Here is a 106153-nt window from a genome sequence, read left to right on the forward strand (position 1 = left end):
CATGGGAAACAAGCTTTTCTTTTTAGAAAGAACTAAAAGAAGTAATGTCATAACTCCCTTGATACACTCCCCTGTGTATCAAAGTGAGATAGGAAAGTGAGAGTTAACTTTATAGATTTCTAGGTTTGTATTTTGTGTTGGAGGAAGAAGTTTGTTTCGTATGACTGCTTGGAGCAAAATGGATTCACTGAAAGAGAATTAAAGGAAATGTAATACCATTTGTGAATTTGTCATTTTTATAATCAGACACCTTGGTTGTTAAAGAGAGAAGTGTTTTTATAAATAAATGTTTGTCATACAGTCTATACAGATGCTATGAAACTGAAGCAAATTACATGAAACACTTCAAAGACCCGACTGTAAATGGCCTACCTTTGCTTTTTCTCAGAAATGTTGAATTAAAAACTCGATATTTGTGAAATGCATGACTAGCCTACTTAATTATACTATGCCCTTTTAAGTAGACGCCCGTTAAATATACGCAGGTTTGCAAAAATCACTTGTGGAGCACATGCTCTGTGGTACATGGTTAGTTAAATATTCAGTGTTGCTCCCGCTTTATATCGCTTCCCACTGAACACGTTGTTCACGGTCTTTGAAGCTTGAAGTGGCTAATCCACAAAGCACTACTTGCGCTTCAGGTCCATAGCAACCGCTTTGTTTTCCCTAACTACCACTGCAAGGGAAACAGCGCTCAGAGATGGCTGTAACGCATATGAACGGTCTGCCGGCTCACTGAAATAAAGTGGTTAACTATCTAGATAAAGTGGACAAGAAGATATAAACTAACGTTACCAAACTGGATATTTTGAAGGATTGAGGTAATCCGGTCCTTCTTGGATTGCTTGCTAGCTACTTGGCATGTTCGGAGTTTGGGAGGTTGAACGAGCAAGCTAGCACTAGTTAACGTTAGCTTCCAAATATTTAACTTAAACCCAGTTGGGAACAACCGACAATCTTTGGGACCGCAGAAAAAAGCAAAGGATGGAGCAGCCAGAAGAAGTGCCGCATAATCCAACTGAACAGGCTGCGATATGTTTCAAAGCCTTTATGCTAAAGAACAGCCCGAAGTCAAACCTCAACCTGTGAGTAACCACGTCGACGTTACCAACAACAAGGCGATGACTGTCACTTAATTTGCTAACATTGGAAAATGCAATGTTGTGTTTACTCCAATTATATTACTTTATACAGCCTACATTAACAAACTTTTTTGACATCATGCGCAGTTATTTATTTATTTATTTTTATTATTATTATTATTATTATTATTATTATTATTGAGCTTCGTTTAAGTAACTTCGAATGTCCAGTTAGCTGCAAAAGTTTTAATGTGGCAACAGTTGATCCATGGCACGCTGGTAATACATATGTAAGATTGGAATATTTACATGCAGTTTAAATATGAACCCTCTCCCTCGGTCCTCACACACGTCAGGTACGACCACCTGGTCCGTGTGCTTTGCAAGGTGATGGACGAGCGTCCGGAAAATGCGGTAGACGTGATCGAGGACCTGAGCCTGGAGGTGAAGCGGACGGGGATGCGGGACAAACAGAGCACCCTGCGGGACACGCCGCCAGTCCCCGCCATCCAGCTGCTGGCCGAACAGCAGAAGACACTCTTCACCCGGGGAAGCGGAGACGATGTGGAGCCGGAGGAAGAGCTGGTGAGGGCCCTCCCGAATTAATATTTAGTTTTTTCGTGTTTTCGTGTGCGTCAGTGACATCCTATACAACTCTGTATTGCCTTCACACTACAAATGTATCTTACCAGGAAAGTACTGGGAGTGGCCCAGTTGTCTTACTTCACAAATTAAAGAGAAAACTACAGTTAGTAGTACAGTGAAGTCAATAGGGAAATCTCATATAGCATTTATGGGTATTCAGAAATGCATCAGTTAAATTTCTACTCATTTACTGAAGTGTCTGAATTGTAATCAAATCGACCACAACCCTGCAAGCTAGTCTCTTTAATCCACTGCTGAAGGTTTTTTTATACAAGTTGCTGTGCAAGAAGGAAAAGAGGTAATTCACAGTGTGGTTCTCCAGGTCGAGACCCCCCTTCCCAACCTGGCCGAGCAGAGCTTTTACCTGGAGCAGGCGGGGGTGGGGCTGCCCAGGGAGGAGCTGCAGAGGATCCACCTGGCCCTGAAGCAGCTGGTGGACGCACAGCCCCTCCAGACCTGCCGCTTCTGGGGCAAGATCCTGGGCACGCAGGCCAACTACCTGGTGGCCGAGGTGGACTTCAGAGAGGGGGAGGAAGAGGATGAGGAAGGTCTGCAGGAGGACGGGGCAGATGAGGAGGAGAAAGAGGGAGGGGCCGGGGATGAAGACGAGGAGGAGGCGACAGAGGAGGTGATGCGTGAGAGAATGGAAAGCGAATATCGTCTCCTGCTGTTCTTTAACTTTTTTCACACAGCAAATCCTGTTACTCCTACATGACGGGGTGGATGGCACAGGCTGTTCTGACAATGTTTTTAGGTTGCTCAACAACTGTCAGTTTTTGTTTATTCCCTAATTGGGAATTCATAAATTGTAAAATGCCTATAACAGGGCTGCCAAACCCTGTTCCTGGAGATCTACCATCCTGTAGGTTTTAATTTCACCCTCTAAATTGGCAAACCTGGTTCAGATAATTAGCAGCTCAACAAGATCTCAAGCTGTTGAATGATGATGTTGAATGATTAGGGTTGGCGTGAAAAACTACGGTACAGTAGATCTCCAGGAACAAGGTTTGGCTGGCCTAGAGTATTCAATTGGTACTGAATTATATTTCAGTTATTTAATTGTATTTAATGTAAAATAAATGTAAAATTAAATGTAAAATTGGCTGAATTGAAATGGAAGTGAACTGCGTGAGTGTAGTGTGATGATGCTGATAGTTGTGTTGTGTGGCTGTTTCCTCGCTCTTCAGATCGACCCTCTCCCTGTGTCCGCCTACAAGCCTCCCCCTGCGGTTCCAAAGGAGGAGAACCACACCGGGGTGAATAAGTTCACCTACTTCGTGTGTCGAGAGCCAGGCCTGCCCTGGGTGCGTCTGCCCCCGGTCACCCCGGCCCAAATCACCGCCGCCCGCCAGATCCGCCGGTTCTTCACCGGCAACCTGGACGCCCCCATCGTCAGCTACCCCCCGTTCCCTGGCAACGAGACCAACTACCTGCGGGCCCTGGTGGCCCGGATCTCGGCCGGCACCCAGGTCAGCCCCCTGGGCTTCTACCAGTTCGGGGAGGAGGAGGGTGAAGAGGAGGAGGAGGCGGCCCGGGACAGCTTCGAGGAGAACCCCGAGTTCGAGGGCGTCCCTGTGCCCGAGATGGTGGACTCCATGGCCAACTGGGTCCACCATGTACAGCACATCCTGCAGCAGGTAGGTGAGCGTGGAGACACACTGTGGATGTATCAAACCTCTCTGTCTCCAATCAATGTGAGACCTAATCCAGATAAATATAGACAAGATATTGTATATGTTATGTTATGTGCTTTTGTCTGTTGAATGATAAACTCTCTCTTTCATCACAGTGCTGCTTTTAGGTTTCTATTTTGCCTGTTACTATATCAAATTACAAAAAAATGTTAATACCATATTTGTTTAACGGGGAAAGAGGTGCAATCCTAGTGTGTTTCTGGGTCTGTGTGTACTTGTGGTAATGCAGCAGACTGCTTGCCTCTCTCTCTCTCTCTCTCTCTCTCTCTCTCTCTCTCTCCCTCTCCGTCTCTCTCCCTCTCCCTCTCTCTCTCTTTCTCTCTCTCAGGGCCGCTGTGTGTGGGTGAACCTGGCCGAGAAGCCGGAGGAGGACTTGGAAGAAGAGGGGGATGAGGAGGAGGGGGAGGAAGAGCCGGATGAGCCCGAGCCAGAAGTGGGGCCCCCCCTGCTCACCCCGCTCTCCGAGGACGCAGGTGAGTCCACCCTGTACCCTCCTCCCGCAGGGCAGGGGTACGCAACCCTGATCCCAGAGAGTCAGAGACATTTCTGTCCTGCTGTTCCAGCCAAGCCGTGACTGTACAGCTTGATCAAGACCGTATGAGAAGTCTGAGCCTGATTACTAAGTCTGAATGGTGGAAAACCAGTCAACTGACTTATTTCAAGTTTACTAATTTATTTTATGTAGTTTTAAATGCAATGTATGAAAAGTGTGGACTAACTAACTCACTTTACTCACTCACTCACTCACTCACTCACTCACTCACACATTCACTTACTCACTCACTCTCACATTCACTTACTCACTCACTCACTCACTCACTCACACGTTCACTTACTCACACATTCACTCACACATTCACTCACACATTCACTTACTCACTCACTCACTCACACATTCACTTACTCACTCACTCACACACTCACTCACACACTCACTCCACTCAGTCAGTCAGTCAGTCAGTCACTCACTCACTCACACATTCACTCACACATTCACTTACTCACTCACTCACTCACACATTCACTTACTCACTCACTCACACATTCACTTACTCACTCACTCACTCACTCACATTCACTTCCTCACTCACTCACTCTCTCACTCACTCACACACTCACACTTTCACTTACTCACTCACTCACTCACATTCACTTACTCACTCACTCACTCACTCACTCACACATTCACTTACTCACTCACTCACTCACACATTCACTTACTCACTCACTCACTCACTCACTCACTCAGTTACTAACTCATTCACTAATGTCACTTACCCAACTAAGAAATTGACTAAAACGCTATGGCACTCCAGGACCAGGCTTCTCTACCCACAGCTGTACTAATAAGAGTCTAATGTATTTCCGGCCCAGCTTGATTACTGTCTGTGTGTCCCAGATATCGAAGGCACTCCCCCCTGGAGCTGTAAGATGTCCTCCACCCTCATTCCCCAGTTTGCCATCGCCGTGCTGCGCTCCAACCTCTGGCCCGGGGCCTACGCGTACGCCACAGGGAAGTACGTCAGCCTGCCATCTCTCCTCAGTCACTCACGTTTGGTACACGCCGTACATGTCCACATTCTTAACTCTATGGAGCTGTGGTTTTGCGTGGGTGTTCAAAGCTTCGAGTAATCTTTTGCTTTTAATGGGAATTTATTTGGTGTGTGCTTCAGATGTAGCCAAGGCAGGGCTGGGTTTAAACCTCCCCTGATTTGCATAAAGTATGTAGAAGTTTTTACAAGTATTTATTGACTTTCTGCTCAAGGGAAATCACTGATAGTAGTAAAAATCACCTTTTAGTAGAGGGCCGTTTGCTCTTTAACACTATATGGAATAACAAATGATGGAATAATGAACTGTATACAGTCATGTCTGTATAGTTTAACAACTATATTCCCACACACCATACATGCGCAGCTGACTGCATGCTCTGCATACAGTGACCACGTCAGCATCTTCCCTCGGTTGTTCTGTTTCCAAGCAGGAAGTTTGAGAACATATACATCGGTTGGGGTATGAAGTTTGTGGGTGAGGGGTACACCCCGCCCGTGCCCCCGGCCCCCCAGCGGGAGTACCCCAGCGGGGAGGAGATCACGGAGGCGCTGGACCCCAGCCTGGAGGAGGAGCAGGCTCTGCAGGCCGCCCTGGAGGAGCGCAGAGCGGCCGAGGAGGAGGCAGAGGAACTGGAGGGAGAGGAGGAAGAGGAGGAGGAGGACGACTACTGAGGAGGGAGAATGGACAGAGACGCAGGGGGACTATCGGAGGAGAGGGGGACTGTTACCGCGAACAAGTCTGTCTTAACGAGTGTTTTAGTCTTGTAGTGAGACATGAAATGGTGAAAAAATATGAGCTTGTTTTTAAGTTACTGTTGGCTTGACAAGTGAAATTTTCTTACTCCCGTTGGCAAATCTTGAAATGAGTAAAACTGTCTCACCTCATTGGCACTATTTTCCTCATTGTTAGCAAAAGATAAGATTTAAAGTCGAAATATAAGACTAAAATACTTTTTGAGAGTGACTTAATTTTTTGGTTTTTGCAGTGCACAGAGGACGGTTTTTACAAAGCGTAACTGTGTATTTCTTCAGAACGGTCTGCCATCAACAATAAGGACAAAATACGAAGTACCTTCTTGAGTGTCACTACCAGGGAGAGCTTTACACAAAAGATCAGAGATTCTGACCATAATAACTTCAAATCTGTTATGAACAGATATATTGCACTCATGCATACATACCTATAAGTATATTCATTCAACTGTGTTTATGTATGTACAGAGTATGTATTTGCTGCTGGATAGATATGAGTTCATGCATTTATATTCCTAGAGATGGCAGCGTTGGGTCTATGCTACAGAATAAAATCATCTTTCAGGTACTGTGTTTACTGTGAATCGCCACTTGTTTTCCAATTTTTTCATTTTTTTTTACCGTCTAATTACTTAAAATTGAAATCTCATTTGTTAAAAGGGAATTTGATGCCAGGCATCCTCATTTATTTTGTCTCAGTACAAGCAGTACACAAATGCTAATGAATCAGTTAGTAAACACTATTATATACGCGCGTAATTAAATGTGAGAAATGGGATTACTCTTCTTAATTACATTTTTGACAATCCTTTTAATCAGAGCACTGTTTGTATTCTGGCAGTAGAATTAATAGACACACAAACAAGCACATTCAGTGCAGTCTGTAAGTATTTGGATAGTGGTACAATTTCTGTTCTTTTGGCTCTACGACAGCAACATTGGATTGGAAATAAAACAATAACTAAGATGATAAAGTACAGATTGTCACCTTTAATTTCAGGGTATTTACAGCCATACCGTGTGATCCTTGTAGGAATTACATCTCTTTTTATACATACTCACCACATTTTAGGGGACATAAGTAATTGGAAAGTTGGCTTCTCAGCTCTTCTGATAAAGACACAGTGCACAGTACACTCAGTTGCTCATTTATTTAGGATTTATTGGATTTCTGCTGCTGTAGCCCATCTAAGTATCATTCTCTGCAAACTCTATAGACTGTTGTGCCTGAAAATCCCAGGAGATCAGATGTTTCTGAGATACTCAAATCACCCAATCTGGCACCAACTATCATTCCATGGTCTAAGTTGCTTAGATAACATTTCTTCCCCATTCTGATGTTTGGCCTGAACAACAACTGAACCTCTTGACCATGTCTGTTTGTGTTTCTGCCCCATGATTTGCTGATTTGCTGTTTAGATATTCATATTAACAGGCCGGTGTACAGGTCTACCTAATAAAGTGTATTCAGATACACATGTATATGCACGTGTTCATACAAATAGCTTTTTAGCAGATGGCAATGCCTCCCACGGGGGCACGATATCTTTGGTCAGGAACAAAAAAATATATTCTTCACATTAATTGAGTTTCCATGGGATTATTTTTTTCATTTTTTTTCCTGAACTACTTGGTAATATTTCTGCATTTACATTTATTGTGTTAGTAGTAATGAGCAGTTAATGCTCGAAAACCTACCAAATTATATATAAATTAACGCGGTTCTGCAAAGAATAGTGGGCTAAAATTCCACCACTGCGATGTAAAATTATTGCCGCTAAAGGTGGTGCAACTATGTATTAACTTTGTCTAATATTACATTTTGGTCCAAAGATCTGAAACCATTCGGTATGACAAACATGCAATAATAGAGATAATCAGGAAGGGGGCGAATACTTTTTCATGGCACTGTGTATTAGAAAATATAGAGATATTAGACGTACGTTTGTATCGCTGGGGTCTTGAGAAGTGGAATACAGTATGTAATGTCACTGATAGTGCGTTCGCTCGTTAAGCCGTGCAAGCAGCCGCATGAAGAGCCGCTCATGTTTTAGCATCCGCCACCCTCATCCGTCTTCTCTGTTTATCCCGGGATTGACTTAGCGCCAGGCCTCGGCAGCGGGGAGAGATTGTGCTGAACAGTGATTTGGGGGAAAACCTAAGCTCATTTGACGCCTCGCTAAAGCCCCATTATTACCGAGATGGGAGGAAATTAACTGGTATTGATGTAGACGGAGGCCTGAGCGGCTCCGGTCTGCGGCAGTGCTGGGCCAGCGCTTACACTGCAACACCTTCAGCGTTTTTACACGCCTCTTAGAAAGGCTTTGTGCGGGAATAGCGCAGGGCTCTCTCCTCCTCCTCCTCCTCATCCCCTCTCCTGTCCTTTTCAACACTCCCTTTCTCAGCCTTTCATATGTCCTGTCTCACTTCTTCCCAGTTTACCCCCATTTTCACATCTCTTGTGTGATGAGTCATCTGCGAGGGCTTTTCTCATGACATCGGCAGAGGTGATTCTAGAGCAGTGGCCCTCACTCCTGGTCCTGGAAATCCGCAGGGTGTGCTGGCTTTCGTTGGACTGAGGACCACTGTTCTAGAGACTTGGGTGGGGTCCTTGGCAGAACATCCCACGGGGCCCTTCTAAAAAACATCCACTGCCACTGTTACCCACACTCTAAAGCTCAGCCCCTGGGGCTCCCCATGCACAGGGCCCCAGGTAGTCGCCTGCCTGGCCTGGCCATCAGATCAGCCTCTGCCCCTCACAGCCTGTCACGCTTCAATACAACACGGCAAACAGCTCACCTGGGCTTTTGTGCCAACGATGGTCATTTATTGGGAGCTTGATGCCAGAAGAGTGAGTGACAGAGAGAGATAGAGTGTGTGTGTGAGAGAGAGAGAGAAATAGTTTCACCCTAAACCCCAGCAAGCAGCAGTGTCTTAGTGTGATGACCTCCCCCTTTCAGACAGCCGAAAGCAGGGGCCATCAATTTTAAATGTTTGCCTTTTAAATATTTGAACGGTCCCGTCGCCAGATTTACAGCTGCGGAGATTGGCTGTGTCATATCGGCGGAGAAATGTTTCTTATGTGATCTTGACAAGAGCGCGGCTTCATTATTTAAGGCCGAATACAAAAATTATAGCCCCCACCGGCATCATAAACACTATACCGGTGAAAGAGTGCCGCTATGTGCACAGGCCAAACACCCTAATGGTGTGATGCTGCCTATGGCCGTCTCTGCTCTTGCCATTCTGTGCTATTGGTGATATACAGAGGTGGGAACCTTGCAGTAAAATCAAGCCATGCCAGCTGGACAAGCTTGAAAATTGAACAGGACTGATCATAAGTTGGTCTAGCTGGCTATGAGCTGATCAATCAGCTAGTGCTGGTAGCTTGTCTGACTGTATCAAATCATTGCTTGGGCTGGTCAAACCATGTCAAGCTGGGAGCTGGTGTCAACTGGTCAACAAGCTAAACCGTGTCCAGCTGGGAGCTGGTCTGAACTGATCATATGTTTCAAAACATAGCTTGAACTTTTTTCCAGCAGGGAATCCAGGGTCAGGAAGTGAGTCTGGAGGTAGAACTAACTAGTGAAATCAGCTGGCTGAGTTCATGGGTGGAAGGATTTTGCAGGACATGGCAGGACTTTTACTTTCTGACCCCTGGGCTTTCCACCTCTGGTGATATGACTGTCTGGAAGAGCATCAACGTGAATCAGACGTGCGTTCAAGATGGCAAACGTTTGCGGTAAACTATGTTTGCAGCAAACCGTTAGCCATTTGTTTTTGGTTTCATGTCTGAAACAGGAACAGCTTGTTATAACTGGCTTGCTATCCAGGGAAAATATTGCCCTGGCCAGATAAGGTTGTTGAAATGTAGATAACAATCATTTTTAGTGCATAGAAATGGCTGAGAGATGGAGGAATGGCTCATGACAGGAAAGTTGTGGGGACAAAGAATATTTATACCTGAAGAACAGATCCAAGTTTGTGTACTTCTATGGGTTCATCTTTTCTTTGTTGATTTTTATTAAAAAGGAGAGCTGACAGGCTTATCCCCATTCCATATTTTTTGCTTTTTTTTGTTCAGAGGCTGTAACAGAGAAGCAATGACAGCTGAAAGGCTGTCACCACAGGATTCAGGTGCACCTCCAGAGCCAGCCACCCTACGGCCTGCAGCATAACTTACCTGGTGTTTGTCTTTTTTAACCACTTTTTTTTATCAATAATTGTTTTGCTCTCCTTATTTGGAATGGACAGTCATATTCATTGCTTCATCCTCCATCGGTACAGGAGATCACAGACCAGTGCACACTCTCTGCTAAAGGGTGTGCCACAAGCCACCAGGCCTTCTCATGACAGCAGTTGTCCAGCTGAGCTGAGCACATCCTGCAGAAGAAGAGCAGCAGTCGGGATCGGCCGACTGCAGGTAGCAGACTGAGTGGATGAGTCACTTTTGTATGACTGATAATCCTGCTCTCTCCAAAACCCTCCCTCCCTGGTGTATCTGGTTAATAGTTTTACCCACCGCAGGATTGCCAATGTTTGATACCAAACCACCATGCCTTAAATAATAAATCACAAAGTTAGATTAAATAGCTGAATCTTTCATGATGACTTTTTAACAGCTGGGTTCTGGAATCTTCCCCAGGTCTTCATTTGATGAAACCCCATTGAAATACGTTAGGGGGTGTCTGATGTTCGATAAAAGGCCACGGGTGCTCCTTGAAGAATGATGGGTGGCTTACCTTTTCATCTTCATCTTTGCAGTACATCTGGTTTTTGCTCAAAATTCATTTTGGGTATGATGGGAAAAGTTGATGAACACTCAGTATTTGGAATCGAAACCCACGGTTCATAGTCAGGCATTGAGCACCCATCAAGTTAATGGTCCTTAACCAGGCATTTTTATAGATGCCTCCTGCATCCGATCCAACACTTGTTCCAAGTTGTAATCTCTCCAAGCACCACCTGCTAATGAGCTAGCGTTCAGCCTTTATGATAACGTGGCGTATCTACTGTGCTCATGTTAACTATGTTTGCAGCAAACAGATACTGTTGAACAAATTTAAATGAACATTCCATTTAGTTTGCCACCAAAGCAAAATACAAATGGATGCGACTTTTGTCTAACAACACCGGCTAGCTGATTTGCTAGTTGCTTACCTGGAATTTTTTTAAAAGGTAAGAACGAATATTACACCGCCAAGTAATTGTTTTTTTTTGTTCTCTCTGTGTCATTCCAGTTGGCAGCCATTTTTGTTTGCTGTGTAATACCTTTTCAAACTGTTAGCTAACGTTAACGTGGCTAACAGGAAAAAAAGCTTGATATGTGAACGTTAGCTAACGTCAGTTATGGGGCGACCATTTTAAGTCGATGAAAGAACAAAGAATGGTCGATAAAAATTGCTCCCCACTCTCTCCCTGTCCTGTTTCAGCTGTGGTCCCTCTCTCCTCTTCTCCAGAATAATAAATAATCGAGAAACAGTTCCCCCCCACCCCCCAGTTAATCAGCCTTCGCCTGGCTTCCCCCCTCCTCTCTCTCGTCACTTTGATAAATCATTCAGACCTTCGGGTTGGCGAGCCGGTCGGCTTACGGCCAAGCGTGGGGGGTTGGGGGGGGGGGGGGGGCATGCCAGGGTGCCCCCTCCGAAGCCATTCTCACCACCCTTGCTTCTGCTCCTCCATCTTATCCCACCCTCCCTACCTTCATCATTCATTCTGTTCATTCACCTTTCCCTCGTTCACTGTGTTGGTCTGAGATCCCTGTTCCCTGGGAAATTCAGGGATCACAGTCCCTGTTAAAGCTCTATGATGAACAGGCCACCTGATCTCTGCTTCTTCTCCAGCCTTCCTTGGCTCTCTCTCCCTTTCTCCATCCCATACTCTATCCCTTTTACCTTCTTCTGCTCTTACCACTGTTTCTCTCTCTCTTTATCTTCCTCATGCTCCCTCTCTCTATCTTTCCGTTTTCTCTCACACTCTTACCTTCTTCCATTCTTCCCACTCTGCACTACTCTCTCACTCTTTCTCTTCTTTTTTTAATGAAAAAAACATTCCCTCTCCCTCTCTCCATCTCTATCCATTTCTCTTTTCTCCATCTCACTCTCATATACTCTCTCCCACTCTTCCCACTCCTTCTCTCTTCTATCTCCCTGTCCTTTTCTCCTCTCACCTCTCTCCCACCATTCTCACTTCCCTGCTCAGGGCATCCATTGCGGCAATGACATCACCACCTCCCAGAAGCTAAATTCAGGGCCGGTGAGATCACAGCGTGCTTTAAATAAAAAAGGCAAATTAAAAAAAGGCTAAATGATCTGCCAGCCCCCTTTCCTCCGGCCTTTGTTCTTCACTCCTGTCCTCTCCGTATCTCAGCCTCCTTCTGCACGCCTCTTTCTCTCCTTTACTGTTCTCCTCCCCCTCTCTCCTCCTCTGTCACCCCACTTTCCTGCTCTCTCACGCCCCCCCTCCCCCTTCATTCCACTGCAGAGATGTGAGCTTACTCTGCCAAAGAGCAATTATTCTTAATCAGCCTCCATTTACAAAGCTATCCCCTTATACCCCAGACTGCTGTATTAATCACAGTAATTGTTTTGGGGGTGGCTACCTCTCTCTTCTCTGAGCCCCTTCTTATTGTTTTGTGGTTCCTCAAACAGGTCTACTTCAACGTATATTCATATCTATTTTTTCATTTTTTTCTTCATCAAATTCCTTCAAAGAAAAGTGCAATTCTGTCACCTTTTTTCCTGGAGATGTAAGGGCCTAGCCTGGCTTTTTTCAGAAACCTATGCTGTTCCAAAAGGATATTGTTTTAATTGTGGACTAAGACATCACGCCCCTGAGGGATCATTAAGTGCTATTAATCCTGTGGCATTAATGAAACACGGTAATGTATAATCCTTCTTTTCATGGTTTGCCTTCTGATGCCAAAAAGAGGTGAAAAGCGCAAGCATTCCATATGGGATATCCATAACGACAATTCAGTGCAAGACCCAAAAAAGCTCACGGGCCAAAGAAGTGTACTGTTAACACTTCTTTGCAGTATTTTATTACAGTGAATTGTAGCCGTTCCTATTTTTCTGCCATGACAGGCCAGTTTTTCACTAAGCTGGCAGACCGCCCATGCATTTAGGCTGCGCAGAAAAGACTTCTGCTCAAAAGTTTTCCTGGGAGACTTTTTTGAAGACGCAAAGTGGGCCTCTGAGATTGAAATGGGTTTGGGAAGATATCATGATACACTGAGCAGGAGACATCATTTATACATAATCAACATATGCAATCTGGAAAAATATGCACTAGGCGAAAAGATAAGCGAAATAACTTTTATATTAGAGATAATGTATTAAACAGTACACGAGGGTATAATTACTTTGTGTGTGAACATGTATTTATGTACATAATTACGTCTGTCATTTTTTACAGCATTTTTCCATTATTATTCTGGGTACATTTGCTCTCAGCTAAAACAGCAGATATTAAGTCTTTCATTTTTCAGTGAAGAGCTCTGATCTTTGATCTTTACATCTGTAGTTCCAAACTGAATGAGTTTCAGTGGGCTTTTCCCTCCTTATCTATGCCTTTCACACGTGTACTTCATGAAGTGCATATTTTTATTATTATCTGCAGTGCACAAATGAATAAATAATTGATCCAAAATTTTGCCTGACATGTAACGAGCGTCTCATGTCCCACACTTCTTTGCACTTTCCTAAGCTAACTTTGGTATGGATGTACAGTAAGGTAACTTGTTTTTCTGCTAGCGTCTCTGACCTTCCCCACAGCCACAACGGTGTCATCCATTTCCCGGTCCATTGCACTTTCCCAGCGGGGAACACAATTTCAATCTAACGCACGCCGCCTCTTTCCTGTTCATTTACCCGCGTGCCGTATCATTACCGCTGCAACACTGATATCGCTATGCGAACCTTGTGTGCCAGGCGGTGACTGGGTTAGGCTCCGCTGTATAATGCCATTCATGAGTGTCAGTGTTATAGTCGGAGTGAATACATGATGTAGTGAGCGGCAGTGATTAACTGCACACTGTAGATTCACTTTAACCGTGTGCTCAGTGCATTATTTGGCCTTCCTCTCCTATTCAGAAACATTCAACTAATGACAGTTGGAGAGAGAGTGAGTGAGAGAATAAGTGAGTGAGTGAGAGAGTGAGTGTGTGAGAGAGAGAGAGAGAGAGAGAGAGAGAGAGAAGGTGGGGAGGATGTTACAGAGGTAGTGGGAGGTAGAACGAACAAAGAACAGAGAGAGCAACAGGAAAATGGTTTCAGAGAAAGAAATGAGTCAGTGAGTGTTGAAAAAAGGGGGAGTACAGTGGGAAGGATTTGCTGGAAAGAGACAGGAGAGGAGGATGGAATAAAAAAAGAAAAGAGAACATTAACCTGAACTGTGAAGGGAGAGAGTGGTGCACAGGGAAGTTGGCATAGTACTGTAAAACTTTCACACAGTTTGGCTCTTTTCTTCCTCCAGTATCCATTCTTTTTTTTAAACAATTGATTCTACAGTTAGGCAAATAATAGAGATGTTGAGTGCTCCAGGATGAAAAAGAATACATGAGTGTTCAGTTTCTTATCGTGTTCAACCGCTGTAGAATGGAGGCGGCAACAGGCCGTAACCAAATTCATTTCTGTATGCCCTGCGGCGTCGATAAAACACTGAGCTGCAACAGTTATGGAAATCTTTAATATCTGCTGCTGCTGCAACAATTCACATGGGAGAACAAATATGGTAATTTGCTCTTTATTTCTATCATTTAAAATCTAACAAGTTAAAGTTTGTTTATTTCCACTTACTCTTATTTGGATGGTACTGAGATTTGCCATAAAAATGAAAATGAGACCCTTCAATATTACTCCCTTTACCAATAAAATGAGAAACTGTTGTATTTCTATGAAGTTTAATTTCCAGAATCTACTTCAGTTGGAATATTTGTTTACAGAAACAACATATTTAGGGGGCTTTATTCAACAGTATGAATGGTTCAAGCACAAGTGTCTCTCTTTGCTAGCCTGTCCTGAGTGTTGGTTTGTGAAACTCATATGCTTCTGGGAATGTGCTTTGCTAACAGACCAATAGCCAGTTACTTCTTATGATGAATTATAGGTGGCCTTCCGATTGGAGGTGGTGATTCCATTCTGCTTAACCACCGACCAACAACATGGCGCAGTCTATAACAAGCTAGAACCACTCAGACAGAAAAATAATTATAAAATAAATCTCACAAAGTTTCATGAAAATACAACTGTAGAGAAAGTGCCTGTGGCTGAGTCCTTCCATTTAATGTAATGACCAAGCACATTAGTGCAGGCAGGGATTGCTTTGGGGTTCCTCTGTGGGGGTGTCTGTCAAATCAGTGACAACATCCAGAATGAAGAATCGTAAAGAAAAGCATGTGACCAATACTACAATTTTTAAAACTCAATTTCATGTGAAATTAAACTTCACTTGATACACCAAAGAAATGTGTACAGTTAATTTGTTATATTGACGTGCCATCACCACAGGTCCGTATTGTGCTATTCTCAGTAAAGTGAACAGTCCCAGAGGTGGAACATATTGACCAAGCGTTTTTTCCATTGTCGGGCGTATTGACTGTGTTGACTGAAATGAGCTGTCCTAAAGGGTTTGCTGATAATACAGTCAGTCGTGGGTTCTCCCCCCTGCAGCCGTCAGAGCACTGCTGAGCTGGGCATTCTGGGAGAATTTTGCTGGTGCTTGGAAATGCGGAATTTTCGTCGCGGCGACGGGGCGGTGTCGAGCCTGTGCGCTCCGCTGAAGCCGTTCGCGTGTCACCCCCGCTGGTTCTGCTGAATGTGCGTGTGCGTATGTGGGAGGGAGAAACCGAGAGAGAGAGAAAGAAAGAGAAAGAAAGAGAGAGAGTGCTAAATTGGCGTTAAAACCCGGTTAAACCCTAAGGGGGGCCCACCCAGTGATTTTTACTGGATGTGATTTCTCCTAGTGCGCCTCAAAAGTGCAGACATTCCATGTAGTGCTGATGTCTATTTTCAGACCCTGTGCAGACAAAAGGCCAACATGTTTTGACTGTGAAAAGACTCATGCTGACTGGCGGTGTCACATTTACTTGAAACTACTTGAAACTACTGTGGAAATATTGCCAGCTGGCTTTTATGAGTAGAATAGAACTCACAAGACATTGTAGCGTCAAAATAATATAATGTCACATCCCTCCAAATAAATGTGTTTGCTCACTGCTTGAAATGACTTATATTCCCCTGGCTATTGCTCGGTAATGGTATTTCCCATTTATGTTAGCATGGCAATCATCACTTGATGTTATTTGACACTGGCTTGTTCAAATTGGTGGGTCAGGCATTGCTGTTTGTGGGTGGAACAGTAACATTGGTTAGTGGGGTACTGCTGTTAGTGGGTGGGGTGCTAAGCTTATGGACACAATTCAGTTCCTTTTTATATTGCCTTTTTCTCATGCATACTGTACAACAGTGGAAATGTTACCATTTTCAGTACAATCTTTCTCCACCTTCCATTCAGACAACTGTGACAAGGCCAAGCAAATGCGCTATTATTCATGTTTATATAGCTTGTACAGTACACCCTGCTGTAGGTTTCTAGCTACCTACCTGGCAGGACCATTCAGCTAATGTTAGCCACTAACTAGCAGTTGAAAGCTTTCCATGAAGGAGTTGTTTTATATGGATTGCAATAATGCCATTTTGTAACATTCCTTAATGTCTCTTGGGCTTTCCTGCAGTGATGGAGGGGAATCAGGTCTGTTTGGTGTGTCTGGGGGGGGTGGGGGGGCACCTGGAAAATGATGACAACAGTAGGAGGGCAGAGGAGGAAAGCTCAGCTTATCTGTCTGTGTGTTGTCAGGTGTATTTGCTGTGCTAGCTGTTCAAGGGGATAATTTCAGGCACTGCGTGTGCAAATGTGTGTGGGTGTGTGTGTGTGGGCATGTACTGTATGTCTGTGTATGGGTTTAGGTTATGTGTATTATGTGTACATGCTATATGTGTGTGGATGCATGTGTATCTGTGTTTGTGTGTGTGCGTGTATGCGTGTGTTTGTGTGTGTGCCTGTGCATGCGTGTGTTTGTGTATGCAAATGGTAAATGGTTGGCATTTATATAGCGCCTTTATCCAAAGCGCTGTACAATTGATGCTTCTCGTTCACCCATTCATACACACACTCACACACCGATGGCGATTGGCTGCCATGCAAGGTGCCGACCAGCTCATCAGGAGCATTTGGGGGTTAGGTGTCTTGCTCAGGGACACTTTGACACAGCCCGGGGGGGGGGGGGGGGGTCGAACCGGCAACCCTCTGGCTGCCAGACGACTGCTCTTACTGCCTGAGCCATGTCGCCCCGTATGTATTGGCGTGTGTGTGTGTGTGTGTGTGTGTGTGTGTGTGTACATGCACGTGTTTGTGTGTATGTGTGTACATGCATGTGTGTGTGTATGTGTGTACACGCACGTGTGTGAATGTGCGCCTGTGTGTATGTCGGTACATGCACATGTTTGTGTGTATGTGTGTACATGCATGTGTGTGTGTGTGTGTGTGTGTATCTGTTTGTGCACATGGTTATACGTGTCTGAGAGAGAGTCATACATATACGCATATGTGTTTATGCTTGCCTGGTCAGCAGACTGCTCTAAAACTATTCTCCGGGTCTCATTTCGGGAGAGAGGAGGCGAGCTGGTTTCATCAGGCGCTGGGCAGCGATGGAGCTCCCTCCCCTCACTGCTGTCGCGCGGCGCAGACTGCGAGTCTGGCGGAGAGATGACTCGAGACGACAGCCGAGGCCGTTTCGGGCTCCGACGGTGACACCCGCAGTTAGGAATGAGCCGGCTGCACTTACGCACTTCTGCTGCCGAGTGATTAGAGGAGGGAGACCTAGGGGGTGAGAAAAAAAGGGCGAAGGAGCAGGTGAGGTGCCGGCTCTCACACAGTCTCCATAGGAGGGCCTGGCAGGAGGTTTCCCTCCCTTTCACGCCCTGTTTCTGGGGCTGCAGGAGGAGCGCTGTTTATGCAGCTGGACAGGACTGCTGTAAGTGTTTGCTGTTTGCTGTGGTTTAAGTGTTAAATGGTGACAGTAACCCTGTGATTGAATCGAAGAACCCTATCTAGATAAATGGTTCCTTGTCAGGCAAAATATTTCTTTGTCTGGGAGCATTTGCACTTCACCCCAGAGGAGGTTCCTCTAAGACAACAGGTGAAGCAGTGCTTCAACAAAAAAACCAAAAAGAAATAGACATGTAAATCACATGTAACATATTTGGTATAAGACTTTGGTTGTCACCTTCTTATTGTTTTCAAAATGGCTAGCCTTTTATCCATACTTATGAAAAAACAGCGAGAAACATCTCATTGTAGATCTCATCCACCAGACTCTCACCATTTCATTGCTGCCTGTGTTACCAGCCCCATTTATTCCCTGGGCATGTTGCACCTGGAGAGCAGCCAGAACCACCCTGCTTACGTATCTGGGATGAAGAGTTGGCCAGAAGGTCTAGCTCTCTGCTAAAGACATTCTCCTCCAGAACACCTGCCGCGAACTTGCCCCCAGATTTACAGTATAGGCCCCGTCACCATCTCCCATCAGCCCCTCTGTCGTCTGTGCACCTCCCCTACACCGCATCCACCCTGTCTTTCATGGGCCTCATGTCAAACCTCACTATGGCCCAACCATGGCCCAACCATTACAATCTCATTCATTGCTATCTGGAAGGTTGGTGATTTAAGAATCTAGGCCTTTTCTTTGTGTACTAACTGTAAATTGCTCTGAAAATGAACGTCAGCTAAATGTGTTCAGCTGGTCAAACTGGTCATAAAGCTGGTCTAGCTGGAATGAGCTGGTCAACCAGCTAGTGCTGGTAGTTTGTCTGAGCTGGCAGCTGGTCGAGCAGCAACTAGCTGTTTTAAAACATAGCCTGAGCTGTTGTCTTCAGAATGGATGTGTCAGACCTACACTACTCTTAGAGCCTCATTTCCAAAGACATTTACGGTAGCACATGCAATTTACACAACCAATTATTGGTGCAAAACAAATATCATGACCAATCATTGGCCATTTTCTGTGTGTGCTAAAAGGTTTTGCAGAAGGTCTTAAAGATGGGCTGGGCAGGGTGCAAGCCCCCCCAATTCTCATTCTTGTCAAGAAACACACAGTGCGTCTTCCCTGTCTTTCCAGTAATGGCTTTAAATGTCGGTGCAGCGTCTGCAAAAAGAAAATCCCCTCCCACCGCCCCCTCAACCCTGTTTCTCTGTAATGGTTTTAGTGCATCATTCCAGTGAATCTGTATTAACTCTCTCCTGCCATGCTTCCAAACCCCGCTTCCTCAGCTCTCTGCTGTTTGTGCGCCTTCTTCCTGCTCTCCAGGGGGTTTTTCGCGAAGTGACACTGTTTTCGCGGGCATGTGGTGAGAATATTGATTCCCGAGGTGTTGGGAGAGATGGACAGCTTGAAGAGAGAGAGAGGATACATACAGAACATGCAGATAGCATGAAAGATTGAGAGGGGAACAGTTTCGTTGGGAACTGTTTTTGGGAGGAGACTGAAGCATCAATCATATGTGAAAGAGAACCACTCAACAATGAGACTGGATGTATGAATACTATGCAGGTATTTGCTTTCTGAAATATTTATGACATATAATAAGATAATTTAATGTGTTCTCAAAGCCTTTGTATTGATGTATTATCATGAATACATTTAAAAAGTGAGTATTCCCTTTTTCCCTCTTTGCTAAAACTTAAAAAAAAATACAATCACAAATTTTATTTTTCCACTCACTCCAGGGGGTTTGGGGAAGGGGCGATCTTAACTGAAATATTACATTACATTACATTATTGGCATTTGGCAGACAATCTTATCCAGAGCGACGTACAGTTGATTAGACTAAGAGACAATCCTCCCCTGGAGCAATGCAGGGTAACCGGCCTCAAACCACCGACCGTGTCCCAGTCATGTAACTTAACCACTACGCTACAGGCCACCCTTTATATATATGTTAATAAATAGGTCCATTGGAGTAACTCTCAGAGTTCACTTTGGTAGTAACATCAAGAAAAACATGGCTGTCTGCTGCCAGGGTGCTGATGAAGGCAAAAAAAACACTTGAAGCTCTTTGGGTACAATTTCATGCAGCTGCTGGGTACCGCCCCAGCGACATGCATTTGTACCTTTTTAGGCGCTTTTTGTACCTTTATTGCAGCTGACTGAAATAAACTGTGAAAACCCAGACAGACACTGTGGGAAGTTTGTTCCTGGCAAAGAGGCAGGAAGCCTGGATGCTGCTCTCCTTTACAGAGCGTCTGGAGCTCCAGCACGCAGACAACAGGCTCTAGGACCCTGTGAGCCAGCCCCGACGGGAAAGCACATGAGTAGAGCGCTAAACGAGAGAGGAGAGAAGGAGAGTGAGAGAGGGAGAATGAGAGAGATAGGGAGAGAGTGATCATGTCGCCTCCCTGTAGTTCAAAAGTCTTTAGGAAGCTCAGCCTCGCAGAAGATACCTAAAGCAGCAGAAGAGGGTATCAGTGCATTTTGGGAGCCCGAACTGGACTGCAGGGCAGGCTTTCTTATCCGGGGGGAAATAGGGAGCGACAGACTAAGGTGAAAACAAAAAAGGAAGAGAAGAAGAGAAGTAACCAAACTCATTTAGACACTCAATGGTCACAGACACACAAAGCAATTGATAGCAGCTACTGTAGGGTACACACACAAACACACACATACAAGCACACACGTGCACGAGGTTAGCAACAGAAACATGCTGGTACATACACTCATCATCTTTCACGAACGCGCAAACAGACATGTGCACAAACAAACAAACAACAATCACTGATTGAACTTGCCTCACAAGGACCCTAATTCTGGAGACTTTGGGGGGTGGGGGGGTCAAATTGGGACACTGTTTCACTCTCCAGTCCTGGAAAACAGCCTGCGATCCACCTGCTCCTGTCCCGTACTGGATGACCAGAGGCTTGGAGTTAAGAGGGACGTCAAGCGAAAGGGAGTACTCAGGTAAGGACTTTTGCCAATTTACAAAAAGGGTACAGAGCTAACCATGGCAACAGTGCGCTTTCTGAATATAAATGAGGACGAAGCCTTGAGTCTTCAAGTAAGTGAACGCCTGTGTCATGCACTATGTACTAGGTGAGGGTAATTATATGTCATGCCCTGTGACAAGGGTGTTTCGTTGTTTTTGCTTACCAGCCCTCCTGAAACGTTCAAGCTAGGTTTTAAAACAGCTGGTAGCTGGTTGACCAGTTCAGCCCAGCTCCCAGCTTGACCTATGTTTTGAAACAGCTACCAGCTGAGACAAGATACCAGCACTAGCTGGTTGACCAGCTCATTCCCAGCTAGACCAGCTTCATGACCAGCTTCGCCATGCTGGTTGACCAGCTCATACCCAGCTAGACCAGCTTATGACCAGCTTAACCAGCTACATCATCTAAGCCAGTCTTATGTTAGACAGTCATAGGTATGATTGACGACTGTGAAAGGAAGCAGTAACTGTGATCTATGCTCTGCCTGATGTTTCTTGATATTTCTGACCGCACTTTCTGCACTCGGCAGGACACAGTTCTGCGGTGAACCAGAAATTTGTTCCCATGATTGAGAGTGCCACTGACCACCTGTCAATCACCACAAATACACAATCTACATTACAGAGATGCATGCTGGGTATTCAGGCTATAAGCTGAAACTGCTGTATAAAAGTGCCTTTTCAATATCTGGACCCAAATTAGAAATGTAGTGCCTTTCAGGGACCTATCAAATACACATCCTAGCATGGCATAATGGACTATGGACTCCAGAACCTACCTCATACACTCCTGTGACCCATTCTGCACCCCAACCCATGGTTTAAATGCTGGACTAAAGCATAGAAATTCCCAAATGATTAAGAGGAATAATTAACTTTTAACATCAACCAAAAACAGGCATATTTTTTTTATCTTAATGGGGGTATTCATCCATGAAATAGGGTGAAAAATGGGTGAATGGTTTAAAACCACAGAGGAGACCTGATTCCACAGCACTCGCTATCCAACAGCACCTTATCTTTCACAAGAGTGAAAAACTGTAAATTACTCCTGATAGTATATGCTACTCAGATATGTAATTATAAAATTTTAATGAACTGTCAACTGTCTATGTGGTCATAATCATTCTGTTCTGTTCTGTGTGTGTGTACATACAAATGAAAAGGTGTAGAGCCATAAAGCACAGAATATCCAATCCGCCTGCAGTGACAGTCGGCAGTATTAAACAAGGTCTTTGTCTTTTAATGAAAGCTGTTTCTCTGGCCTTCCGGAACTCCCTGCCTTCTTGTGTTACGGCTCCTGGCTTCCCTGATGAAGCTCAATCATAAACTTAGTGCATTAATGGCAGAGTGAGTGGAAGCTTTAAAGAACACTGCTAACTTAGACAGAGCCACAGTGGAATGGACACACAGGTCACAGTCATACTTACACAGACTGCATGCATACCCACACATTACAATGAGAATTAGTGTGTGTTTAAGTCCTGCAAACCCATACCTGCGTACACACACCAATACCCCAGTCTCACATGTGGACATGCACAAACACGGATGCACACACACTCACACCCTCACGGGCACATGCACACACACACACACACACTCACACCCTCACGGGCACGTGTGCACACACACACACACACACAAGCATGCACACATACACACACACACACACATGAACCTCTCAACGGAAACAGGCTAAAAGCCATCAGCAGCACATGCCCCTTGCTAATTTCCTTCTCTAAAATGTACATGACAGCACAGCAGGGCTTTAATGGAAGTGAGCCTCCAGGAGGAGGGAAATGGTCCATCTAAGATGGATGCAACATGAGCTGACATGAATATGAGGGGGAAAAGATTTGACTGTTAGGAAGCCCTTTATATTTTATAATTATAAGCATGTAATAACCATCATATTGCACGTGATAATAAGAATGTATTTGTCTGGCAATAACATACGTCTGTAGCTAAATATGTACTGTGAACCTGCATGTAAGCTGTTACATGCATATAAACACTTTACTGAGCCACACAACTCAACATACAAAACCAACAAAAGAGGAAGCGTTTGTCACGGGCGAAATAATGTAGTACTTCTTTACACTTGAGTCTTTTTCCCTTCTGTCAGAACAATAACGTGACTTTTGGGATGTTCATGTTTTGGCTGAAGAGATCGAATCATCCCAAAAGAGTGAATTTTGTACCATTAATGTTTTCGTTAACCTCAGACTCTGGAGCTGCATCAGATCTGAAAGTGCTCCTTTTCTGCATTACACCCTTTTATCTACACCAGAGAATTTCAGTGCTAGGAGTGCAAGAAATGCAGAAACAGTTTTATTACAGAACAGTATGATTATACTGGCGTACTTTGCCACTTCATTCCATGCATAACGGGTAACGCTGAGCCTTGCACTATGGTTGCCATGGTGCATTAACCGTGCTTTATACAGGAATACTGCAACACTAGTTTCAGCGCATTAAATTACTTGTGTGTGTGTGTGTGTGTGTGTGTAAGAGAGAGACCGGGAGGGTGTGGGGGAGGGGCATTATCTGTAATGTCATGTTTAAAAAGGGGGGAAAAAATTACTTTGGTATTATGAAAACACAGGGTCAAGTAGAGGAGAAAATTGCGATAACATGAAAGAGTCAGAGAGGTGGGGTAGGGTGGAGTGGAGTGGAGGGGGGGGGTGTCAAATAAAAGTCAGCAGAAGCAGAGGCAGGGAAAGTGACAGGGGAGAGAGGGATGGGATTGGGACGGAGGAGGAGGGGGGGGCTTTCTCTATACGGTCTGTGTCGTCTGTGATTTGCTGCGCTGTCCTTGCAGTCCTCCCCCCGGCTGACTGGATGTTTTATTAGAATTGCCAGAATCAGAATGGAAGCCAGGCTTATAATGCAGCTGGCACAGGGGCTTTATAGTGCATGGAAAACAGAGAGGAGAGGAGAGGAGAGGACGGGTGTGTGTGGGTGGAGGTGTATGTGCGTGAGTTGGGGGTGTGTGTGGGGGGGCTGTAATAAAGTTGAGTGCATCTCTCCTGGAGTGTAATTCTGGGGGGTCAGTGATGGAACAGTGGTGGTGGTGGGGGGGTCTATCAGCACTGCTACATCAGTATATGTGTATGATGCAGGAGCTCCAGTATTATTTATGTCCGAGGGCAAAGAGTTCCTGTACTTGAAATATCTCTTGGCTTGGTCAGTGTGGGAGTCTCAGGTTTTTCCAATATAACCAAGGAGGATGATGGGATAGGGGAGCATGGAGAGGCACACGGAGTAGCAGAGTTGTTTTGTGCAGAACAGCAGCGATTCAGTACACTACAGTAGGGCTCCTTCAATCCATTTTACAATGTTCAGTCCTGTAGGATGTGTATGGTGATGTAATGCTATAAATCATCTTTAAACATACACTGTATATCTCAGTTTTAATTAAATGGGCCCATTATTCCTTTATCGGAATTGCAATAAGGATTAATGGTTCATAAACAAAATAAGTGTATGGTGATAGTTATACTTAATCATGTCCATGTTAATTAGTCGCCTAACATTAAGCTTTTGGGATTACTATAATAAGGCATTGCAAATGGATTTCAAATAAGGCAAGACTAATGAATGCCGAAGTGAAACGAAATTGTTCCTATAAGTAATGAGCTTACTTAATTATTGATTTCTTAATTATTGAACGAATACATTATAAATCATGTTGTTCTTGTGAACATATAACGTGAAAAAACGTATTTTTTCTTCTGAGATTAGTGCTTCATTAATGTTGATTAATGTTGTCAGAGTATTGTCTTATGATATTAATCACTCGCCAAAGACATTCATTTACACACAGTGTACAGTTGCTTGGAGCTGGTAGTGATTTACGTGCACCGCTGATGTGAAAGCGAAAGATGCCATCAATCAAGATCCCCGGTTTTTGCAAAGCTCTCTCTGCGTAGCCTCGTCTGTATAATTTAAACCGCGGGTTTAGAGTCAAATAAGCCGCAGTGCATTATCCTTCAATGGCATCATTAATGAAGGCAATATAAACTAGCGTTACTTAACTTAAGCTCGTCATGAGAGCAAGCTATGTGGTGCAAGGCGTTCCAGATAGGAAGATGGAGTCTGTCTTTAAACTGTGCCATTTACAAATCTGTACAAAAATTCTAATGTAATTCTACTGTGTTTCTAGCTCATTCATACATTAAACAAATACATTTTGGCAAGTCCCTGTGGTTTTATGGTACACTTATTTATTGATTTTTCAGTAGCCTATATTATGTATGACAATTTGGTTTTTATTATTACAATTCATCTTTGAGTTTAGATGGTACCAGGCATTTAAGGGTATAAGAAAACATCTCAGAGCAATATAGACGCTCTCGTTCCTTAAGGCAAACCCGTGAATCTGTGGGCGAAGGCGCCAGCATTAAACGGGTAGCGGCTCGCTAACAGAGAGCCAAAGGTTCCCTCTGGGCTTGATTCATTACCATCCGTGCGTTTCTGAACCGAGGCGCAGGACTGACGCAGATTATCTTCACGCTGAGACCGAGCCGAGCAATCAGCGAGACGCAGGCCGGGCGCGCTGCACTTCGCTGATAAACGCACCCCTCACGGAGGCGGAGCGGGGGAACACAACATGGTTACTGATGAAAAACATTTAATTGTCCCCATCTGGTGCTGTCTGTCAGGCGCTGGAAGAGCGGAGCATCTCGCTGAGTTCTTTTGTGGTGATGAGACAGTCCGTTCTATCTGACAGGCCATTTGGGTTGAGTCCCTTAGACACGGCGAGCGGAGGACAATAACCGCTGGTTAATGTTTCCAGGCTCTACCTCAGGGTTCAGCAAACTGTTCAGAACGAGAAAAAGCCTCCGTTTTAAAAAAAAAGCATTTGCATATTCTGATGTTTTCCATACGTTTCTGTGGATCACATTTTTAGAGGAATGTCTTTTGTATCCAAAAGGTTGCGGGGTTTTCTGTTAGTAAAACCCAGTTTGTTTCGAATTGCGTAAAACAGTGTGAAAATGCACTTCAGTTAACATGTCTTGATTGGCAGGCTTCCTGTGTTCTTATTTTGTGTGTTCTGAGATGGGGGGGATCTAAAGAGCACCTTTGTTTACAATGACTGTGTTGTAAACAGTCATTAGCAGAGGACCTATCTATAAATGGCAAAAAACTATCTATCTAGCTGGCAGCCTTTAGGGCCTATTCCAGTCCAGTGAAAAAGTGCCCCTGCCCATCCTCAGCCTGGTTTTGTGGTTGATTGCTCCCGTGACACTATTTGGCAGCCCTTAGAAGAACTCTCAGTCTACAAGAAACCTTCATGCCTTCGGGCCCAAACAGACTCTGCGCTTTCTTTAACACTGAGGTCATATGACATGATTGAGTGTCTCCAGGAGGGGGGTGGTGTGAGGGGGTCAGACGGGGTCTCTGCTTCAATCTGAAGGCACCTGGAGCTGTTCCTGTTCCTCCTGTATGCATCAGCAGGACATACGTTCATAAAAGAACACAAACTCCATCTGACCTGCCTTTTGTTTTCTGTTTGGCCCTCTATAATTCCCTTTCAAAAGTAGACACTGGAGTATGAGCAGCAGTACCTCACACTAGCAACCAGGCTAGTCGTTCAGGATCTTGACGTTCTTCTTGTTTTCATTGCAGTGTTTACCTGACAGAGGGCTGAGCAGCTGGATAAAGACAGCAAAGACTCCTACCAACAGTTTGCATATCCACTTCCTCTACCACCCAGAATACCCTTCTCTTTTCTACTGAAATCAAATATGCTTCTTTAAATAAAAATGGCCGACCTGTGATTTCATCACCGCCACTTCAGCTTGTGTGGCATCAATCCACCTGGTGGAAGAGGTCCTAATACTGTCCACTGCGTTTCAGAGAGCTACAGGTTCGTGGCTGGAACAGTGCAAGGGGAAGGGCATGGACAGGGTCCTATCTGAGCTTCCTTCTCTAAACTGACTACCATTTTGGGATTCATGATGCATCGATCAAAAAGGAATCACGCCGGAAATGTTTTCCCTCCATTTTTCCTGCTGCAGTCTGGTTGTATTTGCCAGCATCTCAATTTAGCTTGCAACTGATGGACATTCACATTTCTCATTACCCTCTAATAACTGTAGTTTGACTACTGACTGATCGACTACAGTGTCTTTAAACTGTGAGTTTCCTTTTTAGCCCTTCCAGAGACATTGTGATCTAGGCGTGGGTTGACATTTTGTATAATCCATTTTGATTGATGAGGCATAATAAGGCAGAAACCTAATTCTTTGGACTTTAAGCCTTTGACGAGTTAAAGCACATGTCACTGAATAAAGGAATATAGTGCTAGTGCACGAGGCTAAAGGCTAAAGTACCTAAGTATGCAAGAGCCCCTAAGCTGAATTTCAGACAGAGGAGAGGAGCTACAGTGTTGAGGTATTGCTCCACATTGTCAGACGTGCTTTTAAGCATCTCTGGGCTTTGGAATGACTCACAATGATTAAACAGAAAGGTGAATGGGCTAAAAAGGGCTAAAAAGCTAAATTTTCTGTGGGGGAAATATGTTCTTCTCTTCAGTTATCTTTCCCCATTGAATCAGCTCTGAGTCAATGATTCAGACCATGGCTCTGAAATAAACCCGGACCCACACACTGAGCAGCACAGAAAGCAGATAAAAGGGTCCACCGGTTGATGCGGTATCCGCCATTTTTGTAGAAGCGGGATGGAGATTCAGGATGAACTGGAGCATCCCCTGTTGGGTGGCAGCCCCAAGCACAGTGGAGGACCTGTTGACAGCACTAGTGGCAATGGGATGTATAAAGGCATCTTGGTGAGGTGCGGGGAGGAGAACACATTGCCCCCTTTGGCCTGGAGGGGTTACTGCACCCCGGCTGAGTTCAACCAGCAGCAGCTCCTGGACCCTTGCACTCTACCCTGCTCCTTGGAGTCCCTTTACCCAACAGTGCCAGTGTGGAGCCACTCAGAGCCCCTGGGCCAGCACAGGAAGGACTATCTGGAGACAACCTTTGTGGACATTGGCCCTGGCTCCCCATTGGAGAAGAAGCTGCTGGATGAGGAGCGGGATTGTCACAGCATCTCCTACAGCACGGATGAGGACGACCTCCTGCCTGATTATGAGGTTTGGCAGCCATTTTCTTACTCGTTGCCTTCATTCAGTAACACACTTATTACATTTACACCCACAACTTTCTGTTAACCAGCCTAAATAACTAACCGGACAGTCTTCATAGAAATGGGTGTGCATAAAAACATTAAGGGTCATTTTCACAGACAGAAACTAAGCTTAGTCCTTGATTAAAATGAGTTTTGTATGGAGGTTCACAATTGAATTTGTTCTTGGAATAGACTTCATATGCGTCTGCGATGGCCCTAAGAGGTTAATTAAAGCATTGAGGAGTTGCCTTTTTGAAATGTCTTTTAAAAATCTGAGGTTAGAGTTCCAGAAGTCCATTGCTTTCAATTACCATTATTGATGGTTACATCAGCATTATAATGTTTAGTTAAGAACATTCTAATCACATATTTGTGCTCTCACACCTTAAAGGGTTAATAAGTATTATTCTGAAAAACCTCTTTGGTTTAGAACATGTTATAGTGTACTACATTCTCTGATTGTAAAACCTTCATCCCAGTTGGTGTTGCTGATGCATTAAAAAATAATAAAAAATGAGGGAAATCTCATGTCACGGGGTTTGCAAAATTCATGAACCCAGTATTCTTGTGTTGTGAGATAACAACACGATGAGGAATTGAATTCAATATAGAAAGTGCTTGGAGTGCAAAAACAGTGGAAAAGGATCTTACAGCTGAACGCTTTCCTTGATTAAAAGAGCAGAGTGCAACACTGCTACACTGGCAAAGAAACCAGAAACGAGTCACATAAATACCGGAGGGGGAAGTTGCAAGGTCTTTGAATTTGATGCAAAAAAATTTTTTTTAAGGAATATAAAAGCAGAGCGAGAGGAAATGGGGGATGTTGGGAGGAGGTACAGTAGTGGATAGAGCACAGTGTGATTTTCCAAAATCGCTATTATTTCATAGAAAATTCAAAACTAGACTTGTCAGTTTGAAAACATGAAAGGTTTTGTAGACCCGTGCGTTCCTGAGAGGAGTACAGTACGCTGTTCTCTGGTTTAATTGCTTTGGGGATGGGGATTATCTCTGAACAATATGGAAGCGTGCACTGCTACACTCTTTCTCTCATGTTCAGAAGGAAGGCTTTGGTTGCTGTTGCATTGAAACTCGCATAAAAATAAATAAAAATAAAAAACGGAATCTGTTTCTTTTATGCGTGTCGGAATACACTTTAAACAGCTCGCATGCTTTCATTCCTGTAACGGTCCCCAGTGTTCTGACCTCACCCAACACCGTTCATTTACTTACCCATTCATTTTTAACATACAGCACACATTGTCCCATTGCTACTTGTATTATAAATCAACTTGCATCAGGGTCACTGCTAAGATTTTATGGAGAGAGATTAACCATACAAGGTACATATCACAAATGTGTTTTCCTATCCACAAATAAATATCAACTTTATTTTTTTTACTATTTAATTTTTATAAATTGTAATATAAATGAATGCACACTGATTTGTGCAAATGCATACGTGAACTGAAAACATATTTTCTCTTTTGTACAAAAAGCTGCCGTGAATCTCTCTCCATACATTTTACAGTAGCAATAATCACAATGACACACGCAGCAGGTCAAAGCTTCTCATTCTGTTTTGTCCGAACCGATCTTGCCTCCTTTAATGTGTTTGCTAGAAAGTACGCAGTGAAATCTCTTGGAGATGCAGATGAAGTTCTGGCTAAATGATGCTGCGGTACACGGCAGCTGTTGGTTAATGTGTCTGGTCTTTGCTTCAGAGTTATTTAGCTGAATGTTCTGTTCAGTCAGCGTCTGAGGCTTTGAACAGCTTCATACTGTGTGTTCGCCAGGACTCCTCGAGCGAGTGCTTCAGCGAAACAGACAGCGAGCGCAACTTCCCGCTGATGATCCCGCAGGACTACCTGGGACTGGCAGTCTTCTCCATGCTCTGCTGTTTCTGGCCCCTGGGCATTGCGGCGTTCTACCTTTCCCAGAAGGTAAACAGTCGAGAATTAGCACACCTCAATGATCTTTTTTTTATTATAAATAAGCGGTTTAATTTACTGCGGCTTTCCACACGCGTCTGATGGAGCGCACGCTCACCTGCTGTTCTCACGAACTGATGGAGGATAATGCCGGGGATGGCGGGGGTTTCTAGGACAATAAAAAGGTGTTAAAAAATATTGCTAGGATAAAACAGGACAATAAAAATGTGTTTACAAAATTGGTGGGATAAACAGAGGGATGAGCAGTTGTCATGGAGACATCACATTTAAACAGCGTTCACAAAAACATGTTTCTCATATTTTAATGCACATTTTAAGTATTGTTCTCATAAATGCCAAGCTTTAGTAGATACTCTTTGTAAACCGAAAAAAACAACTGCAACAAACAACTGCACTTTACAAAACAATGCAGCAAGCAAAAACGTTTGGCAGTATTTATGGATATGAATCATTTTCCCAACACACCCTGAATTCTAATGTGTTTTGCTGAGGTACTGCTTGCATATTTTGGGAGTACCAGATGGTTTCTAGAAAGAAGCAGGTGGGACCAGCAGAGCAGGAAAAGAGAAGTGAAGTAATAAAGGATCGGAGGAGGGGACGGGTATAATGTTGTGATAGTGTATCACACCAGTAAGAAAAAACTCACATGCATAATGGTCATTTTATTTCCAATTATCTTTGATTTCTACATTTCTACACATGTGCCACTGCGCCCGGATTGAGTATGTGTCAGAATGGATATCAAAACAAGCCCATTTGCGTGCACTAAGCACTTTACCTCTGAGGCATCGAGCTGTTATGACTGAAACGAAGATGTTAAAACCAGAAAGATCATCTTGAATGTTGATTTGGAGGGCCATTACAGTGGTACATGTCTCAAACAGTCAGTTAAACGTGAGGGAGAGAGTAGGCGGTGAGGATGGCTGTACAGTATAGTCAGTTCTGCTGAATACCAGGGGAACAAAGAACTGAGAGAGAAGCAGATGATGGGCTCTGTATAGAAGGATCCCTATGGATCATAAGAGAGAGACACAGAGTAGGGAAAAAATGAGTCTATTTTTGAATTCTTTCTCAATGCAGTGCAAAGCACGGTAGCATTGCTGTATCTATCCCTCCTGTCTTTTCTGACGCTGCCCTGTCTTCCCCCGGTTCCTCCCCTTCCCAGACTAACAAGGCGTCGGCCCAGGGGGACCTCCAGGGGGCGAACTCCGCCTCTCGCCACGCGCTGTGGTTGGCCGTGCTGTCCATCGTCTTCGGCGTCATCACGTACATCTGCGCCGTCGCCGCCCTCGTCTCCTACCTGTCCGGGAAGCCCCCCTAAGCGCCCCCTCATTACCCCCCTGTCCCCCTACGGTACCCCTTTCACCCAGCCCCCAAGTGTCCCTGAGAGTCCCACGTGAACAGAAACCCAGCGGTTCTAGGATGGCTTGGTGTTGAGTGGATAGGATAATGCGTTGGTGTTGGGTTACATTGAAGTGGGTCACTGTTTTAGTGTATCACAGGGTCATATATGCGTAGCTTAATTTGAACCGGACCAAAATGTTTTCATTGATGTTCGAAAAATGATTTAAAAAACACATGGCCTGAACAGAAACACAGTCCTAAGTCAAAAAGGTGATTAATGATTAATTAGCTTTGTGTTACCATGACAAGCGGTTGTGATAGTGCCATTATTAAAGTCAAGAAAGAAAGGCAAATCCCAAAATCCTTTGTTCTATGACACCATGAGTGGCAATGAGTCAAGGAAGTTTTTTAGATGGTTGGAAACACACATTTTTGAATTCATGATGCTCAGGAAACATTATAATGTTTTCCCAGTTTTTTTATAAAAAGGAACACAGCTACCAATTTGACAGCAGATATAGTTCACCATCTGTCTCTTTGAAGATGTTCAGTTATGTTCCACATAGTTAGGGCCATGCCCCTTTCATATTCAGATGTTCCTGAAATTACTCCTTCAATAACTTTTTTATTTCAAGAGAAATTACTTCTGAACTATGTTTTTACTTGCATACAAATCACATTAATTTTCAGATCAAATCTTTTTCAAGTCAATATTTGCACTTTAACTATGTAACATGAATCATTTGATGAGACTTGGGGACTTAAACGCTGACAGTAATATATATAGTTATATAAATCTAATACCTTGAACATGGACTTTACAGAAAGCAATTTGAAGATGAAAATCAGATGAGATGGATATGGTTGCCTTTTCCTTGTTCTCCCTCTGGCTGTGTTTCTCTACTGTGCCTCTGCAAGTCCAGGATTCACCAGTTTGAACCTGCTTGAGCTTTGAAAAGCTCTTGTCAACATTTCTTTAAAGAACCGTAAAGATTCTCTCATAAAGCTCTGTGGATGGTTTTTCACCACATGCTTAAAAATATTTCTGAATAGCTACTGTATAGCTGAACTGATTACGCAATGGAATTAAGAATGACAAAGGCGACAATGGATTCATCATCCCTGGAGTCTCCTTGGAGATAATAGAACAAAAGATTGGTGATTATCATAATGTACTACAAGTAATACTTCAGCATTGGCAAGAGACCAGAATGTTCCAGAACACAGTGTGAGCTACGTCTCACTACTCATGGGGCGGTGTGGTAGTGGGTGAGGGAGAGTGTCTTTTCATGTGTCTCCATTCCCAGTCTGACTAATACATGTTCTCCCCTACACATGAAAGCACAGACCCTTGAGGACTGTAACATACTGAGAGAAGCCCTCTCTTACTACCATCCCCTGACATAAATCTTTACAATCAGGCAACCGTCCTTTAAATTGCAGACAAATTAACCGAGTTGAGTATCGAAAAGCTATTGTACATGGTTGACCCTTTCATTAAAAGTACATCAGAACACAAGAAGACACTTGCCTTTCCGAGGAGGAAAAGCAATACGCTTGCTTCTGGACCCTGGTTTGAGTCGAGGTGTCAGTGGAGCACAGCACTCGTCTCACATGACAGGGCATGTGACCGGGACAGCCGGAGCAGTCTTGCATGTCATCAAAGACATTCCATCACGTTCCGTTTTCATTATTGCAAATTATGTCAGTGACCTTACATTGTTAGCGCGGACAACTTGCATGGTATTTTCGCACTTTACTTGAATTGTTGAACCCTGTATGTTTACCTTGCTTCTCCCTAGGCCTACTTGTGTTCTGTTTTCATAGAAAATAAACTACTGGTCCGCTAGGAATTCTTTCAGTGTTGCCGGGGAGAACTTCATATCTGTGCAATATCTCTGATGATATAAGCCTCAAGAAAAAGATTGTACACTTAACAATTACAATTTAAGTCAAATAGTATACTATGAGTAACCTACAGTCAGTGATGCAGTGTGAAAAAATAAGAGGACCAGTCTAAATATTTATAATCTTGAATTTATACAGATAGGGCCCATTTATGTCAGGCAAAACTGATGGTCATTAGTCATTTTAACATTCCATATTGCATATGGAATTTTATTTTCCTGAGCACACAGTTATAACAATTATTTTTATATTTAATATTTAATCAGGAAACTGGCCATAGAGGATGTGTCTGTGTTGATTAAACCTGGTCAATATCCCAGACTGTTTAATATCACCAAAGTCACTGACATGGCATTGGGGATATTAAGAGGCTTACACTGACCGAACACTGTGCAAGCTATACTCACTGAAGAGCACTTATATAGGATTCTTCTAATCATATGAACCGATATTTCAACAAGGATGCATCAACTAACGCTTAGAATGCATTTATAATAATACTGATTGGAGGGTGATGATTAAACAAAATGAGAGATACAATTTTCAAGGATTATGTGGTGAGCTTACCGTAGGTCACTGAGATCCTAATATCGCATCGAAGGTAGGGCATCAAAAGCACACCAGTATATTGTGTGTGAAACTTTTCCCCCACAATGCATCTGCACCGCAGTTTGCATCTTAACTCTGACTTTCGACGGGGTTCCTCAGTCCCAGGCTCCAGAGGCAGAAAGGATAAAAATGCACATCAATGATCTCAGAGACAAAGCCTTGCTCCACAGTGCTTTGAGACTGAGCTTTTTTGGGGGAGCCGGTCCCAGGTGCTGCATGCATACTTCATGTCTGAAGTGTTCTTTTTTTAACCGTACTAAATTTACAGATAGACACTGAATAGCAGAGGCAGGAGTCAAGCTGGGGACTGGTATGTGGGTGAAAGCTGACTGCATCTGCTGAGAGTGGCACAGATAGGTCTTGTGCTGTCCATCTGAAAGTGATGATGTAAATACGCCTTTAAAAATAAATCGATTCAAACATCCTTTCCTGATTCAGACGTTGGTCTTATTGATGGCATATTTCACAAAGAAAATTGAAAAATGTTCTACATTTCCTCAGTGTTGGACGGTTTAGATATTTACAGCATACAAGATAAATGAATAAATGATAACGGCTGAATAATTAATTGGTTTTGCATTACCTATCATATTAAATCCATTCCAATTTCTTTGAGTTATGGCTGGAAACCAAATAGTGAAATATATTACTAGAAAAACGCAATAGTAAAAAATAAAGTATTTGTAAAGTATTTATAAAATTGCTCCGTTGAAATGAAATAACATACATTTCAAAGAATTAGTACACATTTAATGCACAGCAAGTTTAATGACACTGGTCGTCATTATGTCAGGACTGCAGATAGCATTGAGACAGTATGATAACAGCTTACCTCAGGAGGGATTGGCACGGTGGGACATCCAGTCACCAACACAACAAACTCCCACTCACAAGAAATGTACTTCATTAAAAATGGTAAATGGTTGGAATTTATATAGCGCCTTTATCTTACCACTTACTACCTGCTGCTGCAACAAACCGTTCAAAAACGAGGACTTTCTTTGGTAACCTGCTTCCATCTAGTGGTGAGAAAAAGTAGTGAATCTCAATTCCTCTGACGCTGTACAGCAGGCTTTCGCTGACACTTGTTCTGCGAATCCTGATGGCCAAATTGTATACCAGAGAGGGAAATTCATGTGATATTATTCGTTGCAGATGTCAAGGTGTGTTCTTTGTGTACAGCCACTAATAAATTGGTTACTCACAATGGGAAGGCACAAAGCTGCAGTTAACTTGCTGCTGCTTCATTATGCATTGGGAATTACCTATAATTGACCATTGATCATTTATAGTTATGACATTATTCATAATCTAAACTAAATATATGTATCAAGGCTGGGGCTCTATGCGTTCTATTGTTACAAAATATCAGGCCTTAGAAAATACCGAAATACATTTAAAAAAACATGAAATGCACAAATTGCACATTAATACATGTGTAGAGGTATATTTGTCTTGCTTTAAAAAATGAATAAAGTTCAATGGAAAAACTGGCTTTTTGTGCGCAAATTACAGTTGCCAGTAGGGGTCGATTGTATATCCGGTGCTGAGGTTGAGAACCGGATGCTAGCCATCTGAGGGCAGAGCAACACAGACCTACAGTTCAAAATGGCGGCGATCGGAGGTCTGAGGAGATTGTGTAGAATCAGTTTAAATGCGGTTTGCCGAAGCAAAGGACTGAAAGCCGCAAGCCTATCCCAGTACAGAGCATTCAGAGTCAATGTGAGTATAAATCGTGTATTTCCCTACGATAGAAGGAAAAACGAGGTTGCTGTGAAGGTCTTCGTAATTCAATACGGCATATGAATGGTTCACATGCTAGCACCATAAAACTAGCTGGCTACGTTGCATATCAAAGTGATGGAATGGACACTGCGGTACAATTACTTGGTGTGCTAGATTTATACGGGAGTGCATTTTCGGTTAAGTGAAGTTATTCCACTCGAGAACGTTTATTTTCCTGACCCGTCTGCAAAGCTTGCTAATATTAGTTCACCCCAGCTGGCAATAAACGAAACTTTTGCTGACGTTACAGAAGACTAATTACCATAACAATAGAGGAGTGGACACGCTGTGAATAACATTGGACTCCAAGCTTTTAAAAAACGGATGCAAAAACGTTGTTTCAATGCCACTACTCAGCTAGCTCTATCAGTGGTTGTGTTTAGGTTTGGTTTGCTTGCGCCGTCATATCTCCTGCTCTATCGGTTTTTGTTCCTGCTCTCTGATTGGTCGGTATCAGGGGCGGAGGTGTTAGAAAGGGTCACCCTGCCCGAACTCCTGTGCTGCCGGTATATCTGTATGGTGTAAATAGCACCTCCAGCTCGGATCAAGATGAACGACTTTTGGTTTGTAGCGTAACCGTAAGGATACATACATTTAAGCAGTTGCTACTCTTAATGTTAAGGGATGGATCGGCGTTCAGTGGTGTGCAATCTTAATATTTGTATTGGCGATGCACTTTAGTAGTGTTCCCTCCAGCTGTCAGTGCATTTGTGTCCAGTTGAGAATCGGCTCTGGCCTCCGTTGCTGCAGGGAGTTATGCACCAGCAGCCCTTCGACTCCCTCACGGAGAAGCCCCAGTTTCCTGGGGCATCGGCAGACTTTGTGGATCACCTGGAGTTCATCCAGCCCAACGTGATCGCAGGCATCCCTGTGTACAGAGTGATGGACAGACAGGGCCAGATCATGAACACGTCTGAGGACCCTCAGGTAACTTAACCCTTTAAGGTGCAAGACCACAAATATGTGATGAAAGTGTTCTTAACTGAACATTCTAATGCTCATGCTAAACCACTGCCAGTAATTAAATGCAAAACATTGCAAAACTAGTCTTCAAAGTGTTAGGGAACGAACAAGTCTAGTCATAGTCTTGTCTTACTGAGTGAAATAAGTTTATAAGTTTATAGTTCTCTTCTTATCCAACTTAGTTGTGTAACTGTTTGTAACCCCCCCCCCCCCCCCCCCCATTTCATTAGATTCCAAAAGAGGAAGTGCTGAATTTTTATGAGAAGATGACTCTCCTCAACACAATGGACCGCATCATGTATGAGTCGCAGAGACAGGTGAGGTTTAACCTTACAAGAGCTAGGTCTATGTGACCAGAGGTCCAAGAGCCAAAAATAAACGTCAAACAATGTGACAGAATACATGAACTCCCCATTCTAATGTTTGGGGTGGAAAGGAACGTGCTCTGATTGAATACTTTCTGGTAGAAGCTTCTGAGTGGTTCTGACCACCGAGCTCTTTTCTCTGTCAGGGCCGCATCTCGTTCTACATGACGAACTATGGTGAAGAGGGCACGCACGTGGGCAGTGCTGCAGCTCTCGACCCTAGCGACGTCGTCTTCGGCCAGTACAGAGAAGCAGGTGGGTCGCTGAGCTTGTGCCGCTTTAGTTCCATTAGTAGTGGCGGCAAATGTAATGAGTTTTGCTGTATGCCTGATAGGGTGGACCTTTCTTTTTCCAATTTTAAGCAAATTGAATATTACTGACTATGAATAGCAATTTGGAACAAATTACATTTTGTTTTTACTGTTCTTCAAACTGATCCTCAAACTTGTGGGGCATGTCACAGAGCACGGTTACAGAGTTAGCTGGGTAACTGCGCTGAGTAAAACTTGGAACATCTTTTTTATTTTGACCCATGTTCCAGATATGGGAGGGTTCCGGGTTTTACTTGGTGCGGTGATCCTACTTCATGATACAGCGTGCTGGCTATTTATTTTATTTTATTTTTAGCTTTTATCTCTGGCAGAACCAGTTTGTTGAGAAGACAGCTATGTAGTAGTTTTGTGTAATTTGTCCTCTCAAGGGACAGGTTAGACTCCATTTGGACAAAATGGTGGAACCGTACAGCCGTCACATTCCTAATGGTTGTTCTCTTCACTGCGCCCCCTGTAGGTGTGCTGATGTATCGCGGCTTCCCTCTGGACCTGTTTATGGCGCAGTGCTACGCTAACATGGATGACCTGGGCAAGGGCCGACAGATGCCTGTACACTACGGCAGCAAAGACCATAACTTCGTCACCATTTCCTCTCCGCTGGCTACTCAGATTCCGCAAGGTGAGTTTGAATCCGTCAGTCAGTCGACTTATCAGACAGTCTCCATTTTTGTGTTATTTTACAAACCTGTTGTCAGGCATTGCGTCACAATGGTCCTTTTCTTGAAGAAATATGTAAATAAAATTGAAAAAGAAATGCATTTGTACATTTTAGGGAAAATTGTCGGGCTTCCACTGCACAACTTTGAAAATCTTTTCAAAATTCTTTCCATTGGCACAGCTCACATCACCACTGTCTCACCACTGTCTTAAAATTTGCTTGGAAAAACACGATTTAGGAAAGACGTGGGGACTATGCATGAAAAGGTGTGTAATTCCTACACGGATCACCCAATATGTATGTAAATGCATTCAAATTAAAGTTTACAGTTCTGCACTTCAGCCTCATGTGCTGTAGTACAGAGGCACAGAGCCAAAGGAACAGAAATTGTACCACCACCCAAATACTTGGAGGCCTTACATTTGTGACCTCTGTAACCCCTCCCACTCACACCAGTGTGTGCATTTACCTGCTTGCGTTGATTGGTCTGTTTGCTAGCGGCGGGTACGGCATACGCGATTAAGCGGGAGAACACCAACCGTGTCGTCATCTGCTACTTTGGGGAGGGCGCGGCCAGTGAGGGCGACGCCCACGCCGGGTTCAACTTCGCCGCCACCCTAGAGTGCCCCATCATCTTCTTCTGCCGCAACAATGGATACGCCATCTCCACGCCCACCCACGAGCAGTACCGTGGTGATGGAATTGGTATGCATCTCTCTCCCATCTGGGTTGGGTCTCAATTGAACAGTTCTTCTCTCACTCACTACCTCTCTCCCTCCCGTTTCCTCTGAAGCTCTTTCCCACCTGGTTGTTTCATCACTGAACTTCTCTCTCATCTGGTCGGATCTCCACTGAACTCTCGCCCTCTCTCCCCCTCGCTCTGTCCCCTCAGCGGCCCGCGGCCCCGGTTACGGCATGATGTCTATCCGCGTGGACGGCAACGACGTGTTTGCCGTGTACAACGCCACCAAGGAAGCTCGCCGCCGAGCCATCGCGGAGAACCAGCCCTTCCTCATCGAAGCCATGACTTACAGGTCACTGTCCGTTACCCTCTGCCACACCAGTGACCTTACCATGAGGCTATTTCAAGCACTTTTGAAGTAGATGCTGGTAGAAACAGGAAAATATTCCTCCACATCCCTGAGAATTTTAATCTTATCCAACTCGGTAATCCTGCTTTGTGATATACCCACCAGGATGAGGTTTTACCGACATCACCATAAGGGCTTCCTTGACTTTCATTGGCGCATCTCTGGTTTTCATGTTGGCAGATGGCAATAACAAAAGCCAATAATCAAGACCAGACACTGAAAGCTCTCTTATACCTGCACTAAGAGGCACCTCCCTGGTAGATGATGGTGCTCTTGCCCCCTATTGACCTCTTCTTCCCCCCCCACCCCCACCCCCCCCCCCACAGGATCGGGCACCACAGCACGAGTGACGACAGCTCGGCCTACCGCTCCGTGGACGAGGTGAACTACTGGGACAAGCAGGACCACCCCATCTCGCGGCTGCGACACTACATGACCTCGCGCGGGTGGTGGGGCGAGGACGAGGAGCGCGCGTGGCGCAAGCAGTCGCGCAAGCTGGTGATGGAGGCCTTCGAGAAGGCCGAGCGGCGGCTGAAGCCCCGGCCCGAGCTGCTCTTCACCGACGTGTACGAGGAGATGCCCGTCCACCTGGGCAAGCAGCAGGACGGCTTCTGGAGGCACATGCAGCAGTACCGAGAGCACTACCCCTTCGACCTCTACGACAAGTAAAGGCCTCGCCCACGCGGAGAGCCCTCTAGGAGGAGCAGGAGGAGGAGGTGCAGATCAAGGGGGTGGTGGAGAAAGGCGAACAACGGTTAGCGAAGCGGGGGTTAGGAGAAGGGAAGGAATTGTTCTGGGTTCTAGCACTTTCCAAGCACATTTACTCAGTATAGAAATTCTTTGGGCTATTCCGTGGTAACCAACATTACAAAAGCAGCATATTTGCCTGGTGAAGTCCAATAGAGCTGCATAAGAAACCGACAGGGTTATTTGCTGCTGACGGTTATAGAAGCTTATGTCTGTCTCTTATGTGGCTGTATAGAACTTTGTCACACAAATATCTGTCAGTTGTAACGTCGTGGAATTGCTCCTTTTCATTTAGACTTGAATAGATCCCTTTGCTTTCAAACGCACAGACCTGAGGGACGGTCGGTGGCATTTTCTCTGGTTAATGACTCTTATTTTCATTCTTTGGGGGTTTTTTTTTCTTTTTTTCTTTTTTTCTTTTTTCTTTTTATTTATTTTTCTTTTTTTTTTTTTGTGTGGGAAGGATTTCTATTTTCTCACTTTGGACAGAGAGGACCGACGATGGCCACGTCCTCCCTCGGTGGCATTCAGCACACTACAGTCGCTCTGACAGAGCGCTTATCTCACCACTTCTTGTGAACGCTTCTGAATAACACATTTAATCTAGTTTAAATACCCTGTTCTCTATAGCGCAGGCATAGTGGAGCAGCACTGGGCTTTTATCGAGTTCCAATCAAGCCTTTCTCAATCTGCATTGAAGTCTACTGACATGCTGTTACTGTAACTGGGTGATATGATTAACATGGCTCTATAGGCCTGTGTGTGAAAAACATTTTTTAAAAATTAGCCTGTTACTCCCTGTCCAAACATTCCTGATGAGACTGCATTAAATCAAATTAACTTTCATGTAATGGTGAATGGTTAGATGATGACGATAATTGAGATAATATTATTATAACCGTGACGGTTTAACTGCGTTATGGGGCTGGTGGGTGGCTTATTGTTGTAAGGCCACGCCCTAGGGCGGTGGGTTGGCAACCCTGATTGTAGGGTGCCAGAGATGTCCCTGATTTTTGCTCCATCAAAACCTATACCTGTCTAATTGGATTAGTAGGGTTAACATAAGTGCTGGAGGCATTCATCCATTTCACCTTTCAGGTTCTGGGTATTTTTCTCAAGCTCTAAATAACTGATCAATCTCTTGAGATCAGGCTTGGCTGGAATGAAAACCAGGAACGTCACTGGCACTCTAGGACCAGGGCTGCACACTCCTGTCTTTGTGCAGAGGTCCAGAATAGGCAACCTTGGTCCTCGAGTGCCACAGACGGTCCTGGTCTTTGCTCCATCCAAACGTTTAACTACATAATTGGATTCCTTTTCATTCAGTTTAATTAATCAGCTGTAATGAATGCAGGCAACTCGGCTGTTCACCATTCAGGATATTCATGCTCAGATTTTAGTCATCCATCAAACTCAGATGGAACAAAAACCAGAACTGTCACTGGCAGTCCAGGACCAAGGTGGCCCATCCCTGGCATAGATGGTTCCCATAGTCTGGTGTTCTGGACTGTGCCACTGGGACCAGAAGGGATGGGAGGTTTTCATTCTACCAGGAGAAGAGCGTCTCATCACACCCCCGTGTCCTCCGCTGGTCAATTGGGCTGCCGCTAGTCGGCCTGTTGGGCTGCACTTGAATCATCACCCTCTGACTAAGGCCCGGAACATGCCCTAAGCAAGTAAACCGAAATGACCTCGGTAGGCCTACACCCTTAAAACGCAAGGTCTGGTTGCACATACCCAATGCCTGTCCTTGTCACTGTCAAGGTAATAATCGTCGAGTCCTCAAGGGGGCGATCCAGGACAGTCTTGAGCAGAAAAAAAGCACTTCCGGTTTCTTCCTATAGTGCCCCTTGCTGCAAAGCTTGACACTACAGCTTGCATTTGCTGTGCAGTAAGAATTTTGGGTGGCATATTTTGGAACCGAACGAGGTATGAAATTGATTTAGCGTAGCTGGGAGCACCTGCTTTTGTAGGGTGTGTTTCAGGCCTTATGGTAGTGTGAGGCCGACCTGCGGCCGTTTGGAAGGGAAGGCATGAAGCCGTGCGTTTTGCACTCTCCCGCCAATCGACAACGGAGGCTTCAGGGAACCATGTACCATGAGCTTGATTGGGCTTTCTACATTTGGGGTTTGCTGTATAAAACGGTTACGTATTATAAATAGTCATAAACAGTTTTTTTGGTTCAAAATTTCTTGAAGTGAGACATCACGTTTGTGTTGAAAAGTGATGTACTGTAGAGGAGAATGACTGATGAGGAGGGGGAGGGGGCCTAGTGACCCCCCTCTTTATTTATGGTCGAGATTGTGTGCATTTTTATTGATAACAGATCTCAAACTCAATTGTGAATTCTCAGAACTGCGTGCAGCAATAACTACTATCTTGCAGTACAATATGCGTGTTGTGTATACTGGATCTCGGTGTGAATTAGTTTAACTGGGAAAGAGGCATTTTGTTTGTGTAAAAAAAACTTTTCCTGAAAGACAATGGAATCAATGCCACACAACTGTGTTGATGTCCTTTGGGGGGAGAAATGAGGCAGAAGGTAAAATTAAATAAAGTAAAGCGAAATCTTCTGGGTGTGTATTTTATTTTTTATTTGGATACATTTTGGCTTTATTTTTGCCTTAGGTTTTTATATGAAGTAGTACTTTAATTCAAAATGCCAACACAAAATGAAACCAATTTCAATACTGTATTTAAAAAAAAAAAAAAAAAAGCACACTATATATAGAATATGTACTCATTGATAAATACTGTATGTACATCAATGCTAGTCAACCTGATTCTCTGGATTGGGCCGCATTTTCTTGTTTGTCACGCCTTATAGTCTCTCTTCCCATGCACATGGGACAAAAACCTCTGAAGACACGGGCGTGGTGAATAGGAATGTTTGCACATTTGGCCTCACATGCCCCCTTTCTTCACCTCAGACAAGCCTTCCATACAGGTCACCCAGAAATGAGATGAGGCGCTCTGTAATCTGTGAGCCAATTGCTGTTATATGTAACAGCAATCAGAGGATATTGTTGCACACATTATGTTCGCTCCCCTCTGGCCAGGAACATCCACTGTTGCTCTGTCCAATGATAAGACACATTTTACCTGGACATATCGGGCATATAAGGCTTCCTCAAGCCACGAGCCTTTCGAGGGCAACCAGCTGTAATCGAGTGACCACTGACAACTTCTTCGACAATTTGAGCAAGGTTTGAAAGTCAAAGAAAGTTTGAACCACATAGTGTGAAACGGGTGAAACGGGTGGCTGCAAGTTGTTGCAGCCACCTTGGCAGGAAGAGGCACACTTGTCACACTAGCCTGTGCAATCAATGCACTTGGGAACACCATACCACCTATGTTCATTTTCCCACGTGTGCACTTCAAATCTCATTTCATCCGGGGTGGCCCACCTGGCTGCATTGGAACAGCCAACGCATGAGGGTGGATGCGAGAGGCTGGTTTCCCGGTATACTTGAAGCACTTCCAGCTTCGTACGAAGAGCTCCTCAGAGTCCAAAGTACTTTTAATTCTCAACGACCACCCCTCGCACCATGGAAGGCATCAACTGCTGCCGATCCAGGGTTGACAATATCGATCTTATCCAGAAAGGGCCGGTGTGTGTGCAGGTTGTTGTTTTAGCACAGGACTAAGACAGCTGATTCGACTCATCAAGGTCTTGATTAAAGACCACGATTAGTTCATTAGAATAATCAGGTGTGTTACTGCTGGGTTAAAACAAAAACCTGCACCCACGCCAGCCCTTTTAGGATAAGATTGGACACCTCACCTGATTTAGGTATTATCCCAGGTATTGTCAGTGTGTCCCTGCCACAGGCAGTGACACCCGCAAATGTGCAGGCAGGATTTATATGCGCAGGGATTTGGCCAGTTAATAGGGAGATATTCCAGAAATGTGTCTTTGCACCGTCCAGTGATTGTCCTCTTCCACCTTCCGTTGGGCCATCAGCCTCTGGGATGGGTAGAGAAGACTTGTCGCATTCCAAAGCAGGAGCCAGACAAGAATGTGCAAAAGGCAGGAAACAACGCTCTGCTGCCTTCCTTATGTGACCTTACGTGCGTTGTGTGTTTCTTCATTAAAAAGGAGGCGGACAACTTCTCTCCTGGTTTCAAACCATGTATTTTCTGTTTTCAACAAAGAAACGTACCCATCAGGAAATCTCTTCAAAACAGCTCCTCTCTCCACATGCGCATAACCGGAAAGAGAGTAGCACATATTTATTCATATTAAAATACCAAAATAAATGACATACCTGTTTTCAACAAAGATGCTTATTAACTGTGTCATTTTGGGATGTCTGTGCAAGGTCGCAATTCACATTCACTGGAGTGTGACAAGAATCTGTTTTTAAAACAGTTGTAGTTTAGTACAATAAATACATGTTTAATAAAAGTTTGTTGCATTGCTAATTTTTCCATTCTTCCTGTCTATGGAGAGACTGAAGAGCATCTGTGACATCTACAGATTGACTCAAGGTAGGCCTAGGTTCTATGCATAAACAAAACTCAATAACTTATTTAATTAATATTACTCAATACTATAATATAATTGTATAAATAAATAATACAGTAATATTATTGTGAAACAATACATATTTTCTGAATACTATGCTCACTGAGACAAAAAGCAAAAGTTAATTACTGAAACTGAATGTATTTTTGCAACTGTCCCTGATTGTGTTGTAACCTTCCCCAAGGGTCATCACCTTGAAATCCAATGGATTCTTAGCAGACAGATGTAAGTTTAATATATTAAAAACCGGTTGGTCTAGTCCAAATATTCTCTACGTAAATGAGAAAAATGCAACCGTCACCAATCTCCCCAATGTCATTCTACTAATTAAGTTGTCTTGAATGAGGTGTGTTTTGTATGGGTTGGAATAAAGCCAACTAGGCACCCCTGCATCACACCTTCTTGTTGACCCATATACAGTACTGTGCAGAAGTCTTAGGCACCCAAGACTGTATTATATATATGTTTTTTCCATTTTCCAAATTAATTTTACAGAGACATTTTTGTATTTTAATTTTAAAAAGTACAAAACATATCACTGTAAGCAATTGACTACTTTTTACATAAAAACTTGATCAAGGCTGTCTGAGATCAGAAGCAAAGAGCCAACCAAAGTCTGCAGAAGAACTGTGGCAAGTTCTCCAACATGCTTGTGATGCAGTTTTAACGCCGATGGGTGGTCACAAAAAATATTGATTTGATTCAGTTTTTAACTATTCTATTATGTAAAATGTATAGTAGGTTTATTTAGGACCTTTTGAAAGAATCTTATCTGTACAGAATGTTATACAGGTGCCTAAGACTTTTGCACAGTACTGTACATACAGTAATTTCAGTCATGAGTCATGGGAGGGGTGAGAGAAGATGAAGGTGCGGAAAGTCACATTGTTTTCATACCTTATCGCTGTTGTGTTCTCATGTGTCGTTGCATATCAGCTTTCCTCTGATATCCTGTCTGACCACTTGATGATGATCAAAATGATGATGATAATGTACGGTATGCACAATCTCTCACACACACGTGGTTATTACACTGATCGATTCTACATTTTATTCACTTTTACTTTAACACATTTTTATAAATCCATATGTCCTTGATTTCCTGATTTCCTTGGAGGGTAGAGATTCAAAAGCATTGAAATCTTACCTATTATTTTGCCTGGGGAATTGATGAACAGTAAGTAGCCTATAGAGTAAGTATACATAGTCAATAAGTTGTAAACACCATCCCTGTATTTCATTAAGCCAACAATATGTGCTTCTTAAATACTCTAAATTAGGTACCGTCACTCATTTTTGCAGTTGAATAAGTTCATGAAGAAGTTTAGGTGACAGAAACCTTCCCTGAATCTCAAGTTATCACATTCTGTTATGTGACACATCCCCAAATCTTCACCAAATACAGTGTTTTTGGACAATACACCTCTGTCAAGTGATAACAAGTTTCATACATGAAATCTTACAAAACTTGAAACTTGAAACCTTATTACATTTTACCCGTCACATTTTCTCCTGTGGCATGAAAAGAAAATACATTTCTGTGCACCCGGTATTTGTCGTTTTAATTATTCTGACTGATGGGAGGGGGAGGGGGAGGGGGGCTGGTGTATTTTAGGTTGGGTTTTTTATTGGTCTCATAAACTCTCAATTGTGTATTCGCGGAACTGCGTGCAGCAGCAACTTCAATACCAGCCAGTTAAAGGATCAGCCCCATGTATATATTCAATCCCTTATCAAGATCTATACACCAACAAGACCCCTCCGTTCTGCCACTTCGTGCCGCCTGGCGCCTCCCCCTCGCCACACCTGCACTTCATGCTCACGACTGCTGTCTGTCCTGGTCCCACGGTGGTGGAATGACCTCCCGGTGGATGTCAGAACACTATAATGACAACTAAACTGAATTTAGAATCAGCAAGCAAACAAATAATACTTAACTAATCCAGGAGAAAATGCAACCAACCCACTGCAGAACAATAATGCACACTGAAGTGAGTTCAGGTATGCCAGTAATAATAGCCTGAGCAGGGTGCAAAGTACAAAAGCTGTGGCCTGCCAGCCAGTAAAACAATAGCCTAACTTAATAGCCTAGCTTACCTCAGAGAAACAAACACCTAACCCAGTTTCACTGAATCTAAATAAACACCACTTAATAGCTAATAGCAGTAATAGTAATAGCTAACAGCCATGACATAGCCAGCTATTTTGGCATGTGGGTTCAAGCATCACCTTTGACTAGAGAAACTGCATAATACTGCCATGAAAGTTGAACCATTTTACCCACAATATTGTGACTGCTTATCAAAAATAAAATACCTAAAAATATTTTTGGCTTAAAACACCCACTATTTAATATAGAGTCATCAAATGTGTCTTGTGAGCTCAAAAGGGAATATGGGTCTGGACGAATTTGATCACATTACCGCAACTGATCCTTTGTTGGTTAAAACGAGTTACAACTAATGTGAAACCCATTGTTTCAATCCTTGTCTTCTGTATTCTGTATCTCGGTGTGAATGAGTTATTTTTTATTCTGATGCATTTCTTGTTATCTTCAAATGCACTCTCGGCACAGTACACGACATGACTTCTCACGTGATCCAGCATTGGCCATGGACTTTATTTAGTGAATCTTTTATTTGTAATAATAAAACCTGCTAGACCAGGGTTGTCCAATCATGTTCCTGGATATATGCCATCGTGTAGGGTGTGGTGGGAGAAGATAACTGGTGTGGAAAGTCACATAATTATAATACATTTTATTCATACCTGGTCTTAAGACCTTATCACTATTTCCTGTAAAACTCCTGTTTTATGTCACTTTTCCTCTGATATCCTGTCTGACTGCTTCCTCTAAATGGCGATAATGTACAGTATGGTACGCCCACACTCTCTCTCTCTCTCTCACACACACACACACACACTCACACACACATTTACACACACATTTATTACAGTATCGAATCAACATTTACACTTTGCTTTAATACATTTATACAAATCTGTCATCTATCTATAGACATGTAGATGACCAAATTTCCTTGTATCGTAAACATTCAAAAGCATTGAAATATAATAACTTAATATTTTGCCTGGAGAATTGATAGGATTTTGGTGAACAGTAAGTATTTGTCAGCATATCCCTGTATTCAGTCAACAATATTTGCTTCATGAACTTATTCAGCTGAAGAAGTTCAGGCGACGTACCTCCCTCAAGATTACAGAAACCTGAATCTCAAGTTATCACATGCATGTGACACGTCCCCAAACCTATGTCAAATCTCCACCCAACACAGTGTTCCTGGACAATACACCTCTATCAAATGGTCAATTGTGAAGACTGTTTCATATAACTTCCTAATAGGAAACTTTTACCCCTGAAAGATCAAAGGTCATATTTACATTTTCTCCTGTGGCATGAAAAGAAAATACATTTCTGTGCATTGTTGCCATTTGAGGTATTTGAGGTAACTAAGTATTTGCCTGTTCATTATTATCAATGAGGAAACTTAACAATGTCAGCACCAAAGTTTTGTAGTGCAATTTCGAGAAGCAGAACATGCCCACACGGGGAAGAAAACAAATATATATATGTGACATTTATTTAGGAAATATTACAAATTGGCACTTGTCATATATTTTTAACATATGAGTATATATAATTTAAGTATCAAGTATTGTGCCTGCTTACAAGTGATTCACATTTCTGCTCTTGTCTTTGCTTGTCTCCGGGTTTTACCGTAGGAGCAAGATATTTATTAGACCTGGGTTTTACTCTCGTTTTCCTTTGACTGCATAACCAAGCAGTCTAGATGTACCTATTGTCTAATCTAGCTGGTACTATCACTGTTTTACTGAAAAAGCTATAGGCTACCTAGGTAACATGACTCCAAACTAGCGAACTAGAAGATACAGTTTATATTACATGACATGATTTCTTACATAAAACCTAATAAGCAAGCTAGCTAGCTAACATTAGCAATAACAAACTCAAAACAATTCTCATATCTAGCGAATATTTCCAGATTATCTTTAAACAGAGCTACCTGTAGGCAACCTGGAAAATGGCCAGCTATTAATTCATAAAGAGAAGCATTGTATAATGCAGAGCTATTAAATTTTGCTGTGCTTGGACTGTTCATAGCTGCTTGCCACTCCTTTCATGTCTCATCCAGTTACATAATCGTAGCTAATTATTATCTACCAGTTAGCTATTTTTGATTTCATGTTAGCTAGCTAACAAGCTTTTCCTGATAAAACACTGAGAGGAAAAATGTCCTGCCTCAATCCCTTCCTCCCAGCCTGTTAACAATCACAGAAGAGCTTTCTCTGCCATCTTGAACTTACGTCATACATACTGCATACGTTTTCTAGTGCATGTGTCTTTGAACAAAGTTATTCAGTCAGTCGATCAGTAAGGGACAAAGCCGATTCCAAAAAAACTGCAGTAAATTGCTCCGTGAGTTGACAGACAGTGGTGTGTTGGGTTTGGTAGGGAAGCTGGCAGTGCGGCAAAGGGCTTAGCACGTGAGCAGGGGGCTATGCATTTGTCTCCAGAGCCACAGAATCTCCTGTGGGCTGCGCTGGTGCACTAGCAGGAGGTTCTTGTGCACACAGACGTTCTTGCGGTCATTCACCTTGATGTCGAAGGTCATGAACCCGGAGTGTAGAATGGGGGAGATGTTCAGGGCCTGAAAGCACATCCCTGTGTAGACGTCATCGATGGGGTAGTGGACAATGTGTTTTGACACCTGCAGGAGGGGACTCACTAGCGACCCAGAAAAGAGGTACCCACCGCCCCCAGCGTATGGGGGGTAAGGCCCGTCATAGAATGAGCGGGGGATGTAGTATTTGCTTTTTGATTGGCGGATAGGGCTGGCGTCGGTAACAACCTGACCAGTGTAAAGGCTCTTGGTCTCTTCGGGCGTCAGGGAGCGTAGGAAGTCTAACATGGCCCCCTGGTTGACAAACACGTCGTCGTCCCCCTTGAAGATGAAAGAGACGCTCGGGCATCGCTGCTGGGCCCAGCCCAGGAAAGCATTCTCCTTCAGGGTCAGGTTGTAGAAACTGTCCGTGAAGTCCCACTGGAGGATATCTCCGTAGTGGAGCGCCTCGAAGCGCACCAGCTCCTGCAGATCCGGGACCCCCGCGGGGAACGTGCCCAGCAGGAACACTGTCCGCACCTCCAACCCACTGTCGTGTGTCCCCTCCTGCCCCCAGGTCTCCCGCACCGCCTGCCGCTGCTCAAAGTTCTGGGGCGAAGACTTGAGGGCAAAGAGCAGGAAGGGCTGTCTCTCCCCCTCCATCCAGGGGCACTTGTTGGGCTGATCGATCAGAATCGGGGGGTCCTTGCAGTGCATGGTCCGCAGGAAGTCCTGTAGCAGGGGTGAGTAGGAGGTGAAGTCCTGGATGTTGACCTGGAACACCTCGGAACTTGTGCCGTTACACAGCCTCTCGTCCGGCTCCTTCCATTCCGACTCGTTCCCCTCCGGCCTCACCATCGAGTCGAGCTCCAGGAAGAGATTGTGCTGCTTCCTGTTCCAGTAGCCTCCCTCCCGCGAGATGGCTTTCCTGAAGGTCTCTGAGATTTCGATGAACTTCAGATACTGCTGGGGTTTGAGTGGAGCGGCGTTGCTCCTTTTGTTGAGGGTCATGTTTTTGACCTTCTGAATGGCAATAGTTGTTTCCAACTCTACCTCTCTTTTAGCCTGTCCCCCCTCTACTGTCTCTACTGTGATGGAGGAGGAGGGCTCCACGTTGATGGAGAATTTAACGCAGAGTATGACGAAGCTCCAGGTGAGGATAACCGAGAACATCGCAATCTTGTGACTGATCCCCTTAAGAATCATAGTGTGGATTTGAAAGGAGCACGGAATAAGTGCGGGAGATTGAAAGGGTGTGGTCTGCTGTCTTTTGAAGCACTACCCTGCATTCACAAAGCAAGGCAGCAAGTGTTGATGTGCACACGTCACCTGCAAAACACAATGGAATTATGATTAAGCAAGCACGCACATGTTAAATTACGCTAGGACATCCAACTATGTTACTGACAGGGGGTGGTTATGTGTCATTTTAATGCATGATTTTGTTTTTGGTTTATTTGGTTTATTCCTAAAATGCTGTAGAACGGGCAAAGAATACATTGCACATACTATGATACCTGATTAAGGTCACCATTGTGACATTCATTTTAAATGATTAACTGCCTGATACTATAAGCTGAAAGGCACTTATTGGTGTCATTTAGAGTTTAATAATTGGTCCATTAATCATGTCTGTATGTACACTTGATAACAGTCCCTGAGCTTTTAGTCCACATAAGTCTTAGTCCACATGACACAGTTTGTCTTTCATGTTGGATTGTGTTTGCATTATATGTATGTGTAAATTGCAGGACCCCCGTGAAAAAAAGTTTAATTTGTAGGCATTTGTTTGAAATACTAATGCTGTTGTCCACAAGAGGTGACACATTTTTCATTTGTGGGGAAAACATTTGTCATTTCTACTTATCTACAAAATCCCAGAGGCAAGAGAGGGCAAAAACGATGTGTGCCAATAAATTATAGAATTGTGTGAAACATGATGTTTCAGTGCATTGTGCATAGTTTTTTTCATGACACAATAGGCCTACTATTGCCACAAAGGTGCAAAAGGTTAGTTTGGCCATACTAGCTACTGTATATAAACCTTAATTTGAAATGGTAAGCTATTGTACGGTGAAGCACATCACAGATATTTATGTTAAACACTCAACACGAAGATTTGGGTCACTGGTGATCCCACTTGTGGAAATTCCTTTAGATAGTTTTTTGGATGTATATATATTTTTAGATTTGGTTATGTAGAAAAACCACAAATAACATTTCTAAGTCTTATTTCCATGTTTTACTCAGGACTCATTGTAAATAGCCTTGTTACATAAAATAATAATAATAATAATTTTAGTCTGAAAGATTTGATCAGAAAGTGAGTCAACAATCTGGTCTATATGCAAAACACCAAAAAACACCAATGCAAAACACAGCTTCGACTACTCCAGAGGATTCAAGGAAATGCAGGTAGTATGCAGCTAGTTTGGCAAGTGTGAGATATGTTGTAGTATGGGTTTTCCAGAATTGCGGAGGATCAGCTATTGGGTGCATACGTGAGGTATATTCCTCAATCTCCCTTTGGGTGGAATCCCCTTCTGGTTGCTTGGAGCTTGGCTGCTGCAGAAAATCTAACAGCATGTCCACTCTAGTCTCCATGGCCAGTGGTTCACTGGGTTGCCATTCTTCTTCATCTGTGCTAGTGTACTTCACAGGAAAATTATGAACTTGTGGTGAGTGTACCCTTCTCAGAGGTAGTACACCATGCTAGTTGGAGGCATGGGTCTAAAACTGACACCATTTGGTATAATGGGTTTTCTTCATATTTGGTAAGCTGCTTGTTAATTTATGCTTTCAGGCTGTTAATGAGCTCACCATTGTACTTGAAGGAGATGTGACTGAAATGGTCAGACAGTCCCCTAATATCTGGAATAATATAGCTGGCTGGAACAATATTTGACCCTTGCATGCAGTCTTAAAGCTCGCATATTGTACAATTTTCTAGTGTTATATTTTAAATCCTGCTATCCATAAGAAGCTGTTTGTGTGGTTTAAACAATCTCTATCCAGTCTACCTGTGCATTCTCCAGCGCCTCTCATGAGCTTTACCAAGAACAGGCTGTTCAAGTGACTGTCTTTAAATCTCATTAATATCAATCAACCTCAGTTCTGGTTAGCTCCAATGAACTGAAGGGCGTCTGTGCCTAGCACTTGGATTTGTTCTGGCTATAAGGTGCGATGTGCTGAAGCAAATGAGCATATTGTTGTGACTTCACAGAAGTGCAACCAGCTTGTTTAAATGAACATTTTCGTCATGCAGATTGTGTGGATTTATTTGGGGACTGCGTTTAGATACTTTCACTGTGTTTTTATAGCACCTTCAAAGCAAGGGAAATGTCATCATCAAACTCTAGAGCAGAATGGATCATTTTTAGCAGGGAAGCAGGCTCCAGTCGATTTTGGCGATGTTTGAGACTTTGAATTGGCCTTGTTTGGGTAATTAGCTGATTTTAGGCCATCATTGATGGTAAGCTGAAAAGTGTCAGCAAAGCCGTCATGTTTTGGTAAATAGCCATCAAAATCAGTGGAGTAGATAGGTTGCAGACTTCATCATTGTCATCATCACCATCACCACCACTATTTTCCTCTTCAGACAGCAGGACAATCAAGGTGGACAAAGGCAGCAGCCATGTTGCTTGCATTGTCAATAATAAGGACAGATTCTCAGACAAGGCAGGCCAATGCACACAATCAAAAAACACAGCTCAAAAAAACACAAAGCCAAACATTCCACACCTGTACCGGAACTCTGAATTTATCATTGACTTGCAATTTCATGACTCCACCTCTCCTAATAGGTCACACACTGATTGTCATTTTTACAACAGCTGCTACATTATTGGGCACAATATTAGATGAAAGTATTTCAAATGTATTTTAAGTAGTATTTGAAAAGTATTTTTGGAAGTATTTGAAAATATTAAAATATTTCTAATTTCTTTGTTCCTAAAGGCTAATGCACATGAAACTTCATCTTCCCACCAAACCACTTCATAATCAGATGTTTTTTTTAACATTGGAATTTTAACGAAAAATGTCTGAATTAGCCTAAAGTACATTCTTTTCAATAAGAAAATGAACAATGAAGACTTTTATTAAACATGAAAAATTACATTTCTTTTTTTATATAATCTAACGCTTTTTAAAGTTACCTTCTTTCTAATAAAGTGATACTTTATAGCTTTATTTTGTTAATGTTTATTTCAGAAACCTCACACACACTATTATTAGCCATAATAGTGTGTGTATGAGGGTGAAGGTCAGCTGAAGGTACATACTTTATGTGTACTAGGACACATTTCTCTTCCATTGCCTTGGTATGGTGGGAAATCAAAAAGATAGAGGGAGTTATAACATTTATGAATTAATTGTTACAACCATCCCCAACCTGGGCAGCCAGAAATCGAATATATTTTGGTTTAATGAGCACAAACATCAGAGAAGAAAAATTGATTCCGATTCATGCTTTTGTGGGTGAAAAAGTAATTTCAATAGGGTACTTCGCTCTTTAAGTTCAATGGACAAAGCCAAAATTTGGTAATCAGTTAGTTATCCGTTTCTGTTAACAAGTGTTGTGTTAAAGTTACAATACAATTGTGTCAGTTCTCCGCTGCTGAAAAATATGGGATGGGGCTTTTAAAAGAGTTATCCTTCTCTAAACTTAATGTATACATGTTAAATGTAACTATTAGCGTAGTTGTTGTAGTTCCTTGATGTACTATAGCAAAACAGACAAACCACACCAATCTATCACACAATTTACATCAATGAACTTGATAATTCAATGTAATATAAAAAACTTTTACCTAACCAAAACTCGCAGGTGAATGCAAAATCTCTTCGCCGAAAGGAAAATAATCAGATAATGTAAGCAGTTAGTCCCAAGGTTTGTGCCGGATTAAGGCTACTTACTTGAGTTGCTCGATGGAGCCCATGATCTTCATTTTCGCTGTTGAATTTTCAGAACGCAGGAACAACACTCAAAATGAGATTAAATGTATTAACGGACACCACTTGCGTTTATTATAACTGGAGTAATTCAACCATCTAAAAGTGTGATAAGACAAACTATTGTAGAGCAGCAACGCTTCTGGTGGTGATTGACGCAGATTTCCGTGGGAGGAATTGGCTGCTCATAATCAAGCGCATGTCATATAGCCTACCGTACACTATGGTTAACCCTTTGAAGACACATTTGTGATAACGGATCTAGAATTGCCAAACTACGCCTACTTGTTTTTCCCCTCCTTTCACAATTAATTGATAAATGCTTACACAGAACACAGACAGAATGAGGCAGTCTTACAAGTGTTTAATATGGGTTTTCGTTTCAAAGAACAAGATGCAGTAGTAGGATTCTGTACATACAAATTGAGTTTATTTCACAGACGGGCACAATCGTTACTCCTCTCTGTGCCACTGCATGCGGCCATTATTCTCCTTAAGTCCGAGTACACTACACCCTTCCCCCTCCCCCCTCCCTTTTTTCCAAATGTCAAAATCTGACAATATTCGTATAATGTACTTGTGTCAGTTCATATTCAAGTATGGCACGATGACTTCGGCTAAAGCAGTAGAGATTTTGTCTTAGCCTTTCTCATCCCATGACTTGCCCGAACAGGCCCACAACCGTGATGTTCAGAACTACACAAAGTAACGTCAGGAGTAAACTAAAGAAAATGGCATGGGTTTCAAATGGATATATACTTCAAATATAAGAACTTAAAGAAGTTATACTTCAAGAAAAAAGTTATAATGAAGAAAATCAGCATGTTAATATTTATGCATGGTTATTAAATGAGTCATTGTGAAAATAAATAGATGAATCTAAGCTTCGCCCTCAAGGGTTGTGACGATACTTTGACAAGACACACGCTTTATTCAAACCAAACTTATTTCGTGAAATGAAAATGGAACAGAAGAACTGTGAAGGAAGCGTTCATTGGATAAAAACGTTTGGTAAGCAAGTATCACTTTGTACTCTAAGGTAGAATTGGTATTACCACAGCAACATTACAAAAGAACGACAAAGCAAAGGGCTGAGCAATCAAGCCCAAAACCCAAGCGATAAAAGACGCAAGTGTGTGAAAACTTAACCTGAAACACTGCTCCTCTGTGAAACTTTCATACAACAGAATGGAATGCCATCTGGTCACATTAATTCCACTTTCAATTATCAGGAAATGCCGCACACCTGACCCGGGAAACTTTTCATATATTTGCAAATGTGCATTACTGCTTCAACCTAAAACGTATCCATTACACCTCAAGTCACCACACTGGGAAAAAAAAAAGTTCGTTTCATGCGTGTAGTCATATTTCTCATCTCGCTCCACATAAATATCACCGCAAAATACATCCATGCCCTGAATTAGACGTCAAAATATTGACCCATTTTCTCTTGGGCTTGACTTAATTATATTTTAAAGATTAATCCGGCAATTCAATGTTATTTAAAATTAGCTTAAAAATCTTTGAATATACATTTTATTTACGAGAACGATCGAACAGGTTTCAAAGGGAAATGACTGGATTTACGATGACGGGTGCATACCTTTCGTTGAAAATAGAACAAAAGGAAAGGGAAACTGTGGCATTTTTAATTCTCTGACGATCTGGAAAATCAAACAAACACTTGCGACATAGCTGACCTGAAAGGACTTTCGCAGTCATTGAGGCCCAATGCACTTTATTTTAGTTGTGTTGTAGAGGCTAGCAGTCGGGCTCCCTGCTTGAGCATCACACACACTCTTTCCCTCTTTTCCTCCCTCCTCCGTGTTCTCTCGTGTTATTTAGGGTCTGTGCAAAGACCCTTATTGCCAAACTGTCCAGCACGCCCTGGGGGATGACAGGAGGCAGGACCCGAGAGTGTAAAAATGGAAAGGTAACGCCAAGCAGAAGCCGAAAGAGAGATATGGAACGATAAAACCGGACGCAAAGGGAACAAAGTCTCATGGGAAAGGCCATAGCTGGGAAGACAGGAGCGGAGGAGTAGAGGTGGTGAAAGGAGGTGAAAGGAGCGTCGAAAGGAATACGGCAAGAGAGACAGAAAAGAGAGAGGAGGTTGGGTGTTAACGGAGGTCGCTCTCGTCTTCCTGTATGGTCTTCTTGATCCGGAGCAGCATGGTAGTCAGCCACTGGTCCAACCTGGAGATGGAGTCAAACTCTTTCACCTGGGGGGGGGGGTAAACAGTACTTTACATTACATTACAGTTATTAAGCTCATTCTTGATTCTTTTAACCAAACCAATTAACACTTGATTAGACTAAGCAGGGGCCAATCCCCCCTGGAGCATTGTGGGGTTAAGGGCCTTGCTCAGGGGCCCAACAGCTGTGTGGATCTTATCGTGGCTACACCAGGGCTTGAACCACCAACCGTCTGAGTCCCAGTCATGTACCGTAGCCCCTAGGCTACAGCCTGCCTCCTACTTAAAATTAAATATTAACAGTTCCCTTATTCACAAAACGAATCCAGGGCTTTACTGGGTCATTTGCATTTACACCTGGCAGTGCCAATAATTACTGTCTGAACAAGCTGTTGGAAAATACTCCAAACATACGGCAGTAGGTCAAGTGAATAACCAAGCCATACGAACAGGTACAAATCAAGTGTGTAAGTGTGTAAGTGCCCCTACAGGACTTCAAAAACCAAAAAAATGCAGCTGACGGATCTCATACTCAAAGGAAGTCATGTTTTAAGACCGAGTACTGTTGCCATACTTGTTCACGAAAAAACATTGATACGGATGAAGTCTGTAGGTCTTGGCCTACTTTTCCGGAATGCTGACTTGCTCAACCAGCCACACACGATTTGCATTTCATTCTAGAAAAAAATGATGCTTCCTTAACTCAATAAATGGAGTTATCCGGAAACTGGGCTATTAAAAGTTTTTTTGGTTACTATTTCTTTGAATTCTGCATTGATGTTTTGTACTGTGAAATACCACACCTGGGTTTTTATTTGTAATGTTTCCTAGCTAAAGAAAACCTGTGGTCAGACGCACTTATCCAAAGCAACGTACAGTTGATTAGACTAAGCGGGAGACAATCGTCCCCTGGAGCAATGCAAGGTTAAGGGCCTTGCTCAAGGGCCCAACAGCGGTGCGGATCTTATTGTGGTTACACTGGCTCGGGCCAACAGTGGTGTCCCAGTCATTTACCATAACCACTACGCTACAGGCCGCCCTGTAAATTAAACAATGACCAGTCAATGTTAGTTGACAATAGTCAACAAACGTCTATGAACATTTTAAATGTCCAGCCTTTAAAATTCACAGGCAAGGAACCCGCAGTACCCAAAGTGAACATCCAGGGGCAGAGAGAGGGAGGAATTTAACTTGATTTTGAACTTGATTTAACACATTTTAAACTTTGAAATGAACTCACCGAGTCAGTATACGCATCGACATTCTGTTCTTCAAAGGCATCAAGCAGTTTCTGTGGAAAGTGGTAGAAATCTTTAGAAGCTTTGGAATTACACAGAAAAAAAACACAATTCCAAAAATGGTGTAATATGGCTGTCACACCAGTGTGCCAAAAGTAAATTTGACATGACATACTAGTTGATTTTGGGTCCATTTCACAGATCGGGACCATCTTTGATAAAATAAAGAGATGTGCCAACAGCAGCAGATACAGCGGATGACATCGCACCACAATTCCGTAGTGCTAGCTCAGCATTTCTCAGGCTCAGGTCCTAACACAGATACAATTACATGCTGTATGTAGTGGGCTTCTGTTGTGTAAAAAAAAGTTCAGCACTAAAAGAGGAACATCATGTCAAAACCACTTTTTCTTTAAATGGTTGGCATTTATATAGCACCTTTATCCAAAGCGCTGTAAAATTTTGCTTTAGCTGGATAAGTATTAGTTGTCACACCTCATGATTCACCATACATTGTGGCGAACAAGTTTTATTCCAAGCATTAAAGACAAAATGTGAATAAAACATTTCTACAATCCACAATCCATAGCGCAACTGTAAGCAATTAATGGAAGAAGACATTCTCACAGTTGCTGCCATGTAGTGGCATTACAAGAACATTCACGAAACCTTTCCGGTGACGTTTAGAGAACATTTGGTCTTGGTTGGGATCTGCTAATTGTTGCTACCCTCATTTATACCAGCATTATGGCTGATGCTCAGCAACTGTACGGAAAAAACAAGCTGTAAATCAAACTGTACACCCAATCCGTTTCTAAACAAAAGAACCCAGTCAGCCCACTGGTAATTACAGCTTCGTCCATTTTTCTTAACAATACAAACACGTCCTAATGTATGTTCACTCAGTGATCACTTTATGAGGTAGACCTGTACACCAGCTTCTAAATGCAAACAGTCATGCATAACAACAGTGGTATGCAGTAGAGACACATGCAATGCGTCAAACCTCCATAATCCAAAAAGTAGATAGACAACAGAAGACAAACAACAGAAGTAAAAAAATGAGTCTAATAAATACCTAATAACAAGTGCTCAGAGTGTATATACGTATTCCATAAAATGTATTAAATTGTAATACTTTTTGGTATTTTCACACCAAAGTTTCTTTCCATCCATTTCCGGCAGAACGATTTTGAATTTAGATGTTATGTTATTGTGTACCAGTGGGCGTGTATATAGACTAAACTGTCTGTCAACTTTGCTTTTAATGCAGTGGCACACATCATCATTTGACTTCCCCCTTCTCATTTGAAGGCAGTCATAATTGAAGATAAAAGCTCATGTATACGTCATATTGCAGAAGCTAGTGCTGTTCTAACTTCCGTTTCAACTTGTCATGAAGCCATGTGGTTTAGAGAAAACAACGACAGACAATAGAGAGGATGACAGGAGGACCCACCTTCACTAGTTTGCATTCTCGTGAATCTGAGAAAGCTGGAAACATCTCCTCATATTTCTGCACAGCCAACTGGGGGGGGGGGGGGGGTCAGAGAGAAAGCAGGAGGTAATTACATCATTGTTATATCACCGGCTTATTCACTTAGCAGATGAACTTGCAGGTTGAATTACCTGCACACAATTAACAACTTAATGAATTCCTTTATCTCGATGACTTGCATGCCTAACGCAACAGGCATACTGTATTGTAGTAATTCGGGTGTAGAGCTTCGGTCGAAAGCTTGAGTGAAGCACGCACAGCTGAAATTTGAACCTGTAAACCAGGGCTGCCCAGTGATCTAGGTTCACGCCAGCCCTAGCAAATGACACCGCATTCAACAATGAAACCTACAATTAGTAGAATCAGGTGTGTTTTGTTGGGTATTTATTCGGGATGCAAAACGGTTTGAGAGCGGTAGCCTAGGCTACTTTATACACATGCAAGGAATACTTTCGAGAGGTGACACTTGAAATAGTGACTGAATGAATGAATGTTAAAACAATGCGTTTACTTTTGAGTGCTACATATATCATTTAAATGAGCTATGCCATGTATCGTATTATGGTGCTCCGATTGGTTGTTCATTAGACTGCACTGTCTGTGGTCGTAGCAGTGGTGTCATTGCCCGATTTTGGCCCAAAATATCTGACACTGCCAGTCTTCTGTTGGAGTCAAAGATTCACTAAATTGGCCGTCTGTGAATGTCACACTGAGAGATCCACGACAGCCGATTTTGGCTCAAGCAGAGAAACTGCAAAATCGTGGCAAATGCCGCACAGTGTAGACCCAGTTTCACAGGACTGAACCTGCTACACAGTGAAAGGGTGAGAAAGCGAGCGTTTCTCTCTAGCCGGGGTTATGGGCAGGGGGCTCACCTTGGCGTTCAGCATGTCCACACAGAAATGACAGAGGGCTGCCTTGAAGAAGTGATCCTTAGCACTGTACTTCAGCAAAGTGCTGTCCATGGCGTAGGTCCCGATCTGAGAGAGGAGGGGGTGGGGGGGTGGGGGGGGGTGTTCAAATGGACGATTCAGTCAGGGCCCACAACAAGCTCCTTTACTGAATTAACAAAAAAAAAAAGTTAAACTGCAACTAATTCCTGGAAAGGGTTCAGTTGCATTCACAGCGGTCAGCGTGGAAAATCCACAGAAATTCAACACCAGAATGAAAACGTTGGGATTCTTCCCCATTCGAGAAGGGTACAGCTGGTTACTCTGAGCTGTCCGGAATGAGACGACCCCCGCGGGAGAGGAGTGAAGGCTGACCTGCTCGTAGATCTCGATGGCCTTGGGGTACTGCTCCAGCTGGGCGGCGTAGGTGGCCACCTTCAGAAGGCACTTGTTGGCGGAGCTGGGGAGAGAGACGGGGCAGTGTTAGAGCATCGGGCCGGTGAACACACGCCGTCTGCAGCGCACAGTGGACCGCCTACCTCGTCGACTCCTCTCCTTTGTAGTAATCGGCTGCCTGTTCATAGTGCGCGATGGCCTACAGGAAAACACACAGTACATAACCATCACCCGACATGCACAATCACTTCACATTTTACTGACAAACTGATATGAAGACATCCTCATCATGACACCCAGTATACCATAAAGACTAAACGTGCTGCACTGCAGTCTGCAAAACTAGCTTTGTTAACATTATTTCATTGATTATTTTACAGATATTGAGATCAGAAATGGGGAGAAGGAAGGAAGGGGAAAAAATCATAACCGTTTGCCACTTCTTCACTTGGTATTTACTTGCTAAATATCAAGTGGATCACTGGCTCAGCATTTTATCATTTGATCATCTCAAACCGGTTTGAATTCCTTCTGGGGTGTTTTAAGTCAACCCTGGCTCTGCCCGGTTGGAACAAAAGTAGGAAAGAGAATACCTGGGTGTGACTTTATTTTGACATTGTAGGACAATATAAAGACAATAAAGCCACCACAGAAGCAACTTTCCTGACTTTTTAGATCAGTGATCGTGAAGGACACGAGGAGAGGACAATGAGTATTGTGTGTGACGTATAGTCACATCAAATAATTAGATGACCTCATCTCCAATTTTAATGGGCAGAATGAAGCAGATTGCTGCAGGTACCACTGTCTTACATTGGTGAGATTTCTGCCACACATAATTAATGAATATAGGTCACGGTCTTAAATGTTGCTGTTCTGACACTTAAAGCATAACATTGAATGAAAACATGACTGAAATGGGACTACATCATTTTTTAAATATAAAAATAACAAATTTCTTCTCAGTGTGCCACAATGATGCATCAAGTAAAACCGAATCTCCTAGCGGTGAATGGTGGACGTCTAGAGTCTGCCATTATAAATATCTCCCATTTCCAGCAATGGCAGTATGTATTGTCCTGCATTCCTACTTTTGGCCACCAGGTGGCAGGAGAAGGCCACATGAACAAGAGCAAAATTGTAACTGATTAGTTTTAGAACCTGATTTACTTTTCTTGATGCATACTTACAGCAGGGTTGGCTGTCAAATCAGATTCATTTAGTTTTTTCAATTATTTTAAGTGAACAGCATACATTTGAGATAGCTACCCAGCTCCTCAAATTACAAAAATTAATGTAAGGGGATATATTTACAAAGTTCTAAAGAAATGTTTAGATTACAGTAAATTAAATTGCATAATGCAAAGGAAAACATTTATCTTTGCATTCAAGTGCAGACAAAAATACTATGAACAAAATGCAGGCAAACTCCAGGCATTGAGATTGTATCCATACCAGGCTCAAACCTTAATATATATGCAGCAAAAAAGGGGGCTCATGGAATTAGTACTTTTAAATGTTTAATTGAACATACTTTCAATATACGTGGACTGTTATTTTATTTATTCATCTTTTTAACTATATAATTATGGTTTGTTGCAAGTTTGTTCATAAAGTGTATGTGTATACGGTTTAAGGTTTAAGAAAATACAGAGGAATTCATCAAAAAAAAGAAAATGAATGAGGATACTGTGAGAAAAACCTGTGTAAACATAGCTATTCAGGTATTCTCAGCAGCAAATAATGGGGTTTGCTCACCATAATTTATCATTTAATAACCTTAGGTAGAGCGATTGCTGAAGATAGTAAGCTTTCCATTTTCCATTTCTTGTTATAATAGTTAAATATGTCAAGTTTGCATGTTGGAAAATCCAGATGTACTACCACGAACATAAAAAAAACGATTATTATTTTTTTACTTTGACAGCTTTCCATGATCTTTTCCATCTGACCGGTTTGCATGATTTTTCCTATATTACCATAATTTGAAACGTTTCTCCCAATTTCTCTCTCAATCTGGAATGCCCAATGACAATATGCCTGTTCCATGAATGCATTGGCCTCTGTTGCTTTGAGGGAGGGGAGGGGGTTCACACGAGCACACCATTTTCCATGTATATTAAATGCCAAAACTCAACTCTGACAGAGAACTTTTAACTCTTACACTTTAAAACTATTGCAGATGTATAAACTGTCAGAGTTGAATTAACACTGAGAAGTTGGTTCAAATAGACACAGTGGACAGTGAGGTGAAACGGCGCGTAATCCGACCTTATCGATGTCCACCAGCTCGGTCTCGTAGACCTCGGCGATGGAGATGTGATGTTTGGCTGCGATAGTGAAACGGCCCTGCGATGAGAGAGAGAGAGAGAGAGAGAGAGATCACAACAGGGGTGAGAGCCCAGTACAATCACTCCACCAAACCAATCACTTCACCCTCTCATAGCATTTCTGAATGAACTGCCACCTCTGGCAGCCCTCCCCATTCGGCTGCTTACCCTTCCTGTGTTACATAATTTGTTGGGATTCCCCATACCTACCCACCCCACTTCAAAAACAAGTTTAGCACGCCTGGGGAACTTTACAATGAATCTGCTTCTTACCATATCAGTGTAAATCTCAATGGCCCGGTTCAGACAGTTAATAGCCTCTGCAGAGAAAAAAAATCAGCATATGAATAACACTGGTGAATAATTTATGCACTCTATGTTAGGATTAGCATGTAGCAATGGCACTGAAACTGCTCAATAATGTTTTAGCAGCATGAAGACAGACACTGGAAACAACCAGTGAGTGTTCATGGCTGAAATAATTTCAGACAGTTCCACATACAATGCTAGGGAATAGATACAGGAGGGCCAACAACCGACAGGCCACCACGTGATGGGGACGGAAATGACGCGACTTATTTCCGTGGCAGGACATTAATTTACCTTGCGGATCGGCCTTCTTGAAAGCGTTTCCAGCGTCTATGAAGTTTGTAGCGGCGTCGTGCTTGCTCTGCATCTGCAGGTGAAGCCGCGCAGCCTGAGAGAAAGCGTTGCCCGCCGCTGAAACAAAACGGGCCACACGGACAATGACAATCCACCCACGTCACTGTGTGTAATATATCCACGAACAACACACAATATCCTTATTTAAGCGACAACAATGTCTGTATAAACGTATAACTGAAATACGTCACGGGGACTTTTGTACCATGTCCCGTGTAAAGTGTGGGTAGATTATGACATTTGCTTTGACAGTTTATTGCTGAACCCTTACCACTCCAGTTCTTAGCCATTTTGAACATGTTTGCTGCCCGGGCGTAGATGTCGCAGGCCTCTTCCAACTTTGAGGAGCCACTGTAGACACAAAGAAAATAGATTAACTTTAGCAGCAGCAGCACCATAAAGTTTTTTGAAAAACGGCTGTCCATAATATGCAATGACGGCTGAAGTATGGCAATAAAAAACATGGTAGCCCAAATCAAAGCCCCGTGACTCGCTGTCGGCCGCTTAGATACCGTAGTACCGTTTACCTTCATTGCTTCACAAGATTACAAGGAGTACCACTGTGAGCAACTTGATTTAATGCCATTCAGTCTGTGGGGCTTTAACTGGAAGTTAACTAGCTAAACATTCTCAGATAAACCATCCTGGCCTATACAGGACAACCGCTAAAAAGATGGCTTGTGCAAGCATGACCAAGTAACGGGAAACACCCATCTCATTATCGCTCCAAATACCACAATTATATCCGACAGAGTCAGTTGTCACAGCAGTAGCTAGCTAACTTCAGAAAAGTTGTGTGGCCATCAGATGATGGTTTTTTTTTTTTTTTTTTTTACAGTTCCTTCTGGCTAGTGGGATCAAGTTACAATAAAAGAGATGTCGAATCCCTAACCGCTGCAGTTAGCTAGCTAGCTAGCAAAATTGTATTTAAATTAGGTTAACGATAGTTGGCAGTTGAATAGCAACTTACTTTTACGAACTAACGTTAGCTAGCAAGAGTAGCAATAAACAGCAGTCATCAGCGTTTTATAGCAGCTTAGGCTAGCTACGTTAATTTGAAAGCTAAAATAGGATAAATAAACTCGAAGGCTAGCTGATGTTACATCAATAGTTAGCTAGTGAGCTAACGTTATAGACAATTAGATTTAGCTAGCACGCAATTTAAAGTTCGGTTAAATTACTTTTGGACAACTTGCGCAGGCCTATACTGTAGCTAACAATGCTAGCTTGCGTGAAAAAACACATCCCCGAATTTTCCTAAAGTGACTCAAACCTTGCCTGGTCTCTCCCCTTTCCGCCTCACAGCTAGCTAGCTAACGTTAGCTAGAATGTGTTACATCATAGCTAGCTGGTAAAGATATACCAGCCAAACTATGTTTATCTTACCCAAATAGCGTCCCCAAGAACGACTGCGAAGACTTCACTTTCTTTTCAGCCTCGGCGAGAAGAGCCAAGGCTTCCTTCTCTTTGCCGGAGTTATCCATGTTATTTATTTGTTAATAGCTACTGTTTTACTGCTGACCCGAACCTCGACAAAGACCCAGTTGCAAAGCTTGACACATCACACTGAAACCGGAATAGCGTAGCTAGCTAGCATGTTGTCACATCACCCCTGTGACACGGACGGATGTTGTTAGCCCGCTTCATTAGGGATAAAGGCAAGTTATGCAGCTTTTAAATTAACCAGAAACGCTGGTGATTTTTGTATGAACCCCCTTGCAGTTTGGAGATATTTTAAGAAGAGATACTTCTAAGGACTCTTAAATTATTGCAGCCTTTATACGTTTATGTAAATGTATTTTCTGTATTTATACTCAATTATGGATTCGAAATTGGTTTGTGACATTAATGTTCCTCTTAAAATCCGCTTCTACGTATCATGTAATTACGTCCTTAAATAATGTTGTAATTATGCATTAAGTCGGATATATTTGATCTTTATAAATGCAATGTCTGTAAAAAGATACATCCATCCCCCCATACTTTCAGCCAAAACTAGCTACAAACAAAATTCTACTCCCCGTTTTTCTAATCGTGTTACACTTCTGAGCATAACCCTTGACTTGACCCGATCGTTTCCAGGTTAAAGGGCTGTGTCTGTCTGCGCGGCTGTTAAGACTGGGGTTTTATTTGGGTTCCTCTCTGCTAACCCTTTAATTTAATAATCCAGGTATTCTTCTGAACCTTATAAATAAATATTATATATATCCAGTAACGTGGGTATAAACAACGATATAAATCGCGATTTTACCGATTAGTTAGACGTGTAGATTATAGTAACGTTGACTGGCTTTCAACCGAGTAATCCAGCTAACGTTACACAAGCAACATTCAACCTCTGTTAGCCAGCTAGCCATGCCAATATATTTTATATGCTGTACGACTTGCATGATTCCTAACTGCTTTTGTTGACTGTTACAAACACTGCCTGAAGTTGCTACTTCACCTTGCAATTATATGGTGCAAGATGACCTCTCACATGCCACACAACACCTTTTCCTGTAATTCATAGCACGACATGACATATTGCTTGGTTATTATTTAAACTAATCGCAATTTGTGAATGTCTTTTTTTTTTTTTTTTACCCTCCAGCCAGTGGTTCCCTCCCTCTTCGCCCATGAATTTCTCACCCTACGCGCTGTCCAGCAGTCTGGGCCCATCTCTGAAGAGGCGGGGGGAACGGGGCATAGGGGGGCTGGGGCGCCCCCTGTACTGCACGGCGGGAGACCGGAGGAAATCGAAAGTGTGGAACTATTACACCCAGCTGAGCGAGAGCCACGTAGAGTGCAATGTCTGCAAGAAGCAGCTGTCCTTCCACAACAGCACCACCACCATGAGGGAGCACCTGGTTCGGAAACACAGCATCCGTGACAGCGGGCCTCCGCCCCCCGGCGGTGCTGTGGTCGCCCCTGCCCCGGCCCCGCTGATGCCACCCATACCGCTGCCCAGTTTCCCCAGCAACAGCACAACGGCCCCCGCCCCGATGCTGCAGCCCGTGGTGTCCCTGGTGGTGAAGGAGGAGCAGCAGGACGCCGACATACCTTTGGATTCGGCGGAGGCCAAAAGGGCGCGCACCACCTGCGCTACGACCAGCGCGGGTGGGGGTTCCTTAAATCCGAACCCTGCCTCCGCCCACGAACAGGACCCCTCGCAGTCCTCGCTCTCCGGATATCACTACCATGAGAACGGCGGCGCCGGCAACAACAGCGCTAACAACAGCGGCAACGGTGGCACCAGGGGCTGCAGCAACAAGCGGGCCGGGCTCCTGACTGAGCTCATCCTGGAGATGGTGTTTCGGGACCTGCAGCCGCTGTCGGTGGTGGAGGAGCGGGGGTTCCGGCTGCTGCTCGGCTGCCTGGAGCCGCTGTACCCCATGCCCTCGCCCTCCCAGCTGGGCAGCTTGCTCTGGCACCGCTACCACATCCTGAAGCAGCATCTGGAGCAGCACCTGCAGGCCAGCCTGGCGCCGCGATGCCTGGCCATCTGCACCGAGCGCTGGCGCTCGCTGGCAGGCTGCGGTGTCGGGGGGGCGGGGCGGCTGTACTTGACCGTCAGCGCACACTTTATCGACAAGGACTGGCGCCTGGCCCGCTGCGTGCTGGAAACCCGCCCAGTGCCGGAGTTTGGGGAGGAGGCCGGCGAGCGGGGCGGAGCCCAGCTGGGGGACACCCTCAGGGCGGTCCTGTCTGAGTTCCGCCTGCCCGAAAACTTTGTGTTCTGCGTGGTGCACGACACCCCCTGGGCCTCCGAAGCCAGAGAGGGCGGCCGGCCGGGACGGGAACAGGACTGTCGAAACCAAGGCGAGGCAACTCAGTGCTCTGCCGGTCCGAGCCAGGCCTCGCTCCAGAACCTTCCGGCGGGATGGGTGGCCCTGCTCTGCGCGGGGGAGGCCCTCAAACTCTGCGTCCAGGAGGGGCTGCGGGTGGAGCCCGTCAGGCAGGCTCTGGCTGCGGCGCGCGGGATCGTCTCGCATTTCCAGCACAACCTGTTCGCAGCGGCCGCTCTCAACCACAAGGCGGAGGCGGCCAACAAGGCCGAAGCCCGGCTGGTGCTGGACGACCCTGGCCGGTGGGCCACCGCCATCGACATGTGCGAGAGCCTCCTGGAGCTGAAGTGGGTGGTGAGCTCAGTCCTGGAGGAGCAGAAGGCGGCGCCCAACCTGGCCGACCATCAGTGGCGACTCCTGCAGGAGCTGGTGCCCGTACTGAAGACGGTACGCATCGCCGCCGCGTTCCTCACCGAGGACACCAACGCGCCCATCTCGGCCCTCATGCCCTGCCTCCACGGCGTCTCTCGCCTCCTGGGCCAGCGCATGGGCGAGAGCAGCTGCCCCGTGGCCCGGGGGGTCATGGAGAGGGTGCGGGCGGGGATGGAGCAGCGCTGGAGGCTGGGCGAGCAGGAGGTGCTGCTGGACAGCCCCGCCGTCCTCTCCTCCTTCCTGGACCCCAGGTTCAAGGAGCTGCGGTTCCTCAGCCCGAACGCTCGGAGCAAGCTGCACGACCGCGTGAAGGACCTGCTCTCCACGCAGGCCTACGCCGAGGACGGTGATGCGCACGGACACGCGGAAGAAGAGGAGGAGGAGGAAGAAGAGGAGGATGAGGAAAGGAGGGAAGGCTCCGGGGTGGGGCTAAGCAACTCTCTTTCCACGCCCAGGGTGGCACCCTTGGGCTCCCCGGTGTCCTGCGGCTCGGCTGAGGAGGGCGACATCATCATGCTGCAGCAGCAGCAGGGCGTGGCCCCCGGCGTCCTGATTGGCCAGCCGCAGGTGAGCGACTGCGACCTGGGCGGGGCCTCGCACTGCGCCGGCGGGAGCAGCCGGGCTGGGTTGAGCGGGTCCCCCAAGGCGGACGTCGTGCACCCGGGTGTCCGGGAGAGGTCGAGCCCGGCGGCCCAGAGCATGTACGACATCCTGCTGGGCGAGGACCCCACCGAGAGGATGCCCGAGATCCACCAGCAGCTGGAGAACTACATCGCCGAACCGCTCTGCAAGCGGAGCCTGTCGCCGCTCCACTGGTGGCGGGCCAAGGAGCACCGCTTCCCCGCGGTCGCCAGACTGGCCCGGAAGTACCTGGCCATCCCCGCCACGGCGGTACCCGCCGACAGGGCCTTCGCCCCCCGGGAGGCGCCCGCCGCCCAGCGTCGAGGCACTCTGGGGCCCCAGCACCTGGACCACATCCTGTTCCTGCACCAGAACAGCGACTACGTGGAGCACCTGAAGGGCGGGACCATGGTGCGGAGGGAGATCGACAGCAGTGGCGGCGCAGCCAATCACAGCGGCCAGCAGACCCGAGAGACCCTGTATCAGTCATTAGTGTCCTATGAGAACAAGGCCTGGGCTGGAGGGGAGGAGCTGTGAGCGCTTACTCCGCCTCCAACAGTCGGTACCGAGAGGGGAGGATCTGTGAGCACTTAGTCCGCCTCCAACCGTCAGTAACAAGAAGGGAGGGGGCGGGGTTACTGACACTGCCTTGGGACAGTAGTTGAAGGAACAGTTATCTTGTGCCGAGGGACACAAGGTCCGTGGAGCAAGAACAAAAGCAGCCGCGAATTGCACTGAACACCCTCCTCATCACACACGTACCTGTTCTGTTATCTTCACCTGTCAAGTCAGCCCAATGGATCTTGTCACAGGTCCGGAACTTTCTGGAGCCCCGGGAACTGGTCCAGTTTTATCCAGCTGCATACGTTTAAGCCCTCTTTGCTACTCGTGAGACTGCAGGAGCTAAAATGTAGTGGCTATCTATCAGCAGATTAAAATCAGCTCTCCAGTGTGGGATTTGGAAGGTTTTTAACTGATGTGCAGTGATAGACCCAAGGGCACTTTTTGTATTATGGCTACCTGATCATTCAGTGTTGAAACGTCCCGTATATATCCTCAACTCTTAACTCATGATAAGTGCTCTTGTGAAAGATGGCTTTTGTGCCCTGGAGGATCCTACACCCATTGGATTTATGGAGGCTGAGTATCCTTCTCTGTGAAGCGCCATTCAAAGGCACTGTACATTTATGATATGAAAGACCATTTTAATAAATTCCAGTTGTTTGAGAGAATAGAATCCTAAGTATTATGTCAAACTAATAGTGCATACATGCTGTGATGTGTGTACAACACTTTGATTGCTTACAAAGAAGCATCTTTCTTGTGTTTGTGTGTGAACATAGTTTTCTGTCACAAGACTGTGTATTTATTGTACATAACTAAGCGGTGATATGCTATGTACCATCCACCTGACTGAACAAAAAAAACAAAAAACAATCTTGCTTGTTGTGCCAAGTTTGTAAAATGTGATTACTGGGTGGATTTTATTCTACTGTGGCAATAAGCATTGCTCACAGAGCATGTTAAAATGTCAACGTCCGGTGAAATACAGATCTTGAGTAGAACTATGCTGAAGAAAGCGTCCTTTTGTTGCACTTAATATATGCTATAATCAAACAACATTCATTTATTTTCAAAGATCTGCAAAGCATAACAAGTACATAAAATCCAACACTCATCATCAATGTCTTCTTACAGGTATTTTGCACTTAAGACTTTACAAATAATTACTAAATGTTGCATTACTAAATATTTTTAACATGTACAAATTGCTGCATGTGCCCCATCATGAACTGTGTAGGTACAAAATGTGGGGATTAAAAAGATTGTACATTCAACCAATGAACACGAATACCAAATTTACTCAACCTTGGTTAAACTTGATCTTGAACATCCAACGATTTGAACACACTAGATTTCAAACAACAGGAGTGTAAACTGGAGGGGATTGGGGGAAGGGCGGTGTTCAGAAACAGTAATGTGCTATATCTCAACTCATGGAACAGGAATATCTGGAACTGACAGATTAATTTGGATATGTAGGTATCCAGGTGCTACTGTGCCTTCCGGTTGTGGATTTGCGTTGCTTTCATTTTTAGAGGCAGAGTAGCTTGGAAAGATTGTATTTATGCGGAAGGCTGTATGTTCTGACAGTATTCCAAATTTAAAACTAAGGGTTAAGAATCCAAGTTTATAATTTGCCTTCTGGTGTGATACAACCCTACAGCAGTGAAAACTATTAAAATCACTTTACTAGATTTGCTCATTTGGTTGTTCAAATTACTGATGGCATAATGACATTCGGAACTGTATTTATGCATTTACGTATAGGCTATGGGAAATTGTTCAGAAACAGAGCAGCCAACCGAAAGGACCACCAGCCTAAACAGAATAATAGGATATACGTCAAAAATGAAACGGCCTCCACCTAACCTCTGAACCTGATCTTAGCCCCACCTCTTCCGGCTGGCACTCTGCCCCCAAGCAACTGATCTCGTGAGCGGGGCAGTCCCTCTCCTGCTGCCGGTGGGTCTTCATGTGAGCACTGCGACTCTTGACCTTCTCGAAGCTCCTGAGACGAACGCAAAACGAATGGGTGGTTAACCCTCGACCCCGAGAGGAGCTGTAAAACACATTCAAGAAGCGCAAGTCTCTCCCTGTTATGTTGTTCCGATCACCTGACGTTGCGTTCAAATATTTGCTAATCGGCACAATTCCTCAGCCATGTTCATGGCTGAGTTCATGGGTTCATGAAACACAGAACCTTTACTTTCCGCCCCCTGGATTTCCGCCTCTGTTCAAGAGCCTAGCTGTAGGGCCATTGCAGAGCTGGAATAGTGCTCGTCAAAACAGAATGTGAAATGAATCACTTCAAATGCCACGTGAAGAAGAACAATCCTTGTAACATACAGGCCTGTGTTTTTTCATGGACTAATAAAGGACTTTTTTAATGCACCTTAACAGCTTTACTGAGCTGAGCCCCTTGCCACTCACCGGTCACACTCCCCACAGGGGTACTCCAAAGGGGCTGTTGGGGTGTTTGGGATCAGCGGGGCACCTCTGTATCTCACCAGGGCCCTCCTGGTGCCCACTCTTCCCAAAAGAGATTCCTCGGGTCCACGCGGGGACTGAAAAATGAAGCTGGTTGTGAACATAAACACAGGAATTCCCAGCATACCATCAACACGACGGTTTAGACCGAAAGCATTGTGAGATTTTCACTGAAATCTCAGCAAGCATTTTTGTCCTATATTTGGACTTAAAATGATTACTATTATGTTTTTGCTTAATAAGACAAATTTGGCCATTGAGGTTAGACCATTTGACTAAATTGAAGATTTGCCAATGGGGTAAGAGAATTTGACTTGTCAAGCAAACAGTACTTTAAAACCAGCTGATATTTTTGACTTGAGAGAAAAAAGATAAGACTAAAACTTGTTAAGACAGTCGTTCTTTTGCAGTGTTTTTCCAGCGCAGTGCTAAGTACAGGAAAAGTTGTGTTTTTAGTCAGTGGTCAGTACTATGAGGAAGTGAGCGATTTTCTCAGATACCCGTGCCCTTCTCTAACCCACAGGCAGGATGGTGCTTCGCACGCTCACCGTGTTTGCGCTGACTTCCTCTTTGCCCTCGGACCCTCGAGTGCACACTTTAAATTTCTTCAGCTTCTTCATGGCATAGTAGTACTCCACGCACTGTGCCACAGACTTGCCCGGTAGCTGGGGAAGAAAACGCAAGGTAATGCACTACTCTTTCCCTTCATTGCACACAGACACAGAACACTGTCAGATGCTGTACTGTATATTAAAGGGGCATGTTTGCTGCTTGAAATGCCATGTTCTTACGAGTCCTTATGGATCGCTGTGTATTTTTTCTACCTGTCAGTGAGTGCTGCTATCTGGATCAATTTATGTAAAAAATACTTTTATTTCAATTCAACTTCCAGATTAAAGGATCAATAAATGTTAAATAAAACAATTAATACTCAAAAGCAGCATGATAGCAACATGTGGTTTGATGGAGAACATGTCTACAGACTCCTGAATCAGCAGTGGGGTTTGTTTGTGCATGAACGCTGCTTTGTTTATAGTTGGCCATTCCAAATTTGGGTGTGCCAAATTTATATTGAGAACAAGCAATAAAAGCAATCTGAAGGTGGTGTTCTCTTACCACACTGTGAATGAGCTGGAAGTCTTTGTTGTGGGTGACCAGAGCCCTGCGGAACAGCCTCTTCTCCCGGGCACTCCAGTGGTCTGACCCTGGCAGACCCAGAGTCAGTTCAGTGGGACTCAACCACAAGCCTAGAGAGCCACAGGGTCTGCTGCTTTTCCTTCAGACTCAGTACTTGGTACTCAGACCAATTAAGACCCAGGTGAGATGAGTTACCGACTGTACATAATTAATTGCTGTAATTGATCAAGTCCTGACCAATGATAATTGCCACCAGTGTGGAAGACCCCTGCCCTAGGGATCGAGGGTAAAGGAAGTTAAAGAGCTCATCCAGCCATCCATCCATCCATTATCTAACCCGCTTATTCCTGGTAGAGTTGCGGGGGACTGGAGCGTATCCCTGGATGCATTGGATAAGAACGAGGAATACATCCTGGACAGGTCGCCAATCCCATCGCAGAGTAAACGCCATTCACTCACACACTCATACCTACGGGCAATTTAGACTCTCCAGTTAGCCTAACCTGCATGTCTTTGAATGTGGGAGGAGTTAAAGTAATATAGAAATGTAAAAGAGACATATTATTGGCCTAAAATATACACAAGCGCAAACCCAGAATTAATTGAATGACTTGCCTCTACCTTATCAGGGCTGCTGTAGGTTTTGGACATGGCTGACCTGAGAACAGTTTGGTACCTGTGTAGTGGTAGTCCTTCATGATGTGTGATGATGTGTAATCTCCCCGGATTAACAGCAAATCAAGAGCAGCCTGACAGAAAGCAACACACACATGCATACAGACACACACACACACACCTGAGTCAGGAACAGGCAGGATAGCACCTCAGCCAAGAGAAAAGCGCATCTCTTCCAGTCACTCACCAGGACGTCTCCCTGAACCTCGTGCAGACAGTGCAGAGCCAGCTCTGTGTTGGTGCCCCCTCCTGGCAGAGCACTGGAACTGCACACATCCAGCAGCTCTGTCACTACAGTCAAAACAAACGTGAACAACCTAAATCTGAGCGCTTTCCCTCTGCCAAACACACAGAAAGTCAATGCATTAACAGTTCTCTGTACACTGTCTGTGCTGAACTGTGCGGGCAACTCATTCATGAGCTGTACGTCTATGGTATCAGGTATTTAGACCAATCATACCACTCCTATGTGTTTTGACGAATTATGTGTATTTGCACGCAAGAGAGCGTGAGAGCATGGGCACGTTTCTGACAACATTACATGTATTTGTCAGTGTGTAAGAGAGTATGTGTGTGTGTGTATGTCCGCACGTGTGTGTGTGTGTGTGTAGGTGTGCACGTGCGTGTGTGTGTAAGCATGTTTGTGACTTTGCATTACGTGTGTGTGAGGGAGTATGTACAAGTGTATGTCCATGCATGTGTGTGTGTGTGTGTGTGTGTGTGTAAGCATGTTTGAGACTTTGAGAGCATTATGTGTACGTGTGAGAGAGTATGCACAAGGTGTGTTCACACGTGCGCTCGAGGGCCGAACCGCGCTGTTGAGTTCTGGGGTTGCTGCCGATGTCCCCCCAGGGGGTCCAGAGGAGCTGGGCGGGGTGGTCCTCATACAGCATCAGCAGCAGGTTACGGAGGGGGGGGATCTCTGCCTGGAAACGGGAGCCCACGTTGATCCTCCTGCAACAACACAGGCCTTTACACATGTGTACACACACACACACACCTCTCAGCTCTACAGGGTGACAGTCAACTCGCACGCATATCAATTTATAGTAATACTCCATGGTCATACTCAACTCACACTACTGTCCCATGGTACATTTCCCATCCCACACATTATGGTCTAATATACACTCAATGAGCACTTTATTACGAACATTTTCACGCTATTACACCTACTTATTCATGCGAATATCTTTCAGCCAATTGTGTGGCAGCAGTGCAATGCATACAATCATGTAGATACGGGTCAGGAGCTTCAGTTAATGTTCACATCTACCATCAGAATGGGGAAAAATGGGGATCTCAGTGACTTTCACCGTAAAATGATTGTTGGTGGCAGACAGGGTGGTTTGAGTATCTCAGAAACTACTGATCTCCTGGGATTTTCACACACACTTGTCTCTAGAAAAAAACAAAACAAATAAAATACTGTGGGCAGAAACGTGTTGTTAATGAGAGACTTCAGAGGAGAATGGCCAGACTGATCAAAGCTGACAGGAAGGTGACAGTAACACAAATAACCACATATTACAACAGTGGTATGCAGAAGAGCATCTCTGAACACACAACGCATCATAACTCTGGTGGAGAGGCTATAGCAGTAGAAGTCTAAAAAATAAGTCTGATAAATACCTAATAAAGTGCTCGGTGAGTGTAGATACATATGGAGTTTCTTATGACCTGATATGAACTTCTGAGAGCTGAGACACTGGATTAGGCTAAGTAAAAAGATTCCATCTCACTGCACTGACTATATCTTTAGCTTGGTGGTGGCAGCGTGAACTCACGGCTCTATAGTGACAACTGTGTCATCCATCATGAGGGAGATACCATCTGCCACATCTGAAGGACAAAAAGCATCAACGTGACAGTTATTCTGAACATCTGGGCCTGTAACAGTTACATGAAAATGGGGGAATACAATAAATCATTAAATCTAAGTCTAATCCAGAATTTAGCAGTGTCTTGGGTATGGACCCTAACACCATCACTCCAAAGGTGTCCGAACCAACAGGATTTCACACACAACACAATGGGTGTTCTTGGCTGAATTCAATGGGGGTGACCATCTGCAATTTGTTAAACTTGATTCATACGATGTCGCACAACCCTTCCGACAAGTATCGCACGACAAGAATGAAGGCGTTGCATTTGTTTTGCATTTGTACTTCGGCGAGGGTTTGGTTGTCTCTATGGTAACGAGACGTCGACAACTCCTGACATGCAAAATCCTGAGTTAATAATAATAAACAATAATTAAACAAGGTGTGTCCACGACAATGATATTCAACGTTTCATCTGGCCGATCCTGTCCAATAAACATTGCACAACAAAGTACGATGTTGTTCGAGACATTCTACAGTTGTGTGACACTGTGAAAATGTGTCAGTTGAAAATGCGTAATTCTCATACTACGACAGTTGTCGCTGGGGTGCGCGACCACGTGTAAATCAGGCTTTAGTCAATCTGTCTGTCACAGCCATGACATTTGACTGCTAAATCTAGGTTGTGCCACAGGGGCAGAGTCTATTTTCTCATTGCACTCACCCAAATTAGACATGCTCTCATGTATGACACCAAGCCTACAGCATCTCTCTGTGGAAATGTATTACATGTAGGCATTCAGCAGACGTGCTAGTGCACAGAAACTTTAATATTCATGTACAGTTTGTACATTTTGCATGCAACCTATTTATACACATACATATTTACTGAATCAATTACTGTTAAGTACATTACTCAAGGGTGCCACAGCAGGGCTCTACCTGGGAGTCAGACTGGCAACCCCCCAGTAATAAACCCAGTTCCCTAACCAATTATAAAATATGTTGTTTTGATCCTGGATGCTGATTGGCTGAGGCCGCATTCTACAGTGATTATAAATCCGGTACAGTCACAGTTAGTCAAGCAGCCTGTTTCTAAACCGTATCACTCCACGCACAAATCCTTACAAATAATAAAACAAAATAAATAATATTGCATCATGAATTGCTTCTGTATGTTATCACCATTTTAGAAATGCAATACATGCCAGCACTCTAACAACACACCTGTAGCTGTGACTGTATTCACAATACAGCGCAGTCTCAAGAGCTGCATTGGTGGACAAATGAATTTGTTATGATGCATACAGATGCGTTACGATGCGTACAGACCTAGCCTGGCGGTGTACGTGCTGAGAGGGGGGGGTCCGGGGTGCGGCGGGGGCAGGGTGCTGAAGTAGAGGCCACTGCCCCGGCGCAGGGGGCTCAGCATGGGCGGGGGGGTGTAGGGAGGGGGCTGGAACCCGGGGTTCAGCAGGTGGTCCGCCAGGTAGACGGGAGAGCGCAGCTGGCTGGGGTACCCCCCCGTCGCCCGGCAACGCTGAGCCCCCCCACCCCCCTCCTCGAAAACAGGGGGCGGGGGCGTTTGGGGGGGCGCGGGCGGGGGGATGAACAGCGTCTTCAGGGACTCAAATCGATGGGCCCGCTTCGAAGTCCCTATGTTCCCCTGAGGACGGCAAGCATAGGTTTAGGGGAAGGAGAACCACAGTTCCTCCAACCGCTGCCTCATAAACACAGCTTACGTTTTGAAATAAACAGTGACAACTCACTGAGATAAAAGAAGCTTTTTGAAATTGACCGTTTATGTTTAAGCTTCATCCCATACAGATGATGATTATTTTCCGGTCTAGCCCACTGAAGACATTCAGCAGATTCAAATAGATTTATACTCTTCAAGTCACAATATTACAATACCCTCATAAAATCACTGAAATGGCACTAAACACACCAGTTCCCATCATATTTCCCCTTCAGTGGTTGCAAGATGACACCAGACACAATAATTTACTGTGGATTATAAACTTGACAATTAACATTCACACCCTACAAACCAACAATGTACTAATTACAGGGCACAGTATATACTCATGACGGCATATTATAGAACATTTTAATTCTGTATTTGAATATACAATATATCAGTGATAATGAACTCCACATCCTGCAGGCCACAGTTGTCTGCAGGCATTTGCTTCAACCGTGCGCAACACCACATTTCACTAATCACCTTATAATCTGAACCAAGCATGTGAAATAATTAGTGAAATCTGTTGGTGTAGTGTACGGTCGGGTGAATACCTGCAGACACTGCGGCCCTCAGGACGCGGAGTCGAGCAGCGCTGCATTATATCATGCTAGATTTTAATAATGTGTGGATCATGGAAATGTGGGTTGTGAGTTCTTTAGAGCGTAAGTTTGGGAGGGGCTGCTTTAAAGTGTGTTAGGGCAACGTGATTGTCCTTATGTTAACGCACAAGAATCAATTAAGAAAATTACCCTTACAAGTGTAAAAGGACCTGACTGTGCTTACTGTAGACATAATGGCTTGGTCTCCATCTGTGTGCTCTGGGGCCGTGTCTTTCCTGTCTGTGACGGGCACGGACACTGGAATGACCAGGGGCGACAGAGGGACCTGGGGAGAGAGGAAGACCTGTTCCACAGAACAGGAGGCCTCCAGAGCCTCATTCCACTGTGTCGAATCCTCTTCCCTTTTCTCACCCTGCCGTGGAGAACATCATCGATGAAAGGGCCTACTAACCACAAAGACCCTCTTCATTCCGACAGGAGACCTGCCTCAAACACATTTTTTGATATTCTAACACTACAGATGCTGGTAAAAAAAAATTAAACAAAGTCTGATACCTGAGAATATTCAACAAAACATAACAAAATTGTGCAACAATCTTCTTACAAAAATAAGATGATTCTTTGAAAATTATCAGTAATCAGCCATTTTACTGGAGTCTAAAAGGGCTAAAGCAATTGAAACAGTTGTTTGACCCAGGTCAGTCTGAGTGAAAATCTGCCGACAACTGTAAAGTGGGAGCACCTGCATCAGGGCTTTCCTCAGGAGCGGGTGGTGTTCTGCAGGGCCAGACCAGAGCCTGGATTGGCTGCAGGTGGACTCTGAGGGGAGCGGTCCATAGCGCCCCCTGTGGTTAAAACAGGTAGCATAAGTAAAGAAGCTCACAGTGGTGCCCACATGCTGCCCTCCCCTCCACAATCTTCAGCAATATCCATCTGATTTCATCCACCTTTACTTGGCAACAGCGTAACTATCTCAACTCCACCTTGAACTCTTACTGGCCTTTCCTTACCTATTGTCAGTCTTTTGTCCGTTTTCGGCGACAGTAATGACTGCAAGCTTTCCTCCCTACGCCATGAAACAAAATCACAAGCGTACTCACATAACTTCTCTTGCTTTTTCTCCTGTCCCTCCAACTGAGCCCTGTGTGATGTTTTCAGCTCAAAAACCAAGTGAATTTATGCAAGTTGAAGAACTGCCTGATAAATTTGTGGCTTTTTTCCCCTCATGGTCATCTCTCTCCTGCTTACCAATTCTTCTGCATTAATCTGTTATCTTTAAAACATTACACAGCCGGGATCAGCAACCCACAGTCCTGAAGGGCCAAGCACTGCTGGGTTTCCACCCTCCCTTTACCTGGGAGTCAGGTGTGAAGACAGTGTGCAAATCACTGTCTAGCACTAATTACCCTGGAGAAAAGAAAAGCAGGGCTAGATTTCGATTATTTGAGGGCCAGAGTTGATGATGCCAGTTATACAGTACTTATGAAGACCAGACTTCAAGCTGAACATCAATGAAGGAACTAAAGTCTTCACAACTTCAGATAGTTTTCAAGTCATGATCCTAGAGACTTTTATCAAAAGATAGTCTTTTGATAAAAGCCAATGCTGACTATATGCAGTGAAACTAGTATGATCATACAGGTATTACCAATACTATGAAATTGTTGTGCTCATTAATTAAAAATGATTTTGACTGCTGTATGAGTGTTGTATTAATCCTATACATACTAACGCTGTGTGTATGTAGTTAAAATCTGTGTGTTATTCGGTACCTTGTAGGGATGACCGGAGGTGCTATCTTTACTGAAAGAGGCCATAGCCACCTGGCTCGGAGAGACGAGGTATAGCGGGTGCGGCCACTGGCGTCGAGCGGCAGGGAGGGGTGGCGGAAAAGAAGGAGCCGGAAGATCTGCCTCCTTCGCCTTCCTCTTCCTCGCCCTCTTCTTCCTCACCTCCGCCCCCCTCTGCAGAGCCGGTTTGGGGGTCTGGGTGGGCTCCTCCGGACTGGACTGTCCCAGCGCGGAGTTATCGACGGATCTGGGAGCGGCCATGGATTGCGTATGAAGACAGCCTTTGAGGCTGGAGACAGACTGGGGTGGGGGCAGCTGCTGGGGTCTACCCTTGGGGTTGGCCGGTCGAAGCTTCTGCTTAATCACGATGGTCGGTCGTCTGGTTTTTGGCAAGGGCTCGGAGGGGACCGGTCCCATGGTACAGGCCCCTCCGGAGCTCAAAGCCTCCCTGGGTGTCTGTAAGGAGAGCATCTCCTCCAGGGCTTGGAGCTCAGACACCGGGAAGTCTAACCCACTCTCCCAGCACTGAGGACCCAGGCCTGTTCTAGACCCAGAGCCTGGAGACACGCCGACCGTGTTTATCTCCACATCCAGGCTGGGGACCCACTGCGGGGTGACGGACACCCCCTGGGCGGCGTGGAGCTCGCCCGCACCCTCGCCGTATGGGTCCTTCGACTCCGTCTGGTCCCAGGGGTCCGGGGCCAAGAGAGACTGGGTTTGCGGAGCGCCGGGCTGTTGGAAGCCGGAACTCACCCCGAGCCCAGAGGCGAATCCGGCATACCCCAGGAAACCCCCGTAGCCCACGCAGTCAGCGCTCTTGCGCTGGGCTTTTGACGCGGGCTTGGGCGGGGAGAAAAAGATGGAGTGGTAGTCGTTGGCTCCCGCACCATCGCCCCCCCACACGCCGGCGGCCGCGTGGGCCTGGGCGGAGGAGGGAGGAGGGGGCAGGAGGAAGATCCCGTGCTGGGAGGCGCAGTGGCGCTTCAGGGCGTAGCCGTCGCAGTAGCTCTTCTGGCAGCCGGGCTCCATGCACCGGAATGGCTTCCGCTTCTGGTGGGTCAGCATGTGGCCGTTGCTGCAAACATGGGAGACACACTCGCAGAAATAAAGTGACAGCGGTGGAGGTACATTTTTTGTTCTTCAAGGATCAGGATTCAGTGGTGGAATGACTTGCCTACCACTGTCAGGACAGCAAAATCCCTCCCCCTATTTCGACGCAGACTAAAAACACACCTTTTCAAACTGTACCTTAGTCCTACCTCTGATTTCCCCCCCGTTCCGATATCCCTATCCCTATCCCTCTTGTCTAACCAAAAAAATGTAATTAATAAATAAATAAAATAAATAAAAATAATTGAATTGCACTTATGATGACTGTATGTTTAGAACAGCACTTCATGTGTATTTTACTAGTTATGGATGTGTTGCTTTAACTTGTGGAAGAACCTATGCACTTGAAAATCGCTTTGGATTAAAAGCGTCTGCCAAATGACTCAAATATAAATGTAAATGTAATCAAATTTCCCAAATGTACCCTGAAAGTACAGTAATGTTCTCTTTGGGTACAAATGAGTATGTTTTCCAAGCAAAAAGGTACAAAGGAATTTGGCTAGGGGTACAATTTCACGTACCTATATAGGGCACCGCCTAAGCGGCCAGCTTTCAAGCTATTAGTTTCGGCAATTGATATGAGGTCATCCCCTAGCCAATTTTGTCATTGGACTCCATTCATGATCAGAAAATTAAATATATTTCCGCTCATATACTGATGTTCAATCTATGCTCTGATGTTTTCGGAGGTCTGTTTTTTTCTCTCTAGCACACAGACAAAGACATAGATGTTTTTATTTCCTGAAAAGAGCTCAGGTTCAATTCCCGAGGCACGTAATTTACCGCTTGTGCGGATGAGCAAAACTGCGGACGTGGGTGGCAGAATTTTTCCCGTTGGTTCACTACTGGTTCTAATGAGTTCTAGAACAGTGAATTTAGAAAAAACATTCCAAAAACCCAACACTCAGAAATAAAGGTATCTACCCTGTAGGTGCAAAAAATTACCCCAAGCCATTAATTCATTCATTCATTATCCTAATCCGCTTACCCTGAACAGGGTCGCAGGGGGGCTGGAGCCTATCCCAGCATACATTGGGCGAAAGGCAGGAATACACCCTGGACAGGTCGCCAGTCCATCGCAGGGCACACACACCATTCACTCACACACTCATACCTACGGGCAATTTAGACTCTCCAATCAGCCTAACCTGCATGTCTTTGGACTGCGGGAGGAAACCGGAGTTCCCGGAGGAAACCCACGCAGACACGGGGAGAACATGCAAACTCCGCACAGAGAGGCCCCGGCCGACGGGGATTCGAACCCAGGACCTCCTTGCTGTGAGGCGGCAGTGCTCCCCACTTTCTACCCAAAGAGAACATGACTGTACTTTCAAGGTACACTTGGGAAATTAGATCCTTGATGAATAAAATGTACCTCCACTCTACAAAGGGTTAGAGGGTACTCTACAAAGGGTTAAGTTCAAAATGACCGAACAGAGAGAGAGAGAAAAGTGACTTCTGCAGATTGCCAAAATGGAGAATGCAGGTGCAAAACTCACAGGTGATCGTGCCGTTTAAAAGCCCGTTGGCAGATGGGGCACACATGCGGACGGTCCTGCTGGTGGCTGAGCAGGTGCTTGTTGAGGGCGCTAGCACTGCCAAATGCCTTATCACAGAGGGAGCACTCGTGGGTGTGAACCCTGAGACTCTTCATAGACACAGCCTCTGACATCCATAAGGGATCTTCCTTCATGCCCTTAATGACCGGGTCAAGGGGTGAATCTGAGATCAGCAACGCTGTATGGAAATGAAATATTGTGTTGAAATATTCACTGGTTAAACCAATATACTCTAACACTGTAAAAAAATAAAAAATAATAAAGAGTAACAGTGCACAACGCCTGAAAACCGCACAAGATTTGTCAACACCCAAAGTGGCACTGACCATGTTCCCTGGGTCTCTCTGGCTGTGTCCTGTTCAGCTGGAGTGATTCTGGAGCGAGCAAGGCAGGCAGTGGTGGAGTTAGGGGGTTAATGACGATAACCTCGTCCACTGGGAGGTCATCGTTTGTCGGGAGTGAGTGCAGCTGCACTGCAGAGGAGTCACAGCCTTCCTTTTTCAAAATCTGACCCGCTGAAAGTGTCCCCGAGGCCCCCTGACGCTCCGCCATCGCTGCACCCTGCTCAAGCAAGCACATAAAGTTACGGCTTCTGGTTACAAATGCTGCTGATGTCTACTTTATTACAAATCGTTCATGTAAAACATGGCGGATTTCATGTTTGTACTGCGTACAAAAAAATAGCTAGCTAACTGTCTAGCTAACGATCGTACAACCCTGGCGACGAGCCTCTCACACTAACTAAGTTAGCTTTGTGATGTTTTTTTTAACAATCGGTTATCTATTCATCAGGTCAGTGTTATGTTATCTTAGCTAGCTCGATAGCTTATGAATAATTTTGGAGATCGTAGCTCCCCAACCTAGTTTGGCCAACAATATTATGGCTGAGAAATCTGCACTCCTGACTTGATTTTCTAAAATCAAAACAACAGCTGGCTAGCTAGCCCCTCACCTGTTCCTTCCTGATAGAAACTAGATGGATTACAAATAAATAATAATACAATTTGCAGCCAGTTGTTGTAATAAGCAGTGATGGCACCGCGAAAAGAAACGGTAACAGCTACAGTTATGACCTGTGTAATTCGTGGATCATAACGGCTGATAACGGTTTCGGACAGCCAGTGGCCTCCGCCAACCCCATTTACCAGCCATGTGCACAAAATCTGATCCAGAGTCGACGCTCATTGGCTGCTCACATTTTCGTTTGATTCTGTGTTTTTCACTACAACGAGGGAAACGGAGTGATGGAATAATGGCTGACAGGGAAAACATTCGGCGAAGTGTTCATTATCAAAATGAAAGAGTAAAAAAGAAAGAAAAGGGGAGGGGTGTTGTTCATTCAGGCTTCTGCTGCTATAGGTGTGTGATATAAAAATCGAACTCTGATGTCAGTTCTATGGAGCGGAATGTTCCATTAAAAGTAGTATCTTTTGTAAAAAATTACATAAAAATAGAACTAACTGCAGAAACTAACTAACTTAGTGCAGAAAGGTGAGGTGGCATATAGGCCACGGCTGCCATAATGATTTTTTTTGTGACTGATGGAAGAAACAAGGGTGGAATCCATTCAGGATCTTTCAATACCCATTAGGAGTACTTAAGTTAGAAGGGGGGGGGGGCGTCTTTTGCCACAATTAATCTATCGTGTAATATTCAATATGACTTCCTGCTGACAATGTCAAATTAATTTTTAATTTGTCGCCACCTTTATGCTGTACTTCTAAACCACGTTACATTTAAATTACATTGCGGATGAAGCATTGACTTAAGTGAAGTGGACCCCATCACAAAGTGAATACCTGACTAAAATGATAGTAACTGCCCTCGTGTGGACTGTTTATAAAGCTACACCCAGAGCAGAAGAAAATGGCACGATAAGGAGAAACCCATAAGTGTTGAAACAATTCATTATTGGGTCTTGCTTTCTACGAAAATGTAGCTCACTATTGCTTATTTGGTTTTATAGTCTATAGTCTCCCAAATATGAATATTCGCAAGGTGACTATATTGGCTCTCTTCCTGTTCCACAATGCTTGCGAAAAACAGCTGTTCGTCATCACATAAAACCATGCATCTGAATCTGACTTGTCCCGTTGAAGATGCTCGACCAAATATAAACGCCTAGGGCTTTCCCCCTCCTCCCGTCCTATACAGAGATATACAACACACTCTGGATTGCTGCTACCCTCTACATGTACCTTTCCAAAGCCCCACCCAAAGGTAAACAAAATTAATGCACTAATTCAAATTCAACCAATCACAGACTATAAACAACATACAAAACCACGCCTGCTTATTAATGATTTCCTTGCTTTGTCAATCACTAACAGCTAAGCCAATCAATACGCAAGATTGTCTTTGGTCAAGACCACCCATTTCTTTGTTACGTTGTATTGTTTGGGCCAATCAATGGCGGCCGTTTTTTCACACAAGATGTTTTAAGACCCAGGAAGAAGTGGCTCACTTATTCGCCTAATTGGCAATTCCATTTTACAAAGTTGTTGAACGACGTCGAGGTTTACCATTTTAAAAGGAATTGTGTACCCTTTATTTCCAATTCCGTTATGTGCGATATTAAAACACACAAAATGAAATCAAAGTATACTATAAGTGGGGTTATTAAAATGCCAAATTAATAATTCAGACGCATGCATTATAAAATAACTAGAAATCACAGTATCGACATTCGTAATTTCTTAAATTGGAGTGTTGTCTGAGTATACTACGACTCAGAATCTGAATGCACGCAACAAAAAATTTAAATCGATTTATAATATACATGAAAAAGTAAACCCATTGTCGGATCCGTCTGTGACCATTACTTCTTCATTCCTGGATGTAAGGGACTAAATAAAATGTATAATGTCATAGATTAGTTTTATCGTAATCTGTATCTAGGTGCATACTTGCTTAAAGTAACAAATAGAGCTCGGCGAACCACCGAAAGTTTAAAAAGAACACGGTTTGTATCAGAAAGTTTGCTTAATGAACAGGCAAAAGCAACGGGCTTCCCGTCCCTGCCTGAGTGTTGCTGTGTCGGGTCCTGTATGGAAACCCGTGCGGGGCTGTACCGGAGACCCCGCGCTACCTGCACCTCTATCGTCTCGGGTGAGTTTGTTACAATGTAGCAATTTCTCTATAAATCTGTAAACTCTATTAAAGCTGCATCGTTCGCACACACCAAGCGGGACGCAAACACCACATTTATCTCCTTAAAAATACCAGAACCCCGCAAGACCAGGCAGACGATCGATTATAAACTGATTGCCCAAACAGACCCCAGGTCCAAGAGTATTCCAACATTAGCTAGCTAACTCAATATTTATACGCAATTGCTTTTAAGGGAGCTAATGTATTTTCATACCCATCTATGATAACCGTGCAATGTTGAGTAAGTCTTAAATTAATGTTATTGTCAAATGACTATACTAATTTCAACATTATGAATCAATTGCCAAATGTATGTAGCTATATAGCTACACTGCGTTTAAGTGTGTTTTATATATTTATATAAATATATACTGTGGCTGTATATCACAGCTGCACATTCAAATTGTCACAGGCTTCTGACTTCGGGACAGAAGAGGGACAATTCAACGACTCTCAATGAAACTGTAATGTAATGAAACGATTACAGATTGGTTAGCTAATTCAGTTGTATGCTACCTAGTTAGTAATAGCACACAACACAACCGTTTTCCTCTTTTTCCTTTTCCTCCTCCTCTTTTTTCATCGGTCTTTACCTCATCCGACGAGCCTCAAGTAATCAATAGGCTATAGAATACATCGTTAAAGAGCAGATCGCAAGCACAAGTTTGATGTGTTGTATACACGGGTTGTGAGAGTAGGCTATAATGTTTATCGATGTCGGGTGTTACTTTGGTCCCCGCCTACTTCAGCTTCCTAATGGGCTTTAATTTTAAACAAACTGTTCGCATAGAAATGAGCCCGTGGTTTTAGGATCGTGGCTTATTCTAGTAGTTTACTTACTTATCCATAGTCGTGATGCACATAAAAAAAAAAAAAACATTCGTAACAATAATATGCTGCACACAACTGGTTGTGTTATCCCGTGCGTGGAAATTGCGCGTTTTTACTTGGAGGTTGCAAAGCAAAGAAACAATACATCCAAATTACCTATTTTAAAAGCAATTGCTAGTAGTAATTAATTGATCATATGATAATGACGATAGCTTTGCGGCAAGTTCACATGTATAAAATGCGTAATGTGTGTCGATTGTTTAATTTGGATATCGTTGTGTTTGGGCCTTGTCAGTGTTGTTGCATGTAACATTCGACGCTGTTGCGCGGTATTCCAAGTTTCTTTTCCTTTTTTCACACTACCTGGTACACTCAGGTCCGTGCACTTGGTTCATTTTTCTTAACTTAACCATTAAACACCAATCCAGTCAGGCCATTTTGACAGTACTGTGAGTTTGGTCCATCCGGTATACAGTGGCATTTTTAATGCCCATTTGATAGACACCATTGACATGAAGCAGTGATTGCAGTTTCTATGTTTTGTGAAACCCACTAATAATGCACTCAGAAATATTGCCACACAACTTCACCTCATTGTAGTCCTTTTTAATAATTTTCATTCAGTACAGTGGCATAAATGTAATACATTGATAATGACTTCAATTACACAACCTCTACAGATGATGACACTAGTTGATTTTTGGTTTTATTCAAGGTCTTAAGATTCTTGTATGCATTTTGTATGGTTTCATGTAGGTTTCAAATCCTTTGATTGTAAGTTGTGTGAACTTGAAAAGCACTGTTGCCCAACCTTCTCTTCCATCCATCGTAACCCAAGTATATCATGCAATGATATCATGCATGCAAATGCAAACATTTGTGCATTAAAATGTAGTACAATTTTTAACGATTCCCGCTCATCTTTTTCCATGTGTCTACCTTTGATCTAATTTTTTGGCATATAGATTAGCATTTTAGAATTTTTGTTCTGGGAGTAAATTATATAAGAGGAAGCAGAGAAGTGAGTGTAAGACTGAAGTATAAAACAGAATACTATCTGGGTGAATTCACCCCTAGGTATAGCTGTTATTAAGGAGGAAGGGAGTAAGTGGGGGCACAGGGCCTTGCTGGTGTTGTACACTAAAATGTGCAGTCCGATAAGTGATATTATCTCCAGCCTCATTGGGATCTATTAAAAAGGCTACCTTAGAGATGATGCTTAAACAGTTGCTCTCTAGAGCAATGCTTGTGTACTGTATGTTGTTGAAAGACTTCAAAGTCCTTTGAGGAAAATGGTGTGATTGTATGGTCTCTGAAAGAAGTAAGCCTGAATTTTAACATGTATGCGACTGTTGTTTGTCTAGTTTGGTGCAAAATGCAAAGGGATCATTTGTCACAATTTCTCCAGGCTCTGCTGTAAATGTTCTGTAAGTAGCTGTCGGTTGCCAGCAGTGAAAGTCACACTGGTTAAATGGCCTCTGTTTGCTAAAGTGATGGTAATGGAAGGTAGCACGGTCATTTTGTACCAGTGATGAGAAGTCTGACAGAGGGATTCTAGGTAAAGGCATACATAGACCTCAGTCTAGATCTCTGACATCCTTATACAACTGTGTGACCTCAGTTTAGGTGTCTAAGCCACCCTGTACAACTTTTTGTGACCTCAGTCTAGTTCCCTGACTCACCATTCTACAACTGAGTGACCTGTCTAGATCTCTGACTCATGCTTCTACAACTCTGGGAACTCAGTCTAGGGCCCAGTCCAAAGCAGCTTGCTTGTCTACTGTTGAGTGTACAAGCTGTATACAATTTGTACGCAACTTGTATCCTCTATAGTGGGAAAGTAAGAACAACAAGTTCTTCTGGAAAAGAACATTGGGCAGGTTTTTAAAATTTTTTTATTAGTGCTTAGAATGCAACTCAAAATCAATATTCTTATGCATTTTGTAATTTCAGCCTTCGGTGAGCATGACTCCAACAAGATTATCAGACATAAATGTAGACAAAACACACATTTTAATAATTTTATTAAACAGAGTTATGAATAAAGTTGCTTGATTGGCCTGATTTATTCATTGTTTTACCTGCCATGGAGGCCTACCTTTGAACACATTTGAACACAGACTACCATTATGTACTTCAGCCTTTCAACTGCCTAACCTTTTGATCCTGGGGTGGCTCTTTCCACTGTATCATTTTCAGACTAAGGTGTGAAACATACTGTTTGTCTGCCAGTCAGCTGCTTGACCAGTCTCCTGTATTCTTGTGCAAGACTACAGTGTAGTTATGTCTTGTATCTCCATTCAGGTCGCTAAGCCACATAGCCATGTTTAGGTCACATATGGTTTTTTTGTCTCTGAAGGCTGATTTTCTTGTTCAAATAATGTTGGGCAATCAAAAGGAGTTTTGACAAAGAAGCTTTTAACGTTCTCCCCAAAGCTGTTACATTCCTCGATTTCCTGCTTGCTGAACTCTTGACTGCGTGCTTAACCTCCTGTGCTATTGCTTTGCAGTTGACATGGATGATGAAGATGGCAGGTGCTTGCTAGATGTAATTTGGTGAGTTTTCACTTGTTGGTTCAGTTTTTGCAGGCTCCTTAACGGCCAGCTAAGCTCACCATAATATCCTTTTCAGGGGTGTCTTCTGAATAACTCCATGTAAATGTTATGCCCATACAATCTGATATTAGGAGTGATTAGCTATCTTGTTAAACTTGCCTGCGTGCCCACCTGGCGAATGTGTGAGATGGAGTAAGACATACAGGTGTAACAGTAGGCCGCAGGAAGCCTGCTGCCGTGCGTGTGGAAATGAAGTCTTTCCAGTCCTGTACGTGATACTTTCTTTCCTCTCACGCAGCGACCCACAGGCTCTCAACGACTTCCTTCATGGATCAGAAACACATGTAAGTGTGAGTGTGTGAGAGTGGGATGGGGGACGGGAGGGGTGTGTTCTCTGTTAGTTAGGCTCCCGCTTCTTTTCCCTCACCAACTAATTTTAGAAATCCTTTCCGTGACTTTTCACACAGCCTGATTCAACGCACACGTAGTAGTACTCCGTTCAGGTGTCATATCGAGAACAAACGCGAAACCAAAACGCTCTCTGTCAAACACTTGCGCCAGTACCACGTGAGGTCCGCCCCAGTGCTTGAAGACTATTCCGCCCCTCCCTGCTCCCAGTGTTTTTGTGTGCCACTCTTGCACCGGTTTCCGCCTCTAATGGGTGTTTCGATAACAAATTACTTGCATTACTTGATTTCAATCCCGGTATGATTTTTTTTTTTTTTTCTCAAAATGGAAGTAATGAGGAAATTACTAATTGGTTTCCCAACTTCTCTGCTTCTTTTTTCCGTTCTGCCTTTCTCCGTGTTAATCCACCCACTTTCGCTGCCCTCCTTTTCTCACTGTGTCTGTCTCTCCCTCTCTCCTCTCCTTGTCCTTTTCTGTGCTGCTTATGCTTTTGTCCTTTTTTTTTCCTTTTTTTTTTTCTTTCCAATCTCTGCACCCTCGTGTGTTTGCCGGTCGCCTTGTGTGGCTGTCTCGTGGCCCCTCTGTGTCTGTGTTTGTGCGCATCTACATACATTTCCATGTACATATGTGTGTCTGGCCGCGCGCACTCCTGTCCTTGCGTGTGTGTAGCTGGACACCGATGACCTGTTGGATGGCTCGGCTGACCCCGCCAGCTCCTTCTTCTCCAGTGCTGGGGTGAGTAACCCCCCCACCCAACCACAAGCCCCCCGCCCCGTTCAAACACCATGTAACCAACCACAACCCCCTGAAACACCTTACATTTACACAAGCTGAAGCCCATGCAGGTACACATGACACCAAACGCCCGTTTTCAAACCCGTTTCTCTTTAGCTTGCTCTTTCTTCTCAGTTTTTTTTATTTATTTTTTTAGTTGCTCTCCTTCCTCTTTAGCAAAATATATTAAGGACTGTCCTCTGGCTCTCGTCCATGATATTGCTTCTGTGGTATGAATGTCGCCGTGTAACTAATTAACCGTTCTTGCTCAATGTTGAGTGTGTTGCTGCACCCAGCTGCCATTTGTCGTGTCTGAGTTTAACCCCTTTTCTTCCCTCTTGAGTCAGTGCATCTGCAAGGCCGCACCTTAGCACTCACTACCAGGCAGTGTGAGAGTCCGGTGTCGAGCGCGTCGGGGTATCAGGTGTCCGATGTGCTAAAGTTTGCTTTTATTGATTCCAGTCTCCTCCATGCCTGTTCAATCTCTCCTTCTCTATCTGTCATCCACCACTTTATTCATTCTTCCTCTCTAATAATAACTTGGGGCAGCCTATAGCCTTGTGGCTAAGATGCTTGACTGTGACTGGGAACACTGGTGGTTCAAGCTCCAGTCTAGCCACAATAAGATCTGTGCAGCTGTTGGGCCTTTGAGCGGGGCCCTTAACCCCTCATTGCTCCAGGGGGGGGATTGGCCCCTGCTTAGTCAAATCAACTGTAAGTAGATTTGGATAAAAGCATCAACTAAGTAGCTGTAATGTGATGTAATCTCCCTCTCATTCTTCCTCCTCTCTCTCTCTCAGGGCCATGTTCCCGAGGTCCCGGCGTCCAGCCAGCTGTCGGCGAGCGTGCCGGCGGGCGTGCCCAGCGGGAGTGTGGACCTGGACTTCCTGGAGGACGCGGACATCCTGGGCGGCTCGCCGGGGGGCGGCGTGGGGGCCGGGGAGCCCTGCGACATCCTGCAGCAGAGCCTGGCGGAGGCCAACATCACGGAGCAGAGCCTGCAGGAGGCCGAGGCCGAGTTGGACCTGGGGGCATTCGCCGGAGCCTTCCCGGGCCTGACGCAGGTGGTCCAGTCGCTGCCCGACCCCGGTGGGGCCGCTCTGGGGGTGGGCATGGGCGCCCCGGCCCAGATCTTCCCCGGCGCGGCCGCCGCCCCCGCATCCATGCCCACGGGGGCTCCGCAGGACGTGATTGGCCCGGTGCTGGCTCACCCGGGCCTGCACCTGCAGCCGCAGGTGGTGAACAAGGCCATGCAGCCGTTCATGCAGCAGATGGGCCTGGGGAACGTCACCCTGCAGCCCATATCAGGCCTGCAGGCGCTGCCCAACGGGGGCCAGCCCGGCCCCCTGGGCATCGGGCCCATCCAGGTGGTGGGCCAGCCCACGGTCATGACCATTAACCAGTCCGGGCAGCCCATCCTGGCCAAAACCATGGGAGGCTACCAGCTGCACCAGCCCGGCCCGGAAACGGGGGCTGGCGGGGCTCAAGCCCGGCTGGGGGCGCCGGTTCTGAGCTCCCCCGGTGGTGGGGGGCTTTTGATCCAAGGGGGAAAGAGCGCCTTGGGGCCCCCGGCCCTGAACGGGGCCGTTGTAGGGGTGAGCAGCGTCAGCACGAGCAGCAGCAGCAGTACCCTGACCAGCACAGCCGGGCTCCTCGGATTTGGCGGTATGCCCCTCGGCCCTGGCAACGCACCCCAGCAGAGGACCCTCAACCCAGCCGCTCTCATGCAGAACGTGATCATCCAGCGCACCCCAACCCCCATCCAGCCCAAACCCCCTCAGGGGGGCGTCATCCAGTCCCGGCCCCCCACCACCCCCGCTCTGCAGAACGATGGCGGGAAGGGCCTCGCGGTCCAGCAAAGCCAGGCTCCAGTGGTCTCCACCTCCCAAAACGTGGCCTTTCTGACGGGCAAACCCGGCGGGAACGTGGTCCTGACCACGCAGGCGGGCCCTCAGGGGACCCCTTTCCCTCAGGCCCTGTTCAAGCAGCAGGGGCCCCACGGGGCTGGCAAGCCGCTGAGCGTCCACCTGCAGCCGGGCAGCATCGTCATCCCGTCTCAGACCGTCCTGCAGGGGCAGAACCCGCAGTTCCTGCTGCCCCAGCTCCAGGCAGGGGGGCAGATCCTCACCCAACACCCGGGGGGTCATATCATCACCACCAGCCAGGGCCCCGGGGGCCAGCTGATCGCCAACCAGATCCTCGCCGGCCAGAACCTCAACCTGAGCCAGGTCCTCTCGGGACACATACAGCTGCAGCCGGGGCAGCTCGGCCACCCTGCCCTGTTCCAGATGCCCGTCTCTCTGGCTCAGACCCAGACCCAGACGCACCCCGTGACCGGCACGGCCCAGACCGTCATTCAGGGCATGCCCGTGCAGAACTCCCTGGCCATGCTGGGCCAGGTGGAGGGCTTGGGCCCCACGGTCAGCCTGCAGCCCCCTCTGGTCGGGGGCGTCCCGGTTTCCGGGAGCGTTGCGCCCGCGCCCCCAGGACAGTGCCAGCCGGGCGAGGGCACGGCCGTGCTGGGGAACGCCGGGGACCAGGCAGCCCACCCTCCCCCCTCCATCCTGACCGTGCAGACGGCCACGTCCGTCTCCGTCCCCACCGCCTCCCTGTCGTCCTCCTCTCCGTCCTCCTCCTGCTCCTCCTCGTCCTCCGCCGGAGGCCCTGTCGCCGCCCACAGCCCCGGGAAGCTGCTCCTCCCCCAGGGCTCCGGGATGATCCTGAGCCACGAGTCGCTCCAGATGTTCCTGCAGCAGGTCAGTGTGCCCTGACATTCACTCCCCCCCCCCCCCCCAGAGCACTTAGACAAGCCATCTTGGCAAATAGCAAACAAAACAAGCCAGCCCACTGACCTCTGACAATGATTTTGCTCTTTTTCCTGGGGGCCACATTGAGCTCAGGAGTTAAGAGCGGTTGCCAGTTTCATCCCCACCCTGGGTGTGTCGAAGTGTCTCTGAGCAAGTGGTACCTAACACCCAATAGCTCCCAATTAGCTGATGTGTGTGTGTGTGTGTGTGTGTTTGTTTGTGTGTGTGTGTGTGTGTGTGTGTGTGTGTGAGAGAGAGCGAGAGAGAGAGAGAGACTGGGTGAATGAGGCATCAGTTGTAAAGCGCTTCGGATAAAAGCGCTATATAAATGCACTCCATTTGCCGTTCCTCGAACACGAACCCAATGCGTTTTTTTGCTGGTGTCAGGAACAGCAGCAGCGACGAACAGAGAGCGTCTCGCCCCCTTCCGGGTGCGCCCCCGCCTCTGTCATCGTCAGCGGCAACGCCGCCCCCTCGGCCGAGGCGTGGCCCGGCCAGACCTCCGGCCACCCTGTTGGCCCCACCAACGAGGCAGCAGCGGTTTACCAGGTAGACACGCCCACCCCGTTGCTGAGCCCCTCCCACTCGCTGCTGCCAACGCCGCTAATCAGGACCCCGCCTTCCCCTGCAGTGTTGTTCCTGCTCAGTGTTCGCTTTTTTTTTTTGTTTTTTTTTGTCCTGTGGCCAAGCGTTGCTCCTGTTCGTGTTCTATTTAACCCTTCAAGGCCTAAAGATCATAACAGATACGGTATTAGAGTGTTCTTAACTGACCTTTCTATTGCTGATATAACAATCACTGCTGGTAAGTGAAAGCAATGGAGTTCAATGGAGAACACTGACGTGGAATTCTGAAAAAGAAATCTGCTCTTCAAAGGGATAAGCCACTCGCTGTTGCCACACCCCCCTCCTTCCCACAAGTAGTATTCTTTTAGAACTGGGTCAAACACATTTTGGAACAGCATTAACCCTTTAGAGGCCGCCCTGCTGATTCTTCAGAGAAGGAACATGTATATATATAGTATATAGTATAGTATATAGTAGTATAGTATAGTATCATATATAGTCCACTGTCATCTTGTGGAATCTCACTGCTTGGAAGTAATTTCCCATAATTGACCGTAGCATTGGCTCTTAAGCTTCAGCTCTCCCTATGCTTGTGTCTGTTTTCAGTTTGTAGTCTGTTGCGCTGATCATTTGCATGTCGACGTATTTACCCTCAACGTGTGCCATAGAACAAGAGGAGCTTGTTTGTTCTACGAGGTTGGTTGCGAATTTGGCTGTGGCTTATCTCGTGCTCCTGTTATCGATGTGCATCGGTCAGGTGTAATGCAGGTCACTCCTGCAGGCAAATACAGTCTGTTGAGCTGGAATTTTTTCCTTTTTTTAATCAGTCAAAATGTGTGAAATTTGCATTCAACTAATATAGTCCGTGTACTTGTTATTATCGTTTTAAAAAAACTGGTCCGTTTTGTTTTTTTGGTGGAAGATGACATTAGATGGAATATGTGTGCATGGAATGGCATCTCTTTCGAAGCATCTGTTCCTCATTTCTCAGCACCCCCCCCCCCCCCCCAGCACCCCTCCCGCCCCCTGCCCTGACTGAACGGGGAGCGCTGTACTGTTTATATACGCAGTTTACACCTTATTTTCCACTTTCACTACGCCTTCTGAACACAAATATCTGCTTTTTTTCTTCATCATTACTTACCCCTGCCTGCTCATCTCTCAGTCCTGCCTGCCCTGCAGTGTTCAGTCACTGGTTTCGGCTGTTACCCTTCCCCTAACCCCACAGCATTTATGGATGGGGTGAATTCCCCTACGAGGGCCCCACTATCCCACTACCTCTCACTCTCCACCAAACCCACAGTATTCTGGGAAACGGTTCCACCATTCCTTGCACCTTAAATCCCCCACTACCCCAAGTCTGCACCTCAAAGTATTCATCATCTCAACCAGACTACACTCAAAGACAAAAGGATTTATGAGGGCTTCCTGTAAAGGACTGATATTTTAGGGGTGTATTTCTACTATCAGGCTTTGAAGGCAGCTCAATCGGCCATCGGGCTTTAGCAATAAATTAAGTTATGTTTGTGTTATGTTTTGCTGTGTTTGTGGTTTTGGTGTTTGTTTTATATGTGCTTTGAGTTTTTTAAGACTTTAGCAGGGGAATTCTAAAGCACAGCAGTGTTTCAGAAAATCAAACCTCACTGATAAACCATTTTTAATACCCTGTTCTTCACCTGAAGTGGCCGTTGCAAAGTAGAGGGGAAAAGTAAAAATGAAACCGACTTTCGTTTTCGAAACGTTTGAAGTGTCTTATAATGACTGTCGTAATTGCGGGCTACTGTATAATACTGCTTCGTGGGTTTTGCTTCTGTGTTTTTATACTTCCATCCGCTCAGACAGCAAAACCGTGAACTCAGTTGAAGTGGCGGCGTCTGTATCTTTATCGCGGTTGTATCTCAGTATTATGCTGTTCACACAGGTTTTCGTTGTCAAAAGCCAACTTGCGATAAATACTGAAAAAGTGTAAACCTGGCAGGGTACTTCCCCCGTGACACTTCCGGTGCCGCGTTAGCATTACCGCTGCTTGCGCTGGTTGTTTTCCTCTTCTTTTCAGTTGATTTTACATGTCAGAGCTTCTGCCTTTATTCTTCCTCTGTGTGTTTACATTTCTGACATACAGCGCAGTTCTGCTAGAAATAAATATTCAATGCTGCTTTTAAAAACGTGTCTTATAATGTGTAACGGCACTTGAATGCCTTTTTACATCAAAACAAATGTCCAGTGACAGAAAATTATGAGCATAATGAAGGGTATACTGGATCTTGCGATAGAGGATGGGTTGTCTGTTTAATTGAGCAATTTCCAGCTAATGAACAAGGACTATAACAAATTAATGGGGTACAAGTTATTTTGTGTTTCAAGCATGTTTATAAAGTAGCCTAGTGTTTTATAGTGGGTCTCATTTGACAATTTATTTAAATTGCTGCTGTGCTGTTACCCGTCTACTACCTGCTTGTTGGTCAATGCAAAACCTTTCCACGTTTGGTTTGTGAGTCGAAATGCATTTCTGAAGCATTATAGCATTATTGATACCAGCTGCTTAAAATAAACTGAAATTGTATGCTTGTATTTGCGGTTGTGGTCTTTGTATCTCACTTGTGTATCGACCCATTTTTCCCCCCCGTAAACTGAATCCAGATCCCAGGACATCAGCAACAACCCAAAGTTCTGGGGACGTCGCCTTCGCACCCACTGGTCACGCACACTGCCCCCTCCTCTCTCCGACAGACGGACAGCCCACAGCCCCTGCAGCCCTCCCCGCTAATACTGAGCCAGCAGATCCAGTCTCCCCACCACCAGAGGCCCCCCTCGGAACCGCCGCCCCAAATCCAGCCCCAGCCCCTCTCCCAGCCGCCCTCCCGCTCCTGCACGCCCTCCTCCATGCCCCCCCTCTTCATCATCCACAACCAAATCGGGGGCTCCCCCCAGCACGCGCCCCAGGCCCAGCCCCCGCAGCTCCCCCAGGCCCAGCCCCAGGCCCAAGCCCAAACCCAAAGCCGGCCCCCGTCCCAACCCGCCCCCTTCCAGACGGAAGGCCCCCCGCCCTCCTGCTCGCCCAAGCCCCCCCAGGCCCCGCCGGTGCAGTTCCAGTTTGCGGCCCCCCCGGGGGGCGCCAAGCAGCCGCTGCCCCTGCTGAGCCTCACCCCCGAGCAGCAGCACACCCTGCAGCTGGTGAGCGCCCAGCTCCAGACGCTGTCTGCCATCACCCAGCCCTCGCCCCAGCAGAAGCTGCTCATGGACAGGCTGCATCAGGTACGGCCTCCCTCCCCCTGGAGCTCTGGGATGTAAGTTTAAAGACGAGCTGAAACGGAACTTTAGAGCAGCACTTTCCCATCCATGTCTTGGAAAGCAAGATTTTTACATCGTCGTGTACCGTCGTGTACCAGTCTGTCGTTCAAATGTCTGTCAATTTTCCACTCCCCTCCAACCAATAAGCTTTTCATGCAGTGGCGTGCATCCTCATTTGACATTCCCCTCCTCATTTGACATCAGTCAAATCGACAAATCGTCAGTCAAAGGTATACACTTGTGTATACCTGTACGTCATATCACTTCCATTTCAGCTTATCTTTGCACGTTTTTTGGAAAAATGCCTTCTGGTGTGGGTGGTTTCTTTTGCATAAAGTATTCTCTAACCAATCGAGCGCCGGCAGTGATCTGTAACGGCCGGCTGTCCGGCTTTGAAAATGAGCCGTCAAAAATAAATTGACAAATTTGTCGGCATCAACAATTTCCCAACATCCTTGAAAAGGGTACCTCATGATTTTGGCGCGGCCAGAGTGGACTGCAGAAGCTTTTTCGGGCAGCAGAACATGCTTTTCTACCAGTTTTTTTTCCCATTTCAAAATGGTGAAGTATTACATTAATGTCTAATGGTATTTACCAGATGCTCTTACACAGAGCGACGTACAACAAAGTGCATAACCATAATCAGGGACAAGTGTGCTGAAAATCCCTCAAGGGAAGTACAGTTCTAAGTGCTAGGAATCACCACATGGATAAGAACTTGGACCTTGTAGATGAATCTGATGAGACAAATTAAAGTATCCATAAAACCGGCTTGGCAAACATAATGCAAGCTAAAGTAGGAATACAAACAAATGTTTACAGCTAAAAAAAATATGTGTAGAGCAGGGGTCACCAACCCTGTTCCTGGAGAGCTACTGTCCTGTTGGCTTTCACTCCAACCTCAGCAAAGCACCCCTCATTCAACAGCTCCTGTAGAGCTGCTAATTAGTAGAATGAGGTGAGCCTAATTTGGGTTGCAATGAAAACCTACAGGACGATAGATCTCCAGGAACAGGGTTGGTGACCCCTGGTCTAGAGTGTCATTACCCTGTAACACCATTTCCCCTCACTCGCAGATCCAGCACACTATTATCCTGCAGGCCAAGCAGCAGGCTCAGGTCCAGCTACAGACGCAGGTCCAGCTACAGACGCAGCTACAGACGCAGCTACAGACGCAGCTACAGACGCAGCTACAGACGCAGCTGCAGACGCAGCTGCAAACGCAGCTACAGACGCAGCTACAGACGCAGCTACAGACACCAATTCAGACGCAGCTACAGACGCTGACCCTCCCCCAGAGCCAGTTCAGCCCTCAGCAGGACCCGCCTGTCGCCCAGCCTGTGACATCATCAGTCAGCGCCAGTACCTCCCTGCTCCACCAGACGTCAGTACTGGTGAAGACTCCGGCCACAGGTCCGTCCACTCTCCTCCTCCGATCTCCTGAGAATCCAGAAGCTGTTTTCTCCTGTTGTATTTCACCAAGTGCCTCTGCCCATTTGGCCCAAGGAGAACTCTCAGAAGCACACCTAATGTCATTACAATTGTCTATTTATTTCATATTTCCTGGTAAAAAGGTATCACATAGCTTTGAGGGTTTCACAGACAGATTTAGTTTCGCCCTGGTCTAAATTAATGTTTGTATGGAGAATCTCCGGTCAAATAGAATCTAGTCTAGTTCTAGGCTTAATCTGTGTCTGCAAAACTGACCTTTAGTTTAGCAAATCTGTTTAGTCCAGCCTAACTCACTGCACCTGAAGAACAGCCCTATAAGGTTGATATGAAACACCCTTGCATAGCACACTATGATACGGATGCATCACAGATGTACCAAAGCTCACACCCGATGTGTTTTTAGGTGGGGTGTTTACTCTTTCCTTCCTGTTGTCCTCCCCCCTTCAGTGTCCAGTGAAGTGAAGGTGTTTCCAGGAGCTCCTGTCGCAGCAGCCCACCCGTCAATCAAATCGGGACTTGCCCCAGTTACGCTTCTGCAGTCCGTGCAGGTGAGAAACGGGCTCGCGCTTTCGGTTGAGCTTCACGCCGAGCAACACAAAACCTGTAGTAACTAAAAACAGGGACAAACGGTGTCATTGATGCGAAGTGCCGTGAGCTCTAACAGATCCCCTTGTCTAATCTTCAGCCTGCTAAATGTGAGTGAGTCGGTGAGTGAGTCGGTGAGTGAGTCGGTGAGTGAGTCGGTGAGTGAGTCGGTGAGTGAGTCGGTGAGTGAGTCGGTGAGTGAGTCGGTGAGTGAGTCGGTGAGTGGGATGTTGTTTATATCAGTGTATGCTTTGCTGAAGTGCACCCTTACCATGCCAATAAGGCTTATTTAATTGAGTTGAGTGAGTGAATCAGTCAGTCAGTCACAGGCTTCATCCTTGAGGTGCTTTACATCTTAAAAAGTGATTATTTTCCACTCTTTCTACCCCGTCTTTAACGTCCTTTCCATTTCCCAGGTGAAGCAGGGAGTGATCAGTTCAGCTCCGGCCCTGCCCGTGGCTAAAGCGGGCATGCAGGTGCTGGCCACGGGACTCTCCCAAACGAGCGCTCTGCAGCCCCCTGCCCCCACGCCATCGGCACACGCACAGGTGAGGAGACGCAGATTACACAGCATGCCGTCGCACGCTCACATGCTACCGAGTCCCGATTCGTTCCGCTCGGCTGCAGCGCTCGTCAGACCGCGGCTGGCGTCCTGCTGGGCCGAACCAAACCGCCGTCGATTTAGTTCCCAGACTTCTCACGGGCAGGGAATCGAAATGTCATTAGTTCTGCAAATGGCTGCTAATTTGTTGTGCTCACCACATTGTTTGGTGCCCAGACGTTCTGCATTCACAAAAAAGGGAAGCGAGGAAGGAAGTGAGATTTCGTAATCAGGGTCCCTGTCTCTCAAGAGCCTGTTTTCACATGTGTGTATGTAGAGTGTGTGTAGTATGTGTAGTGTGTGTGTGTTCACTAGCGTGTGTGCGTGTGTTCACGAAGTAACTGCTCTGATTTAGAGCCGTTCCATTGCAGTTGACCAGATTTTGTTAATATTCAAGAAGGTCAGTAAGAGGAAAGGAATAGAAGTGGGTGCTAGCAGCTGCACGCTCAGATGAAGCACTTGCTAGTGCCCATGCTACTGCCCATGGAGGTGCCCTTCCAAACTGACAGGAGGATGTTTTAGTGGGCCTGTTATGTACTATTTGAAATGCATGTGGATGCATGTTAATAATGTCTGTGTATGTGTGTATAGGTGTGTATGTTTATATTGGGTATGTACTGTATGTGTATATACAGTGGGAGCAATAATTATTTGATCCCTTGCTGATTTTGTAGGTTTGCCCACTTACAAAGAATGGAACTGTGTAGAATTTTAATCATCAGGTACATTTTAACGTTGAGAGACAGAATATCACAAAATAATCCAAAATAACAACATCATATAAATGTTATAAATTTATTATCGTATTTTTGCATGAAATAAGTATTTGATCCCCTACCAATCAGCAATAATTCTGGCTCCCACAGACCAGTTAGTTTTCCATTAAGGAGCACTCTTAATCTCAACTCATTACCCAAAACACCCTGTGTCAACTCGTTACATCGTTATGTAGCTGTTTAAAAGACACCTGTCCACACAATCAATCAGATTCCAACATTTCCACCATGGCCAAATCAAAGGAGCTGTCTAAGGACACCAGGGACAAAATTGTAGACCTGCACAAGGCTGGGATGGGCTACAAGAAAATAAGCAAGTAGCTTGATGAGAAGTTAACAACTGTTGGAGCAATTATTAAAAAAAGGAAGAAACACAAAGTCACCGCCAATCTCCCTCGGTCTGGGGCTCCACGCAAGAGCTCGCCTCGTGGGTTATCAATGATCATGAGAAAGGTCAGGGATCAGCCCAGTACTACACAGGAGGAGCTTGTTAATGACCTGAAGGCAGTTGGGACCACAGTCACAAAGAGAACCATCAGTAACACTACACTGTGAAGGATTAAAATCCTGCTGTGCGCGCATGGTTCCTCTGCTGAAGAAGGCACATGTACAGGCCCGTCTGAAGTTTGCCAAAGAACACCTGGATGATCCAGAGGAGGCTTGGGAGAAGGTGATGTGGTCAGATGAGACCAAAATAGAGCTATTTGGCATCAACTCAACTCGCCATGTTTGGAGGAAGAGAAATGCTGAGCACAACCCCAAGAACACCATCCCCACTGTGAAGCATGGAGGTGGAAACCTTATGCTTTAGGGGTGTTTCTCAGCTAAGTATCGACTTCACCGTATCGAGGGGAGGATGAATGGGGCCGTGTACCAGGAAATTTTGGGCGACAACCTCCTTCCCTCAGTGAGAACACTGAAAATGGGTCGTGGATGGGTCTTCCAACATGACAATGACCCAAAACATACGGCCAAGGCCTAAATCCCATCGAAAATCTGTGGAGGGAGCTGAAGCTTCGAGTTGCCAAGCGACAGCCTCGGAACCTTAAGCATTTGGAGAGGATCTGCAAAGAGGAGTGGACTAAAATCCCTCCCAAGATCTGTGCAAACCTGATGGAAAAACTACAACAAACGTCTGACCTCTGCTTGCCAACAAAGGTTTCTCCACCAAGTATTAAGTCCTATTGTTCTATGGATCAAATACTTATTTCATGTGAAAATATGATATAAAATTTATATGATGTTGTTATTGTGGATTATTTTGTGATATTCTGTCTCAATGTTAAAATGTACCTATGATTAAAATTCTACACAGTTCCATTCTTTGTAAGTGGGCAAACCTACAAAATCAGCAAGGGATCAAATAATTATTGCTCCCATTGTAGGTGTGTATGCTTACAATTTAAAGCTTTTGTTTTTGTCTGTTAATCCCTCAGACTACAACTCTGACGATGCCTTTTTCCATGAAGCCTAGCAAGGAGGCCAGGTTTGTGATTACCTGTGTGTGCGCGTGTGTCTGCGTGTGCGCGCGCGCATGTGTCTGTGCTCGTGTGTGTGTGTGTGTGTGTGTGTGTGTGCGTGTGCGCGCGTGCGTGTGCGCGCGTGCGTGTGCGCGCGTGCGTGTGTGCGCTTGCGTGTGTGTGTGCGTTCGTACACGTGCATATGCTCTGATCTTTAGCCTGTGTTGTTTTTATCCTTATTTCAATGCTATAACATGACCTCACTTCAATCGACACCTCTCTACCCCTCCACCTTTCTCCAATGTGTCCCCCTTCCACTCTCTCTCTCTCCCTCTCCTTCTCTCCCTCCCTCCCTCCCTCTCTCTCACTCCCTCTCCCTCTGTCTCTCAGGATGTTGGAGCAGTTGAGGAAGCAGCAGGGCTCGGTGCTCCACCCTGACTACAGCTCGCCCTTCCGTTCCTACGGCGACACCCTACAGAGGCTGATCCCCTATCACCTGTACCAGGGCACCGCGTCCTCCCTCCAGGACTACTGCAGAGGTGCGCCCTCCGCCCTCGAACCCTCCCCTAAACACTCCCCACCAACCCTGCTTCCAGCTCCCAGCCCTTCACCGGGTCAATCAGTGACATTTTATTTACATGGCACGCTTTGCACAGAATATGCTCCACTGTAGGCAAAGGCTTCAGCACGCTTCAGTTGAACCAGTTCACACGACGCGTGTTTCTGACCTCGTCAGATAGTGACCTTGACAGCTGACAAGCTGTCCGTCATAGAGACAGGGTGGGATTATAGGAGGAAGTAGTCATAGGAAGTCACCATAGGTACTAAAGAGGTTCCGCTTGCTCTTCACATTACATTAGTACATTATTGGCATTTGGCAGATGCTCTTATCCAGAGCGACGTACAGTTGATTAGACTAAGCAGGAGACAATCCTCCCCTGGAGCAATGTAGGGTTAAGGGCCTTGCTCAAGGGCCCAATGGCTGTGCGGATCTTATTGTAGCTACACCGGGATTAGAACCACCGACCTTGCGTGTCCCAGTCATCCACCTTAACCTTTTACAGCCCGCCCCTGTTTTACTATTTCTGCTGAAAACAAGGTGGCGTAGAGTGCATGTATGTTGTTCTTCAGCTCTTGGCTACAGTCTGTTGCCTCTGCAAACTCCGTAGAAGAATTCAGAGACTTCTGGGTGTCTTTGTAATCTGTACATTTTCTGCAGATAAAGGGAGTCAAATCGCTGGGGAAAATTGGGATACGGTGTTCTATAAAAGACGACCCAGAATTGAACCACAACCACCTTAATTAATTCTGTACTCTGAGCCAGTAGTGTCTTTTGGTGTCTGTCATTGGTGTTGTTTATTGATCATAATATTTACACTGCTGTTGATAGTATAGCAAGATTCAATGATGATATGTCACACTCTAACTTGCTCAGCATGAGTCGATGAAAACAGAAATCACTCAGCCTGCATGGCAAGAATTTGCTTTGATCGGAACGTCAAAACATAATTTACAGCTTATTTTGTCTTGTTTCATGTTGAAACTAGGAATGACAGGCTACCTTTGTTATTATTGTGAGTTAGCATATTGTAAGAGAAATAAATTATATTTCAATCAGAATGCAAATTACTCGGCTAATGCCACACATTTTGAAATGTCCTGCTTTCCAAAGATCATCATTCCATGGAGTAGCGTGATCACTGTAAATGCCCATATTGCCAGTCTACTCGGGACAGTTTTTCCTCGAAGCTGTTCGTGTGAGTGTATCTGTGGGTAGTGTGGTTCTACTTTATCTTCTGATGTTTGTTGGCGGTTGGCAAACAGCTTTTGAGAATTTGCAGACCAACTGAAACCCTGCCCACTGCACACCTGGCCAATTGCAGCTGAAAGTAGGAATAGTCGTCGGAATGCCAGTTTTTGGAAAGTTAACAAAACGCAGACCTCCCCAATCTGTCCGACGTTCTGGACAGCAGGTAATTTGAAATATGCCGAGGCCTTAACCCTCCTCTCTCTGCAGTGGACGAGGAGTTTGAGAGCGTGTCCAGCCAGCTGCTGAAGAGAACACAGGCCATGCTGGATAAATACCGTCTGCTACTGTTTGAGGAGTCCAAGGTACCATTGACCATTTCTGCTTTCTGGCTGTGTGGAAATGTGCTTGTGTCTCTGTCTCTGTCTCTGTCTCTGTCTCTGTCTCTGTCCCGCTCCCTCTGCTGTGTCCAGCTGTGATACCCCTGCTTGTCTTTCACTCTTTGAGCAGAGGCTGGGGCCCTCAGCCGAGCTGGTGATGATTGACCGGATGTTCATCCAGGAGGAGAAGTCTGCTCTCAGTCAGGACCGGGTGCTGGCAAAGGAGAGGCCAGGTGGGTTAGGGGCCTTATGGTCGCTGTAAACGTCCCCGTGTGTGCCCTGGCCTGGCTACAGCTCAACCTGTCCTTTTTTCTCCTCCCCTCTCCTTTCACAGACGAATACGCGGCCCTCCAGAATGCCTCCGGTAGCGCGCAGTGCCCCTCGTCTGAAGAGCCCGTGGACGTGAAGCCGGTGCTGTCCTCCCTCACAGGGACCCTTGTGGCCCCCCCCGCTCCGGCCCCCGCCCCCGTCCCCACCCCGACGCCCGCCCCCGCCCCCGCCCGTTTCCCGCCCACCAAGCTGGTGATCAAGCACGGCGGGGGCGGGGCATCGGTGTCCTGGTCCACAAGCTCCACCCCCATCCCGTCGACCAGGCAGGCGTCGGCCGCCCCGGCCCCGCCCCTGAGCTCTGCCCCGGCGGCGCGGCGCGGCGGGGACGATGACGAGGACGCCCTCCCCCAGCGCAGTGGCCGGCCGCCCATGAAGACCTACGAGGCCCGGCGGCGGATCGGCCTGAAGCTGAAGATCAAGCAGGAGGCCGGGCTCAGCATGGTGGTGCACAACACGGCGCTCGACCCGGTCCACTCCCAACCGCAACCGCAACCGCAACCCCCGCCACCGCAGCCACAGCTGCGGTCCCCGCCGCGGTCTGCAGCTCCCACGGCAACAGTCGTCAGGACTCCACCCCGCCCTTCGTCTGTCGTTGCGGCAGCGCCCGCGCCAGCGCCCGCGCCAGCAGTCCCTGCCCAGAGCAGCGCGGCCCCCTCGTCATCGTCGTCGACCTCCGTATCCTCCTCCTCCTCCTCCTCCTCCTCGGCGACTTCGACGTCGACTTCGGCGCAGATGAACGGGACCGTGGAGCACCACGAGGCAGGCGGGGCCAAACGGACCCCCGTCGTCTCGACCCCGCCCCCGACGACCTGCCGGCTCCCGCTGCGCAAAACCTACCGGGCCAACATCAGCCCCCCCGTACGGCCGGGCGTGGTGGGCGGGGGCGGGGGTACGGTCAATCCTCCCGTCCCTCGAGCCCCCGTCCCCCTCCGCCTCTCCCCCACGCCCTCCTCCCCGCCCGGCCAGACTGTCATCGCCAGCGTGAAGGTGGAGAACCGAGGGGGCAAGGCCCACCCCCACGCCCAGGCCCTCACGAACCCCAACCCCCCCAACGCCTCCGGCGTCCCTCAGGGCTCCCCCCCGGGGCTCATCCAGGAGCTGGCGGAGGTGGAGGAGGCCTTTTACCGAGGGATACTGAAAAACCGCCACCGGCCCCGAGACGAGGAGGAGCCCCCCGAGGAGCGAGAGGAGGGTGCAGGCCCTAAGAGGGCCGGTAAGAACAGGGAGCGGTCCTCCAGGGCCCCTCCCTCGCCCGCCGGCTCCTCCTCCTCCTGGGACTCGCTGCTTCCCGCCAAGCGGCACAAGTCGGACTCGCCGGACGTGGACAACGCCAGCTTCTCCAGCGGGAGCCCCCCGCCCGACGACTCGCTGAACGAGCACCTGCAGAGCGCCATCGACAGCATCCTCAACCTGCAGCAGGGCCCCCTCCCCGCCGGGGCCCGGGCTCCGGGGCCACACGGCCAGCGGCAGGCGGCGGGCCCCTACAGGCCGGCCGCGCCCTCGGGGGACTTCTCTGCCCGCGGGCAGAACGGGAAGCTGGTGTCACGGACGCACAACAGATAACGGCCCCGGCCCCCTCCACCAATCCGGCAGCAGGGACTGACAGACTCCGGAAGTTTCCGTGTAGGTGGCAGAGGGGGGGGTGGTGGGGGGTGGGGGTGGAGTCTCTCGGTTTGCATCTCTCTGTGCTCTGTTCAGATGTTTCCGTGGCTAGTGTCTTGTCAGGAGGGTTTGAGAGGGGGGGGAGAGAGAAGGAGGTGCTTAGTCTCTAAACTGGCGCTCAGGATTGGCTGGTGGGGGAGGTAGGAGGTGCTGAGTGGTACGGTACAGTTTCGGCTAATGTAAAGGCCCTAAGAACACTGAGCTGTGCTGTGCAGGAGGGAAGGCTCTATCTGCCACTCACTCCATCCTCCATTTTGGCTCCGCTCACTTCCGACATTTCAAGTGTCCTTACTTCGGCCTGGGGAGTGCAGTATCTGGAGTCCATTTTGCGCCCTTGCAGGTCTCACCGGGATCCCAAACCGAACATAGTCGCCCTTTTGAACCTTTCGAATGAATTGGGCAGAACGGGATCCTGTGTCGGTAACTAAGCACCTCCTTACTGGTCGAAATGTTGGTGTTAGGAACTGGTCCGTCAATCGAGGGGTTTGGTTTGTGGCTTTCGACAACCAAAATGGTCCTATTTAAAAAAAGGTGCGCCCTGTTGCTGTCACACTGAACCAGGGAGCAGAATCAGGTTTTCAGGCAGTCAGAATATAAAGCTGCTCACTCGTATGTTACTGCAGCCAAAGGTGGGGTTGCCCGTCTGGCGTCTCCAAAATGAAATGGCCTTTCTCTGTGACGGGGAACCCAGCTGGCTGGCAATATGGCAGCACTGTCAAAGCACATCAGTTTTTACTGGCTGTCAGGCCAGTGATGTCATAGTGGGAGTGGCCGTACGCTGCTTCATTCTGCCTTCTGATCGGTCCCACCCATGTTGTTTCCACTACCATTCCACGTCTTCGTCGCTTCATGATTTAATTTTGTCCGATTCATTGGCTCTTCAGATGGCCAGTTTTCACTTGCTTGATACAGCGGTGATGGCAGGCTTTTTACAGCTGTGATCTTCGTTCCAGGTCCTGGAGAGCCACAGTGTCTGCTGAATTCTGTTTTTGCCTTAACAATTTAGACCCTAGAAACCAGGTGAGATGAATTAATTGTGTAAACACCTGCTTTAATCGATCAATTACGTGCCGAGTAACAACAAGAACCGGCAGGCCTTGCGGCTCTCCTGGACCGGGGACGGAGATCGCTAGTGTGTAGCATAGTATACCACAGTGTTCCAGAGCATCGCCGGTAAGCTCTTATCAGTTTACATTCCTGCAAACCCTTCACACACAGCTGTGCGTGCTTAGGATTTTTGTTTTTTAGCCGCTAATTCCACAAACTGTCCGGGAAGGATTGATGGTCCAGTGAGAGCAAACAGGAGAACTTTTTAAGAAGTGCAGCCAGTCTATGCCAGTCTGGGCCCCCACTGCGCAGTCCGTCCATCTGTCTGTTTCTGTCTCTCTGTACTTCCTGTTTGTATCCGTCGTTCAGGCTTTCTCATTCTCCTTTTTCTCACGAGTTTTGCTCATCCTGGTGCGACTCATCACTCGGCCTGTATTCCACAACCAATGATGTTTCAGCATTTCTG

At 45.5% G+C, this 106153-nt stretch overlaps 10 protein-coding genes across 15 annotated transcripts in view; 6 read left to right on the forward strand and 4 right to left on the reverse strand.

Annotated features, from left to right (window-relative positions):
* The window catches only part of sympk (symplekin), a 15581-nt gene extending 15363 nt beyond the window's left edge, over positions 1-218 (forward strand). Inside the window, exon 27 of the mRNA XM_061248480.1 lies at positions 1-218. This exon is cut by the window's left edge and continues 293 nt beyond it. The gene's annotated coding sequence lies outside the window, so the exon portion shown is untranslated.
* A 411-nt stretch (positions 219-629) lies between these two features.
* Positions 630-6292, forward strand: rsph4a (radial spoke head component 4A). 2 transcript variants are annotated; one of them, XM_061249952.1, is made up of 7 exons: positions 630-1085; positions 1439-1667; positions 2050-2355; positions 2915-3364; positions 3750-3894; positions 4821-4938; positions 5403-6292. In XM_061249952.1, the coding sequence occupies exons 1-7, from the start codon at positions 985-987 to the stop codon at positions 5644-5646; spliced, it is 1593 nt and encodes a 530-aa protein (XP_061105936.1). In that variant the 5' UTR covers positions 630-984; the 3' UTR covers positions 5647-6292. The 2 variants fall into 2 exon arrangements, with proteins under 2 accessions (XP_061105936.1, XP_061105937.1); XM_061249953.1 differs by having other exon boundaries at positions 5406-6292.
* A 13853-nt stretch (positions 6293-20145) lies between these two features.
* Positions 20146-34140, forward strand: LOC133133104 (synapse differentiation-inducing gene protein 1-like). Its single transcript, XM_061249093.1, has 4 exons — positions 20146-20741; positions 26401-27871; positions 29700-29846; positions 31021-34140. Exons 2-4 carry the CDS (start codon positions 27455-27457, stop codon positions 31174-31176), a joined length of 720 nt encoding a protein of 239 aa, XP_061105077.1. The 5' UTR covers positions 20146-20741; positions 26401-27454; the 3' UTR covers positions 31177-34140.
* Positions 34141-35300: 1160 nt separating this feature from the next.
* On the forward strand, positions 35301-42230 carry LOC133132678 (2-oxoisovalerate dehydrogenase subunit alpha, mitochondrial-like). The gene is made up of 8 exons (XM_061248310.1): positions 35301-35438; positions 36252-36428; positions 36695-36781; positions 36976-37084; positions 37619-37780; positions 38318-38524; positions 38712-38853; positions 39237-42230. Exons 1-8 carry the CDS (start codon positions 35325-35327, stop codon positions 39577-39579), a joined length of 1341 nt encoding a protein of 446 aa, XP_061104294.1. The 5' UTR covers positions 35301-35324; the 3' UTR covers positions 39580-42230.
* Positions 42231-47120: 4890 nt separating this feature from the next.
* Positions 47121-53987, reverse strand: LOC133133040 (N-acetyllactosaminide beta-1,3-N-acetylglucosaminyltransferase 2-like). Of its 2 annotated transcripts, XM_061248992.1 has the most exons (3): positions 53746-53987; positions 51330-51480; positions 47121-50157 (listed from the first exon to the last, which is right to left on the reverse strand). In XM_061248992.1, exon 3 carries the CDS (start codon positions 50032-50034, stop codon positions 48706-48708), a length of 1329 nt encoding a protein of 442 aa, XP_061104976.1. In that variant the 5' UTR covers positions 50035-50157; positions 51330-51480; positions 53746-53987; the 3' UTR covers positions 47121-48705. The 2 variants fall into 2 exon arrangements, with proteins under 2 accessions (XP_061104976.1, XP_061104975.1); XM_061248991.1 differs by lacking the exon at positions 51330-51480.
* A 143-nt stretch (positions 53988-54130) lies between these two features.
* napaa (N-ethylmaleimide-sensitive factor attachment protein, alpha a) lies at positions 54131-64638 on the reverse strand. Its single transcript, XM_061247688.1, has 11 exons — positions 64381-64638; positions 63266-63345; positions 62935-63051; positions 62605-62651; positions 62273-62350; positions 60145-60200; positions 59981-60065; positions 59591-59695; positions 58677-58745; positions 57220-57270; positions 54131-56006 (listed from the first exon to the last, which is right to left on the reverse strand). Exons 1-11 carry the CDS (start codon positions 64476-64478, stop codon positions 55905-55907), a joined length of 888 nt encoding a protein of 295 aa, XP_061103672.1. The 5' UTR covers positions 64479-64638; the 3' UTR covers positions 54131-55904.
* Positions 64525-69382, forward strand: si:dkeyp-117b8.4 (E3 SUMO-protein ligase ZBED1). 2 transcript variants are annotated; one of them, XM_061247686.1, is made up of 2 exons: positions 64525-64656; positions 65592-69382. In XM_061247686.1, the coding sequence occupies exon 2, from the start codon at positions 65613-65615 to the stop codon at positions 68349-68351; it is 2739 nt and encodes a 912-aa protein (XP_061103670.1). In that variant the 5' UTR covers positions 64525-64656; positions 65592-65612; the 3' UTR covers positions 68352-69382. The 2 variants fall into 2 exon arrangements, with proteins under 2 accessions (XP_061103670.1, XP_061103669.1); XM_061247685.1 differs by lacking the exon at positions 64525-64656 and adding an exon at positions 65052-65164 and having other exon boundaries at positions 65588-69382.
* Positions 69383-69418: 36 nt separating this feature from the next.
* znf541 (zinc finger protein 541) lies at positions 69419-74503 on the reverse strand. Its single transcript, XM_061247689.1, has 8 exons — positions 74465-74503; positions 73489-73631; positions 72865-72968; positions 72679-72751; positions 71982-72070; positions 71414-71530; positions 70809-70942; positions 69419-70386 (listed from the first exon to the last, which is right to left on the reverse strand). The coding sequence occupies exons 1-8, from the start codon at positions 74494-74496 to the stop codon at positions 70221-70223; spliced, it is 858 nt and encodes a 285-aa protein (XP_061103673.1). The 5' UTR covers positions 74497-74503; the 3' UTR covers positions 69419-70220.
* A 1575-nt stretch (positions 74504-76078) lies between these two features.
* On the reverse strand, positions 76079-85116 carry LOC133133348 (zinc finger protein 827-like). The gene is made up of 7 exons (XM_061249450.1): positions 85010-85116; positions 81593-81827; positions 81207-81444; positions 78580-79672; positions 77550-77652; positions 77031-77219; positions 76079-76166 (listed from the first exon to the last, which is right to left on the reverse strand). The coding sequence occupies exons 2-6, from the start codon at positions 81816-81818 to the stop codon at positions 77215-77217; spliced, it is 1665 nt and encodes a 554-aa protein (XP_061105434.1). The 5' UTR covers positions 81819-81827; positions 85010-85116; the 3' UTR covers positions 76079-76166; positions 77031-77214.
* Positions 84220-104583, forward strand: LOC133132154 (BRD4-interacting chromatin-remodeling complex-associated protein-like). 3 transcript variants are annotated; one of them, XM_061247363.1, is made up of 15 exons: positions 84220-84374; positions 87758-87803; positions 88102-88147; positions 88881-88946; positions 89786-91741; positions 92180-92341; positions 94997-95611; positions 96724-97060; positions 97547-97647; positions 98101-98232; positions 100498-100547; positions 100912-101060; positions 102539-102633; positions 102776-102881; positions 102983-104583. In XM_061247363.1, the coding sequence occupies exons 1-15, from the start codon at positions 84314-84316 to the stop codon at positions 104539-104541; spliced, it is 5481 nt and encodes a 1826-aa protein (XP_061103347.1). In that variant the 5' UTR covers positions 84220-84313; the 3' UTR covers positions 104542-104583. The 3 variants fall into 3 exon arrangements, with proteins under 3 accessions (XP_061103347.1, XP_061103348.1, XP_061103349.1); XM_061247364.1 differs by having other exon boundaries at positions 102779-102881; XM_061247365.1 differs by lacking the exon at positions 88881-88946.
* The last annotated feature ends 1570 nt before the right edge of the window (positions 104584-106153 follow it).

Source organism: Conger conger, chromosome 7 (genome assembly GCF_963514075.1).
Source record: "Conger conger chromosome 7, fConCon1.1, whole genome shotgun sequence".
Classification (NCBI taxonomy): domain Eukaryota; kingdom Metazoa; phylum Chordata; class Actinopteri; order Anguilliformes; family Congridae; genus Conger; species Conger conger.

Bases quoted from the DNA above. Each gene is read 5' to 3' on its own strand.
- rsph4a (XM_061249952.1), top strand. From the start codon at position 985: ATGGAGCAGCCAGAAGAAGTGCCGCATAATCCAACTGAACAGGCTGCG. The intron at 1,668-2,049 runs GTGAGGGCCCTC...GTGGTTCTCCAG, and splicing joins TGGAGCCGGAGGAAGAGCTG to GTCGAGACCCCCCTTCCCAA. The intron at 2,356-2,914 runs GTGATGCGTGAG...CTCGCTCTTCAG, and splicing joins AGGAGGAGGCGACAGAGGAG to ATCGACCCTCTCCCTGTGTC.
- LOC133133104 (XM_061249093.1), top strand. From the start codon at position 27,455: ATGGAGATTCAGGATGAACTGGAGCATCCCCTGTTGGGTGGCAGCCCC. The intron at 27,872-29,699 runs GTTTGGCAGCCA...TGTGTTCGCCAG, and splicing joins ACCTCCTGCCTGATTATGAG to GACTCCTCGAGCGAGTGCTT. The intron at 29,847-31,020 runs GTAAACAGTCGA...TCCCCTTCCCAG, and splicing joins CGTTCTACCTTTCCCAGAAG to ACTAACAAGGCGTCGGCCCA.
- LOC133132678 (XM_061248310.1), top strand. From the start codon at position 35,325: ATGGCGGCGATCGGAGGTCTGAGGAGATTGTGTAGAATCAGTTTAAAT. The intron at 35,439-36,251 runs GTGAGTATAAAT...CCGTTGCTGCAG, and splicing joins ACAGAGCATTCAGAGTCAAT to GGAGTTATGCACCAGCAGCC. The intron at 38,854-39,236 runs GTCACTGTCCGT...CCCCCCCCACAG, and splicing joins ATCGAAGCCATGACTTACAG to GATCGGGCACCACAGCACGA.
- LOC133133040 (XM_061248991.1), bottom strand. From the start codon at position 50,034: ATGATTCTTAAGGGGATCAGTCACAAGATTGCGATGTTCTCGGTTATC.
- napaa (XM_061247688.1), bottom strand. From the start codon at position 64,478: ATGGATAACTCCGGCAAAGAGAAGGAAGCCTTGGCTCTTCTCGCCGAG. The intron at 62,351-62,604 runs GTAAGAAGCAGA...CTCTCATCGCAG, and splicing joins TTGAGATTTACACTGATATG to GGCCGTTTCACTATCGCAGC. The intron at 60,066-60,144 runs GTAGGCGGTCCA...CTCTCTCCCCAG, and splicing joins AAAGGAGAGGAGTCGACGAG to CTCCGCCAACAAGTGCCTTC.
- si:dkeyp-117b8.4 (XM_061247686.1), top strand. From the start codon at position 65,613: ATGAATTTCTCACCCTACGCGCTGTCCAGCAGTCTGGGCCCATCTCTG.
- znf541 (XM_061247689.1), bottom strand. From the start codon at position 74,496: ATGATGGATGACACAGTTGTCACTATAGAGCC. The intron at 70,943-71,413 runs GTGAGCGTGCGA...TTCATTTTTCAG, and splicing joins AGGAAGTCAGCGCAAACACG to TCCCCGCGTGGACCCGAGGA. The intron at 70,387-70,808 runs GTGAGTGGCAAG...CGTTCGTCTCAG, and splicing joins CCCTGTGGGGAGTGTGACCG to GAGCTTCGAGAAGGTCAAGA.
- LOC133133348 (XM_061249450.1), bottom strand. From the start codon at position 81,818: ATGGCGGAGCGTCAGGGGGCCTCGGGGACACTTTCAGCGGGTCAGATT. The intron at 79,673-81,206 runs GTGAGTTTTGCA...CCATGTTTGCAG, and splicing joins TTTAAACGGCACGATCACCT to CAACGGCCACATGCTGACCC. The intron at 77,653-78,579 runs GTACCGAATAAC...TTTTAACCACAG, and splicing joins CCTCCGGTCATCCCTACAAG to GGGGCGCTATGGACCGCTCC.
- LOC133132154 (XM_061247363.1), top strand. From the start codon at position 84,314: ATGGAAACCCGTGCGGGGCTGTACCGGAGACCCCGCGCTACCTGCACC. The intron at 91,742-92,179 runs GTCAGTGTGCCC...TGCTGGTGTCAG, and splicing joins TCCAGATGTTCCTGCAGCAG to GAACAGCAGCAGCGACGAAC. The intron at 97,648-98,100 runs GTGAGAAACGGG...TCCATTTCCCAG, and splicing joins CGCTTCTGCAGTCCGTGCAG to GTGAAGCAGGGAGTGATCAG.